The 137,877-nt window shown below is 39.4% G+C and overlaps 6 protein-coding genes and 1 pseudogene across 6 annotated transcripts; 1 reads left to right on the top strand and 6 right to left on the bottom strand.

The window, feature by feature from the left end:
• Positions 1 to 6,679: 6,679 nt before the first annotated feature.
• kbtbd12 (kelch repeat and BTB (POZ) domain containing 12) lies at positions 6,680 to 12,392 on the bottom strand. Its single transcript, XM_036532211.1, has 6 exons — positions 12,297 to 12,392; positions 10,093 to 11,252; positions 9,480 to 9,750; positions 8,289 to 8,439; positions 7,430 to 7,627; positions 6,680 to 6,849 (listed from the first exon to the last, which is right to left on the bottom strand). The coding sequence occupies exons 2-6, from the start codon at positions 11,151 to 11,153 to the stop codon at positions 6,680 to 6,682; spliced, it is 1,851 nt and encodes a 616-aa protein (XP_036388104.1). The 5' UTR covers positions 11,154 to 11,252; positions 12,297 to 12,392.
• Positions 12,393 to 18,935: 6,543 nt separating this feature from the next.
• slc26a6l (solute carrier family 26 member 6, like) lies at positions 18,936 to 29,749 on the top strand. Its single transcript, XM_036530809.1, has 19 exons — positions 18,936 to 19,072; positions 20,556 to 20,695; positions 20,920 to 21,030; positions 21,231 to 21,406; positions 21,802 to 21,966; positions 22,210 to 22,362; positions 22,718 to 22,800; positions 23,076 to 23,223; positions 23,888 to 24,001; positions 24,196 to 24,273; positions 24,456 to 24,551; positions 24,694 to 24,800; positions 25,235 to 25,304; positions 25,456 to 25,548; positions 25,656 to 25,766; positions 25,896 to 26,303; positions 26,529 to 26,583; positions 26,876 to 27,021; positions 29,726 to 29,749. The coding sequence occupies exons 1-19, from the start codon at positions 18,936 to 18,938 to the stop codon at positions 29,747 to 29,749; spliced, it is 2,415 nt and encodes an 804-aa protein (XP_036386702.1).
• Positions 29,606 to 35,314, bottom strand: p4htm (prolyl 4-hydroxylase, transmembrane (endoplasmic reticulum)). Its single transcript, XM_036530601.1, has 9 exons — positions 34,573 to 35,314; positions 34,303 to 34,384; positions 32,979 to 33,169; positions 32,652 to 32,748; positions 32,170 to 32,332; positions 31,829 to 32,014; positions 31,443 to 31,533; positions 30,964 to 31,087; positions 29,606 to 30,673 (listed from the first exon to the last, which is right to left on the bottom strand). Exons 1-9 carry the CDS (start codon positions 34,897 to 34,899, stop codon positions 30,462 to 30,464), a joined length of 1,473 nt encoding a protein of 490 aa, XP_036386494.1. The 5' UTR covers positions 34,900 to 35,314; the 3' UTR covers positions 29,606 to 30,461.
• Positions 35,315 to 39,833: 4,519 nt separating this feature from the next.
• On the bottom strand, positions 39,834 to 56,934 carry LOC118778846 (myosin heavy chain, fast skeletal muscle-like). The gene is made up of 41 exons (XM_036530607.1): positions 56,919 to 56,934; positions 56,203 to 56,250; positions 55,703 to 55,918; positions 55,092 to 55,235; positions 54,847 to 55,003; positions 54,654 to 54,681; positions 54,278 to 54,389; positions 54,099 to 54,191; positions 53,921 to 53,984; positions 53,728 to 53,826; positions 53,539 to 53,642; positions 52,797 to 52,935; positions 51,732 to 51,850; positions 51,237 to 51,386; positions 50,928 to 51,098; positions 50,531 to 50,837; positions 50,133 to 50,200; positions 49,715 to 49,802; positions 49,378 to 49,495; positions 48,993 to 49,116; positions 48,644 to 48,780; positions 48,003 to 48,258; positions 47,630 to 47,872; positions 47,363 to 47,539; positions 46,992 to 47,137; positions 46,806 to 46,896; positions 46,335 to 46,724; positions 46,127 to 46,253; positions 45,923 to 46,041; positions 45,463 to 45,659; positions 45,195 to 45,378; positions 44,911 to 45,076; positions 44,418 to 44,542; positions 43,801 to 44,109; positions 43,513 to 43,716; positions 43,108 to 43,233; positions 42,678 to 42,848; positions 42,405 to 42,509; positions 42,223 to 42,318; positions 40,379 to 40,510; positions 39,834 to 39,939 (listed from the first exon to the last, which is right to left on the bottom strand). Exons 3-41 carry the CDS (start codon positions 55,904 to 55,906, stop codon positions 39,919 to 39,921), a joined length of 5,811 nt encoding a protein of 1,936 aa, XP_036386500.1. The 5' UTR covers positions 55,907 to 55,918; positions 56,203 to 56,250; positions 56,919 to 56,934; the 3' UTR covers positions 39,834 to 39,918.
• A 5,948-nt stretch (positions 56,935 to 62,882) lies between these two features.
• Positions 62,883 to 78,519, bottom strand: LOC118778835 (myosin heavy chain, fast skeletal muscle-like). Its single transcript, XM_036530592.1, has 41 exons — positions 78,488 to 78,519; positions 77,776 to 77,823; positions 77,179 to 77,394; positions 76,569 to 76,712; positions 76,324 to 76,480; positions 76,126 to 76,153; positions 75,733 to 75,844; positions 75,554 to 75,646; positions 75,376 to 75,439; positions 75,183 to 75,281; positions 74,995 to 75,098; positions 74,253 to 74,391; positions 73,187 to 73,305; positions 72,692 to 72,841; positions 72,384 to 72,554; positions 71,987 to 72,293; positions 71,591 to 71,661; positions 71,191 to 71,278; positions 70,854 to 70,971; positions 70,497 to 70,620; positions 70,060 to 70,196; positions 69,406 to 69,661; positions 69,031 to 69,273; positions 68,766 to 68,942; positions 68,395 to 68,540; positions 68,212 to 68,302; positions 67,741 to 68,130; positions 67,533 to 67,659; positions 67,329 to 67,447; positions 66,868 to 67,064; positions 66,600 to 66,783; positions 66,317 to 66,482; positions 65,777 to 65,901; positions 65,159 to 65,467; positions 64,867 to 65,070; positions 64,464 to 64,589; positions 64,182 to 64,352; positions 63,910 to 64,014; positions 63,728 to 63,823; positions 63,138 to 63,269; positions 62,883 to 63,008 (listed from the first exon to the last, which is right to left on the bottom strand). Exons 3-41 carry the CDS (start codon positions 77,380 to 77,382, stop codon positions 62,988 to 62,990), a joined length of 5,814 nt encoding a protein of 1,937 aa, XP_036386485.1. The 5' UTR covers positions 77,383 to 77,394; positions 77,776 to 77,823; positions 78,488 to 78,519; the 3' UTR covers positions 62,883 to 62,987.
• Positions 78,520 to 84,768: 6,249 nt separating this feature from the next.
• On the bottom strand, positions 84,769 to 101,140 carry LOC118778845 (myosin heavy chain, fast skeletal muscle-like). The gene is made up of 41 exons (XM_036530606.1): positions 101,125 to 101,140; positions 100,439 to 100,486; positions 99,687 to 99,902; positions 98,930 to 99,073; positions 98,693 to 98,849; positions 98,495 to 98,522; positions 98,117 to 98,228; positions 97,938 to 98,030; positions 97,752 to 97,815; positions 97,559 to 97,657; positions 97,371 to 97,474; positions 96,632 to 96,770; positions 95,656 to 95,774; positions 95,161 to 95,310; positions 94,846 to 95,016; positions 94,449 to 94,755; positions 94,051 to 94,118; positions 93,633 to 93,720; positions 93,296 to 93,413; positions 92,911 to 93,034; positions 92,563 to 92,699; positions 91,912 to 92,167; positions 91,540 to 91,782; positions 91,278 to 91,454; positions 90,906 to 91,051; positions 90,718 to 90,808; positions 90,247 to 90,636; positions 90,039 to 90,165; positions 89,835 to 89,953; positions 89,379 to 89,575; positions 89,111 to 89,294; positions 88,831 to 88,996; positions 88,344 to 88,468; positions 87,773 to 88,081; positions 87,481 to 87,684; positions 86,980 to 87,105; positions 86,395 to 86,565; positions 86,123 to 86,227; positions 85,941 to 86,036; positions 85,024 to 85,155; positions 84,769 to 84,894 (listed from the first exon to the last, which is right to left on the bottom strand). Exons 3-41 carry the CDS (start codon positions 99,888 to 99,890, stop codon positions 84,874 to 84,876), a joined length of 5,811 nt encoding a protein of 1,936 aa, XP_036386499.1. The 5' UTR covers positions 99,891 to 99,902; positions 100,439 to 100,486; positions 101,125 to 101,140; the 3' UTR covers positions 84,769 to 84,873.
• An 11,862-nt stretch (positions 101,141 to 113,002) lies between these two features.
• LOC118778839 lies at positions 113,003 to 130,190 on the bottom strand (annotated as a pseudogene).
• Positions 130,191 to 137,877: the final 7,687 nt, after the last annotated feature.

The following is a 137,877-nucleotide window of genomic DNA, read 5'->3' as shown; positions in this document are numbered from 1 at the left end:
AAACATTTCCAATAATAAACATTTTGTGCCATTGTTGATTGTTTGCGTTGTGTCTCTCTCTCTCTCTGTCTGTCTGTGCTTTGTACATTTGTGAATTCACAGGGGGACCAAATCCTCCAGTGTAGGCGGCCCTACCAGTGACTACTCTAGCCTGACAGACTCTCAGTTTCTGTTTGGATCCCAGTTCTGGCCAGATCAACCTCAGGGCCTGTCACAGGAGTTTAGCTTCCAGTCCAAAACCTCCCAGCAAAACTCACAGGAGGTATGTCACAGTCCCATACCACTTGTGTAATTACATCTTGTATCCCTACTGTACCTCACAGTCCCTTATTCCTTTTATACATTACAGTGCTGTACCCTCACTGTACCTCACTTCTGTGCCTCACAGTCATGTACCTCTTCTGCACACCCCTATACCCGTTTTTAGAATATGGAGTAGTTAGGATGCCTAGAGTATGGAGGTGACACTAATGATAATAATGTTGGTTTGCCTGTAATTGAAAAGTGATTCAAGTTTGATATTTAGGTAAATGAGCCAAAAATTTCAACCAACTACCACACTAAGCCTTACCTGTTTGGTGGAGATGGCAAGGACAAAAGCAAGGTGCCAAGTTTCACCTCCAACAAAAATAAAGGAGTCCTGGACAACTTTGAGGAGGACAAGAGAAAAGCAAGAGAGAAGAGTGAAAGGTAACAATTTCTCTTTTAGTGAATATATTCATTGACACAGCAGTGGTAGATACCGTTACTAATATTATTCTTTTTTTTTAGTGAGATGGTCATGAGTGAATTGTTGCAGCTTAAGCAATGCATGGAACATGTAAGTTGTATAACCAACATTTGAAGGAAAATTCAGTTTATTCTATTTTTATTTTTATCTACTTGATTGACTACTAAATTGGCCAGCAACTTTAAAAAGCCCTTTTGTCTCATGTTTTTCAGATGAAGATTGCTTTAAGTAGTGTAGAAGGCAAGATAGATTCTGCCAAAAAGGAAGTAGTAGAAGGCTTGGATGCTTTAAGAAAAGCAGGTAAAAGTAACCTTGTGATCCTTTCTGTGCCTGTTTAAATGTGTCTCTTGATTTACAAAAAAGCTCAAGCACACTACTTGAATTAGATTTTGAGGTATACTATCTGTATTTAGCATAAATAAATGGCCTGACAATGTTTTATAAGGACATTCTGACCTCTGAGTCACAGGTATAGCTGAAATGCTGCCAAAAGGGGAAAAAGTAAATTATTTATCTCTGATTCAGTCTCTGAGTCAGAGCTGTAAACAATTCTGACAGACATGGATGCAAGGATACTGTGTGAGAGACTGTACAGCAGGACAGTGTCATCATGCACATCTTCTCTGTTCTGTACAAAAGCATACCACCTGTTGTGTCCAAACACATCCACTGACCTTTTCACAAACCGATCACCAAGCAAGTCACCAGTCGCCAAGCAAGTGCACATATATGGTTTTATGCAGCCTTCTGTGGTGTCTGCATGTCAACCAGCAAAGTCAGACAGCAGAGAATAGAGAATAGCGCTGATTGATGATAACTTGACTGAAACGTTTTCTCATTTGCACTTCACCGTCTCTAATTGGGTACTTCAACTGCATTTGCTGTATTTCTCTTTGCTGGAATTCTTAGTCCCAGGTTATTGGCATACAAATTTATTTTTGTATCTTAGTTTGTTTCCCAAAAGTGACATACCTGTGGTAAGCTCTGGGTTCAGTGTTTACTTATAGGTGTAGAATCAAATAGTTTTCAGCACATCTGACCTACCGTGTAGACAGACTGATGATTATAATTTGCCTTGTTAATTACAGTATAAGACTGCTGATTAGACTGCTGATTAGATTAGTTACTAAATGTTTATTGCAAAGTGAATCATGTTCATATATACATTTTTTGTACAATTTTATCTGAATGGCAAAAAAATCCATTTCCCTGACGTGTACTTGTGTATGTGGTACGAGTGGTCTGGAGCAGTTGTATAATTTGTTCACAGGTAAGAACAAATTCTAACTAAGAACAAATTGATGAATTCTAAAATGTTCACCAGATTGACAGTAGGCGCATTGTACACACAGAGGTGTTCATAAGCATGATTAGTGAATCAGGCCCACTGTGAGCAGTAGAGGGCAGTGTTGCATTTGTTGTACCAAGCAGTATTGTGGAGAGGGCTATTCATCCCCTCCCGGAGGACTTTGCAGTAGTGCTGAAATGGCTATTCAGAAATATAGTGTATTGAAATATGGCTTTAGAAATTTATTTGCAGATTTTTTTGTTTTTTACATCAGCCCTTTAATGAAGCATAATTATATTTCTGGTGAAGTATCTGAGGGCAGGTGTGGAATAAGTAAAATATAAATATATGTGTGTGTGTGGATAGTTTTTTGTTACCACACATGTCTGATGTCCAAGCCACCCCTTCCATTTGAACTGTAAAGGGAAAGAACATAACTCTAATAGGTGGTGAAGGATGGAAAGACTGACCCTCCTTGCTGTATGCTTTCAGTTCAGGACACAGTGGCCAGCAAGAGAGAAGGCTATACAGTGCAGTTAGAGGCAGTGCAGAGTGATCTGAACTCTCAAGCCCAGACTCTGCGAGAGATGGCAGACAGAGACACCAGGGTGAGCTTAGTTAAAGGAACAGTGTGCTTACGGGAGAACACTGTGCTCCTGCACGTTCAGTGTGGTTGAGCCTGTAAAGAGGACAGGCTCTATGGCCTTGAGAACAGCAAGCAGGGGTTTTGCTAAAAATGTTTAAGTATGAAATGTGGGAAACATTTTTTTTATAGATTTCAGAAATATACAAGTGTTAGAAACAGTATCAGATATTGTCACTTCCACATATATTAGTCTAGGCAAATATTTTGAAATCTGTGTTATGTAATGGATATTGTATGCTTTAGAATAGATTAATTTTTGACATATCTGATGGAATAGATTTATATTACTGTGAGGTCTCTGTGTCCATGTTGCTTGCTACACAAATTTTAGGCTTCTACAGATGTTATTTCCTGAAATATTGAGACATGGAAATATAGCAAAATATTACTGCCAAAATGTTGTAACACAATTTGTCACCTGTATCTTTAAAGAATGTAGAGCCTAAATTTCTGAGTTGTTCACATGAGTGATCACAGTTTACTTTAAGTGAATCTGAGACAGCACTGTTTGATGCAAGATGGACTGACCCAATGTGGTTTGAATCAGAGCAAATAAATTCAAGTGCAGTGTAAGGATGATGAAGAAAGGAGATCCTTCTGGGGGAGGTGACCTCACTGTAGCAGCTGAAGCAGCTTTTATCTGCTAGAAGAAAAAAATTGACTGGTTACGTTTATGTTTTTCTCTCTGCACCTCAGACGGTCTCAGAGATGGCAGCTCTGAAGTCATGTCTGCACAGCCTGCAGAGGGAACTGGAGAGCCTGAGTGCAGGGCAGAGCAGGGAGCAAAGCGTGATGGAAGAGGCGCTCTCCCTTCTACAAACATGGGTCTCCTCGCAAAGGCCTGGAACCAGCACGGCGGACAGCACTGTCCAGACATCGCCCTGTCCTTTTGAGAGACTCTGTCTCGTCAGTGAGGAGAACATCCAGGGCTTGCAGCTGTGCAGCGGGTTAGTGATGGGGGCGCCGGGGGAGGTGGCATGTACGAGATTACCACACTCTGACGATAAAGCGTCTGGGGAAATCTCCAGAAGCTGCAGCCCTGTCAGGAGCATGGAGAAGGAACAAGCTGAGACTCCAGCCGCTGGGCAGAGGTCATACCCCACCCGCTCTGCTGTGACTCACAGGGCGGACGTGAGAAACACGGGAGATTCCACACGGCAGCGCAACACAGCGGCTGTCAGCTGTTACCCACCAGCAAGTCAGCTCATTGCTGAGAGGGCGAGGCGCTGTGACGGCTTCAGCGGGATGGGTGAAAAACGCACCAGGGAAACCGGGGCAGTGGGAGGCATTCACAACACCAGCCACAGACTTAAAAATGCACACAAACGCAAAACATCCAAAAGGAAGGGATACAGAACATGGCCCTCCAAGCGGAGGAAGGCCCTGTCTATGGCTCAGAACCAGCGTATCGTTGTGCTACAGGCTGACAGCGAGGCCAAAGGGGGCACTGTTGACACATGGCTGAAACAGGACACTCCAACCTCAGAACACGCAGACACAAACTTCAACCCATGTGGTATGTGGTCGCAGGACAGCAGCGGCTCTCAGCTCCTCACTGGGTATGAGACAACCATGGCATCCTGGGTACTGCCTCTCTGTGAACCCAAGCCTGAGATCGCACAGAAAGGGCTCTGGCAGTTGTTTGACATGGGTGAAGATTCTGATTAAAGGTACTATCTAAGAAGGTGGTGATGTGGGGTCAGATGCCAGTTTAATAGGGACAGTTAATGTCTGCTTCTTTTAGTTGAACTAGTGTTCCTGTTGGTTGTTTCATGTCTTGTTATTGTCACATTTGGATGTCATATACAAGCAGACCTCTTGGTTCTTCTGCACTGATGTATTCCAGTGATCCTGTGGGAGTTTTTTCAGTTACATTGAAAATGTTTAACCAACCCCAGTCAAGGTTTGAACATGAACATATAAATATAAATATGGAAACATAAGATTAGTGTCAGCTTTTAAGCTTTTTATTTTGTGCCTTGGGATTTAATATTTACACAGACTGGCAGAGGATTCTGTTCTTCTTTGGGATAGTGCAGCCACCCTGAAGGCTTTATCTGCCATTTATGAATCTCTCATATTGCCTCACAGATATCAGGCGGAGACTGTGTTACTCAAGTCTGTGTAGTCATGTAGTGTAGTTACTGATGTACTGCAACAATCATAGCTAATACCGGTTTGTCCTGTATGCATTCATATATTCTCCTTTAAAGCCTACAATGGTCATAACTTTTTTTTGTCTTTTGGATGAAACGCATACATACGCAAAGTGTTTCCTATGGTGTCATCAGGAACCAGGAATAAACTTTCTGTGCTGCTCTACCATAGGCAGGCCTACAGCAGAAACTTTACTACATTTTCATGGCCTTGGCTTAAAACATCAGATGCCAATTTGGGAAAATTGAAGTGTGACGTTTATTGGAGGGAAGAACTGGTTCAGGGTTTTACTTGTTGTTTCCATTTACTCTCCTGTATCACTCTTCTGAAGCGTGCATTCTGTGTGTTGGTACTAAATAAAGATGACCTTAACACTCATGCAATTTGTTTTATTGGCATGACAAAAACATTTGTGTTGCCAAATCATATGCACAGATGAAAGGTACATAGATAAAGGCAATTCATCAACATAGAAGACATATTAAAACTAAGTCCACAAAATAGATGAAGTAAAAATTGTTTTCCCTTTGAACTTGTTTCCCTCGTCCCCCTCCATCCCCGCCTTATCCTCTTACGTCAGATACAAATGTGCTGTGTCTCTTTCCTTTCACATGAGAGGTGTTTTTTCACAGATGTCTGAAAATCTCAGGCATCAAAAACTTTTAGTAATATTTTAAATGAAGTAAATAGTCAAAATGAGTACAGGAAACATGAGAAATACACAGCAGTATACCAGTTTCTGGAAAGTCTTGACATTTTCTGCTTTTTAATGCAGATCTTTCTGGACTCAGGAGTGACAGAACAGCCTGTCCTCTCTGTGTCTTTATGGTCTCAAAGGCCATTGTGTGCTAACTGAGCCTGAGGTTTAATGCCAGTAATCGTGGTCAAGAAGTCAGTCACATTCTTTTCAGGGCCCAATGGCGCTACAGTTTAATAGCTTTGAACATCAGTACTTAAAAGCTGTTTGGTGGTGCAGAGGATTCACAGCAACAAGCTTCTCTAAATATGTTTAGAGCTCCATGCGTCAGTGAGAGTGTATTCACAAAGACGTTGACTTTGCCGCTGTAAACCGCTAAGGTTTCTCCATAATTCCAGATCTCTTTCTGTAATGTAGTATTGATTAATCAAAGTGCTTGCCCAACTGTATGTTGAAGTCCAGCAGTTTTATTTTCATGCAGCAGCATGGAGTCCATGACATGGGATGATGCCCTTAGATATGAATGTGTGGATGGAGAGGGGAACAACACTCAGGACTTGGTGTTAAGTGGTGTTATCCTCTGTGTGAAACAAATACACACAGGGTAACACCGGGAGCACTGAGGGGAGATAATAATGGGTAAAAATACCAAAAATGATTTTTGGAGCAGAAAGAAGTGTTCTACGTAGTCAAGGAATTGCAACAGGCCATTCTCCATGTTCTGTATCGTGGAACACACGTATGACACCTACTTTGTGACTAATCTCTATAAGTCCTGGCCAATGCTGCAGATAGGGACATTCCATAACCTGAGATTACACAAGACTGGCACTCGAGGAGTTGGCAAAAGCAGTCACAGAGCAGGACATAATTATAATTGAACATAATTATAATATATGCTTATGACATTAATCACACTGTTTGTTTGACCAATACAAATCAACTTACAAACTTCAGTCTAACAATGCACTTAGCTTCACCTTCAAACAATGCAGAACCATGTTATTTCAACAGTAAAAGTTGAGTGTGGTGTACAGCAAGAGGCAGGTGAACTACCCTGTACAATATGGAAAAGACTGCATCATGAGAAACACTCCCCTGCTCCATGCAGTTGAACTTCTGCCAGTATGTTAAGCCCCTCCCTCCTGTGGTGTGGCCATCTTACACATCAAGCAGATCACTGGGTGGGGCTAGAAGGTTGCGGGGGTTCAGATTGGCCACCAGACAGACATCATAGCTGTCGTGCATCAGGACACGTCTCGCCACCATGGTCCAGCGGTTCTCCCAGGGATCCAGCTCCAGAATGTCCTTGGTTATGACATCATGCCGATCTGTCAGTGGACAAACATGTCACATGACCAGACAACCCCTCTAACCCATCTAACCTTTCTGATCTGTCATCAACAGTGACACAATATAGGTCTTTTCATCTGTTGTGCCAGAGACCTGGTTCTTTTGTTATAGTTGACATTCCTTTGAAGCCCACATGACATATGTATATACTGCCTACATATTCTCACACTAACATATACTATACAACCCTGGAAACACAATCTGACACAGGTGGAATATATAATCGCAATATGGACAAGGCCTAGAATACAACCACAATATTATACGTCTTACATCCTCAATCTGACCCAGACACAAAATACAACCTCAATCAGATAACATGGTTTACAACCCCAGTCTGACCCAGATATAGTGTCTAACTATAATCTGCCATACACAGTACAGAGAGGGATTCTCATAAAGACATAGCTGGCACATCTATCATGCTATGTGTCTGTGGAACAGTGGACAATGGGTAATTTTTATGGGACAGGTGATTCATAAATTGAAGCCTCCTCAAGTCATTACTTGTACTCAGTACCAGGAGTATGGGGTATGGAGAGGTGTGTGTGAGTTTACCTGCCCCTCTGTAGAATCCACACACATACAGCTTGCCCTCCACCACACCAGCGTTAGAGGCATTTGTGCGTAAGGTGAGCAGGGGCCCGGGTAGTGGGGGCCCTTCCCTCCAGAAATCCCCATCCGGGTTGTAGATCTCCACAACATCAAGGCAGCGGCGGGACTGCCCACGGTCCACACCCTGACAGCCAATGCCCCCTGCAGGAGAAAAACACGTCACCATCACAGGAACACCTGTTTTAACATGGCACCGACATATGAACACTAATGATGATAATGGCCATATTTTTGTCAACGTTTTGTCGACGAGTTTACACGTGTTAGATTCTATTAATTTAGGATTAAAATATTTGCATAAATAAATTGTTTAAACTTTTTAAATTTGTTCAAATAGTTCAGTTAGCTTCTTACACAGTAAATAAGTGATGGCGGATTTGACTGACACGTGAGTTAAGTAATGGATTCACGTCTCATTTGCTCAGGGTGTCTGTTATATTTGCAGTTCTGACCATAACAATCCAGCTCCCAACTACAAAGCAATTTGGAATCTGATATCAGAGCTGGAATAGTCTGCAGTCTGAATTTGACACTGGTATTTAGTAATGGGGCATCTAAACTGTTATTTTTATATTTTATGCGTGGTGGAAAAAAAGGTCTTTGAGTAAGTCGCACCAGCATCTCAAAATAGCAAGCCTTCGGCAACAACAACTGGATATTTACACTGACTCGTTCACCATGACACACAAGCCCATGGCTGAAATCAGGCTGAGTCTGGAGTTAAGTAGTTGCACAAAATCAGTAAGAAATTATCCAGCCGACCCTCACTACCGTGCCGTGCTTTGTCTTAACCCCTGCTCACCCAGGACGTAGATCTCCCCATTCAGCACAACCGCACTGCAGCGGTACTTGGAGTACCGCATGGGGCCACACTCAGTCCACTTGTTTGTGCTGGGGTCAAACTGAAAAACATGGCTGCTCAGCCGATCCGGCTCATCATCAGGCCGGTCAAACTGCCAAGACAAGATGTGACAAGACAGCTGTAGCATGGGAAGGGGGTCTGCTGACTACTCAACTTACAGTGCTGCACAGTGCTGCCTTAATGTTTTGTCAGGGTTTGTACAACATTACAGCAACAATCCTACACTGTCAAGTAGGCCAAATGATGACTGTGGTTCTAAATACACCTACTCAAAACAAGTGCTTCTATGTGATATGCAGAAAAAGTTAAAAAAAAATTCACAAAATGCAGGGGTTGTACAGAATGGTTCTTCTAAAAGTTGCTGGTTTGATAACCAGGTGGGGCATTGCTGTTGTATCCTTGAGCAAGGTGCTTACCCCAAATTTCCTCAGTACATAACCAGCTATATAAATGAATAAGATATAAAAACTGTCAGCTGTTTAACCTGCTCTACATAAAAGCATCTGCTAAACAAATTAAGTGATTAAAATGTAAAATATATTATTTTAATATGAGTAAGTATGAATATGAATGACAACACAGAATTCATGTATTACTTTATGCATTATAATAATTGTCATTTACATAAGTAGGATAAATGCAAAATATCTCATGTAGGTTGAAATTTTTCATTTACATAAATGGTGCTCACAGGCACTTACTTTGGAACTTTTTCAGCCTTTAATATATAATAGCTGTATGTATGAACAGGACTGGATTGTACAATACTAAATAAAGGCTGAGGGCTGATTTTCAAGCAGTCATCGTTTTTATAATCATTTTTAGATGAAAATTTTACATATTCTTTGATGGTCCCTGTGGCATGTTCAGGAACCTGTGGAGAATTCTTTTGAGGAAACTACACAGTTTTAAAAATTGAATGAAAATCAGAATCATCCGCTTGGGTTGGAATTCTTAGAAATTATCACAGCAGTAACTGGACTGCATGGCATTTACATTTAGTGAAATATTGTGTTTGTTTTACTGCTGAAGAAGCACTCAGAGGTGTTGGTAGTTGGGCAAATAAAATTTGTTGGGTTAATCATTTAGAAGTGTAAGACCCTTCCTGTTTCTTTCCTTCCTGTCTGTTACCTGTGGGGTCCGCCCCCCCAGCACATAGAGGCGGTCCTTGAGAGTGACAGCACAGTGGGAGGCCAGTGGAAGGGGCAAGGGGGGGGCACTGCGCCAGGCCCCACCCTTCATAGACCAGCGCTCCACACTGTTGGTGATGAGATACTGGTTCTTCAGCTTCTTCTGCCCCCCCAGGAGGTACAGGGTGTCCCCCAGTGCACCCAGAGCATACATGTCCCGGTGCTCTGCTGAACACAGTCTGTGCCAGCTGCCCTGGGCTGCAGCCTTGTACCTGACAGGACAGCCAAACACCAACACAGGTTGGCTCAAGAGAGGGGAGATGGTTTCTCATTAGCAAAGTTGCTACTGGGTATAGCTATATATGTGAACCGTGGCCTCCACCGTTTCGATCTATCAGATTCATAAACAAAAAATGTGGTCAGCCTAAAAAAGGCAACCGAACCTAAACTGGCTTGGTGTTGACCAAAGCACTCATCTCTGAACAGTCAGTCAGAGCACTGATGGCACTGTTTGATTAATCACAGTGCAATAGTCAATGAATAGTCAGACACAGTGCCTCGGTCATTGAGTGGTCACACTTATTGCTGGCCAGTACAGACACGGTCTGTCTCACCTGAGGAGCTCCACATTCCTGCTCTTCTCTCGTGCCATCCTGCGGGGTCCTGCCTCCCCTGCCACAATTATCTGGTTGTCCTCGGTGACCACGCCGGCGCAGACGTAGCCCAGCGCCTCTCCGTAGCGGGGCGAGGTGATGAAGTGCACCTGGCTGGTGCTGGGGGCGAAGCAGAAGCTGTAATCCGAGTAGGTCCCGTAACGGGACCTGATTCCCTGGCCGTCGTTGCCGATGCAGAGCAGCAGGTCGGTGGTCTCCATGCCGAAGCGGAGCTTCAGCCGCCGGGGCGCGGCTGAAGGGTGCTGCTCGATGGCCTCCAGCGCCTTGTCGATGAGGTCGTGACAGTCGGCGTTGGCGAGCAGCACCGTGTTCCTCCGCAACGCCTCCCGCAGGAAGTCGGGGCACACCAGCGGCAGGCGCACCTTCCGCAGGAGCTCCGGGAGGCGCGGCGCGCGCTCCGTCGGGGAGCGGTTCACCCAGCGCAGCACCACGTCCAGGATGCTCTCCTCGCGTGACACGTTCAGGTCGTCAGAGCCGATCAGCGACAACAGCTGGTGGCACTCCAGGTCCAGCACCTCCTCGTTCAAGCACACCTGGGCGAAGTGCTGGCGCAGGTACCGCTGGGCCTGATCCTCCAGATCCTCAGCACCTAGGCTCCTGGCGTAGTAGTACACGCCCAGGCAGTTGGAGGCGTCCATGTTGTCAATCATGTGCCTCTGGCAGCGATAGAAGACGTCGTCCATCTGCAGCAGGAAGGCGGTAACAGACACGCCCTGCACGTTGGCATTTGACAGCGGCAGCTCCGAGCGGTACATGTAGTTGAGGAGGATGCGCAGGCTCTCGGCGGGTGTGTCCTGCAGCTCCACCTCTCTCTGGCTGCACTCCTGCAGGCCGCAGGTGAACATGGCCTGGAAGTAGGGGCTGAAGGCAGCGAGGATGACCCTGTGACAAGGGAAGCGCACTCCCTCTGCCACCAGCACCACATCCGTCAGCTCGTCCGCCTCCCTCATCCTCCACAGGCGGTCCATCAGCGCCACGCCGTGCTTGGATCTGAAGTCCATGTTTTAACCGAAAGATGTGACAGCAACAAATAAAGCAGACTGGTTAAATCTGGTTACATGGTATCTTCTGGTGAGCTCTGAGGGTAAGGAAGTCCTTACCTGAAACGAGATGAGAGAAATATGCTCAAGGCTGTGACTCACAGAAAACTCACCACACATCCTACATCCTCACAGGCATCAGTTTAGAGCAGGTGCTGTACATGTCCATTTACTGCTGTTCATGCAACATATTCATATAACATCAATCTATCAATGAATAAATAAAAATATATTTGTTACAGTGCAATTTTACAGTGTCACTGACACAAAGTAAAGTTTCATCAACAATAATTTTGTTTTTGGCATGTTCCACTTCTACAGCAGATTTTAATCCTTACATTTTCCCTTGCTTTAAATTTTTTTACCACACAATACTTATAATAGTTTAAAGTTATCTTAAAGTTGGAAATATCTTCACAAGCAGCAATAAAACCAGCAATTTTAAATGCCCTGTCACACTGTCTTACATTTTAGTCAAATCAGCTCACATGCAAAAAATAACATTCTTGTACAGAAAATGAACTGAAATGCAATCCAGAATAGACTTGTAGTGTAGCTGTACCACTATCACCCATTAGCTGTAGCTGCATCCATTTCTACACCCGTATATCGACTGAGGTAATCTGTGTAAAGTAACCTGCCCTAGGGCACAAGATAATAAAATAACTCTAGTCTCGTTCCTTTCCACTACACCAATCCTTCCAACATAAAATCAAAATTAAAATGAAGAAACTTTAAATTGAGTATCTAACAAACAAATTCATCTTAAAATATGAGTACTGTTGTGTGAATTCCTTTCTTTGTTTCTGATAAGAAGTTTAGTCATAACTAAGTTCTCAGCTGGATAAAAACATGCCCCCAGAACCACAGTCAAGAAAAAACTTCTCATGGCCTTAAAGTAAACATTAACAATTAAAGATCTCAAATAGTTTGGGGATAATAATGTACCAGCACCAAGCCTGAGATGTGTAACTACAAAGCCTCAATTTACAATATGTGTTGGAAAGAGAGATTACACAATCAGATTGCATATTACACAGCATTGCTACTGTTGTGCACATTTGCTGCATGCATTAAAAAAAATCAGTCTGATAAGGACCGCACCGTACTGGCCTCCTCGCCTTCTCAAAGACGTCCGCTCTCAGGACACATAGTTAATATTACGTGTTCTTGCACTGATTAAACTCAAATCTGCCACTCGTACACCGTGCGCGTGCGAATTGACAGCAAGGGGCGAACGGAACTCTACGACTTGCCTACTCTGCAACAAAACTTAAAATAGACCATGATGTGGCTCGTCTGAAATGGCAAGTAGGGCAGAGGGAGCACTTCCGAACTGACTCTAACAGTCCAACTGATTAAAGAGAAGCTATATGACTGAATATTTCACAAATGTAGGACACGGTTGCCTTTTTAACAGCCCTTTTATAACTACAACTTAACTTATAACTTTTTTTTTTTTTTTTTTTTTTTTACGATTAGCTTGTTTTTTTCCCACAAAATTCATGGTTTAGTTTTGAACGATTACTGGTCGCCTGCCTAAGGCTCTTATTGTTAGCTGTCCCATATTACTCAGCACAGATGTCACTGACCGGCTTCAATTGCATGCAATCTAGGCAGTGCTTTTGAAGAAACATACATTCACAAAAATACACCTACATTCAGAGTTTAGTTAGAACTTAGTTTGATTGGGGTGATACATCAAAAAGTCACTGAAACAGAGTCCAAAGTTTGGCTAAAGGCAAGCGGTGGTTAAATTAGATTTGTCCAGTGACGGCCCTTGTTCTTAGTAATTCTGGCATTTCTCCCCCCTCCCAACATACACTAATGGCGTTTTGTCTGTTTCTGTGACAGTATACATGCACACTCATTTTTCGTACGTGTTAAGATTCAAGGATACTATATATCTATGGCACAGAAACGGAGATAAAAGTGGAATGTCCATTCTAAGATGCAAGCCGTTTGTGTCTTGTTGTCTCTAGACCGGTGTTGGTTTTACATTTTTATTAGGTTATGTGGCATGGTTCATGCGAAGGGTTTCACATTTTATCTCTTTCAGTACTACGTGGCAAAAACTAGGCTAACGTCGCATTACACTGTCACCATGATATTTTGCCATAACTGTTTCTAGACGGTAACTATCATTTATTTTGTAATATCAATATGCAGGCAATAAACACTTTACATTGTTGCTGTATCCGAGTGTATTCGACGGGTTAACAGAACGCAGGCAAGCATCCCGAATTACTACAACGCCTTCGGACACGATGACGTCGCTGTTGTGTGATTTTTTTAAAAGGATTGTTTGCGCCTCTTCAAGGGGAAATATTTGCATTCTAATGCAGATGGGCTCTGGAGAAACCAACGCCTCAGTCGAGCTATCAAATAATCCTGGCCACCCTCTGCTGTCCTGTGTGGGAAATCACCCAGGCTCATAATCCACCACTGCCGAATGACTAGAGCTCCGTTATAATCGAAATACAACGAGCTGTGGCCTAGTTTTCGTAAATTGTTTATTGCATTTATTTTGCACAACAAATCGACATTTGCTTATAACTACCTAGGACTTCCCTAATGCGCCTGTTGGGACAAACAGCCAGTGCATTTGTCTTCAAAATTAAAAATGAAAAGAAGAAACCCTTCTGCTCCAGTGTAAAATGTGTCCTCCCATACCCTTTAGGACTCTGTGGGTAAATGCAGTATGTTGGTCTTGAATTGTAACAGATATTAATTTGTCAAACAAGAACGCAGAATTCGGCTTGATGTGGACAGTGTAATGTTATGATGCTGTTGGGTGTTGACTGATTGAAGTATCAAGGTTCATTACAAAGGAAACACAGACACAATAGCATTTTTTATTTACCATTATGTCCTGGTGGATTTACAAAAGCATTACTCTCTCACCACAAATTGTGGATAGTCTATTATAAAAAGGATGATAAGGACACAAATAAAAAGCTTAAAGTGAATGCTCGCGGAAGGGAGCATAAACCAGTGACTGTAAAGATAACGCTGTCTACCAGTAAATTCAGTCTTGATTACAGGGGCAAGTCTCATTCTCTGTTCTCCTATTGGCTGTGACCCAGCTGAAAGAACTGGAGGTGTGTCAATTTACCTGGAATGCTATTGGTTATGTTCCACATAGCATAACACTGCTCACAAATGCCTGCCACACAGGTTCACAATCATTTCTGGCAATACGGGTTCAATGTAGTTCTGCTGGTGGAGGCTGTGGTTATGCAATTAGACTATCCATCCCAGCACTGGGGGGAGAAGGGTATCATTCCCAGCAAGGACATAACAAAGCTTTCCTATGTTAAGCAGTTGGATAGTAGGCAATGAATCCTAATGTGTCCTGGCATGTCACACATATGTGTGCTATGTATCAGGCTATACACCATCTGGAGAGGACTTATAGCCAACACATCAGGGAAACTACATGTTACCTTCATTACATATGACACACATCGTCCTGTGATAGCCACACAGGCTCCAAATCATTCATGTTCTCTATGTGTGGCACACACTCTGATCACACCTCATCCTTTGGGACTGTGCACCTAGAGCGTATGGTATCTGTTGTATGCCCATGGGTGAGTCTGCAGTACATAAGCAGCTTTCCCTAAGCAGGAGTGAAACTTATGACCTTTGTGTTCACAGGGAACAATTCCCCACAAAGTGTCCCCACAAATTCCCCACAAATGTCCTGAAGTGGCTCAGGTTCCTCTACATTTTTTACATCACTACGTGGGAGACACACACTCTGTGAGTTCTGATACACATGTGTGGATAAACCGTAAACATTCTTATCACAAATGCAATGCTCAGGGCCTGCGGAACATTTCAGTGGTTGAGGAGATTGAGAACAGCTGCACTGTAGTATAGTGGTTAGCAAACTGATTCATATCAAGAGTGAGGCACTTCTCTTATACACGTGACAAAACTCCTTAATTACTATTACTATTACATTACAATACACTCATTTATCATACGCTCTTAGTATTACTTCCACAATCATCCAGCCATGTGTAATTTGTAAAATGTCACCTGTACAAGTTGTTATGGAGAAAAGTGCATAGGCAAACAAAAAAGGAAATCACACAGTAAAGGGATAAATATATCTGAGCAAGTGGCATTGCAGCATGACTAAAACTGTATTCAAAATGTAATCATATATACAAATTGGGAAGAAGACCCCTGACTGCCATTTTAGTACTTTCTAATATCATAATACAGGTTGTGTTCATCATTATAGTCTCTGAAGTCCTGTTTCTCCATCTTGTCTACGCAGTGTCTACATTGTGTGTGTGTGTGTGTGTGTGTGAAGGTATTTGATGAAGCATGTGCTGCTGAGAAATGAATAATCCAAGTGCTGCCTGCCATGGGTAGGGTTACAGACCAGCCTGGCCTTTTGGAGGTAATATTTAAACCATAGCTCTCTTCATTTACAGTGTGTTAATATTCACTATTACGAAGGAAATGGGAATCCAGATGCTCCGCCCCCTAACGCTGCCCCACGCCCGGATGTCCCCCTGCCTCCAGGCTCCATTCCGGATGCCTCTGGGGCTGCTGACAGGGGCTCTGATCTCTGAACCAAACGCTCCAGTAGAGGGAGAAACACAGAAAGAGCTGAATCTGCATCTCTGTGTTACAATCCCAGTTTAAAAACCCACCTGCTTCCTACATTACTCAATATCCTTCACCATGTCAGCTGCACATCAACAGAACAGTAAAACTTAACAACATACACTCTGCATTTCCATATATGGCAGCAAGACCACAAACATTTCTCTAGCACTCTACAGATTCCCTTCACTGGAAGGAGATTGAAAAATGTTGTTACACTAATAATTACTGTATATTATTTTGAATAGCATTGCACAGAGCATGTCATTTCATCAGACAATACATTTGATCTTAGAAAACATGAGTGTCACATTTATTCATATCTTTGAGTAATCTAAAATTCAACAAATACACCAACATTCTGCTTTTTAAGTTCAATGGAAGGTTCAGGAACTATATATAGGCTGATTTTTACGCTAGGGTATTTAAGGAGGTAATACAGTGAAATAATTAGTAACATGCATTTTCTTGGAGGTCAGAGATCCCTCCAAAGACTGCAGGCAAATGATCTTTTACCTCCACAAATTAATTTACCACTTCCCAGTGTTGTTATTCATTATTAAGGCAAATGGTACAGTGGCATTCCTGCCGTGAAGAAAAAGGGACTGTTAGGCAATTGATACTGGAGGCAACCATGAATCTAAAGTCAACAGCTGGAGGTCTCCTAAACAAACTGGCATCTTTGGGGTACAATATGTCAAAAACTAATATTCAGAGTTCCCTGCATGGATGAGCACTCTTCGCAGGGTTGCGAGGAAGAAAAAAAACACAAAAAATATATTTGAATGACAATGAATAACTGTTTTACAGTCCCCAAATATATATATATATATATACTGTATACACATATGTATATATATAATATATTTATTATCTGGATATATTTATATAATATATCAGTCAATAACATGTGGGCTCACCCACAGAGCTGTCTTTTATCATATTTCACATGGAAACACACAATCTCATTCTCTGATATCTTATCTGCTTGCAAGATCACCATTGAAGAAGTTGGCAGCGTGAGTCCTGCGCTGGAAGTTGCAGGAAACTGAAAAACTATTTAATGCCTGCTGTAAAATATCCCGTATGCCTGTAATATCGCACCACTCACTTGCTCTTATCTCTCTTCTTTAAACTTAACTCACGTGGAAGAGTTTTTGCCAGAGATAATGCAGCCACCAGTGCAGATGAGGTGTATTGAGCAGATTAAGATTTAAATGGCTGCAATGAGAAGATATGGAAGCTGGAGCATCCCATAACACATCTACTGAAGTCAGGGTAGGCTGAAAAAAGGCTGTGGGCAGAAATGTTTTGATGCACTCTTGGAATGTTTTTGAAAGTATGTTCCATGTTATACCTGTGTGTACCTGTCACAGGCATGCACATACAGATGACACATTTTCCCTTTGTCCCTTTTGTTTGTGTAGGGACTTGACCTCTCAGTGTTATAGTCTTAATAATGTTTTTAATCTCATTTGATTTACCCCTGGATTTTTCAGTAATCAAGGAGAGATAAGATGTGTGGCTATACTATTATATTACATTACATTTTCAATTTGGCAGACACTCTTATCCAGAGACTTAAACAGTGAGTGCAATAAAGTGGCATGAGAAGTTGCACCAACAGGATGGCATTAACCACATATGAGCAAGCGTCTGTACAAAAACAGTGCTGACATTGCAAGTGCATGCCTGTGGTAATATTATAAGTGCAATGCAATATGCACAGCCTAGGGACTATACCATTACACATAAAATGCTGACACATATCCTGACATAAACCTCTACATACCTAATTACGTAAAATTCTGGAAGCACCTCCATATATATAACTACACAGAAATAGTATGAAAAATCACGTTTGGGTAGGAGGGCTGATGTAAAGTCTGAGGAGGGGGGCCTTCAGTCAGCAACAAAAGATGACAAGTGTCTCAGCTGTTCTGACTATTGTCTGATTGTTTGTATGATCAATGAGGGGATTTTGACAAAGCTGTCGGCTGTAGCCTCTCCCTGCTGTATGGCTCATTAAGCTCACTTTGAGGTGTAAGGCAGCTGTCAATGACAGTGTATTGCTTGCCTTGTAATTTGTCTGCTGTAATGTCCTGTAAGATGGTTAACTATTCATGCAGGTTTACCAATCCCAGGAAAAGGAGGAAACTTTACTACCGGACTGTTACGTCAGTATTGGTCATTGGCTGTCACCTGTGAGCTGTCCACGTTGATGGTAGACATCTTTCAGGAAGCTGAAGTGGGGTACGCAGGAAGCACAGGTAGACCTCTGTACATCACAATTTTTTTTTTTTTTGGTGGGGGGGGATTTTCTTCCTGTGTGTGGAGTGTATACTGGAACTTGTTGTTCCGTTTGGCACATGTTTTTGTTTTTAAACAATAAAACAGATGGTGCAATCTGGAGTGGTAAATACCTTTGAGAGTCTCTTACCAAATATGAGGGTAACGTATCCAGACTGAGCATAAACATGACACTAAAAACATAAACACAAAGAAGTCTCTGGCCTCATAAAACTTTGTGCCATGTCATTCCTTCCGCTTTGATTGAGGGCGTTATTTGGGGCACGTCTGCATAATGTTTCCACCACTGGCTTTTAGTGGGTTAAAATTTTTTGTTTTACTCTCTTGAGTAATCGCGTTTGATCTGTACCTTTCCCAAAGTTAGCTATTAGGTGCTAAGGGATGCCTCCGCCCCTTCCATAGGTGTATAAATGAAACAGGTTGGGGGCAGGGGGCCAGTAAATGCCACCCTAAGCTCACAGTATAAGAATCTACCACTCATTGCATCTGGATACAAACCTCAGTGCCTTGGGATAGACAAGCTGGTTTCTGAGGCTCAAACTCAAGAAATATTTAGAAATATTAGTGTTTAAAGTCAAGGCACTGGCATTTTGATCTCTAATTAGACACACAGTGGAGAGGATTTTTAGTGTCACAGACAGAGGCAGAGAAAGACAGACAGTCAAAGAGAAGTTGGACAGACAGTCAAAGAGACATTTGGACAGACAGATAGAGAGACAGTTGGACAGACAGAGGGACAGGAAGACAAACAGGCAGAAGGATAGGAGAGTTGGACAGACAAAGAGGCTGAGGGTAGGACAGGCTGCCATGGGTGTGGACCAGAGGGGAGCACGTTACAGCGTGGAGAGAGACGTCCTGGATGAGAAGAGGCTGGAGGAGGCAGCCCGCAGAGTGGACCATTCGGATACGGCCTCACTAACAGAGCGCTTCAAAGACTCGCTGAGGTGAGAGGGAAAAGGGCAAACCTGAGAGCAAGCAGGGGGGAAGCGAGACAGGGGCGCAGGATTGTCTGCATTCACAGCGTGTCTGGGGAGAGGTCCTGGGATACCCGATTACTCACGTCTTTCCAAGCTAATACGCAGGGTTCTTGTGACTGGTTGGCACCAGTTCCCTGGTGATTGAGCCATTAGTTTGTATTGCAGCTGTGGATTGGGATCCTTGGTGTAATCTGTCCTTGTGCTGATGTACTTTATCCCAGGTGGTCCAGGAAAGTGTTTAACTTTTAGGTTTAACAACATGTAAATATGCTAGATAAGGGTATCGGTGCAGGGGAATTAAATGAAGTGGTACAGTACAAAGGAGTTGTCCAACACCAGTGTTTCCTCTGTAACAAACAAGAACAAGGAGTATTGCAACAGCAATCCTGACAATTCTTTGGCAGAATAATAACGCCAAACCAGGGACATGCCAGCCATCTCTCACAACCACCGATTCATCAAGAAGACTGCTATAGTTAACATGTGTTTCTACAGCAGCAGGTTTAAAAGGCTGACTGCTACACTTCATGTACATTTTGCAGGTTTATGAAGCTGACTCCTACAGTTAACATACGTTTTTTACAACAGCAGAATTATAAGGTTGACTGCTTTACTTAAACTGCAAGTTTAACAGTAGCAGGTTTATGAAGCTGACTGCTACAGTTAACATACGTTTTTACAACAGCAGAATTATAAAGATAACTGCTTTAGTTAAAATGCATGTTTCACAGTAGAAAGTTTATGAAACTGCTATTGTTGACATGTATTTCTACAGTAGTAGGTTTATGAAGCTGACTGCTACATTTCAGTCTGTCCTAGGGGTGTCTCAGCTTTTAGTTACATAATCTAATCATTTTTAGTTACCTATTCCGCCCATAGTTACCTAATGTAATCAATCTGCTAAATTCATGTATCTAAAAATTAAGGCTGCATAAATAACTCCATAGTGTGCTAGACCATGGAGGTTCAGCACCAGGTTGGCTAATGTTTGTATACAGACAGAGATCCTTGTGGAGCTAATAGCAACAACAGAGGCAGTCATATAAGCACAAATCATCACTGAAAAAACACTCATATGAATTAACCACTAAAGTCACCTAAGTGTCTACTTTCGCTGATAGTTTTATAGGTCATCCACTTATTTTATGCATTTCTTCAGTTTTCACTGTTCAAATTAGTTGGTAGTCTCTATATCCTGGGGCAGTTATACGCTACTCACCTGCCTTCTTGTATCTTCATATCCTCTCCATTTTCTTGATTTACTCTCTTTCCTTTTGCCTCAACTCTCTCTCATCACTCATTCTGTATCTCCCTCTTTCTCTCTGCTTGCCATGTACCTCCCTCTCTTTGTTTTCTCTTTTCCTTGCTCCTCCCTCTCTCTCCCCTCTCTGTCTGCTCTCTTTTCCTGTCTCTCTCTCACCCTGTCTCCCTGTCTCCCTCCCCTCCTCAGATGCTCTGTGCCCAGGCTGAAACGCAGTGTGGTGGGCTGCTTGCCTGTGTTGTACTGGCTCCCTCGTTATTCTATCTGGGACTATGGCATGGCCGACCTTATCTCAGGCATCAGTGTGGGCATCATGCACCTGCCACAGGGTGAGTCTGGCCACCGAGCAACTGCACAGTTCAGTGATCCGAACCCATACACGCTCATCACAACCAAGTAATCTGAACAATTCTCCAGAGTATAGTGGCCATAGAAACTGACGATCAGTGACCACAGAATCACACACTGAAGCATATCAGATACTGGATATCTGTGGGTCAGGATAGAAGTCATAATCTCAAAGATCCTCATGGTCTTGTTTGGGTGTGTGTAGGGATGGCCTATGCCCTGTTGGCTTCGGTGCCCCCTGTGTTTGGACTGTACACTTCCTTCTACCCCTCTCTGGTCTATTTCATCTTTGGGACATCCCGGCATATCTCCATAGGTGAGCTTGTGTGTGTATTTGTGTGTAAGAGTGCACCTATTTACTTGTGTCTGCATGTTTACTCATGTACATGACGTGTGCTTTGTGTGCATGTGGTTTCGTTCTTATGTGCATATGTATGTGTGTGTATACATGTATATCTGGACTTGTCTGTGCTTGTGCATGTTTGCATATATGTGGTTGTGTATGTGTGTGTTCAGGTACATTCACAGTGCTCAGTATCATGGTGGGCAGTGTCACAGAGAACTTGGCTCCAGACCAAGACTTCCTCATCCTGAATGGTACAAACCTGACCGATGTGGTGAACATCACAGCCCGTGATGCCTACAGGGTCAAAGTGGCGGCCACAACAACCATCCTGGGAGGAGCTATCCAGGTCAGCACAGTATCTCTGCAGAATCCGCTGTCACACACGGTGTCATTCCAGTGCCTCCGCAGAGCTTACATGCACACAACTGCACTGCTCCAAGGCATACAATATTGTTGAAAAGCAGGCATAGAACAAAATCACCGTTAACTTCGTATTTTCACAATTCACAAAACACTCTCACTTTAGATAACTCTCATAATACACTACAAAGAAAGTAGGAAAAAAGTATCGCAAATATAGCTGTTAGTACAGGCTCCAGGACTAGCTATTCCATAGTCTCAGCTTTACTCTCTGATCTATGGCTCCTCCTCCTTGGCTAGGGACACACCCCACAGCTCTGTGAGTGGCAGTTGTCAAATAATTACTATTAACAACCTATTGATGCATGTCTCTGCCCCTAGGTGGTTCTGGGTATGGTGCGGTTTGGCTTTGTGGGTACATATTTGTCAGAGCCACTGGTCCGGGCCTACACTACAGCTGCTGCCGTTCATGCTGTGGTCGCACAGCTCAAATACGTCTTTGACGTGTCCCCCAAACGCTTCATCGGTCCCCTCTCCCTGGTGTATGTGAGTAGCTGACCCATCCAAGGTCTTTTCTAATTACTCCCAACAGTGACCAGAGAGGGATGTGTAGTTAGTAGCCTTTCTCTCTCTCATTCTTTGACTCTCTTTCTCTTTGATTTTTTTACTGTCTCTGACTCGTAGCCCCTCTTTGGCTCTCTCCTCCTCTATGGCTTCCTTCTAGTCTTTGACTCATTGACTTGCTTCCCCTCTCTGACATGCTCTCTGTCTCTCTCTTTCTCTCCTCAGACGCTGATAGATGTGTGCTCACTGTTACCAGAGACACATTGGCCCACTCTGTTGGTGAGTTTTGTCTCTCTGGCAGTTCTCATCATCGCCAAGGAGCTCAACTCTGCCTTCAGCCACAAACTACCTGTCCCTGTTCCAGTGGAGCTCATCACTGTGAGTCTCTCTCCATCTCCCTTTGTCTTTCTGCACCCTTCTCTCATATTTACATTCTTATTTTGTGTGAAACACATTTACATCATTTCGTACATCCCAGATGACAGAACTGTCATTTAAAAACAACTGACGATTGTCAGAACACTAAGCCTCAGCACTGCTCCTTAATTATACAGTTCCCCTATCCATACATTACACAGAACCAAAATGACCACCCCCCAAGCTTCAATGGAATCTCATTTGTTACTGATGCAAATTTTAATTGCCAACTAGCTCAGTTCCACAATATCAGGAAAAGAATGCTATTAATAACATATTAGGTAGATCCATAAACCCATGCATATGTTTGTGACAGATTGTGGTGGCCACACTGATATCTCACTACGCTGGTCTGCACCACAGATCTGACGTGGATGTGGTGGGGGAGATCCCAAGTGGGTGAGTATTTGGAATATTATCAGAAGGTAAACCCCTGGAGCAAAGGTGGTACCACACTAGTAGCAACAGCCAGGGAGTGTGAGCCATGTTACATTGTAGGAGATGCAGAAAAAGAACCATTGTTTTGCTTTTTGTGACCTCTGTAAAATGCCTGCTCCTACTTTGCCCTGTGTATTAGTCACTCCTGATCTCCCCTAAGTGTTAGTAACTCCATCGCTGCATTCTCTGGTGATTGACTGCTAACTCTGTCCTTCTTTGCCCCCTGCTACACTCAGGCTGAAGTCCCCTGTCGTGCCAGAGGTCAATATTTTTTGGGAGGTGCTTGGAGATGCCTTTGCCCTTGCCATTGTTGGCTACGCCATCTCCATCTCCCTGGGCAAGACCTTTGCCCTCAAACACGGCTACAAGGTGGACAGTAACCAGGTGTGCATCATAGATCCCCGCCCCAGCTCCGTGACCACACTGTGTTTCTCACAACACAGTCCTGCCTATTAGCTTGTACCTCACACACAGTTTTCACCTGCACCAGGCTGCTTATATGATGGCAATGTTCTACAGCCCTGGCACTGGGAACACACTGTGGTTGCTGGCTTTCCTTCCAGCTGATTTCTTAGGCTTCATTCTGCTTTTAATTTAGTACTAATTTGATGTCACTTGATGCTGTTATGCCTTAGTGAAAGAAATGTGTTAAATAGTTGGTTCTCTATGTGAAAGGTTTAAGATACTCAATGTACTCTGGTTAATTATTATGCCCCTTAGACAAATTAGTAATCAAATTGGTATTCAACTTTATTTGAATAAAATTAATTAGCAATTCAATTAACCACTTTTTTGCCTACAACAATTGATCATAACTGGATAGCAACCAAACAATGATTAATAATAATAATCTTTCTGTTCATGCAGAAAAGAGAAAGACAGACACATACACACACACACACACACACACATACATACGCACGCATGCACGCACACACACACAGCAGCAACAGCCCTGAGGGAATCAGAGCTGGAGCTGTTTCCCATGCACATGTGCTGGCTAAGCTACACTTCATGTTTGTATGTTCTCTCTGGTTGCCTTCTACAGGAGCTGGTAGCCTTGGGCCTCAGTAATGTGGCTGGTGGGTTCTTCCAGTGTTTTTCCGTCTGTTCCTCCATGTCCCGCAGCCTGATTCAGGAGACAACAGGGGGAAAGACGCAGGTGAAGTGCACACACACACACACACACACACACACACACACACACACACACACACACACACACACACACACACACACACATATACACACACACACACACACACACACACACACACACACACACACACACATAAACACTCTGTCTGTTGGTCTGTTTGTGTTTTTGGGTACTTAATGCTGTTATTGTCTCGCCAGATGGCTGGGGTGGTCTCTGCTGTGATAGTACTGGTGACAGTTCTAAAGCTGGGGGTGCTTTTCCAGGAACTGCCCAAGGTGAGTCCTTCCTGAGCCTGGCCCATATTGGGGCATCTTACAATGCCCCCACAATGACTGAGTATTAGAGAGTGTGTGACTGTGTGTTAGCAAGTGTGTGTGTGTGTGTGTGTGTTTGTATGTGTGAGTATGTGTGTTTGTCCCAGCTGTCCCTGTCCATGACATGTTTGTGATTGTCCCAGGCGGTTTTGTCAGCTATCGTTATCGTCAACCTGAAGGGCATGTTCAAGCAGTATTATGACGTCATCACACTGTGGAGAACCAGCAAGATCGATCTGGTGAGATGCCTGTTCTATAAAGAGGAGAACACACTCACTCACACAAGCATGCACACATAAACACATATCTTGGTTTGACTCAACTAGTGCATAGTGAAACTCAGTTTTTTTTTCTCTCCCTCTGTGTCTCTGCTACCCCCAGCTGGTGTGGGTGGTCACCTGGGTCTCCACGCTGCTGTATAACCTGGACTTGGGTCTGGCCATCTCCATCACCTTTGCCTTGCTGACTGTCATCTTCAGAACTCAGCTGTAAGGCTCTGTCTGTCTGATTATCTAAATTTCTGTTTGTTCTTTTGTCAATGGTCTGTATCTCAGTTTATCTGTATACAATATAAAAATGGCTGTCTTCCATTTTGGAATTTTGAACATATTTGTATACTTTTGAAATAACATGCAACTCTTCCCTTAGCTTTTCCTATCATAAAGTGACTATTCATATCCCTTCCCTTTAATATCAGCATTTTTATTGCCTGACAGTGGGCTTTAACCTAGACCAGTTTCTGTTTTCTTGGCAGTTTATTTATTTTTTGATGCCTGGCAGAAATCATGCTAATTAATTAATGTTTTGTTTTTGCTGTCCCAATGATCCAGATAAGAGATTTGTTTAATGTTTTGATGTCAGTCGTCATTGAATATGCAATAATATGTGGTGTAGAATCATACCTGTCATGATTCCTTCCTAGTCCAACATATTCAGTCCTGGGACAGGTTCCAGGCACAGAGATCTACCTAGACATGGAGACACACAAGGAGGTGAGACACAGAAAAATGAGGGAGCAGAGGGGGTGGGAGGGACAGGGGTTCAATTGAGTCAGCTTGCAGAGAGTCTGTGAGGTGTCCACCTCCTGTTGCTGTGACAATGTTGTAATGTCATAAAGCAGTCTTGCTTTGTTCTCTCTCACAGGTGAGAGAAATCCCAGGCATCACCATCTTCCGCTCGTCTGCCACAGTGTACTTTGCCAATGCAGAGCTGTATCTGGATGCCTTGAAAGAGAAGGTGGGGCACAGTCATTGTTACCATGGTGATCATGACCTGTGTGTGTCTAGCTGCTGTGTGTGTGTATTTGTGTGATCACTCATCCGCTGCCTGATTTCTGTGTACAGAGTGGGCTGAACATCACAAAAATGATCACCTACAAGAGGAGGCAGGAGGCCAAGCAGAGACGCAGAGAGCGGAGGGCACAGAGGAGAGCCAAGAGAGAGGCCAAGAGACAGGTGGGCCACCCCTCATATCTACAGACACCAGTATACACCTGTACATCTCTTTACACACCTGTTCATACATAATCATGAGACAATGGGAATCAGAGAACGCGAGAACTCACTGCTCCTCCATTCCCCCAGAGGGAGGCCCTGACTGCAGGGGGGGAGGCCAGAGAGGAGGTGTTCTCCGTGGAGGAGGAGGCGAGTCGTTGGAAGGAGAAGGAAAAACAGGAGAACACGTCCAGCGATGAACAGTATTTGGGGCGTCGGGGGAACGGCACGGTGTTTGTCATGCCAGCGACACCAAATGCCCATGGCAGCTGGGAGTACCTGAAAGGTGGAGACCCTGACTCCACCACGCTGGGCTCCATCTCAGAGCTGGATGGGGACACGACCACCCTGTCCAGCTGTGATGACACCCTCAGCAGGGATCTGGAGAGGGTGTCTCTGGGCTCGTTGGGCAAGTGGACCTGGGACATCCACTCTATCATCCTTGACCTCTCCACTGCAAACTTCATTGACACAGTGGCCATCAAGACAATCCGAAATGTGAGTCAGAGAGAGGGTATGACTGGACATAGGGTTGCAGAAAAGAGTTACAGGGATATAAATGAAAGATGCCAAGAGGCAGAGACATGGAGAAATTAGGACAAAAAGAAGGAAGAAGAATTTTGATATTGTGTAAATCACTACTTTTTCTGCATTGTTCACTACTTTCTGGTCAATGGACACTGCTTCCTATTTCATGCATGACTCCTTCTTCCTCTGTGATAGATATTCCAGGACTTTGGGGAGATTGATGTGGATGTCTACATAGCTGGCTGTCAGGGTGAGTACTAACATTCTGCCCATGTCTGTAACTATTTCTGTAACTGAGACTGTTTGTGTATGCGTTTGTGTGGTCTTTTTATTGTTTGTCTCCGTCCGTATGTCACTAAATGTCTGAGTGTCTCCAAGTATGTCTAACTGAGCACGTCCAATAGCGCATGTGTGTGTCAAAGACAATGTGTGTGTCTCACCAGGCTTGTCTCAGACATAGTGTGACCTAGTGTAACTTAATGTGTCTGAGCATGCATGTTTTAGACGTAGCATGTCCTCACTGAGTGTGTCTTGGAGTCCAGCCTCTGTGGTGGAGCAGCTGGAGCGTGGGGACTTCTTCAGTTCTTCCATCACCAAAGGTCGCCTATTTGCTAGTATACACGACGCTGTGCTGCACTGCCTCAGCCACCGGGGGGCGTCAGCTGTGCCAAGCTATGATTGTGCAGTGGTAAGCTCATTTGCTCACCTGTGTGCATGCGCGCGCACACACACACACACACACACACACACACACACAAACACATCCTCTACCATTGGAATTACAGCTGCAGTACAGCGATGAGGTCACTGTACTGCCCACATCTGACTCACTGTGGTCATTAAAGATCCCATGGCAAATACAGTAGGGCATTAACACTACTGTCAAATTCCCCAAACTCTTCTCCATATCTTGCCCTGTAATCATTTCACCTACAGCAGATTGGTGACACAATCCGTTGCATTTCCTACCCAGTTGATTACCCTAGGTTGTCAAGGTGGAGGAGTGTTTATCTTCTTGGCCAAACAAATAAATCAAAAATATAAAATAAATAAATGCATATTACACTTACACATACATTTTCAACAGTTGTGGCCATCTTCTGGTGACCTAATCAATGCTGTGCACGGGATTGTGAAACTGATGGTTGTGTGTTGGAGAAGGGCACATCAAATAGTTTAATTTAATAGTGGCTTAATGAAAAACTTTTATTCCAGAATATGCCAAGCAATACCAGGCTTTGACCAGAAGGGGGCACATTCCCTTGGTGAAATACAGCTGGGGGCTCTCCACGCCACCTCTCCTCCACCTCCTCATCCTGCCGCCCCTGTCTTTCTCTGATCTGGAAAACAACGTCTTACAAGCCTGCCATGCGGGAGACCAAAGAGAGAGAGAGAGAAAGATTACTGGGATTACAGGGTGATCTGACGGTTGTCTCATGCAACCTCTCAGAAGTCGCTTTTAATAGTTGCTGCACAGTGCTCTGATAATGACATCACAGTAATATATGCTCTGTCATTATTTGTAGTAGTCAGATATCTTTATGCAGGTTTCCTTTCATGTGTATCTCACTAACAAAATTTCATTCAAAACATGAACTTGCAACCCAGTGTGGGGGTGTACCCCACGAAGTACATCTAACATTGGAACATTTGTGACAGAGAGTAACATACTATAAATGACTTTGAGTATGCTGAGAGCAATTACTGCTCTCAGAAGAGTAGGACATCACAAAACAAGAACCTGTATTGTGTTCATAGCAAGAAACCAAACCTGACTACAAACCTTTGGGAGAGTGGGCAGAAACTCCCTACTCTGCAAACTGTGGGCTTCTATTTTGGGAAGAGGTGGGTTTGGTTTCTCCTCTCAGTTCCCAGGTTACTCTGTAAGCCAGTGCTGACTCTGCACCTGCTCATACAGTGTATGATATTCTCACAACATTGCAACTTCAAAATAATGCCTCAGCAAAGTTGTGAGAATAATGTGTGCTAGCTAAGCCCTCCAAGAGGACTGCAGACACTGGGGATGATTGTGCAAGTGTGTGTAAGAAAGTGTGTGAGAAAATATTTCTTAACCTGTAATTCTTCAAACATTTTCTTGTAATGAGCATGCACAGCAATTGTTTTCTTATTTTAAGCGTGATCTTTGTTAAAGGAGATTTAAGGCATAATTCTCTCATTGTCTAAAACCAGTAGTGCTGTATATGCTGCAATTGTGTAGATTTCAAGTAGCAGAAACCATTTTTTCACCATTACCAATTGCTGTGTTGCTTATGTATATACACAACTGGAGTTTTAATATTGGGAATTTTACTAATAATATTATACTAATATAATCTAAAATGACAGAGATTGGTGTCGTCTCATTGCTTGTTAACATTTACTGAACAGTGACTGTAGCCCTCTTACCCACTAGGGGTCAGTGCAGAGCATGAAGAGGAGTTACCATTTCAAAGAGGATTCCAGAGAAACAAGGGGTCTGCCTTATATTGACCACTTTTTAAAGAGCAACTAAACCAGACATTCACACAGATGAACTGTATTTTCCTTTATTTCATGTATCATTTTAAATTTTAAATATAGTCTATATGGCATACAGGAAAGTGATTCAGTGCTTTGTCAAACCAAAACAAGCAGTGTGACTGAATAAATAAATACACAATAAATAAATAATATATAAATACTATTCTGACTACAGTTAATATAGCCTGGGATACACTGGATGCAGGTGACATTGAAAGAACACTTTTACCAATGAAATAAATAACGCGGTAAATAAATAAGGAAACACAGGCAATAACTGGGAGAAGTGCAGAGGTAATAATTTAAACATGCTTCAAAGAGCAGAGGTATCAGTATGGGCAGAGGTGTTTGTGTCAAATCTAGGATAGATATAAGAAATTGCATCTTCATTACAACACTATCTATGAAGGAATGGGGTTCTTATGGGGTGTTATGTTTTTTGGGCTTTATTGAGGGGGTAAATCAAAATGAGAAATTTCTGCATGCAGTCACCCCCTCACCCCACCTCAGCACTCCCACACTAGTCTTTCATTGTTCCTTTTAAACTACAATTTCTTTGAAACTCCCAGAGAAGATAGTGCATATATGTAAACAAATTTTTGGAAAGGAGGTTGAGCTCTCTTGAGGTAAGAAAGAGTATGATGCTCACAAAGAAAAGTAAAAATACAGAGGAGATCACCACCAACGTTCCTTGTTTAGAATTGCATAAACTCAAAGCCACAAGTCCACTGAACTACACACAGTGTCAGGAGGGCTGGGATGGGGACCACCAGCAGCCTCTTGTGGGGTTGGAGTAGGGTCTAGGACATCAGAGGGGATGTAGGTGGGGACAGGTGGCAATGTGCAGGGAGGGTCTGTTTGTCACCTTTCAGGGACTGTACAGCTGGGCTGCATGACCCCCCCATTCTCTACCTTGTGTTTTGATGCTGGTGTGGTCAGAGCACCGGTTAGGCTGATGGAAGGGTGCAGGTAAACTAGTCAATGCCTCACTTCGCTTAGACCCCTGAGTTCACCAAGATAATAACATAGCTGAGACCTCTGAAAGTAACCCTGAGGGCCTCTCTGTATGAACTCACCACACTGGGCCTAACATTCAGATGAAGAGATGAACAGCAGGAAAGTTCCTTTGATAAATGCCACTGACTCCAAAAGAGGAGGACTCCATGCATGTGACATTCATTAAAGCTGCACAGGACTGCATGTCAAAGGATGCCGCTGGGTTGGAGTGCTGGGTTCTGAGTCCTGGGGTGATTTCAGATGTCAAATACTAGGTTATGTTTCACCATGATGCTGAAGGGAAATGAAGCCCAGAGCTTGGACTGAAAGCACCCCAACCTCTGGAGACCACACTCCACTCCACATAAGCTCCACTGTAAAACTGCTTTGTAAAAAAAAAAAAAAGTATAACCTATGTAAGTCACTCTGGGTAAGTGCGTCTGCTAAATGATGTAATGTGATGTACTGTAATATAACTCCATGCAGGGAGGCAGTGAAGCAGGGCAGGGCCGTGCACATAGTTTTGTGTCCTGCCATCATTTTTGGGGAGAAAGGGACGGAAGCGCCAGGACAGGGGGTGAGGGGGTCAAGGGCTCGTCTCCTCAGTGGGGGCTATAGGTCGTGGTGGAGGTCACTGTGCTGGTCAGGGTCTCGCTCAACATCGTGGATCTCCCCACTCTGCTGCTGGGACACCAGCTGCTGGTAGCGGGCCTGGCGCTGGTAGTCTGGGTCCACATTGATCCAGTTATTGGCCACCCACTTGGTTCCGCGGGTGACCAGACAGCCACCATGCAGGGAATACTCATCCTGCTCACCAACCCACCCTGCAGTACAGCACAAACAGCCCGTTTTCAACTGCACTCATCAGCAATAAAACTGGACAGAACAGAAAGTTCTCTCTTACTTGCACTCATCAAAAATAAATGCAATGTCCAGTGAAATGCCACTGCCTCTGATCTGATCCACTTAACCACTTAACATGCAAAGCTGGGTTGCAATAGCTGGGGTTATAATAGGCCATATTTACATTTTTTTTTTAACTTGTGAATTGTGGGTAATATTTCAACAGTTTAATGGACAGAAAGCTTGGTGGCAGAGCTGAAAAAAACTGCACCTTTGCCATCCGACAGGTAGTTGTACCAGAAGACGGCTGTTCCTTTGGTGGGCTTCACCCTGAGGTTGCCCTTGTCACAGTGTTTCCTTGTATCCAGCAGGTCAACATCATCCTGGATCAGAGACTGAAACAGAGGAGGAAAATTCTCAAGCCACTTTCCTCATGTAATGCCCCATGTAACTGAACATGATTGAAGTTGTAGTAATAATGAATGAGACTGAATAAGAATATTATTATAGTCTGTTTATTTAGTGATGGTGCAGCATGTGATGAATACATTCTGCTCATTTTTCTATTTTTTTCCAAGATGGATTAAAACCCTGTTCTCAAACTCTATTTCTGTCACAAATACATAAACACACACAGTTAGAGACATACACACACGCAAACATACACACACACATGCACATGCACACACACGCATGCTGACACACACACACACACACACACAAATACACAAACACATATATATAGCACACCACTTCCTCATAGGTCCTGTTGTCAGCCACAGGAAAGGTGGTTTCTCCGCCTCCTTCTACAGAATTCAGATAGAAGAGCACCGTGATGTACCTAGAGCACACATAACATATGCGTTTATCATAGCACAGACACATACACACAGTATACACACGCACGCACGCACGCACACACACACAAACACAATACTCATATACACACAGATACACGTGCGCATGCACACACAGTAAACACACACCATATACATGCACACACAAAGCATACTCAAACATTTAGGCTTTGTCATTTAGCAGACGCTCTTCTCCAGCTTACAAAGAAAGAGAACAAAGAACACCCACCACACAGTACACATACATCACACAAGGACGGGAGTCTCTCTCTCCCTCACCGGCAGGAAGTCTCGAATGGGGTGGAGGTGTTGGCTACCAGCCGGGTGTGGGTGCAGGCAGTCTCCGGGTAGACCGGGCCACTGTCATGGTGGGCATGGTAGTGACCACCCTGCTCATAGCGCACCACCTGCAGGGGCTCGCTCAGTTCCACCAGAGAGGAGGGCAGTCGGGTCAGACGCGTCACCCTGGGGAGGGTGAGGGTTAGGGTTACAGTTAGGGTTAGGGGTGTGTGTGTGTGTGTGGGGGGGGGGGGGGGGGGGGGGGGGGGGCAATGGAAAAAGGATCCAATCAGGCACGTGTCAGATGAAGGGTGAGGAGCAAGAGGAGGAAGGAGGCCCACCTCTTCCTGAGTTCTTGCAGAATGTGGTGCGCCCCCTTGCCTTGATACAGCCAGGTGTGTCTGCTGTTCCTCACCAGCTGACTCCGCTTCACACCGCGCTGCTGCAGGAAGTGCTGAAATGCCTTGCTGCTCAACTGCTTAAACTCCTCCAGGCTCAGCAGGCCTGCAGACAGACAGACACGGACGGACATGCAACAACAATACAGACAAGAGAAGCAGACAAACAGGCAGACAGATAGGTGGAGTCAGACACACAGTGTACACAAATGAACAGAATTTATACCCATTTACACAGACCTAGTATGGAGTATTATGGAGTATTACTGTCACCTAGCACCATAGGGTCAGCACTAAACCCTCTCCACAAACATATTCAGAGAACCACACAGAAACAATGGGACAGACGTGCACACAGGTCCCAGTCTACCCTCCACTTCACACATACACAGTTTCTACAGAGTAGAAGATACAGAGTTTCTCACCATCACCGTCTGGGTCAGCCTTGAGCCCCGCGTAGATCTCCCTCAGGTTCTCTGGAGTCAGCCAGATCCCATCCCGTACTCGCGAGTGGGTCAGAATCTGGGGAGAGCCGGATCCTTCAGAACCAGCACATAAGCCCTCGGGATACTCACGTCTCCTGCTGGTCCGCTCTGACCTGTCTGCTGCTGAACACCCTCTCTCCACAAACACTTTCCGGCTCATACTCCCCCCCCCCCCCAAACAAACCTCATTCTACCTGCACCTTCTTGTCCTGATGATGCCCCCTCTTCCATGCCTCTGCTTCCAAGACACCATTCTTAGTCCCTCACCTCCTGCAGCTGCAGCCGTCCATCCTGATTAAGGTCCAGCAGACTGAAGATCTCCTCTGGGCTAAGGTCCAGTTGCTGCGTCAGCTCCTCTTGGTCCTCAGGCACCATCACCCGGCTCTCCGTCAGGCCCTTCAGCTGAGCCAACTGCACCACCACACTGCACTCCTCCTCTGAGAGAAAGCCCGGGATCTCTGCAGGATGCACATAGTGAAACACACACACACAGTGAAACACATACATGTAAACGCACATGGAAACACAGAAACACGTAGACACATATGCAAACAAGGACAAACACATACACATTCATATACAGATTCAAACACATGCATACACACAGGCATGTATGCTTACACACACAAGAATGCTTGTACGCACAAAAAAACAACAAATACACACAGACGCACATATACATACACATATAGAAATACATGCACATAAACACAACCTAAAGCCCTGCAAACTGACAGTACCTGATAAAACGTGTCAGGTTTGTGCTAGTTTGGGCCTACATTACAGCACTTTTGTACATTTGGGTCTACGCTCTTTTCAAAGATGACTAATGATGTTGCACTTTCTTCCTCTCACTGCATAAACACAGCTGTTTGGACTTTCCTCCCTCTCTGTCTCCCCAGACAAACACCTGTGTCACAGACGTCATACCCTGTGCCTGTAGCATGTATCTATTATTTATTTATTAAACTTTATTTAACAACAAAGGTTAACAAAGAATTTAATTCTCATTCATAGTGATGACCTTGGGCATAAAAGTGGGTAGACTAGAACAAAGGGGTAAGCACCTCAAACTCTACATGTAAGCTTCATGGGATCTTTAATGAACATACTGGGTCATACCTTTGTTCTGAAAGACAGCATATTCCACAGCTACTGTGCAAATTATGACATCAGTGCTCTGGTTTTCTAGGTCCCCCAGCTGGTCCACTAACACCACTTCCAAGGGCAACTTCATTTTTGCAGGTCTCTTAACCAAGCCCAGCTCCAACTAGCTTCAATGATCAAGCATGAGAAGATGACAGGGTGGTTGCTCAACCCACAGTCCTCATCCCTAAACCTTCTCATGTTTATCTTTTGCGATGCTGACACATTTCAGCACCAACAACAAGGCCATTTCAGCCAAGTACACAGTTTGCACTGCAAGCCTGCACTACCCCTCAGAGGCCAAACTGACTGATTGGGTGAGTAAATGAATGCTGAATATTGATGGAGATGAAAGATGAAGGTAACAGACGATTCCCCACAGAGCCAGGGTGAATACACCATCTACTCCACATGAGCACAAAGCAGATTGGCCATCCTTCCTCACCAAACAGCAGGGGCTTCAAGCTCAGGGTTCGCATCTCATGGACTTTGTCTGGCACTAGAGACACTTCTTGGACATGTCCCACCTGTACATAAACATTTCAGTCAGTAAACTAATAAAATGATTTTGCAATGGCCTCAAGTAAATACTGCATGGCAGCCATTGTACATTTTCATAACTTATAAATAGGAAGAATACAAATATTCTTAAATCGGAATGAAAGCACTCTATGTAATCGAAAAAGGTATCGAAAGAAATGAAGCGCTTCCTCACCCGTATACCCTCAATACGTGGAAGGTACAATGAGCGGTGGGATCCCGGGTTAAAAGGCGGAGGATTGGGATCTGGGGAGGTATGGAGATTGTTTGTCCCGTCCGTAGGGCTAATGGTCGTAACAGGTTCCCCGGGACCGTTGTTGTAATGCACGTACAGAAGCAGTGCAATGACGTTGATGATGTAAACATGGAAAAACACCATTACCACCATGAAGTACGAGCGAGAACACACGCTGCTCTTCTGAAGAGGAACCCGATCTGGGCGCTGGGTCGGGACGGTCGGTGACACGTGCTCCTCCGGCACACATTTCTGGGCTTCCATCATCCTCGACACAGTACGTTAGACCTCTCTCTTTGAGAGCATACAATCCAATGAGTCTGATTACTCACACTGCCACCACAGTGAGGAAATAAAATTAAAGCTGGCTATCAAAACAGCTCATTCTGCAGCAACATGAGCTACCTAGCATGACCAGCTATCTAAACAGCTCGGAAAGTGAAACGCTATCTAGCTCAGCATGTAGTTTATTATCTTGAGTCCTCTTACTATGTGCCTACCTTGCTAGCGACCCATCCAAGCTAGCTAACGTGGCTAACTGAAGTTTAGCGCACTTAAACGCGATTATCTTTTATGTTTTACTCGCCACTATAATGTTTTCCATTTCTGTAGTTAATCATATTGGCAAGTATTCTAAAACACCTACGACATAAGTAAGTACAGTTACACGCAAACTCCAACCACATGCATTAGCTGTGATTTTGATTTGCACTAAAAGCACATACACTTATGTCAATATCTTACTCGCTACCTTGCTAACTAGCTAATGGCAGAGATTTTGTTCAGGTTGCGATTTGAGCTGACAGCATGTTGCGAATCTGCAAAACCCTAGCATTTCAGCGTGAAAACAAATGCATCAAATATACATTTTCAACATTTCTTCCAATATAGACTGAAATGAACAAACTGTCAAAACGAGCGGGCAATCATTTTATTCCACCACGGATATCACTGCAGCAGCACTCGCGTTCAAGCAGACAAGACGCCATTGCCCTGACAACTGCGGCGTCTCCTAACCACAGACTGTGTGAGAGGAAAATATTGACTTAATGACATATTTTGGAACGCATGGAAGTAATGCTACCCCCTTGTGGTGTACATCCACACTGTCATCTCCAGTGGTATACACGTATTACTTATTTGGGCAGGTTTGTTATGTCTATGTAAATAAGGAAAAGAAGGGAGGTCTCTACCCCAGGGTTTCTCAACGGGGGCAGTGCCTGTTTGGCAGCTGAGATAAAAGATATTGGAAGGGGACATCAAAGTCTTAATATCTAATGCAGATAAAGCCCATTTAACTGTACCAGAAGAAGAAAAAAATGATAATAACATTGATGTTAATAATGTCGATAATGTGGCTAGGGTAAAGTTTATGAGTCTGAACATTCAGCTCACAAGCAGTCTATCTGCCTTCCATCAGAGCTAAGACCTCTACACCTCAGATTTTGACCAACAAAACTATGCTACTCACATTCTTACAGCAAAGTTTTGTGGTCAAAAGCCAATCAGTGCAGCATTCTATCTTTTAATTTTGTTTGAGGACAAGATAAGAAAATCGCGTGGTATTGAGTTAGATGTAGAAACTATGAACTGCTTTATTGCTGATTTGTGGTAATTGTGTTTATTTTTGCTCATTGGTTTACCTTTTCAGCTTTCTGGCTGGATCATAAGCAATGGTTAATGCTGCCCGAAAACTAATTCATCAACAAACAAACTCAAAAGTAGCATGAGGCAGACCTCCCAATCCAAGGTAGCAATGTTGAACTTTTTTACAGATGTCCTCTTGGGCCCTGTGCTACTTCTGGATTTGTTTGTGTTCTAGGATTTTTTTTGCTTTGTGTTATCTGCTGCTGATAGGCCTGTGTCTTGTTTATATGTTGTAACACCTTTGTTGTAACTACCTTTGTTCGTATGTTGTGTTCCTAATGCTATCTTAGCAGCATGAATGAGTTTGAACAGGTATATCCAGCTTTTTGGAGGAAAAGACATTGCCATTGCAGAGACATTATTTAGGTCCTGAGATTTTGATCTGAGCAGGATTAGTTTTATGGAGGTATATTTTGTCATATTTCCTCTTAGGGAATTAGACAAATGTACATATTACGTAACAAATGTAGGATGCTTGTTTTGTGTAAAAAATAAAAATCCAGGGAATTTCATTTCTCTTTAGGTGGGGTGATATATTAGAAGAGGACTACTTCACACACACTTTTGCCTTACTTTGGGAAGACAGCGGTGAAGCAATGGGGTTTCCAGGTCTCATGTTTAATTTCCTGGCTGCAGTTCCTGATCCTTTGGCTACTGATGGAAAAAGGACTTAAGTGAGTATGCAAAGAACTCCTGTGCATGTCCTTCTATCATCCTTGAAGAAAAAAAAAAACGTCTGACCTGTGAAGCAGCTTCAGTATTTCAGTACAGTTGTTGTCGTTATGCATAAATCCTACTGACAGTTAAAATCCAGCTGTATCAGTCAATCACTTCTTCTGGTTTGACTTGCTGATCCATTTTGCAGCCCTCTAGTATACTGCAACAGACTAAACTATTATTGAAATTACTAGTGGGTTGAAGGTTATTTTGTTATGAAGTTGAACTGTGACCATCACATTCTCAGCAAATCTTATGGGGTGTCAGAAATAATGTAATTATGTAAATAACACCTCACCTATCAACCCTCTCAGCTCTGTTTGTGAGAAAAGTTCACTCTGATTGTCAGATGTTCACCACATTTCTCAGACTGCAGAATTTTGGTGAGATGTACCATGAATTGAAATACCTGAAGAAAGAGCTGAATCTGTATTACTTGACCTTGACAGTTCACAGTTCACGCTTTTTAACAGCACACTGTAGATGTCATCTGTCACATGCCATTTCTGTGTGCTGTTTATAGTGCCTTTGAAAAGCAGGGAGAGGACACAGTCAGTGGTAGCAACTAGGGGTGTAACAAAATATCATGAAATGATATATTGTGATAAAAAACGTGACATATGCATCACACAGCTGAAAATGGTTTGCAATCAGCTGTGATCTTGATGCACAGAAGGCATTCCGTCCATGAAAAAAGGTCTGTCACATTTGGCGCCCCATACCATCACAGCCAAAACCACACACCTTACATTTTAAAAAATTTCCTTTTATTCAAAAGACATACTGTAGATATACGTGTACACATAGCACTTAAACAGCATGTGTGTGTGCATGTGTGCATTTGTGTGTGACCGAGAGATTGGGGGAGATTATTAAACCAAGGTATCTAAGGCCTGTGGTATTCCATTTTAGTGGTAATGTGCTGATTAGCATATCCTATTCAAACTTGTTTAATGGCATCATTTCTGATTTGTCCCAATTTATTTTGTACCCTGTGTAAGGAAAATGCAAAACCTGCTTCAGTGTTCTTGGATGGTCATCCAATACAATCAAAATTAACTCAATTAAAGGGGGGGGGGGGTTGCAGACAAAGGGAATTGTTTGGCATACCTTGATGTTAACAACGACCATTTGGTTGCCTTCCACAACACACCCTTTGTTTCTGTATGCGGTGTGATACCTCTGTCCTTTCCTGTGGATGAAGGAGGATGCAGGATGAAGGAGGAGACTCTGTGGAGCCTCAAAAACCTTAGGGACAGGAACCTGCATTTTATTTCAACATTTTATTTCAGGTTTTGAGTATAAAGGCTTGTACCCAAACAACACCACTTTGTAAATGACTTGCCTTGCTTTTGCCCGGTATGCATAAATGAATGTGTATCTGTAAACTGTGTTTGTGGGGGGCAGACAAGATCAGATGTGGGGATGTGTGGGAGAGGGAGTATATGGGCTGCATGCATGTAGCATGGTAGTGTGATTGGAAGGACAAAAAGGGTATGTATGCATGAAATCTTAAAAAAATAGGTTAAAGAGAGAAAAGAAAAAGGAAATGGGGGGGGGGGGGGGGGGGGCAGTCGTCACAGTTATAATACTTACATCTTAACAACCAAAAATGAATTCCAAAATCTGAGAAGCAAACAAACCAGAAAGGAACCAAATATAGCAAGGAGTGAGTAGTGGAATTGCTAAGTGCATATGATTTTTTCTTAGGTTCTGAACAATATACAGTATAATCTCTCTGTTGAGAACGGCCTTCTTTCCCTCCTCTCTCTGCTGTCGGAGGTCAGGGAGAAGAGCGCTTCTGTGTTCATTAATTATTGGCGGAAACTACTTCATGCTGAAGTTTGTTCCTTTCAGCCTTCACAGCCAACATTTTTGATTGGAGAGAGTTGTTAGCAGCTTACTCCTGATCACACCAGCACACTTTCAATAATTATGCAGTCTTTTCTTCTGGCTAATGTACATAGTCTTGTAATGAAGTAGTCATGTCTGTAATGCTGTAAAAAGGATACTGACAGTGAACAGGAGACCAAGATATGACCATATATGAACTTGGTAAAAGTTTTGCAGTGAAGGTTTCAACAGGATCTTACATAATTTTCAAACAATACATAAAAGCCTAGAAGTCTGCAATTCAAAACCTTTTCTTATTTGGACAGTTGCAGAAGCTCACTTTGAACTTCCACTAAGCAGAAAGTTGGTTGAGATATGCTTTTGTTAGAGTTTATTTAAAAGGTTTATTTATGTGAATAATTATGACCCTCATGTTTTCCAGAAGAAAATTTATGCTGTTGTGAACATCTGATTTTGCTCAGTGCAATAAGCAGGAAAACTGTTCCAATTTCACGTCTTGTATACTATATTTTTTTCTTTTTAAATAGGTGTGAATAAATATGGATGGAATGATAAAAAAATCTTTACCAGCCTGGTACAGAGTGTTTTCACCCATCGTATTTGTAGTCTTTTATAATGCTGAATAATATTCTGTAGTTTATAGACTAATATTTCCTCTGTTTCTCACCTTAACCACAGATCTTTATGGATGCTTAAACACGTTTAAGCAGTTGGATTTGAATTGGGATTAGCATCCTGTTTACTTGATTTTAGTGTTATTAGTCTGACTGCAGCAGTTTTGTTCATAAAATGGAATAAAGATCACGTACATGTACGTGACACGTACACGTTGTCAATTCACCCTTCAGTTCTGAAGATTGTTGTTTAGTGTTGTTATATCTAACTGTGCCGTGAACTGCACTATAATGATGAGTCTGATACAAAAATAAAAAATAAAAAAAAAACATACCAGACAAACTCAGGATATGCTGAACTAACTTTATTGGCTGACTGCTACCATTAGAACATTTCACAAGATGTTCATATTATATGAAAGGTTGTGAATGATTCCCATCTGGGTTTCATCGCTCATTCTGCGATCTCCTTCCCCTTGAATGAAATGAATGAAGAGCATTTTGAATGCATTCATGATTTGCAATTCCTAATTTTGCAACCATTTTCACATGACTAATTTATTGTCATTTTCGTATGTTATAGTGTTTTCCTTTAAGTAGTACATTACTACTTAAAGTAGTAATAAAGTAAAGTAAAGTACTTAAAGTAGTGATATTCTAACACAATATTAAGCAAATGCTGCCCTAGAATAGAAGTTTTTGAAACAACTGTAAAAAGAAATTTATATCAAAGTGCAGCCCATACAGTTTTGTAGTAAATGGTAGGAAAAAACTAAGAATAAAAAATACCTTGAATTTGAAAGACAATTTAGAACCATTTACTATATCATTTACATTTTATCCTATAACAACTCTCATTGGTCATTTAAATGAACATATATTATGAAAACAAAACTTTCCACATAATAACCTACCTTGCCGATATCACGGCTCTTGGCTCTCAGCTTGTTGACCTGGGACTCGGCGATATCGGCACGCTCCTGAGCTTCCTCCATCTCATGCTGCACCTTCCTGAATCTGGACAGGTGAGTGTTGGCTTGCTCCTCCTGTTGAGGAGTCCAAAAATCCATGAGTAGCCGTGGGGGTCAGTTTGTTTTAAAAAGTGCTGGGGACAACGATGGGTTCAACTAGTTCAACTAGCTAAAGGCTTTCAAAAAGTGGTGGGGAAGAAATGGGCCATGACAAAAAGTGGTGGGGAAATGTCCCAAGCGTCCCCAGCGTAAATGACATCTATGGGCGTGATTCTCCCATGCGCATAAGTCAAAAAAAGCGCACAGCTACACACTTTTCAGCCTACATGTATTCTCCCCCTGACTTAAGTCTATGATTTGCCTGCCATGAAGGCAGTTATGCGCTTCAGGTGGAGCAACCCCAGAATCTGGGCGTTTCTTATGAAAACACCATTTACGCGTATTCTGTCCCTGACTTACGCAGTTTTCAGTTACGCGCTTCTGAGGGCTGTAGTAAGTCAAGCGCCACAAAATGGCGAAACACCATATTGCCTTTTAATTCGGTGGTAGGCCTTCTTTTAACATTATTATACATGTACAGATAAAGTTCAAAATACGATATTTGTATGTCATTATTTTTAGACTACAATAACATTTCTTGTAAACCTATATTACATTGATAAACAGAAAAAAATGTTTTACATCACATGGTGTTGTGAACAAGCCTGGTAAATAATTAATTCAATTAGAATAAAACAGAAATATCAATTAAGATGAGTATAAATAGCAGAGCGTTACCCATTCATTAATCAATTTAGCTAATAGAGAGTACTTTAGAAGAGTCATGATGAGTGATTACTAATGAATTTTTTAATAATAGGCTACTCAGTATGAGTTCAAGCGTGGACATTGGAACATGCATTTTGTTGCACCTTTTCCTCAATTGTGTTTTTTTATTAATGAATCGTCAAACATGTCTTTATCCATAGACCCAGCACATGTGTAGCTTGGTATATTTAATTTTTTTGGGTTTATGTCATACATAGAAATAAATGCTTTTCTTTGAGGTGATCTGTAATATAGCTCTCCCTTTGCATTTAGTTTCAAAATCAGAGTCTGGTTTATGGTTTGAATGAATTTCAATGACATTCATTCACATGGTAATTGCATAATTCCATGTTCCATGTTTTCCCGACAGCCAAAATAAACGAAGTTGTGAGTCTACTTCTATTTTAAATAAATCACGCCTCTTTCATGAGCCCACTTTCATTCTGAAGTTAAGCGCTGTGGGCGTGATCGGAGTGCGTAGGGGAGAATACTCGTAACTGAAATGCGTGTAACTGGAGGCGTGCAAAAAAGGACTTAGGCGTGAATACGAGAATACGGCCCTAAGTGAGTAGCAATATTTCACTTACCATAAGTAGCGATAGATATGTGATTTAGAACAAATTTATGATGTCTCCTTTTCCAGTTTGTAGACATTTTCCTTATTTTTGCCACATCCAAGGGAAAAGGGTAAAAGTAAACTCATTGATGTTTTCATTTTTATTATGCAGTCATTAATTAATGACTGAATATAGCAGTTTTTAAAAACAATATGACAAATGTGTAGAACATCTGATTATCAAACACATGCTTTAGATTGCTGTGATTCAAATAAATAAAACCCTGATAGAGATTAATGTGTTGAGACCTAATCAATGACATGAAACTCCTGAAACTTACCCCCATCCTCCACATGCAACATTTTACATTGCATTCAGTTTGTACATGAGTTTTTTTTTTTTTCCATGGAATATTAGACTTACCGCTTCCTCAGCCTGCCTCTTGTAGGCCTTCACTTTCAGCTGCAGTTTGTCCACCAGATCTTGGAGTCTGTGAATGTTCTTCTTGTCCTCCTCAGTCTACAGTGAGTAGAGATGATTTAAAAGAAGTACTGCGTTGTCATTCTGGAGTGCAGTCTATTTTGTAAAGATGGGTTGATTTTTACCTGGTAGGTGAGCTCTTTGACTCTCCTCTCATATTTACGGACACCTTTAACTGCATCGGCTCCACGTCTCTGTTCGGCTTCAACTTCACTTTCCAGCTCACGCACCTTGAAGTAAATAGTAAAAAATTGTAGAAAAAAAGCATTGATAATTGTCACAGTAAAGCTGAAACTTGGCTGTATAAACAGATGGTTATGAGTATTGGGCCCTTGGGTAGAGTCTGTCCATGAGTTTCATGTGGTCCTCAAAAAGATTTAATTGATAGTTTAGGTTACCCTTGCTTCCAGTTTCTGGAGCTGTTTCTTTCCACCCTTCATGGCCAGGCTCTCAGCCTCATCCAGACGGTGCTGCAGGTCCTTGACTGTGACTTCCAGGTTCTTCTTCATCCTCTCCAGGTGAGCACTGGTGTCCTGCTCCTTCTTCAGCTCCTCTGCCATCATAGCTGCCTGGAATTTGCACAACATGGAGGTCTCTTAACTGTGTTTACCATTTCTTAAAGAATATGGTTTACTCTTTGACCAGAGGGGAATGTTGATCACCACAATCAAATGTGCATATTTATGATAATTATTACAATAATTATAATATTTATTATTTGAGGGGGGGGGGGGTACAAAGGATACAATTTTAAGGGTTTTAATGCTGTAAAAAGATGATAATTCGTTAATTTATCTGTACAATTCAATGGCTGTAAATGTAACTCACGTCAGTGATAGCCTTCTTGGCTTTTTCCTCTGCATTTCTTGCTTCTTGGATGGTGTCGTCCATTTCACCTTGGATCTGAACAAGGTCACTTTCCAGCTTCTTTTTTGTGTTGATAAGGCTGGTATTCTGAAAAATTGCATTTATTTTTAGTATTAAGGTTAAGGTAACATACTTTTCTGTTCTTCTGTGTCCTTCTCAGGAAAGAAGTTCATAGAGATAAGGCACACCTTTTCAGTTGAGAAATTAAAAAGCTGTTATTACAATGCAATGCCTTACCAATAATTCCTATACATAAACGTCACAGCTCGTACACCCTTTGTTTCTTCGATATGTAGTGATGTACTTCATCATGCTCATTTAACCTATATCAGACAAAAACATAAAGGAATGACTTTCTGTACTCACCTGGGAGTGCAGCAGGGTTACACGCTCGCTTGCATCGACCAGCTCCTGCTCAGCCACTTTGCGGCCTCTCTCTGTCTGCTCCAGGGCAACCCTCAGTTCCTCTATCTCAGCCAGCATCAGGTTGTTCCTGCGCTCCACCATGGCAACCTGCTCCTTCATCTCCTCCTGTCCTCTGATTGCATCATCAAGGTGCAATTGGGCATCCTGAAAGAGAGATCAATTAAAGAAATTCTGAAAAGACTCAACTCATTGAGCTCAGCCCTGTAACTATGGGTAATATACAAATACCTTGAGCTGTCCTTGGACATTCCTCAGTTGTTTCTGGGCTTCAGCGGCCTGGCGGTTGGCGTGGCTCAGCTGAATCTCCATCTCATTGAGGTCTCCTTCCATCTTCTTCTTGACTCTGAGAGCATCATTCCTGGCTCTAACCTCAGCATCAAGAGTGGTCTGCATGGATTCGATCACCCTCTGGCTGTTCCTCTTGATCTGCTCCATCTCCTCATCTTTCTCTGCGAGCTTCCTGTCAATTTCACCCTTGACCTGATTGAGTTCAAGCTGAATACGGAGAATCTTGGACTCCTCATGTTCCAGTGTTGCCTGTAAAATGAATGAGACAGTAATATGTATTGCAATACATACTGAAGAGCTCAAAGCTTTCGAATGATGGAGTAGGAGTTAAAAATGTCAGTTTTTGGGACAATCATTCCTTAAGTTATAAATGGTCTCCTTTTTATTTTTTCTAAGTTTGAAAGCAGGTAGAATGATCTGCAAGAAAAGCACTGAGTAATTTTGTTATTTATTAGCAAATACGTCAGGAAATAGTACACAAAATTCATGAATAAGTCACCAACAGATTCAAATTCAGATTTCCAGAAAATATCCATTTAGTAAATTTCTTTGAATACCTCTGCTTCCTCGAGAGCAGTCTGAATTTCTGATTTCTCAGTCTCCGCAGTTTTCTTTGCCTTCTCCAGCTCATGAATGGTCTTTCCAGTCTCTCCAATCTGTTCAGTCAGGTCGGAAATCTCATCTAGATGGACACATATTTGATAACGATTTAAATAGGATTAGTTAAGTATGATTCTGAGTATACTTTACATTAATATAGCACATTTCTTCCAAAGATCTCTAATCACTTTAGATTTCCATAACTAATTTTTGTAATCCTTGAATGTTGATTAGAAGGCTACAGGGAGTGTATGTATTTTTATTATGATTTATTACAGTTTTTCACTAGATAAACCTCAGTAACTGAATGGTTGAACGAGTATGAATAAACGTACATATGTAAAATTTCCTAGGGGTTACACTCTAGCTACCATTAATGTGTTATACTTCTGGGTATGTGTTCTAGTCTGAATACTGACTAGATTGTATTTATAACTTTTTAGTACGTACGCTGCAGGTTCTTGTTCTCCCGCTTCAGGGTCTCCAGGTGGTCCAGAGCTTCTTCATAGGAATTCTTCATCTTGAACAGTTCAGTGCTGAGAGAACGGGCCTCTTTCTGTGCTCCTTCTAGTTCTGCCTGGCCTTCCTCATACTTCTGCTTCCATTCTGCTAGAACCTGGAAAATTGATGATAAAACTCATTGATAATGAACCATGAAACCAGTCTATACTGTAAAACCTAATTGTAACCCACAGCAGAGATGATAATTCCCTATATCGGAATGTTGGATTTACCTTGTCAAAGTTCCTCTGCTTCTTGTCAAGGTTGGCAGCCTGGGCATTTGCCCTCTCCACATCAATCATGAGATCCTCCACTTCACCCTGCAGTCTCTGCTTGGTCTTCTCCAGAGAGGCACACTTGGAGTTCACAGCCTCAATGGATTCCTCTGCGTCCTGGAGACGCTGGGCAAGCTTTTTCCTGTAGAGAGTGACATTTTCATTAACTATTTTCGATTTCTCATAATCAGTGAATCCACAATGATACTGTAAAGAGTGAAGTTACTTGGCCTCCTCCAGTTCCTCAGTGCGCTGGATGGCATCAGTTTCATATTTGGTTCTCCACTGAGCCACCTCACTGTTGGCCTTGGACATTCCACGCTGCAGCTCAGCCTTGGCCTCCTGCTCCTCCTCAAACTGCTCCCTCAGCAGGTCACAGTCGTGTCGTGCTGATTGCAAACCATGGGCCAGGGCATTCTTGGCCTTAAAGACAATACATGAGTTATAATAAAAAAGAAGGACTGAATATATATGTGGAGTGTCCTGGAAAACAGATGCTCATTTATAGTAGGTTTACCCCATTTTAACACGAGAAGAAATATGTTGAAATGCCATTCTTTAACTTAACGTGTTGACAGAAAGACTTGAATACAGGGTAACCTCATTGACAGTCACTTCTCAAAAATATTTATATGTGGATTATCAAGATACGTGGATAATCCTCAACTCCAGGTGTTCTGTATTACCTTGACTTCCTCTTCAATGTGCCTCTTGAGTTCCTCAATCTGCTGTGTGTAGGCTTGCTTGCCTCTTGTCAGCTGAGAGACTAGAGCCTCTTTTTCCTCCAGTTGGCGGGTGAATTCACCTGAGTAAATAAAAGTTGTGTGGAACTCTTCACTATTGCTGTATGAGAAGTAAATAGATCCAAATGACTGATGTAATGTACTTACCGTTCTCTGTTTGAAGTCTTGCTTTTTGTGCATTGATGTCATTAAGTTGGCGCAAATACTCATCACTCTTGGTCTTGAGTTCACTCAGTTGGTCTTCCAGGGTACGGCACATTTTCTCAAGGTTGCCCTGTCAAGAAGTATATTTATAGTTATTTCAAGTTGAATGTCTCCTGCTGCTGTGTGCTCATGAAACATTCCCTCCTTATACCTTTGATTTGGCGACAGCCTCCATGTTACTGGACAGGTCATCGATTTCCATTTTGTATTCACTCTTCTCCTTCTCCAGCTTCTGCTTGACACGCTGAAGGTTGTCGATTTGCTCTCCCAGTTCTGCAACACTGTCGGCCTGCTTCTTGCGCAGAGCAGAAGCTGTGGCCTCATGCTGCAAGGTAGACTCTTCAAGATCACGGCGCAGCTTCTGGAACTCAGCCTCACGCTTCTTGTTCATCTCAATCTGAGCAGCAGTGGCACCACCAGCTTCTTCTAGCCTCTCACTGATCTCCTCAAGTTCCCTGGAGAGATCAGCTCTCTGCTTCTCAACCTTGGCCCGAGCAGCACGCTCAGCCTCGATTTCTTCCTCCAGCTCCTCAATACGAGCCTATGGAGAACAGTGGTATTGGTTAAAGTTGTACATGTTTTCAGCTTTATTATGTGGAATTTGAAGGTGTTCAGAAATTACCTGGAGCTCCTTAATCTTCTTTTGAAGCTGAGCTCCCAAAGACTGCTCATCCTCAATCTTGCTGAGGAGTTGGCTTGTCTCAAATTCCTTCCTGCGGATGACAAAAAATATAGATTTTGATGAATGTCTGTCCATTTTTGGGCAGCTGCTTCTTTTTGTTATTGTTTTTCTTGAATTCTGTCTTACTTCTTGATCTTCTCCTCTGACTGTTGCTTGTCATTCTCCAGATCCATTATGGATTCCTGAGCCAATTTCAGATCACCCTCAAGCTTTCTCTTGGCTCTTTCAAGGTCCATGCGAAGCTTCTTCTCTTGTTCCAGAGAACCTTCCAGCTGTTTCATTTAATAACAAGGTAGATGTTAAAAGTATAGTCCAAACCAACTTGACAGCCATCACCTTTTTTCTTGACATTACAGAATAGATCGGACAGTTGAGCAGTGATGTCTACTTCAAGTAGCTCTTGGTACTTTCCTCATGTGTCTGCTTTGCCAAATAACCTCTCTGTTCACTTACTGATCCTAAATTATACACCTCAAAATGTGTAAATGCTAACTTACATCATCTACTTGTTGCTCAAGTTTGGTCTTGGCTTTGGTCAGAGTATTGACTTTGTCCTCCTCTGCCTGGAGATCATCAAGAGTCTGCTGGTGTGCCTCTTGGAGGGCTTTCTTCTCCTTGGTCAGCTTGGCAATGCTCTCATCTTGAGAGGCCATCTCTTCAGTCAGGTTTTTCACCTAAATGAATTAATGTCACACTCTGTTAGTAATACACTGGTAAAGTTGAAAAAAAAAAACAAATAAAGACTGCATTGATGAATTATAAACCTTATTTTCTGTGGCATGTTTCTCCTTCTCCACTTTGGCCAAGGTGAGCTCTAAGTCATCAATGTCTTTCTTCAGCTCAGAGCACTCATCCTCCAGCTTCCTCTTCTTGGCTGTCAGCTCAGCATTGATTTCCTCCTCATCCTCCAGTCTCTCATTTGTCTCTTTGAGTTTAGCTTCGAGCTGGATCTTAGCTTTGATGAGTCCCTCACATCTTTCCTCAGCGTCAGAGAGGCTTTCAACTTCCTATAAGTGAAACAAAAATGCAACACTCGAGCATGAAGAGCCATTAATTTAGTTTACTGTACATTCATTTTCACCACTGATAATTTAGAGAACATTGAATCCATATTTATATATTTTTTTACCAACTCACAGCTGCAACTTGTAATTGCAGGTCGTTCTTTTCTTGCAGCAGTGAAACCATTTTCTCCTCAAGCTCCTTCTTCTTGGCTAATGCCTTTGCCAGCTCTTCTTTGGTCTTTTCAAACTCTTCCTTCATGTTGGCCATTTCCTTCTCAGCTTCAGCGCTCTTCAGAAGTGGCTTGATCTTGAAGTATAGCTTCATCCATGGCCAATGTTTCACATTCATGAATGAGCGGATGTTGTATTGGATGGAGTATATGGACTCCCTGTTTTACCAGTATCACAATCATACAATGGTTAAAAAATTTTATGCCATATCGCTTACTTTTTTATAACAAGCATTGTATCCTTGAACCACTCAAGCACAACCTGCAACACATCATTTTAAGATTTTATGGGAGTACAAGAAACATCAGTTCAGACTGAGATTTGATAATGTTTTGCTTTACATTCACTGTCTTTCAGCCTTCAGAAATCTGAATGTAAATAATAATGTAAATAACTAAAGTCTTGCTGTTCTTTTTACTTTAAAAGATGTACAATACTGACCCCTGAATGAATTGAGGCCTCAGTATAGTTGTTGCCAATTTCTTACTCCATAGGACCTATATTTATGTCTTTTTTGATTAGTAATTGTGAAAAAATATATACCTCCTCTCCATCATCTTTACAAACTCCCTTCTCATGAGGAAACCACGGCACAGGGCCTGAGTCATGGTAACCAGTATTGCCAGTTTGTCATCTCGCATCTCTTCCAGCTGACCCAACAGACCAGCTTTGAAGAACACCTGCAGTAATGTATTATCAATATATAAACTTGAGACAAGAATTTAAGATCATCAAAACATTTTGTAATAAAGACAACATGGTACTGAAGTGTGTTCATTCTGATTTAAACCTCCACACATGTGATGCTTATAATAAATTACCATTGCAAGTTACAGAAATTATATGTATTCTGAGAAGTGCCTCTGACACCCTCAAACATGAAGTTTCTTACCTTCGTGTGCCCAAACTTGTACTGAGTGTGGTCCACATCAATGGATCCCAGGAGCTTCTCAGAAGCCTTCTTGTTGTCAATGAACTGTCCCTCAGGGATCACACTAGCATTCAATACTTTGTATCTAAAATAAAAGTAATGGTTGTAATGATGGAGAGGACATGCTCAGAAATTACTCAAGGGAATCTTCCATTTAAATGCAGGTATTTCTAGATTTGGAATTGTGTCTTATTATTACATTTAAAAAACGTAGAGGTCTTTAAACAGGTTATTATCATGCTACACTTTACAATTTAGCAATACAACAGCAGTATCTAACCTACAGATCCTAGGTCCACAAGCATAGTATGAATTCTAATTAATATAGCTATAATGAGAAAATTACCTCTGCTTGAAGTCACCATAGAGGATTCTGCTGGGGAAGCCCTTTCTGCAGATTCTGATACCTTCTAGCACACCATTACACCTCAACTGGTGGATGACCAGGAAGTTCTCCATGAGACCTGGAAAACAAGAAGACATTCACATTATATGTTCAAACATTGTACCAAAAGTACAGAATATAATACTCCCACACTGAAGTTGTGTTGACTTCACTGAATCCTTTTTGATTCGCCTTGAAAAGAGGATTGATCAACCAGTTAAACATAGCATGTCCACTTTCTTGCAGTTTTTCATATTCGGACCTAAACTTTTGGATTAACGATGAGTATATTGCCTACCTGGTGTCTTTGATTCATTAGGAATCAAGCATCGCACAAAGTGAGGATGAGTGCTTCTTAAATTGGTCATCAGCTTGCCCAAATTCTCCTGTGGGACAGAGGGTGGTGTAGTATTAAAACGGAGAATGCATTTGGTTTGTTTATTTCATTCATATTGTGAATAGAGTTAAGTTGTGCCTACTATCACTTTTTAACTGATGCATTTCCAAATCTAATTGAAAGGAAACCAACTGATTTTCATTTTATGCTTTTTAGTATTCCAGAGCAAGTTCATGTAATGTGTAATTATTTCTACATTTTCTTCAGCACATTTTTAAGAGAAGATACTGTGACAGTAAGAGTGCTTTATTTCATGACATCAAATTGGTACTTAAATCACAGAAGTGTGGTTTCAGTTGCATTGAAGTGCATACAGTACCCTGAACAGAGCAGACACAGTCTGGAAGGAGCCACCCTTCTTCTTGCCGGCCTTTTTGCCACTAGCCTCTGTTCACACAAGATTTGTACACACATTTGTACACATCATATTTCATGCAATATTTAACTGCACAGCTTTTTCCATTTACTTCTTTTGCATGACTAACCATAAATACATGCCTATACTGACAGCATTTTAAAAATACCAGCATGAATGTATTAACATCCAGAAGCCTAGAAATGTGAAATGTGTAAATTGTTCCTTTAGTTGACTGAAAAAGTGAATCTTTGACTTTTACTTCAGTTTGTATTTGGTCAGATATGATAAAATAAAATTTCCCAAGGTGTGAATACATAGGATGGAGACTCTGCTAATCACAACAGAAATAAATACACTACCATCTGCACCGGCATGGGCAGCATACAGGTGAGCCAGCAGTTTGACTGATGACTTCTGGTACAGCTGTACGACTGAGTCATTCAGGGGGTCCTTGTTCTTGTCCAGCCAGCCAGCAACATTGTAGTCCACAGTGCCAGCGTAGTGCACCAGGGAGAAGTGGGCTTCAGCCTTGCCTTTGGCAGGCTTGGGCTTCTGGAAGCAAGCGGTTTTGCCCAGGTGTTGGTCATAGAGCTTGTTTTTGAAGGTTGTGTCTGAAGCCTTGGGGAACATGCACTCCTCTTCAAGGATGGAGAAGATGCCCATTGGCTGTTGTAGGCAGAATATTCACATTAGATTGCTTCAGGAGAATAAGAGAAGAGGTTTATGACTGTCAACAATAATGGGCATCACTCTTACCTTCTCAATGAGCTCAATGCAGGCAGCCAAGTCCATACCGAAATCAATGAACTCCCATTCAATGCCCTCCTTCTTGTACTCCTCTTGTTCCAGCACAAACATGTGATGGTTGAAAAACTGTTGCAGTTTCTCATTGGTGAAGTTGATGCACAGCTGCTCCAGGCTGTTGAACTATAATTTTGGGAAAAAAAAAGAAAGTTGACTGATTACAATTTATAATTTACAATAATTAAAGTTGATCCAAATTGAAAAGAAAAAATGTTTCATGTAACAAAACTATAGTCAATGTTAATGGAATCCTCCACTCACATCAAAGATCTCAAATCCAGCAATATCCAGCACACCGATGAAGAACTGTCGTGGCTGCTTTGTGTCCAGCATCTCGTTTATGCGAACGACCATCCACAAGAACATTTTCTCATAGACAGATTTGGACAGAGCCATGACAGAGTTGTGGACCTAATCACAAAGAGGAAAAAACAAATAGATATGCCAACTCATACTAATAACTCACATAACTAAATAATATTTCTTTGTTATTTTTATTTCAAGTTTATCAAACATTCCTGAAACTATTATAACAGATGTTAAGAAATTTATTCTATACAGCAAGGCATTCCATAACTGCAAAGCCTTGTTGCCAATGCCTTGTGGTAATGCTATGCCATTGCATAGCAAGGCATAGTAACTGTGTCTGGAGAACTGGAGAGATCAGGTCATTAAATGCAACAGAGTATTTGGGGGAGGAACACATCTTTACATACATTACCTACCATGAACACAGTTAAAATGTAAGTATTGTACCTGCGGTACAGTCTGCCCCTTGGTCACATACTCGTTTCCGACCTTCACTCTGGGGTAACACAGAGCTTTCAGCAGGTCAGCTGAGTTCAGGCCCATGAGGTAAGAAATTTTATCTGCCTCTGTAATGAAGAGAATTCAGTATGTATTGTACTTCCTCTAAAAATCAACGATAATTTTTGCATGTCCCAAAGAAAGACTGCAATGTAAATGATACCATTGAGCCCACTTTATGTACCTCATAACTCACAATTATTGTGTTGCACAATGTCACTGATTTTTTTTTAATTCTTTATATGGTGAGAAGAAATCACACTGATTTATATTGAATTTTAATATATTAAGGTTGCAAGATGCCAGTATGACTCTTTCTGGAAGCATAGGTGTTATCAATTCAAATTATTTCAGATATGTACAGGACGCAGAAGAGTTTTCTCATTAGAGACTGTTTTATGCTGTCTGCAGAAATAAGGTTGACTCTCCCTGCTTTCTATTAGTGGATGCACTCATGTAGTTGAATATTTCATTCAATGTCTTGGGGAATTAATTTTTATTTTCTAGTTGAGGGCCTGGTGTTCCAGTGTACATGACTATCAAAAACCTAGGAGTGTCAAGGAGCAGTCCCTTGTTTTTTAAATGGCTAGTTTTAGATTCCACTTAAAATCCTAAATACTCTTCAGACAATTTTTAAATCAGGGGAAGATAAATGTAATCACAATTTGTCAAAAGAGCTATAAGCACCAAAGAAAGGTGCCCAAGCACAAAAATCTAGCGTGTTGACGTATGTGATGAGAAAATTGGGTCTCACAGGTAACGTGATTTACATGTTTACAGTTCATATAAAATGTATTTTTTTCTTCTTTTTTATGAAATGAAATTCCAAGACTTCATGTATATGATGTGACCAGTGATAGCCAAATTGACACATCCCACAGAGAGTCAGTTAAATCAAACTGATTAGTGAGGCCTGAAATCCACGTTCATTAAGACAGACACTTGCCTCTTTGCCTAGATTATTTCTGCGCTTTTTTTGACTAAAATCTTATGACATTAAAACTTAAACTATACCCTCAGTGCCATCGGGCTCAGCCTGCTCTTCACGCTGCTTCTGCTTAAACTTCATGTTCCCATGATGCATCACTGCACCAGTCAGCTTGTAGATGCCCATCTTTTCCTCAGCAGTGAAGCCCAAGATGTCAATGGCAGTCTGTGTGATTGGAAACAGAAGCATGTTATGAGCTTTTGACAGTTGTATATTTTGCCAGTAAGATCTGTTCTATACTTAATTCTGGTGCAGACTGCTATTTTATTCTGTACTTATGAATGTACATATGCAGTCAAGATAGGAACATGTTTTCATTGTTTTTTATTAGCATTAACAATATTGTTTACACATACTGTTAGTGAGCAGAGTCAATAGTTAAGTGATTAAATATAGTTTTATAAGCAGCTCCTGACACTAGACCTCCTTAAGCTCAATTGTACTTGGAGAGTGGTTGGCATAAGAACACATAGGTTGAATGTTTACATATTAGTAATATGTAAATACATTTACACAGTGGTCATATTTTATCTGAATTATCTAAATCTGAGATTAGAGTATTTAGTTACTGGTTCCCTAAAAACAGAGTGCAAATCTCTTACATTTTGGTATATCAGAAGTCATTGGCATACAGACAAACATGTAACATGCTTATTCTGCTATGGGTTGAAGCATGCAGTCACAAAAGTTGTCATTGTTAATTATAGATAAAAAATCACAGGTTATCTTCAGGAAAAAGAATGAAACATGCAAATCTGTCTCACTGACATCTGTGGCTATGAACTCCTCAACATCATTAATGCTTTTAACAGTGATTTCTCCTTGGCTGACCATAGGGTAATCATATGGGTTGGTGGTAATCAGAAGTGCCTCTGTAAGAGAAAATGTGTGTACATTGTGTACATTCCTGAAATTTGAATTACAATATTTAAGATCTTGACCTTTCGGATTTCATACCTAACAGTTCAGGTTTGTGGCCTGTCATAAGCTGATAGAAGATGTGGTAGCTTCTCTCAGCTGACAGCTGGAATGTAACTCTTGACTTTTCCAGCAAATCTGTAGGTAAGGTATAATTTTTTCACATTTTGGAAATATTTTATTATGCTCTTTGGATATTTGATCAACACTGAATGTCATCTTAGGAACTTACAGGTTTCAATATCAGCAGAAGCCAGCTTTCCTGTTGTTCCAAAATGAATTCTGATGAACTTCCCCTAAACATTTAAGAAATTAGGAGGAACTGATATGCTGCATCCTTTAAACGATGTTAAAGTAAATTTCATAATAATGTCAGTTATAACCAGCCTGAAATACATTTAAATACTTACAAAACGAGAGGAGTTGTCATTCCTCACAGTCTTGGCGTTACCATAAGCCTCCAGCAGGGGGTTCGCTGCAATGATTTGATCCTCCAGAGATCCCTACAGAAGACATCAGGCACTTCAGATTCTGTATGTGTAGCGGCTTATTACTTTCTGAGGTACATGCACAATCGCTTGAGACTGACCTGCATCTTGCCAGGTACGGGCTCAGCTTTCTTTTGGCCAGACACTGCGATTGTCGCAAAGTACTGGATGACACGTTTGGTGTTCACAGTCTTTCCTGCACCAGATTCTCCACTGTGAGTGGACACAGATAATGATCATAGCTTGAGAAGCATAGAAAATAGGCCTATGCTATATAAAGTGCATGCAAACATTTTTTAAAATTGTGTTCAGTAAATTGGAAATAAATTAATTATATTCAAATTGAACTGAAACTGATTAACACAGAAGATTTTCGTTTTGATTCAGTCAAAGAATCAGAATTTCTGTGGTTTTATTTTTCTTGTATTTTCCCCTGTTGACTATTATTGCTATCATTAGCATATACAGTATACATACGTAATCAGGATGGACTGGTTTTCCCGATCTGCAAAAAGAAATCACATTTTCCCTCCATCAAAGCATTGTATGTTAAATGGCTCAGGAAGTTTTTCAGAACAACATATTAGTATCAGAACATGTGGTGATTTGATATGAACTTTAGTTCTTCCGAATAACTAATACACCTTATAATACCAAGAGATATTCTTACCAGTCAGCATGAACTGATAGGCATTGTCAGAGATGGAGAAGATGTGGGGCGGGGCCTCAATTCTCTTTTTGCCTCTGTATGCAACAACAACAACGGCATCGTACACTGGAAGCCACTTGTATGGATTCACAGTGACACAGAACAGCCCAGAGTATGTCTGAAACAGCAGAGGTCAATATTACTGCACATATTCACCAGACACAATGGCTCATTGACTGGTAAAGTGGATTAACTGAGAAACTTACGTAGATCATCCATGCTGCGTAACGCTCTTTGAGGTTATACAGCACAGCGGGCTCGTTGAGGTGGGTCATCATGGCCATGTCCTCAATCTTATCGAACTTGGGAGGGTTCATTGGGTGGATGTCATCCTCCTTCACCGTTAATTTCTGTGAAATAGGTTAGAAGGTTAGACGAGAGTCTGTCTTCATGAGTGTCCAGAGACTGACAGAAGGAGGTGTTATGCACTACAAAGGCATTCAGGAAATTCAGGAAGAATTCTCCTCATGGATGGATGACACTGATTTAAACTGAGTCAACTTAATGCATTGATCCCTCAACACTCATTTTCTCTGGATGCATGGAAAACAGTATTTGTCTGGTGTACTACTGTGTGAGATGTTTTACTTTCAAACAAATCAGTTTTAATTTAAATCCCATTTAGGATGGTCAATAATGTGATTTGTTGGATATGTCACTCAGTCAAATCTATTCCTTCCACATGTTTTCTTTTCATGATGAGACTTTTTCACTGAGTGAGTTTCTCAAATATTTTGCCAGTATGGACCATCAGACAGTGCATCACAATGAATTTTGGTCAACTTTGAATTTGTAGGAAAACTGATGATGTACATACCTGCCCATCCAGGGTTTCAACGGTGGCTTTGCCCCCCTCTCTGCTGATGAGTTTCCCCTTGACGTACATCTCCTTTGGTTCAGCCACAAAGTAAGCTGTTTTGGCATCAAAGGGTATGTTCTGGGCCTCGAGCCTCTCCTTCTCTGGCTTCCGGAGGTAAATGGCCGCCGGGCCAAAAACCTCCATCTCCGCATCTGAACTCATGATGGCGCTTCACTAGAGGAAAAAGTGAACACCAGTCATCTTGAAATCTTGCTTGCTTATACAAAGCATCTTAAAAACAATGTGTGATATCTTCTGGGTTCTTCGCGGTCTGTCTTGGGCTGGAAGGACGTTTTTGATCAGATAGGTTAGATAACCTTCTCCATTGTAAGTTGGGGTTCTTCTGAAATGGGTGGGCATTTCCTTAAAAACCCCCAAGGAGGTCCAATATTAGATCTTTTGAACTGTACTTTGTGTACTCACTATGGTAAAACTGTTGTGCATACAGGAATCTTTACCTTTTTTGGAGCCACAAGAGAAAGGTGGTCGCTGGTGGTCTTTGAACCCTGAAAATGACAGTTCATTGTGTTCAGTTGCTGTTAAATACCTTGTTTTTCAAATCTCAATGTGTTAGTGTGTTAAAGCAAACTAATGTCACAAGCCCTTTATCCTTATTGTTGAGACCTGGTTAACAGGGAGGTTGTAAATGTTATGAAATTAAGACAAAGAGAGACATGGTAGCATTAGATTTGTTGTTTTGAAGTAGGGCTTGGACTCATAGCTTTAAAGCCATTGATGCATCTGAAAACATAATTCACTTATCTGTTGTATTTAATATATAAAAGCATAGTGTTGGAGTAGAGTGATACACTACATTTCAGCCAACGAAGTATCATATACAAGCACAGTGATTTTAATAATGTGTAATAATGGTGTGGATTAAATTCAAAATGCAGCTGGTGGAATGCAGTATTTCGCAACAAAGCACAACGAGTCACAAGTCACATTAAAACTGCATTTGAACAGATTTGTTATTAACAAAACTAATATTCATCTACAGGTTTTGAATACTTGACTTGAATGCAAATTCATCAAAAATGCACACTATGATTTTGTACATATTGGTCTGCTTGGACCCAAAAAAGGGCAGCAAGAATGCGGCTCATATTTATAGTAAGTAAAATCTGTAGGCTGAATCTGAATCTGTAGCAGCATTACACCACATCTCACTCACCTTTCCAGGGTAGCAGTCACTCCCCAGGGGAGGTCACTTCTGCTTTTTTATATAGCGAGATTTGTCTTCACTCAGCAGAATTGACCTGCCCTATTTGGTCATGTATTTTTGCCATCTTAACAATGATCATCTGCCAGTATCATTAACAGTGAAATTATTTTTATCTAGGATTAAGCATTTAAGATGGCAATATTACTTGTGACTCATTCATCAGACTAATGTATGGGGTCCTGAATGTAAGAAGAAGAAACATTCCATAGTTTCAATACACTCTTGTTTTGAGTTGTTTCATAGATGTATCTGTACATCTATGTATTAATGTTTGAGAACTGTGAACATTAGACAAAATGACTGTCCCCAAGCCCAAATAACAAATGCTAACGTCTGAGAATGTCTTGTAAAAACAGGCCTTAATTCATATTAATTTAATTCATAATTAAAAGTTGCTAAAATGCTTTCTTAATAGGAATAGATATAAGGTGGTAAGGGATTAGATATGGTGCCGTTTTGCATATCTGTGATCAGTTTTTAATTGTAGGAAGAAATGTTCTTAAACCTTGGCTTATCATACTGTGACTGTAAATGTAGACCTTAGAATTACAGGATTTCTGATGAACAATTCTGGATATTGTGCTTTGCATGAGGAATATGCCAAATACAGGAAAAAAGGTGTAACTGTATGCCACTGTATACAGTAAGTGACTGTCCTAGGAAATGTGTGTGTGTAGTACCTTTAATGGACAGAACCAGGAAGACGAATGTGAGAATTATGAATTAAATATCTTGTGAATTACATTAACAAATGGTATCAAGTTATGGTTAATGAAAAAATGTAATGCTTCAAACCCCTTTAGTTAGATAACATGCCCCGATGCTAGCTTCAGGACTTCAAATGTAGTACAAAAAGTAAATAAAAAGGGTATAGGTGGTGACTCTCTTTCCTCAAGAAATAATTAACATAAGACAATGCTCAAGATGTTTCATCAGTGATATTTTGTGGGTGGTGTCAGATGGAATTTTCTCCCTGGACATTAAAGTTATAGCCAGTTATTTGCTGTATTCCCTTCACAAGTACTCAACTTGTTTCAAACTGAGCTGTGATATGACCCTGAAACTTCACATGTATAGTATGGTCTGTGTTGTAAACATATAGGATAATAATTGGCACTGGTTTCATAAGCTAAAACAGTAGCCAAGATGTGGTCTATGAAAACTTGTGCATGTTTTTCTTGGGGCATATTAAAGTCCAGACAATTTTATGGTCCCAAGTTGAGACTTTCATGGACCCTGGCACTAAAGGCAGGCCTAGTTTAGCTGTGGAGAAGCATTCAAATGTCACTGGTATACTGTTGCAGGACTCACGCACGTCTTACACTTTTAATAAGAAATAAAACTGGAAGCAAGGTCAGTCAGTGGTTCTAAAAGGCAATGACATCTCTTGACACCTAAGGCACTTGAGCTGCTTTCAGGGTTTATCCTTGGTCATATGCAAAAAACCCAGTTTCTGTAAATGCACCTGGATAAATACATGCCCAGTTGGGGGATTCGACATGTCATTTTTGTTCCTTTTTTGTGTTTCGTTAAAAAATAGTCTTTCATAAACTTCTATAATACACATGAGCCCTCGTAACCCAATGTATACATTGTCCCTGCTCTCCATGAATTTTCCACAATATAACATTACAACTCATTAAGTGATGTCCCAAAAATTAAGGTGAGATGGACCTGTGAAAGTGGAATTGCCCCCTAAAGAAGCTTTAGGAAATTGCACATGCCCTCTCTCTTAAAGGCCCTGTCATTTTCCACTCTGATAAGATCTCATAAGCCTGAAAGTACAAATGATGATGCCATATTTGTTATATATCATATTTATTATTATAGAATTTTTACTATGATATAATATACTGTTGTTATTGGTTGTTATATAAAAATCTTTTTGCAAGGACATTTATTAGACATATTAATAATTTGAATAACAAGAACAGGAGTAGGATTTCTTTGTTTGTCATTTATAAATAAGTTCACCTTTCACAGCTATAAGCAATCATAAGGAAATCAATATAGATTAAAAACATTTGGTATTTGGTATCATAATAGTATCATATACCATTGTACATAAAACCAGGTCATAAGCATTGTCCCAGTTACCAATTAGAACAGGAGATAACTGCTAAAAATAGTTAAAATTCTTTAGCTTCATAGAGGGCTAAGTTTCTGAGCTAAGTTTATACCCTGACCTTACAGTCTGAAGAATTTTTCCAAGCTTTTATGGTAATAAGAAGTGAACAAGAGATCAAATTATGCATTTGAATACAAGATTTATCATCAGTGTGACTTTCATGGGAAAGCGTATATGGAGCTGGCAAAAGAGGAAAGGGCAGAAAAAGTTCTGAAGTGGTTACTCATGAGATCATGTGAACTCATACATTCTTTAAAAATTTGATACTTGACATCTGATCAACAACAGTATTTTCTTGTGAGGGGTAAATATAGCTGCTTGGTCAGCTAGGTTGTCAGAACATTATTATTTGTTACTGAGTGATGTGAGCTTTATTGCAGAGTTGATTTTAAGCTTCCTTCAAAAGTAAATTACAGTGAACTGCATTGGCATAACCTGTAGTGTGGTTAGCTGAATAAGAGTATTACAGTCAAACATGGGTGACTTTTTATCATTGGAAAGTTCATCGTGAAAATTAGGGGAGGCAAGTATCCATTTTACTGTATCCGTTTTATACAAGTATCAATTTTATGTATGTTTTTATTTTTTATTGCTATTGCTCATAGTGTTTATAGTGTTTCTTCATTTTTTAATATTGTGTTATAAATTATTTACATATGCATATTGTTTGATATCTTCCATGTGGTTTTAGATATAGATTTGAATTAATTGCATATGTTGGTAATGCCGTTCATGACTCTATTCACAGACCTTGCACATTTGGGTTTTCCTCTTGAAACAAGGTGGACTGAAATGCTTAGGAAAGAAATACAAGAGCACATTGATATCCATTTCGTTTTGCTTTCCTAATCACAAAATGACAGATTGATATTAATTGTAATGTGACATATTTTTCATATATCTTGATTGCTTGAATAGGAACAATGCTATTGTTTAGCAATATGAACAATGCAATGTTTAAATGAGGAGTTATGTATGCTGACCCTCTGAACCTGACTGACCACTATGTGAAAATACTTAATACCTAAAGTAATTTCTAAATGTTTTAAATCATAAGATTCCAAGATTGTTTGCAACATGATTGAGTGCTATTGCAGGTGAGTTTCAGGTTTATTTTTACAATGCTATTGCTATTGTTTGCAAGTGTCTGTCAAAATATAGAAATATCACTGTTTCTTAATAATAGAAAGCTAATGCAATCAATCTCACCACCTGGCTTGAACAAGCAGAAAATAACAGAGAGCGTCATATTTTGATGATCACTTCAGTTGACATGTTTTTAGCAACTGTTAAGTGAATCCCAGGTATACTGTAGGCTGCTTTGCTGTAAGATGTTGGTAGATTTTCTAGCAATTTTAAATGGCAAATATCAGCACAAATGTGAGTTGTAGTTCCCCTTGGTGGTCTTCTCAGAAAACAAATTTAGTGATAATCAAACACAGAAATGCATACTCTGCATGCATAATGAGAATATTGTACATTGAAGAAATAGGGATGAATTGTCCCATTCTCTGATTGGTGTGGTGCTTTACAAGAAAGATAGTCTTTATGTTTTGTTTCCATTCAGATTATTTTGTCTAGGCGCCAGTAGATATCAGGACGACTGCTGAAAAGGATCCTCTAGTCTTCTCAGTCAGCGAGCCATCAGAGAACTGACACCAGGAAACTACAAACCTCAGGGGGAGCAGAATGTCCAAGGTACAGTTCCTGTTTGGTGCAGGCTGATGCCGTATGATGATCATGAGAACAGCGAGATGTAATTGAATGTTCCTATGGCGTCTCTTAGAACTGAGAGCCTCTCAGCTCTGTAAGTCATTAATTTATTAAACTAGTTTGAAATTGTTGCCATTATTTCAAAAGTATCAACTCTACAATCCATTTTGGAGACTATCACATGAAGACATATTGTCCCCAAAATGGGTGTGCTTTTTAACAGAAATACAGGTAAAAGCTTGCATTGATTTGACAATTTTAACCGTTGACAATTTTGAAGATCATATTTAATTAGGAATTGAAAATGTCATTTGCAGACTAAAGTAATAACAGGGTGAGTTACACACAAATGTAAAACACTTATTTTCCCTGAGTCAGTGATAACACTTGTAAGTAGGTCTGCCATTAAAAATATTGATATCAAAATAAAACCAGGTCCAACTTTAAACGCTCTACCTCTAGGGTGACTAGTCTTTCCAATTAAACTGGGACAGTCTTTTACAAGGATCTGTCCTTTGTCCTGACACATGAGTCATTGGGATGCTGTTTGTCCCAATAATTAGAGCAACAGTAAGATTTGGTGGCTGAAATTAATTACATCAAATCTCATGTAAGCAGTCTACATTGAGAGAGAATTTCTTAATGTCATATAGGCCAGACGATCTCAAACTGAGGTCTACAGCCTCCTGGAGTTCTGTGAAGGAATGTCAGGGGTCCACAGTAATATGGGAAAATTAGGAGGAAAGGGAATATTAATCACACATTTAAATTAGATTTCATTATTTCATATTATAGAATTGTTTTAGTAACCTTGTCTGGTTGACATGTGAATCCAAATGTCCTTTTTGGGGCCAAAACCTCTCTCACATTTTGATGTTTTCTGTAAGTCAAATGCGATGAAAGCTATGCTTTATTTTGTTATAATATAATAACATTATAAATTATATAAAATCCTAAGCAATTTATCATTGCTTAGGATTTTATTTTTCATGAGAAAGATGATATGACACTGGCAAAAGTGAAAACATGTTATAATCTGGATGCATATATTCAATAGAAATGTGACATTTGATATCCTGTCCTTAAAAGTATGTTCTTATAAGGAGCAAATACAAATATAGCTGTTTGCTCAGCTAAGCCCTCAGAACATGGCTATTTTTCAGTGAGTGCTATGAGCTTAACTGTAGAGCAAGTTTGTAATTGTCTTTAAATGCAATTCACTTTAATCTCACACCCCTATTGTAAAGTTAGCTTCAGTAGAATATCAGATCTAATAGTGACCTATTATCTCATAATGATCAATAAAATTTCTGAAGATTTGTTGACTTCAAGTGACTTGAAAGGCAAGTGCCATTTCACATTAATTTGTGTCATCGTTGATTTCATACAATTGTGTTGCATACAAGTGCATGCACATGGCTGTATGTGACTTTAGATAATGGATGTACAGTATGTAATATTGATATTTAACTTGGATTAGCAAGGTATACGCATAGCTTGTGTGGATAAGAAATACCCTGGTACATGAGATGATGTTTTTAATCACTGCATTGATTGATGGATTGACTTGGATTACTCTGCCATGCATAAACATGCATGGTCTCTCAGAACATTGCTATGTGTCACTGAGTGCTGGGAGTTTTACTTAAGAGTAGGGTTTCATCTGCTTTTGATACTCAGCTGCAATACTCAGTCTCTTACAGTGCATGTGACAAGGGGCAGAGTGAACCCAAATATAGAGAGAGCTCAAGACTCAAGAGGTTTGGTTAAAAGAAAATACCTTTACAAGAGATTTGCGAGAAATGAAACGGGCTTGGGCAAGCATACACAAACTAGACATGGGAACTCATGGGAACACAAAAGTGTGGTGTCATTTAAATGAAATAGCTGGTGTTTAAATGACACCACTGCAAGATATCAAGAATTTAAACATGGCAACATGGTGTGTAATTATTCTGTCATGAAGCTACATCTGTCTGTGCAAACATGGAGGATGGATGTTTCTTTCAGTAATGTTGTGTTCATTTTGTGTGATAAAAAGATTATTGACAAACCTAGAATACCAAATGAGGTGAGGATGAACTAGCTTTATTGACTGACTGCTACCATTACAACATTTCACAAGTCATTCATATTATATGAATACTTGTTATTGCTTCTCATCTGGATCTCAACCTTCATTCTGCAACCTCCTTGCCCTGAAAATGAATTTGAAAGACCATTTAGAACCATTTACTATATCATTTCCTTTTATCCTACAACAACTCTCATTACCCATTTAAATTAACATATATCATGACAACAAAACCTTTCACATAATAACCTACCTTGCCGATATCACGGCTCTTGGCTCTCAGCTTGTTGACCTGGGACTCAGCGATATCGGCACGCTCCTGAGCTTCCTCCATCTCATGCTGCACCTTCCTGTATCTGGACAGGTGAGTGTTGGCTTGCTCCTCCTGTTGAGGAGTCCAAAAATTCATGAGTAGAAATATTTCACTTACTATGTGTAGCAATAGATATATGATTTAGAGCAAATTTATGATGTCTCCTTTTCCAGACGTCAGACATTTTACACTATTTTTTTATTAGCCACACCCAAGGGAAACAGGAAAAAGTAACCTCATTCTTTGACTTTTTTATTTTTCTTGTGCAGTCATTAATTATTGACTTAATATAGCACAATTATTTCCTGAAATACGCAAACAAACTAAAATTTGATTCTCTTCATATGTGATTATCAAGCACATGCTTTAGATTGCTATGATTCAGTTAAATAATATCCTGATAGAGATCAGTGTGTTGAGACCTAATCAATGACATGAAACTCCTGAAACTTACCCACATCCTCCGCATAGAACATTTTACATTGCATTCAGGTTCTACATGAGTCTTTTCCATGGAATATTAGACTTACCGCTTCCTCAGCCTGCCTCTTGTAGGCCTTCACTTTCAGCTGCAGTTTGTCCACCAGATCTTGGAGTCTGTGAATGTTCTTCTTGTCCTCCTCAGTCTACAGTGAGCAGAGATGATTTAAAAGAAGTACTGCGTTGTCATTCTAGAGTGCAGTCTATTTTGTAAAGATGGGTTGATTTTTACCTGGTAGGTAAGCTCTTTGACTCTCCTCTCATATTTACGGACACCTTTAACTGCATCGGCTCCACGTCTCTGTTCAGCTTCAACTTCACTTTCCAGCTCACGCACCTTGAAGTAAATAGTAAAAAATTGTAGAAAAAAGTATTGATAATTGTCACAGTAAAGCTGAAACTTGGCTGTATAAACAGATGGTTATGAGTATTGGGCCCTTGGGTAGAGTCTGTCCATGAGTTTCATGTGGTCCTCGAAAAACTTAAATGGATAGTTTAGGTTACCCTTGCTTCCAGTTTCTGGAGCTGTTTCTTTCCACCCTTCATGGCCAGGCTCTCAGCCTCATCCAGACGGTGCTGCAGGTCCTTGACTGTGACTTCCAGGTTCTTCTTCATCCTCTCCAGGTGAGCACTGGTGTCCTGCTCCTTCTTCAGCTCCTCTGCCATCATGGCTGCCTGGAATTTCCAGAAAATGGAGGGCTCTTAACTGTGTGGGTTTTAATGCTGTAAAAAGATGATAATTCATTAATTTATCTGTACAATTCAATGGCTGTAAATGTAACTCACGTCAGTGATAGCCTTCTTGGCTTTTTCCTCTGCATTTCTTGCTTCTTGGATGGTGTCATCCATTTCACCTTGGATCTGAACAAGGTCACTTTCCAGTTTCTTTTTTGTGTTGATAAGGCTGGTATTCTGAAAAATTGCATTTGTTTTTAGTATTAAGGTTAAGGTAACATACTTTTCTGTTCTTCTGTGTCCTTCTCAGGAAAGAAGTTCGTAGAGATAAGGCACACCTTTTCAGTTGAGAAATTAAAGCTGTTATTACAATGCAATGCCTTACTAATAAATCCTCTACATAAATGTCACAGCTCGTACACCCTTTGTTTCTTTGATATGTAGTGATGTACTTTGTCATGCTCATTTAACCTATATCAGACAAAAACATAAAGGAATGACTTTCTGTACTCACCTGGGAGTGCAGCAGGGTTACACGCTCGCTTGCATCGACAAGCTCCTGCTCGGCCACTTTGCGGCCTCTCTCTGTCTGCTCCAGGGCAACCCTCAGTTCCTCTATCTCAGCCAGCATCAGGTTGTTCCTGCGCTCCACCAGGGCAACCTGCTCCTTCATCTCCTCCTGTCCTCTGATTGCATCATCAAGGTGCAGTTGAGCATCCTGAAAGAGAGATCAATTAAAGGAATTCTGTATGAAAAGACTCAACTCATTGAGCTCAGCCCTGTAACTATGGGTAATATACAAATACCTTGAGCTGTCCTTGGACATTCCTCAGTTGTTTTAGGGCTTCAGTGGCCTGGCGGTTGGCGTGGCTCAGCTGAATCTCCATCTCATTGAGGTCTCCCTCCATCTTCTTCTTGACTCTGAGAGCATCGTTCCTGGCTCTAACCTCAGCATCAAGAGTGGTCTGCATGGATTCAATCACCCTCTGGCTGTTCCTCTTGATCTGCTCCATCTCCTCATCTTTCTCTGCAAGCTTCCTGTCAATTTCACCCTTGACCTGATTGAGTTCAAGCTGAATACGGAGAATCTTGGACTCCTCATGTTCCAGTGTTGCCTGTAAAATGAATGAGACAGCAATATGTATTGCAATACATACTGAAGAGCTCAAAGCTTTCGATTGATGGAGTAGGAGTTAAAAATGTCAGTTTCTGGGACAGTCATTCCTTAAGTTATAAATGGTCTCCTTTTTATTTTTTTTAAGTTTGAAAGCAGGTAGAATGATCTGCAAGAAAAGCACTGAGTAATTTTGTTATTTATTAGCAAATACTTCAGGAAATAGTACACAAAATTCATGAATAAGTCACCAACAGTATTCAAATTCAGATTACCAGAAAATATCCATTTAGTAAATTTCTTTGATTACCTCTGCTTCCTCGAGAGCAGTCTGAATTTCTGATTTCTCAGTCTCCGCAGTTTTCTTTGCCTTCTCCAGCTCATGAATGGTCTTTCCAGTCTCTCCAATCTGTTCAGTCAGGTCGGAAATCTCATCTAGATGGACACATATTTGATAACGATTTAATTCGGATTAGGTAATTATGGTTTTGAATATACTTAACATTAATACAGTACAGTTCTTCCAAAGATCTCTGATCACTTTAGATATCCATTACTATTTTTTGGATTCCCTGAATTGAATTGCTGTAAGGAATGTTCACTCTTAATGTATATATGATTTATTACAATATTTAGCTAGATTCATCACAGTTCCTGAATATTTCAAGAATCATGAATAGGTGTACCAACAAGTTATGTAAGACCTTATTTCCAAAGGGAACACTCCATCTACCATTAATGTATGACACTTCTGGTGTTTTAATTAATTCTCAGTATTGCCTTAATTTCAAAATCTGACAACATCTCTGTGACCCTGAGCAAAACGTTTTTCTACATTGAGTGTACGTACGCTGCAGGTTCTTGTTCTCCCGCTTCAGGGTCTCCAGGTGGTCCAGAGCTTCTTCATAGGAATTCTTCATCTTGAACAGCTCAGTGCTGAGAGAACGGGCCTCTTTCTGTGCCCCTTCCAGCTCTGCCTGGCCTTCCTCATACTTCTGCTTCCATTCTGCCAGAACCTGGAAAAGTGATGATAAAATTCATTAATAATGAACCATGAAATCAGTCTATGCTGTAAAACCTAACTGTAACCACAGCAGAGATGATAATTCCCTATATTGGAATGTTGGATTTACCTTGTCAAAGTTCCTCTGCTTCTTGTCAAGGTTGGCAGCCTGGGCATTTGCCCTCTCCACATCAATCATGAGATCCTCCACTTCACCCTGCAGTCTCTGCTTGGTCTTCTCCAGAGAGGCACACTTGGAGTTCACAGCCTCAATGGATTCCTCTGCGTCCTGGAGACGCTGGGCAAGCTTTTTCCTGTAGAGAGTGACATTTTCATTAACTATCTTCGATTTCTCATAATCAGTGAATCCACAATGATACTGTAAAGAGTGAAGTTACTTGGCCTCCTCCAGTTCCTCAGTGCGCTGGATGGCATCAGTTTCATATTTGGTTCTCCACTGAGCCACCTCACTGTTGGCCTTGGACATTCCACGCTGCAGCTCAGCCTTGGCCTCCTGCTCCTCCTCATACTGCTCCCTCAACAGGTCACAGTCATGGCGTGCTGATTGCAAACCATGGGCCAGGGCATTCTTGGCCTTGAAGGCAACACATGAGTTATAGTAAAAAAGAAGGACTGAATGTATATGTGGAGTATCCTGGAAACCAGATGCTCATTTATAGTATAGTATAGTTTACCCCATTTTAACATGAGAAGACATGTGCTGAAATGCCATTCTTTAACTTAACATGTTGACAGAAAGACTTGAATATAGGGTAACCTCATTGACAGTTTATCAGTTTAATCAGACAGATTATCAAAATTTTAAGGATAATCCTCAACTCCAGGTGTTCTGTATTACCTTGACTTCCTCTTCAATGTGCCTCTTGAGTTCCTCAATCTGCTGTGTGTAGGCTTGCTTGCTTCTTGTTAGCTGAGAGACTAGAGCCTCCTTCTCCTCCAGTTGGCGACCAAATTCACCTGAGAAAATAAAAATTATGTGTAACTCTTCACTATTTTTGTATGAGATGTAATTAGAGCTAAAAGGCTGATGTAACATACATACCATTCTCTGTTTGAAGTCTTGCTTTTTGTGCATTGATGTCATTAAGTTGGCGCAAATACTCATCATTCTTTGTCTTGAGTTCACTCAGTTGGTCTTCCAGGGTACGGCACATTTTCTCAAGGTTGCCCTTTCAAGAAGTATATTTACAGTTATTTCAAGTTAAATGTCTCCTGCTGATGAGTGCTTATGAAATATTCCCTTCCTATACCTTTGATTTGGCGACAGCCTCCATGTTACTGGACAGGTCATCAATTTCCATTTTGTATTCACTCTTCTCCTTCTCCAGCTTCTGCTTGACACGCTGAAGGTTGTCGATTTGCTCTCCCAGTTCTGCAACACTGTCGGCCTGCTTCTTGCGCAGAGCAGCAGCTGTGGCCTCATGCTGCAAGGTAGACTCTTCAAGATCACGGCGCAGCTTCTGGAACTCAGCCTCACGCTTCTTGTTCATCTCAATCTGAGCAGCAGTGGCACCACCAGCTTCTTCTAGCCTCTCACTGATCTCCTCAAGTTCCCTGGAGAGATCAGCTCTCTGCTTCTCAACCTTGGCCCGAGCAGCACGCTCAGCCTCGATTTCTTCCTCCAGCTCCTCAATACGAGCCTATGGAGAACAATGATATTGGTTAGAGTTGAACATATGTTGAGCTTTATTACATGGAATTTCAAGCCTTTCAGAAATTACCTGGAGTTCCTTAATCTTCTTTTGAAGCTGAGCTCCCAAAGACTGCTCATCCTCAATTTTGCTGAGAAGTTGGCTTGTCTCAAAGTCCTTCCTGTGGGTGAAGAAAAATATAGATTTTTATGATAGTGTTTCCATTTTTTGGGCATTCTTTTTGTTATTGTTTTTCCTTGAATTCTGTCTTACTTTTTGATCTTCTCCTCTGACTGTTGCTTGTCATTCTCCAGATCCATTATGGATTCCTGAGCCAGTTTCAGATCACCCTCAAGCTTTCTCTTGGCTCTCTCAAGGTCCATGCGAAGCTTCTTCTCTTGTTCCAGAGAACCTTCCAGCTGTTTCATGTAATAACAAGGTAGATGTTAAAAGTATAGTCCAAACCAACTTGACAGCCATCACCTTTTTTCTTGACATTACAGAATAGATCGGACAGTTGAGTTGTGATGTCTACTTCAAGTAGCTCTTGGTACTTTCCCCATGTGTCTGCTTTGACAAATAACCTCTCTGTTCTCTTATTGATCCTAAATTATACACCTCAAAATGTGTAAATGCTAACTTACATCATCAACTTGTTGCTCAAGCTTGGTCTTGGCTTTGGTCAGAGTATTGACTTTGTCCTCCTCTGCCTGGAGATCATCAAGAGTCTGCTGGTGTGCCTCTTGGAGGGCTTTCTTCTCCTTGGTCAGCTTGGCAATGCTCTCATCTTGAGAGGCCATCTCTTCAGTCAGGTTTTTCACCTAAATGAATTAATGTCACACTCTGTTAGTAATACACTGGTAAAGTGGAAAAAAAAACAAATAAAGACTGCATTGATGAATTGTAAACCTTATTTTCTGTGGCATGTTTCTCCTTCTCCACTTTGGCCAAGGTGAGCTCTAAGTCATCAATGTCTTTCTTCAGCTCAGAGCACTCATCCTCCAGCTTCCTCTTCTTGGCAGTCAGCTCAGCATTGATTTCCTCCTCATCCTCCAGTCTCTCATTTGTCTCTTTGAGTTTAGCTTCGAGCTGGATCTTAGCTTTGATGAGTCCCTCACATCTTTCCTCAGCGTCAGAGAGGCTTTCAACTTCCTATAAGTAAAACAGAAATAAAATGCAACATTCAAGCATGAGGAGACATTAATTTAGATTACTGTACATTCATTTTCACCACTGATAATTTAGAGAACATTGAATCCATATTTATATTTTTCACCAACTCACAGCTGCTACTTGTAATTGCAGGTCGTTCTTTTCCTGCAGCAGAGAAACCATTTTCTCCTCAAGCTCCTTCTTCTTGGCTAATGCCTTTGCCAGCTCTTCTTTGGTCTTTTCAAACTCTTCCTTCATGTTGGCCATCTCCTTCTCAGCTTCAGCGCTCTTCAGAAGTGGCTTGATCTTGAAGTATAGCTTCATCCATGGCCAATGTTTCACATTCATGAATGAGCGGATGTTGTATTGGATGGAGTATATGGACTCCCTGTTTTAGGAGTATCACAATCATACAATGGGTAAAAAAAGTTTATGCCATATCGCTTACAATTTTAAAACAATCGTTTTATCCTTGAACCACTCAACCACTTTTAAAACAACCTGCAACACATCAATTTAAGATTTTTTGGGTGTACAGGAAACATCAATTCAGACTGAGATTTGATAATGTTTTGCCTTACATTCACTGCCTTTCAGCCTACAGAGAACTGAATGTGAATAATAATGTAAATAAAGTCTTGCTGTTCTTTTTACCTTAAAAGATGTACAGTACTGACCCCTGAATAAATTGAACCCTCAGTATATTGTTTTGCTTATTTCTTACTCCATAGGACCTATATTTATGTCTTTTTTAATTAGTAATTGTGAAAAAAATAGGCTATATACCTCCTCTCCATCATCTTGACAAACTCCCTTCTCATGAGGAAACCACGACACAGGGCCTGAGTCATGGTAACCAGTATTGCCAGTTTGTCATCTCGCATCTCTTCCAGCTGACCCAACAGACCAGCTTTGAAGAACACCTGCAGTAATGTATTATCAATATATAAACTTGAGACAAGAATTTAAGATCATCAAAACATTTTGTAATAAAGACAACATGGTACTGAATGTTTACAAGTGTGCTCATTATTAAATCTCCAGACATATGATGCTTATATTAATGATAATTAAAATTTTACTTTTTTTATTATATAACATCGGGTCTCACAGGTGACGTGATTGACATGTATATATATATATATATAAAATGTATTTTTTCTTCTTTTTTATGAAATTTTCAGAGAAGTACCTTTGACATCCTCGAAAAAGAAGTTTCATACCTTTGTGTGCCCAAACTTGTATTGAGTGTGGTCTACATCTATGGATCCAAGGAGCTTCTCAGAAGCTTTCTTGTTGTCAATGAACTGTCCCTCAGGGATAACACTGGCATTCAATACTTTGTATCTAAAATAAAAGTAATGATCATTATGATGAAGCAGATATGCTGAGACATTCCTCAATGGAATCTTCCTTTTAAATGCAATAATTTGTAAATTTGGATGTATATTATTATATTTTTTAAAAAAATTATTTGTAGAGGCCTTTAAACGTGTTCTTTCCATGTATCTAAGCTACAGCTCCTAGGTCCACAAGCATAGTATGAATGTTAAGTAATATAGCCTTGATGAATCAATTACCTCTGCTTGAAGTCACCATAAAGGATTCTGCTGGGGAAGCCCTTTCTGCAGATTCTGATACCTTCTAGCACACCATTACACCTCAACTGGTGGATGACCAGGAAGTTCTCCATGAGACCTGGAAAACAAGAAGACATTCACATTATATGTTCAGACATTGTACCAAAAGTACAGAATAGGATACTCCCACACTGAAGTTGTGTTTACATCACTGAATTCTTTTTGATAACCCTAGAAAAGTGGATTGATCAACCAGTTACACATAGCATGTCCACTTTCTTGCAGTTTTTCATATTTGGACCTAAACTATTGGAATGACAGTGAGTATATTGCCTACCTGGTGTCTTTGATTCATTAGGAATCAAGCATCGCACAAAGTGAGGATGAGTGCTTCTTAAGTTGGTCATCAGCTTGCCCAAGTTCTCCTGTGGGATGGAGGGTGGTGTAGTAAAACAAGGAAAGCATTTGGTTTCTTTATTTCATTCATATTGTGAATAGAGTTAAGTTGGCCCCATCACTTCATATCTGCTGCATTTCCAACACTTGAAATGAACCCAACTGATTATCATTTTATGGTTTTTAGTATTCCAGAGCAAATTCATGTAATGTGTAATTATTTCTACATTTGCTTTTTAAGAGAATTGGTTGTGACAGTAAGAGTGCTTTACTTTGCAACATCAAATTGGTACTTTAATCACAGAAGTGTGGTTTCAGTTGCATTGAAGTGCATACAGTACCCTGAACAGAGCAGACACAGTCTGGAAGGAGCCACCCTTCTTCTTGCCGCCCTTTTTGCCACCACCAGCCTCTGTGCACACAAGATTTTTCAATGACATCATATTTAATGCAACATTTCACCACACAGCTTTTTCCATTTTCTTCATTTTGCATGACTAATCATAAATACATGCTTATACTAACAGCATTTTAAAAATACCACCACAAACACATTGACATCCAGAAGCCTGGAAATGTGAAAAGTGTAAATTGTTCCTTTAGTTAATTGAAAAGCTGTATCGCTAACTTTTACATCAATGAGTTTGTGTTTGTGATAAGATAAAATGAAATTTACCCAGATGTGAATAGATAGGATGGAGATTCTGCCAATCACAGAAATAAATACAATACAATACCTTCTGCACCAGCATGGGCAGCATACAGGTGAGCCAGCAGTTTGACTGATGACTTCTGGTACAGCTGTACGACTGAGTCGTTCAGGGGGTCCTTGTTCTTGTCCAGCCAGCCGCAAATGTTGTAGTCCACAGTGCCAGCGTAGTGCACCAGGGAGAAGTGGGCCTCAGCCTTGCCTTTGGCAGGCTTGGGCTTCTGGAAGCAAGCAGCTTTGCCCAGGTGTTGGTCATAGAGCTTGTTTTTGAAGGTTGTGTCTGAAGCCTTGGGGAACATGCACTCCTCTTCAAGGATGGAGAAGATGCCCATTGGCTGTTGTAGGCAGAATATTCACATGAGATTGCTTCAGGAGAATAAGAGAAGAGGTTTATGACTGTCAATAATAATGGGCGTCACTCTTACCTTCTCAATGAGTTCAATGCAGGCAGCCAAGTCCATACCGAAATCAATGAACTCCCATTCAATACCCTCCTTCTTGTACTCCTCTTGTTCCAGCACAAACATGTGGTGGTTGAAAAACTGTTGCAGTTTCTCGTTGGTGAAGTTGATGCACAGCTGCTCCAGGCTGTTGAACTATAATTTTGGGAAAAAAAAGAAAGTTGACTGATTACAATTTATAATTTACAATAATTAAAGTTGATCCAAATTGAAAAGAAAAAATGTTTCATGTAACAAAACTATAGTCAATGTTAATGGAATCCTCCACTCACATCAAAGATCTCAAATCCAGCAATATCCAGCACACCGATGAAGAACTGTCGTGGCTGCTTTGTGTCCAGCATCTCGTTTATGCGAACGACCATCCACAAGAACATTTTCTCATAGACAGATTTGGACAGAGCCATGACAGAGTTGTGGACCTAATCACAAAGAGGAAAAAACAAATAGATATGCCAACACATACTAATAACTCACATAACTAAATAATATTTCTTTGTTATTTTTATTTCAAGTTTATCAAACATTCCTGAAACTATTATAACAGATGTTAAGAAATTTATTCTATACAGCAAGGCATTCCATAACTGCAAAGCCTTGTTGCCAATGCCTTGTGGTAATGCTATGCCATTGCATAGCAAGGCATAGTAACTGTGTCTGGAGAACTGGAGAGATCAGGTCATTAAATGCAACAGAGTATTTGGGGGAGGAACACATCTTTACATACATTACCTACCATGAACACAGTTAAAATGTAAGTATTGTACCTGCGGTACAGTCTGCCCCTTGGTCACATACTCGTTTCCGACCTTCACTCTGGGGTAACACAGAGCTTTCAGCAGGTCAGCTGAGTTCAGGCCCATGAGGTAAGAAATTTTATCTGCCTCTGTAATGAAGAGAATTCAGTATGTATTGTACTTCCTCTAAAAATCAACGATAATTTTTGCATGTCCAAAAGAAAGACTGGAAATGTAAATGATACCATTGAGCCCACTTTATGTACCTCATAACTCACAATTATTGTGTGGCACAATGTCATTGATTTTTTTAAAATTCTTTATATGGTGAGAAGAAATCACATTGATTTATATTGAATTTTAATATATTAAGGTTGCAAGATGCCAGTATGACTCTTTCTGGAAGCAAAGGTGTTATCAATTCAAATTATTTCAGATATGTACAGGACGCAGAAGAGTTTTCTCATTAGAGACTGTTTTATGCTGTCTGCAGAAATAAGGTTGACTCTCCCTGCTTTCTATTAGTGGATGCACTCATGTAGTTGAATATTTCATTCAATGTCTTGGGGAATTAATTTTTATTTTCTAGTTGAGGGCCTGGTGTTCCAGTGTACATGACTATCAAAAACCTAGGAGTGTCAAGGAGCAGTCCCTTGTTTTTTAAATGGCTAGTTTTAGATTCCACTTAAAATCCTAAATACTCTTCAGACAATTTTTAAATCAGGGGAAGATAAATGTAATCACAATTTGTCAAAAGAGCTATAAGCACCAAAGAAAGGTGCCCAAGCACAAAAATCTAGCGTGTTGACGTATGTGATGAGAAAATTGGGTCTCACAGGTAACGTGATTTACATGTTTACAGTTCATATAAAATGTATTTTTTTCTTCTTTTTTATGAAATGAAATTCCAAGACTTCATGTATATGATGTGACCAGTGATAGCCAAATTGACACATCCCACAGAGAGTCAGTTAAATCAAACTGATTAGTGAGGCCTGAAATCCACGTTCATTAAGACAGACACTTGCCTCTTTGCCTAGATTATTTCTGCGCTTTTTTTGACTAAAATCTTATGACATTAAAACTTAAACTATACCCTCAGTGCCATCGGGCTCAGCCTGCTCTTCACGCTGCTTCTGCTTAAACTTCATGTTCCCATGATGCATCACTGCACCAGTCAGCTTGTAGATGCCCATCTTTTCCTCAGCAGTGAAGCCCAAGATGTCAATGGCAGTCTGTGTGATTGGAAACAGAAGCATGTTATGAGCTTTTGACAGTTGTATATTTTGCCAGTAAGATCTGTTCTATACTTAATTCTGGTGCAGACTGCTATTTTATTCTGTACTTATGAATGTACATATGCAGTCAAGATAGGAACATGTTTTCATTGTTTTTTATTAGCATTAACAATATTGTTTACACATACTGTTAGTGAGCAGAGTCAATAGTTAAGTGATTAAATATAGTTTTATAAGCAGCTCCTGACACTAGACCTCCTTAAGCTCAATTGTACTTGGAGAGTGGTTGGCATAAGAACACATAGGTTGAATGTTTACATATTAGTAATATGTAAATACATTTACACAGTGGTCATATTTTATCTGAATTATCTAAATCTGAGATTAGAGTATTTAGTTACTGGTTCCCTAAAAACAGAGTGCAAATCTCTTACATTTTGGTATATCAGAAGTCATTGGCATACAGACAAACATGTAACATGCTTATTCTGCTATGGGTTGAAGCATGCAGTCACAAAAGTTGTCATTGTTAATTATAGATAAAAAATCACAGGTTATCTTCAGGAAAAAGAATGAAACATGCAAATCTGTCTCACTGACATCTGTGGCTATGAACTCCTCAACATCATTAATGCTTTTAACAGTGATTTCTCCTTGGCTGATCATAGGGTAATCATATGGGTTGGTGGTAATCAGAAGCGCCTCTGTAAGAGAAAATAATGATAAATGTGTACATTCCTAAAATTTGAATTACAATATTTAAGATCTTGACCTTTCGGATTTCATACCTAACAGTTCAGGTTTGTGGCCTGTCATAAGCTGATAGAAGATGTGGTAGCTTCTCTCAGCTGACAGCTGGAATGTAACTCTTGACTTTTCCAGCAAATCTGTAGGTAGGGTATAATTTTTTCACATTTTGGAAATATTTTAATATGCTCATTGGATATTTGATCAACACTGAATGTCGTCTTAGGAACTTACAGGTTTCAATATCAGCAGAAGCCAGCTTTCCTGTTGTTCCAAAATGAATTCTGATGAACTTCCCCTAAACATTTAAGAAATTAGGAGGAACTGATATGCTGCATCCTTTAAACGATGTTAAAGCAAATTTCATAATAATGTCAGTTATAACCAGCCTGAAATACATTTAAATACTTACAAAACGAGAGGAGTTGTCATTCCTCACAGTCTTGGCGTTACCATAAGCCTCCAGCAGGGGGTTCGCTGCAATGATTTGATCCTCCAGAGATCCCTACAGAAGACATCAGACACTTCAGATTCTGTATGTGTAGCGGCTTATTACTTCCTGAGGTACATGCACAATTGCTTGAGACTGACCTGCATCTTGCCAGGTACGGGCTCAGCTTTCTTTTGGCCAGACACTGCGATTGTCGCAAAGTACTGGATGACACGTTTGGTGTTCACAGTCTTTCCTGCACCAGATTCTCCACTGTGGATGAACACAAACAATCTTTAGAACTTTCAAAACAGGGGAAGCATTCTCTATACAGCACACAGCACACACTTTCTTTCAAATGCTTTTTAAAAGAGCATGAAGGAGTTTATAATTTTCAACTTGTAACAAACGCATAATATTTTCAGAAAGTATATTTGAAAATCTTGAAATTGTTAATCTTTTTTTTCAAAAGTTGATTTTTAGAATCCATACTATCACAGTGTATTTTTTCCATTTTCTGTTGTAGTGTATTTATTGATAAGTATGATACATACGTAATCAGGATGGACTGGTTTTCCCGATCTGCAAAAAGAAATCACATTTTCCCTCCATCAAAGCATGGTATGTTAAATGGCTCAGGAAGTTTTTCAGAACAACATATTAGTATCAGAACATGTGGTGATTTGATATGAACTTTATATTAGTTCTCCACAGTAACTAATATACCTTATAACACCAGGAGATATTCTTACCAGTCAGCATGAACTGATAGGCATTGTCAGAGATGGAGAAGATGTGGGGCGGGGCCTCAATTCTCTTTTTGCCTCTGTATGCAACAACAACAATGGCATCGTACACTGGAAGCCACTTGTATGGATTCACAGTGACACAGAACAGCCCAGAGTATGTCTGAAACAGCAGAGGTCAATATTACTGCACATATTCACCAGACACAATGGCTCATTGACTGGTAAAGTGGATTAACTGAGAAACTTACATAGATCATCCATGCTGCGTAACGCTCTTTGAGGTTATACAGCACAGCGGGCTCGTTGAGGTGGGTCATCATGGCCATGTCCTCAATCTTATCGAACTTGGGAGGGTTCATTGGGTGGATGTCATCCTCCTTCACCGTTAATTTCTGTGAAATAGGTTAGAAGGTTAGACGAGAGTCTGTCTTCATGAGTGTCCAGAGACTGACAGAAGGAGGTGTTATGCACTACAAAGGCATTCAGGAAATTCAGGAAGAATTCTCCTCATGGATGGATGACACTGATTTAAAAGAGTCAACTTAATGCATTGATCCCTCAACACTCATTTTCTCTGGATGCATGGAAAACAGTATTTGTCTGGTGTACTACTGTGTGAGATGTTTTACTTTCAAACAAATCAGTTTTAATTTAAATCCCATTTAGGATGGTCAATAATGTGATTTGTTGGATATGTCACTCAGTCAAATCTATTCCTTCCACATGTTTTCTTTTCATGATGAGACTTTTTCACTGAGTGAGTTTCTCAAATATTTTGCCAGTATGGACCATCAGACAGTGCATCACAATGAATTTTGGTCAACTTTGAATTTGTAGGAAAACTGATGATGTACATACCTGCCCATCCAGGGTTTCAACGGTGGCTTTGCCCCCCTCTCTGCTGATGAGTTTCCCCTTGACGTACATCTCCTTTGGTTCAGCCACAAAGTAAGCTGTTTTGGCATCAAAGGGTATGTTCTGGGCCTCGAGCCTCTCCTTCTCTGGCTTCCGGAGGTAAATGGCCGCCGGGCCAAAAACCTCCATCTCCGCATCTGAACTCATGATGGCGCTTCACTAGAGGAAAAAGTGAACACCAGTCATCTTGAAATCTTGCTTGCTTATACAAAGCATCTTAAAAACAATGTGTGATATCTTCTGGGTTCTTCGCGGTCTGTCTTGGGCTGGAAGGACGTTTTTGATCAGATAGGTTAGGTAACCTTCTCCATTGTAAGTTGGGGTTCTTCTGAAATGGGTGGGCATTTCCTTAAAAACCCCCAAGGAGGTGGTTTTTGACTTACTTTTTCTTCCTCCTCTTCACTATCAAAGTCTTGTCGTTCTGTATTTATTTCTGATTCATCAGATAAATTATTGTTTATGGTTATATTAGATCTTTTGAACTGTACTTTTTGTACTCACTATGGAAAAACTGTTGTGCATACAGGAATCTTCATTTACCTTTTTTGGAGCCACAAGAGAAAGGTAGTCGCTGGTGGTGTTTGAATCCTGAAAATGACAGTTCATTGTGTTCAGTTTGCTGTTAAATACCTTGTTTTTCAAATCTTAGTGTGATAGTGTGTTAAAGCACACTAATGTCACAAGCTCCTTATCCTTATTGTTTAGACCTGGTTAACAGGGAGGTTGTAAATGTTATGAAATTAAGACAAAGAGAGACATGGTAGCATTAGATTTGTTGTTTTGAAGTAGGGCTTGGACTCATAGCTTTAAAGCCATTGATGCATCTGAAAACATAATTCACTTATCTGTTGTATTTAATATATAAAAGCATAGTGTTGGAGTAGAGTGATACACTACATTTCAGCCAACGAAGTATCATATACAAGCACAGTGATTTTAATAATGTGTAATAATGGTGTGGATTAAATTCAAAATGCAGATGGTGGAATGCAGTATTTCGCAACAAAGCACAAGGAAAGTCACATTAAAATTCCATTTGGACAGGTTTGTTATTAACAAAACTAATATTCAGCTACATGTTTTGAATACTTGACTTGAATGCAAATTCATCAAAAATGCATGCCACGATTTTGTACATATTGGTCTGCTTGGACCCAAAAAAGGGCAGCAAGAATGAGGTTCATATTTATCAATTGTAAAATATGTAGGCTGAATCTGAATCTGTAGCAGCATTACACCACATCTCACTCACCTTTCCAGGGTAGCAGTCACTCCCCAAGGGAGGTCACTTCTGCTTTTTTATATAGCGAGATTTGTCTTCACTCAGCAGATGTCCTGCTCTATTTGGTCATGTATTTTTGCCATCTTAACAATGATCATCTGCCAGTATCATTAACAGGGAAATTATTTTTATCATGGATTAAGCGTTTAAGATGGCATTATTGCTTGTCACTCATTCATCAGACTAGTGTATGGGGTCCTGTATATCAGAAGAAGAAAAATTCCATAGTTTCAATACACTCTTGTTCTGAGTTGTTTCATAGATGTATCTGTATATCTATGTATTAATGTTTGAGAACTGTGAACATTAAACAAATTGACTGTCCCCAAGCCCAAAATAACAAATGCTAACGTCTGAGAATGTCTTGTGAAAACTGGCCTTAATTCATATTAATTTAATTCATAATTAAAAGGTGCTAAAATGCTTTCTTAATAGGAATAGATATAAGGTGGTAAGGGATGAGATATGGTGCCGTTTTCCATATCTGTGATCAGTTTTTAATTGTAGGAAGAAATGTTCTTAAACCTTGGCTTATCATACTGTGACTGTAAATGTAGACCTTAGAATTACAGGATTTCTGATGAACAATTCTGGATATTGTGCTTTGCATGAGGAATATGCCAAATACAGGAAAAAAGGTGTAACTGTATGCCACTGTATGGATAGAACCAGGAAGACGAATGTGAGAATTATGAATTAAATATCTTGTGAATTACATTAACAAATGGTATCAAGTTATGGTTAATGAAAAAATGTAATGCTTCAAACCCCTTTAGTTAGATAACATGCCCCGATGCTAGCTTCAGGACTTCAAATGTAGTACAAAAAGTGAATAAAAAGGGTATAGGTGGTGACCCTTTTTCCTCAAGAAATAGTTAATATAAGACAATGCTCAAGATGTTTCATCAGTGATATTTTGTGGGTGGTGTCAGATGGAATTTTCTCCCTGGACATTAAAGTTATAGCTTGCTGTTTGCTGTATTCCCTTCACAAGTACTCAACTTGCTTCAAACTGAGCTGTGATATGACCTTGAAACTTCACATGTATAGTATGGTCTCTGTTGTAAACATATAGGATAATAATTGGCACTGGTTTCATAAGCTAACACAGTAACCAAGATGTGGTCTATGAAAACTTGTGCATGTTTTTCTTGGAGCATATTAAAGTCCAGACAATTTTATGGTCCCAAGTTGAGACTAATGTATCTGGCACTAAAGATAGGCCTAGTTTAGCTGTGGAGAAGCACTCAAATGTCACTGGTATACTGTTGCATGACTCATGCATGTCTTACACATTTAATAAGAAATAAAACTGGAAGCAAGGTCAGTCAGTGGTTCTAAAAGGCAATGACATCTCTTGACACCTAAGGCACTTGAGCTGCTTTCAGGGTTTATCCTTGGTCATATGCAAAAAACCCAGTTTCTGTAAATGCACCTGGATAAATACATGCCCAATTGGGGGATTCAACATGTCATTTCTGTTCCTTTTTTGTGTTTCAGTAAATAGTCTTTCATAAACTTTTATAATACACATGAGCCCTCGTAACCCAATGTATACATTGTCCCTGCTCTCCATGAATTTTCCACAATATAACATTACAGCTCATTAAGTGATGTCCCAAAAATTAGGGTAAGATGGACCTGTGAAAGTGGACTTGCCCCCTAAAGAAGCTTTAGGAAATTGCACATGCCCTCTCTCTTAAAGGTCCTGTCATTTTCCACTCTGATAAGATCTCATAAGCCTGATATATTAAAAGTACAAATTGTGCCATATTTGTTATATATCATATTTATTATTATAGAATTTTTACTATGATATAATATACTGTTGTTATTGGTTGTTAAATAAAAATAGTGTGTACAAAAAGTAGTATATAAAATAGTATATACAAAAAGTATATCTTTTTGCAAGGACATTTATTAGACATATTAATAATTTGAATAACAAGAACAGGAGCAGGATTTCTTTGTCATTTATAAAGAAATTCACCTTTCACAGCTATAAGCAATCATAAAGAAATCAATATAGATTAAAAACCTTTGGTATTTGGTATCATAATAGTATCATATACCATTGTACATAGAACCAGGTCATAAGCATTGTCCCAGTTACCAATTAGAACAGGAGATAACTGCTAAAAATAGTTGCATTGTTAAGAAAATCCTTTAGCTTCATAGAGGGCTAAGTTTCTGAGCTAAGTTTATACCCTGACCTTACAGTCTGAAGAATTTTTCCAAGCTTTTATGGTAATAAGAAGTGAACAAGAGATCAAATTATGCATTTGAATACAAGATTTATCATCAGTGTGACTTTCATGGGAAAGCGTATATGGACCTGGCACAAGAGGAAAGGGCAGTAAAAAAGTTCTGAAGTGGTTGCTCATGAGATCATGTGAACTCATACATTCTTTAAAAATTTGATACTTGATATCTTATCAACAACAGTATTTTCTTGTGAGGGGTAAGTATAGCTGCTTGGTCAGCTAGGTTGTCAGAACATTATTATTTGTCACTGAGTGATGTGAGCTTTATTGTAGAGTTGATTTTAAGCTTCCTTCAAAAGTAAATTACAGTGAACTGCATTGGCATAACCTGTAGTGTGGTTAGCTGAATAAGAGTATTACAGTCAAACATGGGTGACTTTTTATCATTGGGAAGTTCATCATGAAAATTAGGGGAGGCAAGTATCCATTTTACTGTATCCGTTTTATACAAGTATCAATTTTATGTATGTTTTTATTTTTTATTGCTATTGCTCATAGTGTTTATAGTGTTTCTTCGTTTTTTAATATTGTGTTATAAATTATTTACATATGCATATTGTTTGATATCTTCCATGTGGTTTTAGATATAGATTTGAATTAATTGCATATGTTGGTAATGCCGTTCATGACTCTATTCACAGACCTTGTACATTTGGGTTTTCCTCTTGAAACAAGGTGGACTGAAAGGCTTAGGAAAGAAATACAAGAGCACATTGATATCCATTTTGTTTTGCTTTCCTAATCACAAAATGACAGATTGATATTAATTGTAATGTGACATATTTTTCATATATCTTGAATAGGAACAATGCTATTGTTTAGCAATATGAACAATGCAATGTTTAAATGAGGTGGTCGCAAGGCAGAGTTATGTATGCTGACCCTCTGAACCTGACTGACCATTATGTGAAAATACCTAATACCTAAAGTAATTTCGAAATGTTTTAAATCATAAGATTCCAAGATTGTTTGCAACAGAGTGCTATTGCAGGTGAGTTTCAGGTTTATTTTTACAATGCTATTGCTATTGTTTGCAAGTCTGTCAAAATATAGAAATATCACTGTTTCTTAATAATAGAAAGTTAATGCAATCAATCTCACCACCTGGCTTGAACAAGCAGAAAATAACGGAGAGCGTCATATTTTGATCACTTCAGTTGACATGTTTTTAGCAACTGTTAAGTGAATCCCAGGTATACTGTAGGCTGCTTTGCTGTAAGATGTTGGTAGATTTTCTAGCAATTTTAAATGGCAAATATCAGCACAAATGTGAGTTTCAGTTCCCCTTGGTGGTCTTCTCAGAAAACAAATTTAGTGACAATCAAACACAGAAATGCATAACGAGAATATTGTACATTGAAGAAATAGGGATGAATTGTCCCATTCTCTGATTGGTGTGGTGCTTTACAAGAAAGATAGTCTTTATGTTTTGTTTCCATTCAGATTATTTTGTCTAGGCGCCAGTAGATATCAGGACGACTGCTGAAAAGGATCCTCTAGTCTTCTCAGTCAGCGGGCCATCAGAGAATTGACACCGGGAAACTACAAACCTCAGGGGGAGCAGAATGTCCAAGGTACAGTTCCTGTTTGGTGCAGGCTGATGCCGGATGATCATGAGAACAGCGAGATGTAATTGAATGTTCCTATGGCGTCTCTTAGAACTGAGAGCCTCTCAGCTCTGTAAGTCATGCATTCACATGTGGTAAAATTACAGAGGCCCATTCTGATTTTAAGACTAAATATCCTGAATTTTATGCTATGTTTTGGGAGGCGATCAGTTGACAGGGCTGCTGAACTAGGAGAATGATCTTAAAATGGTTGTCACTATTGATACAAAGTAATGAATTAATGCATTAAACTAGTTTGAAATTGTTGCCATTATTTCAAAAGTATCAACTCTACAATCCATTTTGGAGCCTATCACATGAAGACATATTGTCCCCAAAATGGATGTGCTTTTTCACAGAAATACAGGTAAAAGCTTGCATTGATTTGACAATTTTAACCTTTGACAATTTTGAAGATCATATTTAATTAGGAATTGAAAATGTCATTTGCAGACTAAAGTAATAACAGGGTGAGTTACACACAAATGTAAAACACTTATTTTCCCTGAGTCAGTGATAACACTTGTAAGTAGGTCTGCCATTAAAAATATTAATATCAAAATAAAACCAGGTCCAACTTTAAACGCTCTACCTCTAGGGTGACTAGTCTTTCCAATTAAACTGGGACAGTCTTTTACAAGGATCTGTCCTTTGTCCTGACACATGAGTCATTGGGATGCTGTTTGTCCCAATAATTAGAGCAACAGTAAGATTTGGTGGCTGAAATTAATTACATCAAATCTCATGTAAGCAGTCTACATTGAGAGAGAATTTCTTAATGTCATATAGGCCAGACAATCTCAAACTGAGGTCTACAGCCTCCTGGAGTTCTGTGAAGGAATGCCAGGGGTCCACAGCAATATGGGAAAATTAGGAGGAAAAGGGAATGTTAATCACACATTTAAATTAGATTTCATTATTTCATATTATAGAATTGTTTTAGTAACCTTGTCTGGTTGACATGTGAATCCAAATGTCCTTTTTGGGGCCAAAACCTCTCTCACATTTTGATGTTTGAAGTCAAATGCGATGAAAGCTATGCTTTATTTTGTATAATATAATAACATTATAAATTATATAATTTAAAAACAAGATTTATCATTGCTTAGGATTTTATTTTTCATGAGAAGATGATATGACACTGGCAAAAGTGAAAACATGTTATAATCTGGATGCATATATTCAATAGAAATGTGACATTTGATATCCTGTCCTTAAAAGTATGTTCTTATAAGGAGCAAATACAAATATAGCTGTTTGCTCAGCTAAGCCCTCAGAACATGGCTATTTCTCAGTGAGTGCTATGAGCTTAACTGTAGAGCAAGTTTGTAATTGTCTTTAAATGCAATTCACTTTAATCTCACACCCCTATTGTAAAGTTAGCTTCAGTAGAATATCAGATCTAATAGTGACCTATTATCTCATAATGATCAATAAAATTTCTGAAGATTTGTTGACTTCAAGTGACTTGAAAGGCAAGTGCCATTTCACATTAATTTGTGTCATCGTTGATTTCATACAATTGTGTTGCATACAAGTGCATGCACATGGCTGTATGTGACTTTAGATAATGGATATACAGTATGTGTCCAGTATTGATAATTAACTTGGATTAGCAAGGTGTATGCATAGCTTGTGTGGATAAGAAATACCCTTGTACATGAGATGATGTTTTTAATCGCTGCATTGATCAATGGATTGACAGACTTGGATTACTCTGCCATGCATGAACACGCATGTTCACTCAAGACATTGCTATTTGTGTTGGGAGTTTTACTTAAGAGTAGGGTTTCATCTGCCTTTGATACTCAGCTGCAATACTCAGTCTCTTATAGTTTGTGTGACAAGTGAAGCCAAATACAGAGAGAACTCAAGACTCAAGACACAAGAGATTTGGTTAAAAGAAAATACCTTTACAAGAGATTTGCGAGAAATGAAATGGGCTTGGGCAAGCGTACACAAACTAGACATGGCAACTCAAGACTAAGCAAAGATATGAACTAAAGGGAGTACTTAAATAACAGAGAGCACAGGTGTAAACAATAACCAGTCAACACTGTGGTGGCCAACCTGAGAAGAAGCAGCTACATTCCGAACTGTTTGCTTTAGAAGAATATCAGTTTCAAAGGCAAGTTAATTTGTACTGTTATATAATGATTTATCAAGCAATATGTCTGGGGGCATTTAAATATAATAATAGCTGGTGTTTAAAAGACATCACTGCAAGATGTCAGGGTTTAAACATGGGAAGATGGGGTGTAATTATTCTGTCATGAAGCTACAGCTGTCTGTGCAAATGTGAGAGATGTTTCTTTCAGTAATGTTGTGTTCATTTTGTGTGATAAAAAGATTATTGACAAAGCAAGAATACCAAATGAGGTGAGGATGAACTAGCTTTATTGACTGACTGCTACCATTACAACATTTCACTAGTCATTCATATTATATGAATACTTGTTATTGCTTCTCATCTGGATCTCAACCTTCATTCTGCGACCTCCTTGCCCTGAAAATGAATTTGATAGACCATTTAGAACCATTTACTATATCATTTCCTTTTATCCTACAACAACTCTCATTACCCATTTAAATTAACATATATCACGACAACAAAACCTTTCATATAATATAGTACCTTGCCGGCCTCACGGCTCTTGGCTCTCAGCTTGTTGACCTGGGACTCGGCGATGTCGGCACGCTCCTGAGCTTCCTCCATCTCATGCTGCACCTTCCTGTATCTGGACAGGTGAGTGTTGGCTTGCTCCTCCTGTTGAGGAGTCAAAAAATTCATGAGTAGATATATTTCACGTACTACATGTAGCAATAGATATAAGATTTAGAACAAATTTATGATTTCTCCTTTTCCAGACATCAGACATTTTACACTATTTTTTTATAAGCCACACCCAAGTGAAACAGGAAGAAGTAACCTCATTCTTTGACTTTTCTCTTTTTCTTGTGCAGTCATTAATTATTGACTTAATATAGCACAATTATTCCCTGAAATATGCAAACAAACTAAAACTGATGCCATGACTGCCAGCTTGATGGTGTTATCTTAGTCCATTAAAATTTGCTTGGAAAAATCTATAGTTCTCAACTTTTAATGTAGTCCAGTACTATTTCATTCTCTGGGAACATCAAATATATGGTATAAATTGCTGTGATTCAGTTAAATAATATCCTGATAGAGATTAATGTGTTGAGACCTAATCAATGACATGAAATTCCTGAAACTCCTGAAATTTACCCCTATCCTCTACTTACAACATGTTACATTGCATTCAGGCTGCACTTGAGTCTTTTCCATGGAATATTAGACTTACCGCAAATTTTATTTTATTTTATTTTCATTTTACAATAAATCACTTCATGAAGGAGAACAGTGACATGTTTAAATCAGATCGTATCAGTAATCTCTCACTTTGTAAGAAAATTCGTAGAACTATTACAAAAAGATTCCACTGAAATTTCAAAGCTTATATGTTTAAATACATACATATTTTCCCACTATACCATTATTAGCTACTTTTTATGGAATATTAGATTTACCGCTTCCTCAGCCTGCCTCTTGTAGGCCTTCACTTTCAGCTGCAGTTTGTCCACCAGATCTTGGAGTCTGTGAACGTTCTTCTTGTCCTCCTCAGTCTACAGTGAGCAGAGATGATTTAAAAGAAGTACTGCGTTGTCATTCTGGAGTGCAGTCTATTTTGTAAAGATGGGTTGATTTTTACCTGGTAGGTAAGCTCTTTGACTCTCCTCTCATATTTACGGACACCTTTAACTGCATCGGCTCCACGTCTCTGTTCAGCTTCAACTTCACTTTCCAGCTCACGCACCTTGAAGTAAATAGTAAAAAATTGTAGAAAAAAGTATTGATAATTGTCACAGTAAAGCTGAAACTTGGCTGTATAAACAGATGGTTATGAGTATTGGGCCCTTGTGTAGAGTCTGTCCATGAGTTTCATGTGGTCCTCGAAAAACTTTAATGGATAGTTTAGGTTACCCTTGCTTCCAGTTTCTGGAGCTGTTTCTTTCCGCCCTTCATGGCCAGGCTCTCAGCCTCATCCAGACGGTGCTGCAGGTCTTTGACTGTGACTTCCAGGTTCTTCTTCATCCTCTCCAGGTGAGCACTGGTGTCCTGCTCCTTCTTCAGCTCCTCTGCCATCATAGCTGCCTGGAATTTGCACAACATGGATGTCTCTTAACTTCATTTACCATTTCTTAAAAGAACCTTCTACTCTCAGAGTATTACTGATCACAGCAATCAAATGAGTATAGCCCATAGACTATTGTGAGCAACTGCAATTGAGCAAGACACTAGAATTGCAGAGCACAGGCCTCAAGTGGAATGTGGATATTGCACTCTAAGAGAAGATAATTTACCTCTTTCATACAATGTAAAATTATGCTGTGAACAATTGAATGATTATATGAGTGGAGGTATATAATTATATGAGTGGGGGTATGAAAGATACAATTTTAAGGTTCAGTTTTCAGGTTCATTTTAAGGTAGTTCAGTAAAACAATGATAACATATATCAACAAAAAGAAATGCAGTGATTATAAAATTAAAGTAAATGTCACTCACATCAGTGATAGCCTTCTTGGCCTTCTCCTCTGCATTTCTTGCTTCCTGGATGGTGTCGTCAACTTCACCTTGGACCTGAACAAGGTCACTCTCCAGCTTCTTCTTGGTGTTGATGAGGCTGGTGTTCTGGAAAATTGCATTTGTTTAGTATTAGGGTTGTAAGGTAAGAACAAGAAAATGGAGCAGTATTTGGCTTTCATAAAAGAATGACAGTTTTGACAAAAGGTTCCCAATAAAGACAAGGGGCTTAAAAATCAGTAATGCAAAAAAACATTCTGTGTTCTTCTTTGTCCTCTACAGAAAAGAAATTGATACAAGGCATGCCATTTTCATCTGAGAAATTAAAAAGCCTTTATTACAATGCTCAACTAAGAAGTCCTCTACCGACATGTTGCACCTAATACACCCTTAGTTTGTTTGATAGATTGTGATGTACTTCATCATGTTCATCACAAAAACAAAGTCAGACAAAAACATAAAGGAATGACTTTCTGTACTCACCTGGGAGTGCAGCAGGGTTACACGCTCGCTTGCATCGACAAGCTCCTGCTCGGCCACTTTGCGGCCTCTCTCTGTCTGCTCCAGGGCAACCCTCAGTTCCTCTATCTCAGCCAGCATCAGGTTGTTCCTGCGCTCCACCATGGCAACCTGCTCCTTCATGTCCTCCTGTCCTCTGATTGCATCATCAAGGTGCAGTTGAGCATCCTGAAAGAGAGATCAATTAAAGGAATTCTGTATGAAAAGACTCAACTCATTGAGCTCAGCCCTGTAACTATGGGTAATATACAAATACCTTGAGCTGTCCTTGGACATTCCTCAGTTGTTTTAGGGCTTCAGTGGCCTGGCGGTTGGCGTGGCTCAGCTGAATCTCCATCTCATTGAGGTCTCCCTCCATCTTCTTCTTGACTCTGAGAGCATCATTCCTGCTTCTGACCTCAGCGTCAAGAGTGGTCTGCATGGAGTCGATCACCCTCTGGCTGTTCCTCTTGATCTGCTCCATCTCCTCATCTTTCTCTGCAAGCTTCCTGTCAATTTCACTCTTGACCTGATTTAGTTCAAGCTGAATACGGAGAATCTTGGACTCCTCATGTTCCAGTGTTCCCTGTAAAATGAATGAGACAGTAATATGTATTGCAATACATACTGAAGAGCTCAAAGCTTTCGATTGATGGAGTAGGAGTTAAAAATGTCAGTTTCTTGGGCAGGTATTCCTTAAATTATGAATTGTCTCCTTTTAATTTCTTCTCAGCTTGAAAGCAGATGGAATAATCTGCATGAAAAGCACTGAGTAATTTTGTTATTTATTAGCAAATACTTGAGGAAGGAGTACACCAAGATTCATTAATAAGTCTATCTTTGATTACCTCTGCTTCCTCGAGAGCAGTCTGAATTTCTGATTTCTCAGTCTCCGCCGTTTTCTTTGCTTTCTCCAGCTCATGAATGGTCTTTCCAGTCTCTCCAATCTGTTCAGTCAGGTCGGAAATCTCATCTAGATGGACACATATTTGATAACGATTTAAATAGGATTAGGTAAGTATGATTCTGAGTATACTTTAAATTAATATAGCACATTTCTTCCAAAGATCTCTAATCACTTTAGATTTCCATTACTAATTTTTGTAATCCTTGAAAGTTTATTAGATTGCTACAGGGAATGTATATATTTTTATTATGAATTATTACAGTTGATCATTAGATAAACCTCAGTAACTGAATGTTAGAACGAGTATGAATAAAAGTACGTACGTCAAATTTCGAAGGGGTCCACTCTAGCTACCATTAATGTATTATACTTCTGGGTATATGTTCTAGTCTGAATACTGATTGTATTTATAACTTTTCAGTACGTACGCTGCAAGTTCTTGTTCTCTCGCTTCAGTGTCTCCAGGTGGTCAAGAGCTTCTTCATAGGAATTCTTCATCTTGAACAGCTCAGTGCTGAGAGAACGGGCCTCTTTCTGTGCTCCTTCTAGTTCTGCCTGGCCTTCCTCATACTTCTGCTTCCATTCTGCCAGAACCTGGAAAAGTGATGATAAAGTTGTTAATGAACCATGAAATAAGTCTATACTGTAAAACCTAATTGTAACCCACAGCAGAGATGATAATTCCCTATACTGGAATGTTGGATTTACCTTGTCAAAGTTCCTCTGCTTCTTGTCAAGGTTGGCAGCCTGGGCATTTGCCCTCTCCACATCAATCATGAGATCCTCCACTTCACCCTGCAGTCGCTGCTTGGTCTTCTCCAGAGAGGCACACTTGGAGTTCACAGCCTCAATGGATTCCTCTGCATCCTGGAGACGCTGGGCAAGCTTTTTCCTGTAGAGAGTGACATTTTCATTAACTATCATAGATTTCTCATAATCAGTGAATCCAATATGATACTGTAAAGAGTGAAGTTACTTGGCCTCCTCCAGTTCCTCAGTGCGCTGGATGGCATCAGTTTCATATTTGGTTCTCCACTGAGCTACCTCACTGTTGGCCTTGGACATTCCACGCTGCAGCTCAGCCTTGGCCTCCTGCTCCTCCTCAAACTGCTCCCTCAGCAGGTCACAGTCATGGCGTGCTGATTGCAAACCATGGGCCAGGGCGTTCTTGGCCTTAAAGGCAACACATGAGTTATAATAAAAAAGAAGGACTGAATATATATGTGGAGTGTCCTGGAAAACAGATGCTCATTTATAGTATTGTTTACCCCATTTTAACATGAGAAGACATGTGCTGAAATGCCATTCTTTAACTTAACATGTTGACAGAAAGACTTGAATACAGGGTAACCTCATTGACAGTTTATCAGTTTAATCAGACAGATTATCAAAATTTTAAGGATAATCCTCAACTCCAGGTGTTCTGTATTACCTTGACTTCCTCTTCAATGTGCCTCTTGAGTTCCTCAATCTGCTGTGTGTAGGCTTGCTTGCCTCTTGTCAGCTGAGAGACTAGAGCCTCCTTTTCCTCCAGTTGGCGGGTGAATTCACCTGAGTAAATAAAAGTTGTGTGGAACTCTTCACTATTGCTGTATGAGAAGTAATTAGATCCAAAAGGCTGATGTAATGTACTTACCATTCTCTGTTTGAAGTCTTGCTTTTTGTGCATTGATGTCATTCAGTTGGCGCAAATACTCATCACTCTTGGTCTTGAGTTCACTCAGTTGGTCTTCCAGGGTACGGCACATTTTCTCAAGGTTGCCCTTTCAAGAAGTATATTTAAAGTTATTTCAAGTTAAATGTATCCTGCTAATGAATGCTTATGAAATATTCCCTCCCTATACCTTTGATTTGGCGACAGCCTCCATGTTACTGGACAGGTCATCAATTTCCATTTTGTATTCACTCTTCTCCTTTTCCAGCTTCTGCTTGACACGCTGAAGGTTGTCGATTTGCTCTCCCAGTTCTGCAACACTGTCGGCCTGCTTCTTGCGCAGAGCAGAAGCTGTGGCCTCATGCTGCAAGGTAGACTCTTCAAGATCACGGCGCAGCTTCTGGAACTCAGCCTCACGCTTCTTGTTCATCTCAATCTGAGCAGCAGTGGCACCACCAGCTTCTTCTAGCCTCTCACTGATCTCCTCAAGTTCCCTGGAGAGATCAGCTCTCTGCTTCTCAACCTTGGCCCGAGCAGCACGCTCAGCCTCGATTTCTTCCTCCAGCTCCTCAATACGAGCCTATGGAGAACAATGATGTTGGTTAGAGTTGAACATATGTTTAGCATTAATACATGGACTGTTAAGGTTTTCAGAAATTACCTGGAGCTCCTTAATCTTCTTTTGAAGCTGAGCACCCAAAGATTGTTCATCCTCAATCTTGCTGATAAGTTGGCTTGTCTCAAAATCTTTCCTGTCGAAAAGAAACAACATAGATCATTGATCAATATGTTTCCAGTTTTTTTGGCAGTTCTTTTTAGTATTTCGTTTTCTTTTGCATTCCTTCTTACTTTTTGATCTTCTCCTCTGACTGTTGCTTGTCATTCTCCAAATCCATTATAGATTCCTGAGCCAGTTTCAGATCACCTTCAAGCTTTCTCTTTGCCCTCTCAAGGTCCATGCGAAGCTTCTTCTCTTGCTCCAGAGAACCTTCCAGCTGTTTCATATAAAAGCAGGTTATGTCATAAGGCGAAGTCCATATTAACTTTTCAGCCATTGTCTTTTTAATTGTCAGTACAAAATGCACAGGGTAATGGGTTACATCAATGGATCAGATCAATGGGTTAGAGTGTTTCTGAAGTTGCTCCTAGTGGTTCAAAATGCTCTATGTTCTATGGCTCATTTTAAATTGCACCTATCAAAATATGTAAATGACGTCTTACATCATCAACTTGTTGCTCAAGCTTGGTCTTGGCTTTGGTCAGAGTATTGACTTTGTCCTCCTCTGCCTGGAGATCATCAAGAGTCTGCTGGTGTGCCTCCTGGAGGGCTTTCTTCTCCTTGGTCAGCTTGGCAATGCTCTCATCTTGAGTGGCCATCTCTTCAGTCAGGTTTTTCACCTAAATGAATTAATGTCACACTCTGTTAGTAATACACTGGTAAAGTGGAAAAAACAAATAAAGACTGCATTGATGAATTATAAACCTTATTTTCTGTGGCATGTTTCTCCTTCTCCACTTTGGCCAAGGTGAGCTCTAAGTCATCAATGTCTTTCTTCAGCTCAGAGCACTCATCCTCCAGCTTCCTCTTCTTGGCTGTCAGCTCAGCATTGATTTCCTCCTCATCCTCCAGTCTCTCATTTGTCTCTTTGAGTTTAGCTTCGAGCTGGATCTTAGCTTTGATGAGTCCCTCACATCTTTCCTCAGCGTCAGAGAGGCTTTCAACTTCCTATAAGTGAAACAAAAATGCAACACTCAAGCATGAAGAGACATTAGTTTAGATTAGTGTAGACTGATTTTTTTCCACTGATAATATAAATATGAGTTCAATGTTCTCTAAATCATTATGTCAACTCACAGCTGCTACTTGTAATTGCAGGTCGTTCTTTTCCTGCAGCAGAGAAACCATTTTCTCCTCAAGCTCCTTCTTCTTGGCTAATGCCTTTGCCAGCTCTTCTTTGGTCTTTTCAAAATCTTCCTTCATGTTGGCCATCTCTTTCTCAGCTTCAGCGCTCTTCAGAAGTGGCTTGATCTTGAAGTATAGCTTCATCCATGGCCAATGTTTCACATTCATGAATGAGCGGATGTTGTATTGGATGGAGTATATGGACTCCCTGTTACAGGAATATAACAATCAGGCAACAGTTAAACTGAAGTTTATGCCATTTTTCTAAGAAGAATCTCATCCTTGAACACTCTAGCACTATAAAACAATCTACAGTACATCAGTTGACGATTTTTTGACAGTTCAAAGACATACATTTAGACTGGGCCTTGATGGTGCCTTAAATTCACTGCCTTCCTTTAAATTACTTTGTCTATCAAAATTACATTGTGTAAATAAATGGTTTGGTTGTTCTTTTTACTTTAAAAGATGTGCCTCTTAAAAAGAGTAATCAGTACTAACCCCTGAATAAATTGAACCCTCAGTATATTTTTCTAATATATTACCACAGAGGACCAATAGGTAATTCTTATTTTTGATGAGTTTTTGTATAAAAATGTATACCTCCTCTCCATCATCTTAACAAACTCCCTTCTCATGAGGAAACCACGGCACAGGGCCTGAGTCATGGTAACCAGTATTGCCAGTTTGTCATCTCTCATCTCTTCCAGGGTACCCAACAGACCAGCTTTGAAGAACACCTGTAGTAATGTATAGTCAATATCTAAACATGAGACAAGATTGAAGACTATCAAAACATGTTGTAATGAAGTCAACATGGTACTGAAGTGTGTTCATTCTGATTTAAACCTCCACACATGTGATGCTTATAATAAATTACCATTGCAAGTTACAGAAATTATATGTATTCTGAGAAGTGCCTCTGACACCCTCAAACATGAAGTTTCTTACCTTCGTGTGCCCAAACTTGTACTGAGTGTGGTCCACATCAATGGATCCCAGGAGCTTCTCAGAAGCCTTCTTGTTGTCAATGAACTGTCCCTCAGGGATCACACTAGCATTCAATACTTTGTATCTAAAATAAAAGTAATGGTTGTAATGATGGAGAGGACATGCTCAGAAATTACTCAAGGGAATCTTCCATTTAAATGCAGGTATTTCTAGATTTGGAATTGTGTCTTATTATTACATTTAAAAAACGTAGAGGTCTTTAAACAGGTTATTATCATGCTACACTTTACAATTTAGCAATACAACAGCAGTATCTAACCTACAGATCCTAGGTCCACAAGCATAGTATGAATTCTAATTAATATAGCTATAATGAGAAAATTACCTCTGCTTGAAGTCACCATAGAGGATTCTGCTGGGGAAGCCCTTTCTGCAGATTCTGATACCTTCTAGCACACCATTACACCTCAACTGGTGGATGACCAGGAAGTTCTCCATGAGACCTGGAAAACAAGAAGACATTCACATTATATGTTCAAACATTGTACCAAAAGTACAGAATATAATACTCCCACACTGAAGTTGTGTTGACTTCACTGAATCCTTTTTGATTCGCCTTGAAAAGAGGATTGATCAACCAGTTAAACATAGCATGTCCACTTTCTTGCAGTTTTTCATATTCGGACCTAAACTTTTGGATTAACGATGAGTATATTGCCTACCTGGTGTCTTTGATTCATTAGGAATCAAGCATCGCACAAAGTGAGGATGAGTGCTTCTTAAATTGGTCATCAGCTTGCCCAAATTCTCCTGTGGGACAGAGGGTGGTGTAGTATTAAAACGGAGAATGCATTTGGTTTGTTTATTTCATTCATATTGTGAATAGAGTTAAGTTGTGCCTACTATCACTTTTTAACTGATGCATTTCCAAATCTAATTGAAAGGAAACCAACTGATTTTCATTTTATGCTTTTTAGTATTCCAGAGCAAGTTCATGTAATGTGTAATTATTTCTACATTTTCTTCAGCACATTTTTAAGAGAAGATACTGTGACAGTAAGAGTGCTTTATTTCATGACATCAAATTGGTACTTAAATCACAGAAGTGTGGTTTCAGTTGCATTGAAGTGCATACAGTACCCTGAACAGAGCAGACACAGTCTGGAAGGAGCCACCCTTCTTCTTGCCGGCCTTTTTGCCACTAGCCTCTGTTCACACAAGATTTGTACACACATTTGTACACATCATATTTCATGCAATATTTAACTGCACAGCTTTTTCCATTTACTTCTTTTGCATGACTAACCATAAATACATGCCTATACTGACAGCATTTTAAAAATACCAGCATGAATGTATTAACATCCAGAAGCCTAGAAATGTGAAATGTGTAAATTGTTCCTTTAGTTGACTGAAAAAGTGAATCTTTGACTTTTACTTCAGTTTGTATTTGGTCAGATATGATAAAATAAAATTTCCCAAGGTGTGAATACATAGGATGGAGACTCTGCTAATCACAACAGAAATAAATACACTACCATCTGCACCGGCATGGGCAGCATACAGGTGAGCCAGCAGTTTGACTGATGACTTCTGGTACAGCTGTACGACTGAGTCGTTCAGGGGGTCCTTGTTCTTGTCCAGCCAGCCAGCAACATTGTAGTCCACAGTGCCAGCATAGTGCACCAGAGAGAAGTGGGCTTCAGCCTTGCCTTTGGCAGGCTTGGGCTTCTGGAAGCAATTGGTTTTGCCCAGGTGTTGGTCATAGAGCTTGTTTTTGAAGGTTGTGTCTGAAGCCTTGGGGAACATGCACTCCTCTTCAAGAATGGAGAAGATGCCCATCGGCTGTTGTAGGAAGAATATTCCCATGAGTTTGCTTCAGGAGAATAAGAGAAGAGGTTTATGACTGTCAATAATAATGGTCGTCACTCTTACCTTCTCAATGAGCTCAATGCAGGCAGCCAAGTCCATACCGAAATCAATGAACTCCCATTCAATGCCCTCCTTCTTGTACTCCTCTTGTTCCAGAACAAACATGTGATGGTTGAAAAACTGTTGCAGTTTCTCGTTGGTGAAGTTGATGCACAGCTGCTCCAGGCTGTTGAACTACAATTTTGGGAAAAAAAAGAAAGTTGACCGATTACAATTTGCAGTTTATAATTTACAATACTTAAAGTTGATCCAAATTGAAAATAGAAAATGTTTAATGAAATAAAACTATAGTCAATGTTAATGGAATCCTCCACTCACATCAAAGATCTCAAATCCAGCAATATCCAGCACACCGATGAAGAACTGTCGTGGCTGCTTTGTGTCCAACATCTCGTTGATGCGAATGACCATCCACAAGAACATTTTCTCATAGACAGATTTGGACAGAGCCATGACAGAATTGTGGACCTAATCACAAAGAGGAAAAAACAAATAGAAATGCCAACTCATACTAATAACTCACATAACTAAATAATATTTCTTCATTATTTTTATTTCAAGTTTGTCAAACATTCCTTAAACCATTATAATAGATGTTAAGAAATTTATTCTATACAGCAAGGCATTCCATAACTGCAAAGCCTTGTTGCCAATGCCTTGTGGTAATGCTATGCCTTTGCATAGCAAGGCATAGTAACTGTGTCTGGAGAACTGGAGAGATCAGGTCATTAAATGCAACAGAGTATTTGGGGGAAGAACACATCTTTACATACATTACCTACCATGAACACAGTTAAAATGTAAGTATTGTACCTGCGGTACAGTCTGCCCCTTGGTCACATACTCGTTTCCGACCTTCACTCTGGGGTAACACAGAGCTTTCAGCAGGTCAGATGAGTTCAGGCCCATGAGGTAAGAAATTTTATCTGCCTCTGTAATGAAGAGAATTAAGTATGTATCGTATGTCCTCTAAAAATCAACGATAATTTTTGCATGTTCAAAAGAAAGACTGGAAATGTAAATGATACCATTGAGCCCACTTAATGCACCTCATAACTCACAATTATTGTGTGGCACATGATCACTGATTTGATTTGATTGATATCAATTCATACTATTTCAGATATGTACAGGATGTAGAAGAGTTTTCTCATCCACATTAGCGACTATTTTATGCTGTCTACAGAAATAAGGTTGACTCTCCCTGCTTTCTAGTAGTGAATGCACTCATGTAGGTGAATTTTTCATTCAATGTCTCAGGTAATTAATTTTTATTTTCTAGTTAAGGGCCTGGTGTTCCAGTATACATGACTATAAAAAACCTAGGAGTGTCAAGGAGCTGTCCCTTGTTTTTTAAATGGCTAATTTTAGATTCCACTTAAAATCCTAAATACTCTTCAGACAATTTTTAAATCAAGGGAAGATAAATGTAATCACAATTTGTCAAAAGAGCTATAAGCACCAAAGAAAGGTGCCCAAGCACAAAAATGGCAATCTAATGATGACAAAATCGAGTCTCACAGCTGTCGTGATTTACATGTTTACAGTTCATATGAAATATATTTTTTCTTCTTTTTTATGAAATGAATTTCCAACACTGCATCTGTATGATGTGACCAGTGATAGCCAAATTTGGTATGGTGACACATTCCATAAAGAGTCAGTTAAATCAAACTGATTAGTGAGGCCTGAAATCCACGTTCATTAAGACAGACACTTGCCTCTTTGCCTAGATTATTTCTGTGCTTTTTTTGACTAAAATCTTATGACATTAAAACTTAAACTATACCCTCAGTGCCATCGGGCTCAGCCTGCTCTTCACGCTGCTTCTGCTTAAACTTCATGTTCCCATGATGCATCACTGCACCAGTCAGCTTGTAGATGCCCATCTTTTCCTCAGCATTGAAGCCCAAGATGTCAATGGCAGTCTGTGTGATTGGAAACAGAAGCATGTTATGAGCTTTTGACAGTTGTATATTTTGCCAGTAAGATCTGTTCTATACTTAATTCTGGTGCAGACTGCTATTTTGTTCTGTACTTATGAATGTACATATGCATGTTATTAGCATTAACAATATTGTTTACACATACTGTTAGTGAGCAGAGTCAAAAACAAATAGGTCAGTGATTAAATATATTTTTATAAGCAGCTCCTGACACTAGACCTCCTTAAGCTGAATTGTTCGTGGAGAGTGGTTAGATTTTACATGGCATAAGAGCACATAGGTTGAATGTTTACATATTAGAAATATGTAAATACATGTTACATAATGTTTACACAGTGGTCATATTTTACCTGAATCATCTAAATCTGAGATTAGAGGATTTAGTTACTGGTTCTCTAAAAGCAGAGTGCAAATCTCTTACATTTTATCAGAAGTTATGGGCATACAGACAAAAATGTAACATGTTTATTCTGCTATGGGATGAATCATGCAGTCACAGAAGTTGTCATTGTTAATTGTAGACAAAAAATCACAGGTTATCTTCAGGAAAAAGAATGAAATATGAAAATCTGTCTCACTTACATCTGTAGCTATGAACTCCTCAACATCATTAATGCTTTTAACAGTGATTTCTCCTTGGCTGATCATAGGGTAATCATATGGGTTGGTGGTAATCAGAAGTGCCTCTGTGAGAAACAATAATTAGAAATGCATACATTTCTGAAATTTGACCAATAAAAATTAAGATCTTGATCCTCCAGATGTCCTACCCAACAGTTCAGGTTTGTGGCCCGTCATAAGCTGATAGAAGATGTGGTAGCTTCTCTCAGCTGATAGCTGGAATGTAACTCTTGACTTTTCCAGCAAATCTGTAGGTAGGGTATAATTTTTTCACATTTTGGAAATATTTTATTATACTCATTGGATATTTGATCAACTCTGAATGTCATCTTAGGAACTTACAGGTTTCAATATCAGCAGAAGCCAGCTTTCCTGTTGTTCCAAAATGAATTCTGATGAACTTCCCCTGAACATATAAGAAATTAGAGGAATTGAAGTGCTGCATCCTTTAAACTATGTTAAATAAAGTAAAGTAAATTTCATAATAATGTCAGTTATAACCAGCCTGAAATACATTTAAATACTTACAAAACGAGAGGAGTTATCATTCCTCACAGTCTTGGCATTACCATAAGCCTCCAGCAGGGGGTTCGCTGCGATGATTTGATCCTCCAGAGATCCCTACAGAAGACATCAGACACTTCAGATTCTGTATGTGTAGAAGCGTATTACTTTCTGACATACATGCACAATTGCTTGAGACTGACCTGCATCTTGCCAGGGACGGGCTCAGCTTTCTTTTGGCCAGACACTGCGATTGTCGCAAAGTACTGGATGACACGTTTGGTGTTCACAGTCTTTCCTGCACCAGATTCTCCACTGTGAGTGGACACAGATAATGATCATAGATTGAGAAGCATAGAAAATAGGCTTATACTATGTAAAGTGCATGCAAACATTTTTTTTAAATTGTGTTTAGTAAATTGGAAATAAATTAATTATATTCAAATTGAACTGAAACTGAGTAACACAGATGATTTTCGTTTTGATTCATTCAAAGAATCAGAATTTCTGTGGTTTTATTTTTTCTTGTATTTTCCCCTGTTGGCTATAATTACTATCATTAGCATATACAGTATACATACGTAATCAGGATGGACTGGTTTTCCCGATCTGCAAAAAGAAATCACATTTTCCCTCCATCAAAGCATTGTATGGTAACTGGCTCAGGAAGTTTTTCAGAAGAACATATTAGTATCAGAACATGTGGTGATTTGATATGAACTTTATATTAGTTCTCCACAGTAACTAATATACCTTATAACACCAGGAGATATTCTTACCAGTCAGCATGAACTGATAGGCATTGTCAGAGATGGAGAAGATGTGGGGCGGGGCCTCAATTCTCTTTTTGCCTCTGTATGCAACAACAACAATGGCATCGTACACTGGAAGCCACTTGTATGGATTCACAGTGACACAGAACAGCCCAGAGTATGTCTGAAACAGCAGAGGTCAATATTACTGCACATATTCACAAGAAACATTGACTGATAAAGTGAATTAACTAGGAAACCTACATAGATCATCCATGCTGCGTAACGCTCTTTGAGGTTATACAGCACAGCGGGCTCATTGAGGTGGGTCATCATGGCCATGTCCTCAATCTTATCGAATTTGGGAGGGTTCATTGGGTGGATGTCATCCTCCTTCACTGTGATTTTCTGTGGGATTCAAACAATGGTGAGGGGAAGGTTAGAAGAGAGTCTGTCTTCAGGGGTGTGTGTAGACTGACAGAAGGAGCTGTTATGCACTACAAATCCATATATTCTAATTCAGGAAGAAACATCACCTCATGGATGGATGACACTGATGTAATGGAGTCAACTCAATGCATTGATCCCTCAACACACATTTTGTCTCGATGCATGGAAAACATTATTTGTCTGGTGCACTACTGTGTGGGTTGCTTTACTTTCAAACACATTAGTCTTAATTTCAATCCTATTTAAGGAGATGTGGATGGTCAATAATGTAAATTGTTGGATGTGTCACTCAGTCAGATGTATTCCTTCCACATGTATTCCTTTCATGATAAGACTTTGTTTTTCACCGAGTGAGTTTCTTAAATATTTTGTCAATATAAACCAGTCAAACAGGGTACAAACATAGCAATGAATTCTGGTACACTTTGAATCATGTATGGTTTGCGGGAAAACTGATGTGTAGCTGTACGTACTTGCCCTCAAATATTTTGCCAGTATGGACCATCAGACAGTGCATCACAATGAATTTTGGTCAACTTTGAATTTGTAGGAAAACTGATGATGTACATACCTGCCCATCCAGGGTTTCAACGGTGGCTTTGCCACCCTCTCTGCTGATGAGTTTCCCTTTGAGGTACATCTCCTTGGGCTCAGCCACAAAGAAAGCTGTTTTAGCATCAAAGGGTGTGTTCTGGGCCTCAAGTCTCTCCTTCTCTGGCTTCCGGAGGTAGATGGCCGCTGGGCCAAAAACCTCCATCTCTGCATCCGTACTCATGATGGCGCTTCACTAGAGGAAAAACAGCAAATATCACTCATCTTGATATGGTATTTTTTTGCTGATTGAAAGCATCTTAAACAATGTCTCATATCCATTGTGTTCTCCATGGCCTGTGTTAGCCAGTCTGGACAGATGTGTTTTTGTCAGACAGGTTAGGCAACCTTTTCCATTGCAAATTGGGGTACAGATGCAATGGGTAGAGTTTACATTACGAAACCCCGAGGAGGTGGTTCAACTGTTCGTCACCCTATTTAGACATTAAAGTTGTTGACACTACCTGCCATAATGGGGGGTTGATGACATTTTCTGTGTTTTATGTAAATTCTCCCTCCAAGATACTTGCGTTTGTTTAAATGAGCTACAAAGGACACCAACAGGTTAAAGTTGGATCTCCTTTATTCTGTAGCTGCTTTGCTTTAGGTGTGGTGAATATGTTTAGGAAAGGTTTCTAATTCTTTATCTAACCCTGTTTGCAAGTGTTTGAAAAAAGTACTACCCCAAGGGTGCTTTTTAACACTGTTGTGCATACAGGAATATTTATTTACCTTTTTTGGAGCCACAAGAGAAAGGTAGTCGCTGGTGGCCTTTGGATCCTGAAAATGACAGTTCATTGTGTTCAGTTTGCCGTTAAATACCTTGTTTTTCAAATCTTAGTGTGATAGTGTGTTAAAGCACACTAATGTCACAAGCCCTTTATCCTTATTGTTGACACCTGGCCAATGAAGAAGTTGTATGTTTCATGAAATTAAGACAAAACGATTGGACATGGTAACATTAGATTTGTTGTTTTGATGTAAGGCTTGGACTGATAAATGATAACATGATCAATTTTTCTGTTGAGTGAGAGAGTACAGTGATACACTAGACTTCTGCCAAACTAAGTATCATATACAAGCACAATGATTTTAATAATGTGTAATAATGGTCTGGATCACCATCATTTACACTCAAAATTCAGCTTGTGCAATTCATTATTACACCACAAGACAAAAAGAAAGTCACATCAAAATTATATTTGGACAGATTTGTCAATGACACACCTAACATTTAACTGCAGGTTTTGAATAACTGACCTGAATGCAATTTCATTAAAAATGCATGCCACAATTTTGTACATATTGGTCTACTTGGACCCAAAAAAGGGCAGCAAGAATGAGGCTCATATTTATCAATTGTAAAATCTGTAGGCTGATTCTGAATCTGTAGCAGCATTACACCACATCTCACTCACCTTTCTAGGGTAGCAGTCACTCCCCCAGGGGAGGTCACTTCTGCTTTTTTATATAGCGAGATTTGTCTTCACTCAGCAGAATTGACCTGCTCTATTTGGTCATGTATTTTTGCCATCTTACCAGTGATCCTCCGCCAGCATCATTAACAGTGAAATTATTTTTGTCTATGATTAAGCATTTATAAGCTGGCAATATTACCTGCCACTCATTAATCAGACTAGTTTATGGGGTCCTGAATGTAAGAAGAAGAAACATTCCATAGTTTCAATACACTCTTGTTTTGAGTCATTTCACAGATATATCTGTATATCTATTTATTAATGTTTGTGAACTGTGAACATTAAACAAAATATACATGGCTGTCTCCAACCCCAAATAAGTAATTCTAGTGTCTGAGAATATTTTTGTGAAAACAGGCCTTAATTCATATTCATTTAATATACAATTAAATTTTACTAAAATACCTTCTTAATATGAACAGAAACAAGGTGGTAAGGAATGAGATAAGATTAAGTTTTTGTACATTTACATTTATATTTATTTTTACTTTTATCCAAAGCAACGTACAAGTGCAACACAAGCAAAAAGCCATACAATGAGTCAACAATATCAGAAGTGCTGCATGACCAAGTTTCAATAGTTGGCCAAACAAGGTACAAGCTAGCTGCTAGGGATATGAGCACAGTAAACCATTAGATTTTTTTTTATTTTTTAATAACAGAAAACAAAGTTTAAGACATAAGGAATAGCCTTAGGTGGTAGTGTTTCAGGTGATCAGATGAGCGGAGAAGAACTGCATCTTCAGATGATTTTTGAAGATATTGAGGGACTCAGCAGAGTGGATGAAATGTGGAAGTTCATTCGACCATTGGGGAGAAAGTTCTGGATAATGAACAATGGTTGAGAAAGTTCTGATCAGTTTTTAATTAATGGCAAAATTGATCTCAAACTTTAGCTTATCGCAGTGTAAATGTAAATGCAGACTGTAGAATTACAGGGTTTCTGGTATACAATTTTGGATGTTGTACTTTCTATGAACAATATGCCAAATACAGAAAAAAAGGTACAACTGAGCCCCATTAATACCCCCCCCTATACAGTAAGTGACTGTCCTAGGAAATGTGTGTGTGTGGAGTGCCTTTAATGGACATCACAAAATGGTATAAAGTTATGGTTAATGAAAGAATGTAAAGCTTCAAACCAGTTCAGTTAGATAACATGCCCTGATGCCAAGGACTTGAAATATAGTACAAAAAGTAAACAAAAAACGAAACTGTTTTGATCATATTATGTAAAGAAATGTTTAATATGAGACACAATGCTCAAGATGTCTCGTCAGTAATATTTTGTGGGTGTCAGATCAAATTTTGAAACTTCACGTGTATTGTGGTCTGTGTTGTGAACATATGGGATAATAATTGGCAATGGTTTGATAAACGAAAATAACAGCCTAGATGTGGCCTATGCAAACTTCTGCAGTACAGTAAGGTTCTCTTATATTCATATTCAAGTCCAGACAATTTTATGGTCCCAAGTTGAGACTAATGTATCTTTTTCATGGACCCTGGCACTAAAGACAAGCCTAGTTTAGCTGTGGAGAAGCACTCAAATGTCACTGGTATACTGTTGCAGGACGCATGCATGTCTTACATTTTTAATAAGACATAAAACTGGAAGCAAGGTCAGTCAGTGGTTCTAAAAGGCAATGACATCTCTTGACACCTCAGGCAGTTGAGCTGCTTTCAGGGTGTCACACAGACAAATTCAAATGAGCTGTGTTCTACTCAGATGTGCAAGTTATATATCCTTGGTCCTTTTATATAGCCTTGATATGTAAAAAACCCAGTTTCTGTAAATGCACCTGGGGAAATACATGCACCGTTGGGGGATGCTACATGTCATTTCTGTTCCTTTTCTTTTTTTGTTTTATTTTTGTGTTTCAGTAACAGATACACTTTTATAAACTTCTATAATACACATATAATAACTGTTTTCCCAGTTTCCATGAATTTTCTACAATATATCGTCACAACTCATTAAGTGATGTCCCACAAAATTAGGGTAAGATGAACCCATGAAAGTGGACTTGCCCCCTAGTCACTCTCGTAAGACCTCAAACACATGATACATTAACAATTCAAGTTGTATTTACTATACACTACATTATCTGTGCCTGATTATATAGAATTTTTGCTATAATATAATGTACTATATTGTTACTAGAGATAAAAATCCAAGTATGTGTTTTTGCAAGTTCATTAATTGATTGATTAATAATTTCAATAACAAGAACAGGAGTAGGACTTCCTTGTTCTGCAGTTACAAAGAAATTCACCTTTCACAGTTATACACAATCACAATTTAATAAATATAGATTAAATACCTTTTAATACCATTGTATCATGTACCATTGTACATACCAGGTTGTATGCGCTGTACCAATTGCCAATTAGCAAATGAGATGTTTGCTAAAGATATATATTGTTAAAAAATGCTTCATCTTCACAGAGGGCTAAGTTTCTGAGCTAAGTTTATAGCCTGACCTTACAGTCTGAAAAAATTTCCAAGCATTTGTGGTAGTAAGAAGTGAACAAGGGATCAAATTACGCAATTGAATACAAGATTTATTGTCAGTGTGAGACTTTCATGAGAAAGGTGATATGGAACTGGCAAAAGAGGAAAGGGCAGTAAAAAAAGTTCTGAAGTGGTTACTCATGTGATCATGTGAACTCATACATTCTTCAAAAATTTGATACTTGATATCTTATCAACAACAGTATTTTCTTGTGAGGGGTAAATATAGCTGCTTGGTCAGCTAGGTTGTCAGAACATTACTATTTGTCACTGAGTGCTGTGAACATTTTTGCAGAGTTAGTTTTAAGCTTCCTTTAAAAGTGAATTGCAGCACACTGAACTGGCAAATCCTGTAGTCGTTAGTTTAATAAGGTTATTGCAGTCAAACATCAGTGACATTTTGTCATCGGAAAGTCTCTTTTGAAAAGCATATTTTAAAAAGCAATGTTGTTGGAGGATATACATAGATTCGGTCCATTGTGAAGATTAGGGGAGGCAAGTATCAATTTTAAATGGTCTTTTTTATTGCCATTGTTCATAGTATTTCTTTGATTTTATTGACATATGGACATGCTTTGACATCTTTTATGTGATTTTAGATTTAGATTTAGTTTAAAATTATCGCTTATGTTGGTAATGCTGTTCATTACTCTATCCACAGACCTTGTACATTTGGGTTTTCCACTTGAAGCAAGGTGGACTCACAAGCTTAGAAAAGAAACACAAGAGCACATTGATGTCCATTTTGATTTGCTTACCTAATCACAAAATGACAAATATTAATTATAATATGGTATGTTTTTCAGATTTCTTTGATAGCTTGAATACACTTCTTGGAACAATGCTATTGTTTAGCAACATGAACAATGCAATGTTTAAATGAGGTGGTCGCAAGGTAGAGCTATGTATGCTGACCCTCTGAACCTGACTGACCATTATATGAAAATAGTTAATACCTAAAGTAATTTCTAAAATTCTTTATTGATGTGATTCCAAAATTGTTTGCAACAGAATGCTATTGCAAGTGAGTGTCAGTTTTATTTATTTTTTTATAGGTATTGCTATTGTCTGCACGTGTCTGAAAAGTGTGTCAAAATATATAAATATCACTGTGTCTTAATAATAGAAAGGTAATGCAATCAATCTCACCACCTGGCTTGAACAAGCAGAAAATAAAGGAGATTGTCACATTTGATGATCACTTCAGTTGACATGTTTTTAGCAACTTTTCAGTGAATCCCAGGTATACTGTAGGCTGCTGTATTGTATGATGTTGGTGCATTTTCTAGCAATTTTCAACAGCAAATATCAACATACATGTGAGTTTCAGTTGCACTCACTGGTCTTATCAGAATACAAATTGAGTGATAATCAAACACAGAAATGCATACTCTATCAAAATGAGAATATTGTACATTGAAGAAATTTAGAACATGAGTTTGAGCTGACAAATAGGGATGAATTGTTGGTGTGGTGCTTTACAGGAAAGATAATCTTTATTTTTCTTTCCCTACAGACAATTGAAGAGGATCCTCCAGTCTTCTTGTGAGCAGGCCATCAGAGAACTGACACCAGGAAACTACAAACCTCAGGGGGAGCAGAATGTTCAAGGTACAGTTCCTGTTTGGTGCAGGCTGATGCCGGATGATGATCATGAGAACAGCGAGATGTAATTGAATGTTCCTATGGCGTCTCTTAGAACTGAGAGCCTCTCAGCTCTGTAAGTCATGCATTCACATGTGGTAAAATTACAGAGGCCCATTTTGATTTTAAGACTAAATATCCCTGATTTTATGCTATGTTTTGAGAGGTGATAAGTAAACACTTATCCTCTCTGAGCCAGTACTAACACTTGTAAATAGGTCTGCCATTAAAAGCACTTATATCAAAATAAAACCATTTTGGTGAACCATTTTATGTGTCAATGAATATAATGATCATGCACATAACAAGTGATGTAGTGTAAAAGAGGGACACAGTAATGGAAATATTATTTGTCAGTAGTGGTGATTAGGTCATAAAAAGTAAAGTGGGAATTTTTGCAGATTAAGACACGTTTGCACATTGATACAGTGTTATCCAGGTAACTAGCTAGTTCTGTAGCAATGTAACTATTTGACTGGAAATAAAGTACCTAGCTATTAAGCAAAAGTAATCCATTTAAAGTTTTTTTTTTTTGCTACTGTAGCTGTCTGGTGACAACTGACTGAAAACTCAATTAAGTTGTGAATTTTATTACATAACTTGTAAGGTCAAAGTTTATGTTGGACTGTCTCTGTTATTTAATATGTGAATGAAATGGCATCATGACATTTGTTAAGGAATATAATTAAGTTGGTGTCCATGTCCAAAATTCATCAAAATATGTATTGATTTATCAGAGAACAAAATTCTGCTGTGGAATACATGAAATAAGTGACATCCATTCATGAATATAACATTGTTTTTTTAGCAGATTGACATAACGTATAACAGAGCATGAGGTCATATTGGAGACAGAACAGACTATAGAGTAAAGTATAGTTAGCAAGCTTTGTTGTATTTGTGCTTCAGCTGTAGCGGTTGGATACCAAATATAAAGACACACTTTGGCACCATCTTAGCTAAATAACTTATGTGAAGTAAAGTGATTGCAGCTGAGTTACTGCCATGTCCTGCTGATACATTGCACTGCAATTAAATATTCCCTAGTTATGCACGTTTTCGGTTACTTCATTATTTCGCCTACAGGTACAAACACCTGTACCGATTGGGGTATTGCTATCCCAAAAATACTTCTGAGAGTAATTCATTAGCCTGTCATGAAGTATGCACACATATAAAAAATAAATAAATCCCTGCATGGCACTTATATCTGTAGCTATGAACTGCTCCGCACCATTAATGGTTTTAACAACAATTTCACCTTGGCTAATCATAGGGTAATCATAAGGGTTGGTGGTAATAGCAATTCCGAATATCAACATAGCGTAGAAAAATAGCAAATCACCTTATACAAGAATTTTTCCATAAGCCATAAACGGGTGACAGTGTAGCATAGTGGAAAGGAGCAGGGCTCGTAACCGAAAGGTTTCTGAATGCCAGTTTAAATCCGTCTTGAGGATATGTGGATGGCCAACACAGTCGTTGGTTAGTATATGTGTAGCTATATTAAACAATGCATATGTGTTTTATTTATTTTTTACACATGGAGATTTTCAAATAGTTTGGCACTAAGTGTGGACCAAAAAAGCAGTGGATAAACACAAATTCATTCACATTTCCTGCTGAACTAATCTGAATGATACAGGTCATATAGGCTATTTCATGCTGTATGTACTTGTCCATCTAATGTTTCAGCTGTGGCTTTGCCCCCCTCACTGCTGATGAGTTTCCCTTTGATGTACATCTCCCTGGCCTCAGCCACAAATCAGGCCATTTTAGCATCAAAGGGCGTGTTCTGGGCCTCAAGCCTCTCCTTCTATGGCTGTCAGAGGGAAATGGCCGCCACGCCAAAGGCCTCCATCTCTGCATCCGTACTTATGATGGCACTTTACTGAGGAAAGAGAGTAATCTTCTTATTGAATTGCATATGATCATCTCTGATTAGAAATAATTTTCATAGCTTGTAAGAATGGTGTGGAAATATGTGCTGTAGACTTGTCAGGCCTTAAGAACTAACTTTTTTTATTGTCCAAAAAAGTAAGGGCAATAGAATGTACTCAATTGCTTGTATGAAGTATAAACATGGGATACATTAAAAATAATTTGAGGTATATAGGTATGTGATGAAAAGAAACAAAAGAAAAATGCTTTTCTTCGCATCAGGTTGAGTGAATGTGAAACTGTTACTGGTAAAATGTTGCAGGACTGTAGCAACTCAAAACTGACAGGATTGCAGGATGATTAGTGATTAAGTAAAATTCAGCAGTGTGGCAGTGATTTTTTTTCTTTTGATTGAGAAGGGATGTTGTTTCTGTCGACTTTGTCAAGATAAGGCAATATTCAAGCTCATATGTTTATATGTGCTTAAATTGAGACTAATCCTGGCACAGAAGAGGAGCCCAGTTTAGCTGTGGAGAAGCACTCAAATGTCACTGGTATACTGTTGCAGGACTCCTGCATGTCTTACATTTTGTATCAAGAAATAAAACCAGGTGTGGGCTCATTCCTTGAACTTCAAGGATGATGATACTTCACAACAGTACAGACAACTGATGGCAAGGTGTCAAAGAGAAGTCATTATCTTGCTATAAATGTACTATTAAGATTTACCAGAGTAAACAGATTGATAGCTGGTCATATTTACTGTTGGTGATAACACCTGCTGTGTTATCTAGACATCACTATTTTAAAAAGACAGTTATGTGACACAGGGACTGTACTTTCTATAATTAATAGCTATAGCTTCCTATCTTAGTGCTTACCTAACTATTCCTTATAGATAAAGCTGGTTATATTTGATTTCATCTTAATTTCTGTTAAAATCATCTCAGAAACTGATTCAAATTCAAATATTTATATTAACAATCAGCACACTATATTAATAATCAGATTAAAACAGTGCAGCCAGATGCTGTAGTTTTGGTTTAGTGACTTAGTTTGTAGTTTAGCTTTCAATAAATTACAATCTCTGTTTTTAAATTCAAACCCATAAAATCCTATGTTCCAAAACATAACTTCAGATATCTTAATGGGATTTTAGAACAAATTTCAATTTTTCATTTTTTTTTTTCAAATTTTGAGAAAAGGAATAACCATAGCTACTTACTATTATGATTATACATACAGAAAATGCATTGGATATAGGTGTGGATATTCGATTATCCCTTTTAAACATTAATGAACAAATAAAAATGAGAATGACTAGCTAGCAAAATGAAATGCATGCAAGATTATATAGTAATCTAATTGATTGTAATTGAATTGTAATTTTGCAACATAGCTTGCCTGTTCGCCAAAAAGTAAACTTTAGATGCTTTAATGTGACCTCAGTTGATTAATATATCATGACAACCAATGAGATTGCACTGACTAGCCATTCAGTTCAGTAGAATTAAGTCAATATCTCTGTAGCTTTGTTTTCAGGTCAGGATAGCTGCTAGTGTGCATGAGATCCTTATTCCCCTTTCCCACCTTTACTTGCACTTGCCCAGAGTTGTGTGAGCATGTAATAACTAAGTGGACACCTTGTACAGAAAACTGGCAGAAAATCGTAGGGCCAGCACCAGAAAATATCTACCCATTAGCATAAATAATGTGCCACATGATCAAAACGTTTGATGCAGATATCTCAGGGCAATCAAAGTCCATGAGGGTTTTTCCAAAAAGAGGTGCCAAAACCTCTCATATTTTGATGCTTTCTGTAAGGAAATGCCATGAGAAATAGGCTTTATTCTAAATATCACTTGTAGTACAGTAAGCAATGTATGGCCTCTGTGTCAGGCATGCAAGCTGCACTACACTACCCAGAAGCAGCTGCTTCTGACACCTTAACATAGGGTTGGCATTTAGGTTATCATAGCCATTGAGGGCTTTGCTTAACTCCTAGAGTCATGAGTGCTGTGGAACAGCTAATTGACAACCAAAACAATCCTATCACTGCCTACAAAATGACACAGATAGAATTTAGTCAAGGATTGAGTGGTCACCCTCATAACCCAGTTTCGCAGTCAGTACAAATAAAAAATCTGAAATTTCTTTGCCATAACCAACAAAACATCAATAGCACAACAAGATGTTTTGTAATCAAGATACCTGTGGTTTAATGCTTGTAACAAACCACAACTTTGTGGCATTACCCTAATTAATGTGAAAAAGCTGAGAAGCTAGGAAAAGTTGGGAAATTACATTGACTTTTAAGAGAGGTATTCATTTCTGAGCTAAACTTGCAACATGACCCCTTTTTAGAGAGATTTACTGAGTAGCCAACAAGGAATCAAATTATATAAGATTTATCATTGCCTAGGAAACTTTTTTCATTGGAAAGATTATATGATACTGGTTAAAGTGAAAACATGTGATAATCCGGGTGCACATACTCAGTGAAAATGTGTTACTTGATATCCTGTCCTTAAAAGTATGTTCTTATAAAGAGCAAATACAAGCTGTTCACTCAGCTAAGCCCTCAGAACATGGCTATTTCTCAGTGAGTGCTATGAGCTCAACTGTAGAGCAAATATTAAACTGTCTTTAAATGCAATTCAATTTCACATATTTATTATACAGTTAGCTTCAGTAGAATGTCAGATCTAATAGTGACCTATTATCACGTAATGATCAATAAAATTCCTGAAGATTTGTTGACTTCAAGTGACTTCCACATTAATTTGTTGTCATCGTTGATTGCATACAATCATTGAAACTGAGGGGGCAGTTTCACCCGTAACTAGGTTCAGGCTAATTTGCTGTCACAGTGGGGTGTTGATCAGGACACAGGAGTCAGGTTCCAGGTTCAGTTGTTTATTGGGGATTTGGAATGGGTGGCTGTGAGGGTTTGTGATGTATGTGTGTGGTTTCCTGCAAGGAGTAAGCAGGGAGAATAAATCAGGACTGATGGTTACATTGAATGTGCAATATACAAACAGGCATTCACAGGCAGTGTTGCAAAGTACATTGTACCAGGATAACATGTATGGGACATACAGGCTTTGACTGCATGCTATGGAAGGGCTATGGAAACATTTATACATCAAGGACACACTATCTTAATTAACATGCACACCCCTCTCTCTCTACAGACAATTGTATTACAACCAGTTGAACCTAGGCATACTTCTTACTTGTTTGGCACTAAGTGCCCGTGCCTCAGGTTACCTGTGGGGGTCCTGCTGATAAGGGGAGCAATAGGACTGGTTTGGGCAGGTTTCAACTGAGTTGTAAACAAGTGCCTGTGAGAGATGGGGGTGGTGCGCAAACAAAGACAAAGACAAAGACAAAGACAGAACCAGAAACATGTGGCCCTTTTCTACAATCATGTTGCATATAAGTGATCTACATGTGCATGTACTTGGCTGTATGTGACTTTCGGTACATGTGGTACATGGTACCCCATAGATACATAGATACATGTGTACAGTATTGATATTTGTCTTGGATTTATATCTTTAAACAAGATATATGCATAGTTGTGTGGATAAGAAACACCCTGGTGCATTAATACCTGAGCTGATTTTTTTAATGGATGCATTGATTGATGGATTGACAGACCCCTTGGATTACTCTGCCATGCATGAACACTCATGATGAGCAGGATATGATACATTTTTATGGTTATGTTTCATATCAAACTTTTAATAGACACATTCACATCTAAGAAGACATACCTATGTGTCAGAAAAATAAGTGAAAGGCTCCACCAACTTGACTTTGTAATTTTAGTGAGTAGTTGGGGTTGGAAGCCAAGCAGGATGTTATGGAATAAATTATGATAAAAATCAAAATGTGTCATTTTCCCAGAACTTAATGGGAAGCCAATGAACTTAGTAATTAAATGATGTGCAAATCTGATGTGAAACAACTGGAAATGTTTGGACTTCAACAGAAGTAGCTTACTCTGAGAACCTTCTGTTGACTTTCCTTGATGCAGTGCTTAGTTAAGGTTTCTGCTCAGCTCATTTTCCAAGTATTTAGCCAGCTAGGTATCAAATGATTTTGATGCAAGATTTATGATTTTATAGGGTGCCTTTATTTCATGGGAAAGATGATACTATGGATAGGTCACTAAATGCCGAAGTGATAAAACATTTTTGAAATGGAGTACTTGATATGCACAGTATGATCTTATGACGATTAATTACAAATATAGTTACTTGGCCAGTTATGCTCTCAGAACATTGCTATTTGTCACTGAGTGCTGGAAGTTTCACTAAAGAGTAGGTTTTCACCTGCCTTTGATACTCAGCTGCAATACTCACTCTCTTACAGTTTGTGAGACAAGGAGCAGAGTGAAGTCAATTACAGAGAGAACTCAAGACACAAGAGGTTTGGTTAAAAGAAAATACCTTTACAAGAGATTTGTGAGAAATGAAACAGGCTTGGGCAAGTGCACACACACTAGGCATGGCAACTCAAGACTAAGCAAAGACACGAACAAAGGGTAGTGCTTAAATATCAGACAGCACAGGTGTAAACAATAACCAGTCAACACAGGTGAAAGAATGTGATGGCCAACCTGAGAAGAAGGACCTACAGTTTGCTTTAGAAGAAAGAATATCAGCTTCAAAAGTAAGTGAATTTGTTTTGTTATGTAATGATTTAACAGACAATATCCTTGACAATTGTGGAGGCATGCAATCCATTTGAACTGTTCTGCATTCTTTTGTCTGATGTTGGAAATTATGTGTGTGTGAATTTGCACGATACTCAACATTTTATTAAAAACTTTACATTTTTGTAATGATGTGCATGAATCTGTCCACATGCATTATGTTTTTGTGTTTCAACCTGCACACTTAAATGGTGAGAATATGAAAATGCAAGCACATTAACAGCTAGGGGGATTTAAAGTCTTAATTTCAGATTGATCACTTGATTGATTCATTCATCCCTTTAATATGGTGCTCATTCGTAAGACTACTGTCCCCTTGAACATCTATCAGATCAGATATAGAACTTTGATGTCTGCACTGTATGAAAATGAAGAGATTTATGGAGTGAAGCTTTCTGGACTGTGGGTCAGGGCAGCATCTTTTAGATGTTGTGTAAGAATCTCCAGTTGTAATACCTGAAGTTAAACATTGATTGCTATCAATTTACAATTAATTTAGCCTTAGTCCAGTGAATAGACCACTGGACTCTGTGTTTGGGTGCAATGTATTCAGCCTTGCAATGGGGAGATGAGTTTAGACACTGATGCCTTTACTGATTTATTTTGCTTTTTGTTGAATAATGTGGGCATTCATTGTAATAGAAATTTGTTGTGTTCATCTCCACCAACTAAAAAAATAAAAAAACAGTTCTACTGAATTTTCACTGATACGTTAAGCTAATATGTTTATCTAATTTGTGGTGAATGGTCTTTGGCTATGATCTCTATTATATTGCTATTTCCAATGAAATAGCATGGTTTTATGTAGGAAATTATGTAATATCTACAGTACTGCATTTGAATGCCTTGAGTCATACATTTTTTTAATGATACAGCTGGTGTTTTAAAAGACACCACAGCATGATGTCAAGAATTTAAACATAGCAACATATTGTGTGGTAAATCTGTCATGATGCTACAGCTGTCTGTAAATGTGGAAGATGTTTCTTTCAGTAATGCTGTGTTAATTTTGTGTGATAAAAAAATTATGGACAAAGCAAGAATACCAAATGAGGTGAGGATGAACTAGCTTTATTGACTGACTGCTACCATTACAACATTTCACAAGTCATTCATATTATGTGAATACTTGTGATTGCTTCTCATCTGGATCTCGTCCCTCATTCTGCAACCTCCTTGCCCTGAAAATGAATTTGAAAGACCATTTAGAACCATTTATTATATCATTTCCTTTTATCCTACAACTCTCATTACTCCTTTAAATTAACATATATCACAACAACAAAACTTTCCACATAATAACCTACCTTGCCGGCATCACGGCTCTTGGCTCTCAGCTTGTTGACCTGGGACTCGGCAATGTCGGCACGCTCCTGAGCTTCCTCCATCTCATGCTGCACCTTCCTGTATCTGGACAGGTGAGTGTTGGCTTGCTCCTCCTGTTGAGGAGTCCAAAAATTAGAAGAAATATTAGTAGAAATATTTCACGTACTACATGTAGCAATAGATACAAGATTTAGAACAAACTTATGATGTCTCCTTTATTGTTATTGTTTTATTACCCACACCCAAGGGAAAACAGGAAAAAGTAACCTCATTCTTTGACTTTTTTATTTTTCGTGTGCAGTCACTAGTTATTGACTTAATATAGCACAATTACTTCCTGAAATACTCAAACAAACTAAAACTGCTTGGAAAAATCTATAGTTTTCAACTTTAAAGTTTAATATAGTCCAGTACTATTCTCTTCACATCTGATTATCAAGCACATGGTATAGATTGCTGTGATTCAGTTAAATAATATCCTGATAGAGATTAATGTGTTGAGACCTAATCAATGACATGAAATTCCTGAAAGTCCTGAAACTTACCCCCATCGTCCGCATAGAACATTTTGCATTGCATTCAGGTTGTTATTGAGTCTTTTCCATGGAATATTAGACTTACCGCTTCTTCAGCCTGCCTCTTGTAGGCCTTTACTTTCAGCTGCAGTTTGTCCACCAGATCTTGGAGTCTGTGAATGTTCTTCTTGTCCTCCTCAGTCTACAGTGAGCAGAGATGATTTAAAAGAAGTACTGTGTTGTCATTCTGGAGTGCGGTCTATTTTGTAAAGATGGGTTGATTTTTACCTGGTAGGTGAGCTCTTTGACTCTCCTCTCATATTTACGGACACCTTTAACTGCATCGGCTCCACGTCTCTGTTCAGCTTCAACTTCACTTTCCAGCTCACGCACCTTGAAGTAAATAGTAAAAAATTGAGGAAAAAAGTATTGATAATTGTCACAGTAAAGCTGAGACTTGGCTGTACAAATAGATGGTTATGAGTATTGGGCCCTTGTGTAGAGTCTGTCCACGAGTTTCATGTGGTCCTCGAAAAGATTTAATGAATAGATTTGGTTACCCTTGCTTCCAGTTTCTGGAGCTGTTTCTTTCCGCCTTTCATGGCCAGGCTCTCAGCCTCATCCAGACGGTGCTGCAGGTCCTTGACTGTGACTTCCAGGTTCTTCTTCATCCTCTCCAGGTGAGCACTGGTGTCCTGCTCCTTCTTCAGCTCCTCTGCCATCATGGCTGCCTGGAATTTGCACAACATGGATGTCTCTTAACTTCATTTTCCATTTCTTAAAAGAACCTTCTACTCTCAGAGTATTACTGATCACAGCAATCAAATGAGTATAGCCCATAGACTATTGTGAGCAATTGCAATTGAGCAAGACACTAGAATTGCAGAGCACAGGCCTCAAGTGGAATGTGGATATTGCATTGAGATAATTTACCCCTTTCATACAATGTAAAACTATGCTGTGAATAAGTGAATGATTATATGAGTGGAGGTATATAATTATATGAGTGAGGGTATGAAAGATACAATTTTAAGGTTCAGTTTTCAGGTTCATTTTTAAGGTAATTCAGTAAAACAATGATCACTTATATATCAACAAAAAGAAATGCAGTGATTATAAAATTAAAGTAGATGTCACTCACATCAGTGATAGCCTTCTTGGCCTTCTCCTCTGCATTTCTTGCTTCCTGGATGGTGTCGTCAACTTCACCTTGGACCTGAACAAGGTCACTCTCCAGCTTCTTCTTGGTGTTGATGAGGCTGGTGTTCTGGAAAATTGCATTTATTTAGTATTAGGGTTGTAACGTAAGAACAAGAAAATGGAGCAGTATTTGGCTTTCATAAAAGAATGACAGTTTTGACAAAGGGTTCCCAATTGAGACAAGGGGCTTGAAAATCATTAATGCAAAAAAACATTCTGTGTTCTTCTTTGTCCTCTACAGAAAAGAAATTGATACAAGGCATGCCATTTTCATCTGAGAAAAGCCTTTATTACAAAGCTCTATTAAGAAGTCCTCTACCAACATGTTGCTCCTAATATACCCTTAGTTTGTTGGATAGATTGTGATGTACTTCATCATGTTCATCACAAAAACAAAGTCAGACAAAAACAGAAAGGAATGACTTTCTGTACTCACCTGGGAGTGCAGCAGGGTTACACGCTCGCTTGCATCGACAAGCTCCTGCTCGGCCACTTTGCGGCCTCTCTCTGTCTGCTCCAGGGCAGCCCTCAGTTCCTCTATCTCAGCCAGCATCAGGTTGTTCCTGCGCTCCACCATGGCAACCTGCTCCTTCATGTCCTCCTGTCCTCTGATTGCATCATCAAGGTGCAGTTGAGCATCCTGAAAGAGAGATCAATTAAAGGAATTCTGTATGAAAAGACTCAACTCATTGAGCTCAGCCCTGTAACTATGGGTAATATACAAATACCTTGAGCTGTCCTTGGACATTCCTCAGTTGTTTTAGGGCTTCAGTGGCCTGGCGGTTGGCGTGGCTCAGCTGAATCTCCATCTCATTGAGGTCTCCCTCCATCTTCTTCTTGACTCTGAGAGCATCATTCCTGCTTCTGACCTCAGCATCAAGAGTGCTCTGCATGGAGTCGATCACCCTCTGGCTGTTCCTCTTGATCTGCTCCATCTCCTCATCTTTCTCTGCGAGCTTCCTGTCAATTTCACCCTTGACCTGATTTAGTTCAAGCTGAATACGGAGAATCTTGGACTCCTCATGTTCCAGTGTTCCCTGTAAAATTAAAGAGACAGTAATATGTATTGCAATACATACTGAAGAGCTCAAAGCTTTCGATTGATGGAGTAAGAGTTTAAAATGTCAGTTTCTTGGGCAGGTATTCCTTAAATTATAAATTGTCTCCTTTTATTTCTTCTCAGCTTGAAGACATGTGGAATGATCTGCATGAAAAGCACTGAGTAATTTTGTTATTTATTAGCAAATACTTGAGGAAGGAGTACACCAAGATTCATTAATAAGTCTATCTTTGATTACCTCTGCTTCCTCAAGAGCAGTCTGAATTTCTGATTTCTCAGTCTCCACAGTTTTCTTTGCCTTCTCCAGCTCATGAATGGTCTTTCCAGTCTCTCCAATCTGTTCAGTCAGGTCGGAAATCTCATCTAGATGGACACATATTTGATAACGATTTAAATAGGATTAGTTAAGTATTATTCTGAGTATAATTCAAATTAATATAGCACATTTCTTCCAAAGATCTCTATGTTTCCAAAGATCTCTGTTATTATGAATTATTACAGTTGATCATTAGATAAACCTCAGTAACTGAATGTTTGAACGAGTATGAATAAAATTACGTATGTCAAATTTCGGCGGGATCCACTCTAGCTACCAATAATGTATTATACTTCTGGGTATATGTTCTAGTCTGAGTACTGATTGTATTTATAACTTTTCAGTACATACGCTGCAAGTTCTTGTTCTCTCGCTTCAGGGTCTCCAGGTGGTCAAGAGCTTCTTCATAGGAATTCTTCATCTTGAACAGCTCAGTGCTGAGAGAACGGGCCTCTTTCTGTGCTCCTTCTAGTTCTGCCTGGCCTTCCTCATACTTCTGCTTCCATTCTGCCAGAACCTGGAAAAGTGATGATAAAGTTGATAATGAACCATGAAATCAGTCTATATGTAAAACCTAACTGTAACCCACAGCAGAGATGATAATTCCCTATATTGGAATGTTGAATTTACCTTGTCAAAGTTCCTCTGCTTCTTGTCAAGGTTGGCAGCCTGGGCATTTGCCCTCTCCACATCAATCATGAGATCCTCCACTTCACCCTGCAGTCTCTGCTTGGTCTTCTCCAGAGAGGCACACTTGGAGTTCACAGCCTCAATGGATTCCTCTGCATCCTGGAGACGCTGGGCAAGCTTTTTCCTGTAGAGAGTGACATTTTCATTAACTATCATAGATTTCTCATAATCAGTGAATCCAATATGATACTGTAAAGAGTGAAGTTACTTGGCCTCCTCCAGTTCCTCAGTGCGCTGGATGGCATCAGTTTCATATTTGGTTCTCCACTGAGCCACCTCACTGTTGGCCTTGGACATTCCACGCTGCAGCTCAGCCTTGGCCTCCTGCTCCTCCTCAAACTGCTCCCTCAGCAGGTCACAGTCGTGTCGTGCTGATTGCAAACCATGGGCCAGGGCGTTCTTGGCCTTAAAGGCAACACATGAGTTATAATAAAAAAGAAGGACTGAATATATATGTGGAGTGTCCTGGAAAACAGATGCTCATTTATAGTATTGTTTACTCCATTTTAACATGAGGAGAAATATGTTGAAATGCCATTCTTTAACATAACGTGTTGACAGAAAGACTTGAATACAGCGTAACCTCATTGACAGTCACTTCTCAAAAAATATTAATACGTGGATTATCAAGGTTTTATGGATAATCCTCAACTCCAGGTGTTCTGTATTACCTTGACTTCCTCTTCAATGTGCCTCTTGAGTTCCTCAATCTGCTGTGTGTAGGCTTGCTTGCCTCTTGTCAGCTGAGAGACTAGAGCCTCCTTTTCCTCCAGTTGGCGGGTGAATTCACCTGAGTAAATAAAAGTTGTGTGGAACTCTTCACTATTACTGTATGAGAAGTAATTAGATCCAAAAGGCTGATGTAATGTACTTACCATTCTCTGTTTGAAGTCTTGCTTTTTGTGCATTGATGTCATTCAGTTGGCGCAAATACTCATCACTCTTGGTCTTGAGTTCACTCAGTTGGTCTTCCAGGGTACGGCACATTTTCTCAAGGTTGCCCTTTCAAGAAGTATATTTAAAGTTATTTCAAGTTAAATGTCTCCTGCTAATGAATGCTTATGAAATATTCCCTTCCTATACCTTTGATTTGGCGACAGCCTCCATGTTACTGGACAGGTCATCAATTTCCATTTTGTATTCACTCTTCTCCTTCTCCAGCTTCTGCTTGACACGCTGAAGGTTGTCGATTTGCTCTCCCAGTTCTGCAACACTGTCGGCCTGCTTCTTGCGCAGAGCAGCAGCTGTGGCCTCATGCTGCAAGGTAGACTCTTCAAGATCACGGCGCAGCTTCTGGAACTCAGCCTCACGCTTCTTGTTCATCTCGATCTGAGCAGCAGTGGCACCACCAGCTTCTTCTAGCCTCTCACTGATCTCCTCAAGTTCCCTGGAGAGATCAGCTCTCTGCTTCTCAACCTTGGCCCGAGCAGCACGCTCAGCCTCGATTTCTTCCTCCAGCTCCTCAATACGAGCCTATGGAGAACAGTGGTATCGGTTAAAGTTGTACATATGTTCAGCTTCATTACATGGAATTGTAATGCTTTCAGAAATTACCTGGAGCTCCTTAATCTTCTTTTGAAGCTGAGCACCCAAAGATTGTTCATCCTCAATCTTGCTGAGAAGTTGGCTTGTCTCAAATTCTTTCCTGTCGAAAAGAAACAACATAGATATTGATCAATATGTTTCCAATTTTTTTGGCAGTTCTTTTTAGTATTGTTTTTCTTTTGCATTCCTTCTTACTTTTTGATCTTCTCCTCTGACTGTTGCTTGTCATTCTCCAAATCCATTATAGATTCCTGAGCCAGTTTCAGATCACCTTCAAGCTTTCTCTTTGCCCTCTCAAGGTCCATGCGAAGCTTCTTCTCTTGCTCCAGAGAACCTTCCAGCTGTTTCATATAAAAGCAGGTTATGTCATAAGGCGAAGTCCATATTAACTTTTCAGCCATTGTCTTTTTAATTGTCAGTACAAAATGCACAGGGTAATGGGTTACATCAATGGATCAGATCAATGGGTTTAGAGTGTTTCTGAAGTTGCTCCTAGTGGTTCAAAATGCTCTATGTTCTATGGCTCATTTTAAATTGCACCTATCAAAAATATGTAAATGACGTCTTACATCATCAACATTGTTGCTCAAGCTTGGTCTTGGCTTTGGTCAGAGTATTGACTTTGTCCTCCTCTGCCTGGAGATCATCAAGAGTCTGCTGGTGTGCCTCCTGGAGGGCTTTCTTCTCCTTGGTCAGCTTGGCAATGCTCTCATCTTGAGTGGCCATCTCTTCAGTCAGGTTTTTCACCTAAATGAATTAATGTCACACTCTGTTAGTAATACACTGGTAAAGTGGAAAAAACAAATAAAGACTGCATTGATGAATGTATAAACCTTATTTTCTGTGGCATGTTTCTCCTTCTCCACTTTGGCCAAGGTGAGCTCTAAGTCATCATGTCTTTCTTCAGCTCAGAGCACTCATCCTCCAGCTTTCCTCTTCTTGGCTGTCAGCTCAGCATTGATTTCCTCCTCATCCTCCAGTCTCTCATTTGTCTCTTTGAGTTTAGCTTCGAGCTGGATCTTAGCTTTGATGAGTCCCTCACATCTTTCCTCAGCGTCAGAGAGGCTTTCAACTTCCTATAAGTGAAACAAAAATGCAACAATCAAGCATGAGGAGACATTAGTTTAGATTAGTGAACACTGATAATATAAATATGATTTCAATGTTCAACTCACAGCTGCTACTTGTAATTGCAGGTCGTTCTTTTCCTGCAGCAGAGAAACCATTTTCTCCTCAAGCTCCTTCTTCTTGGCTAATGCCTTTGCCAGCTCTTCTTTGGTCTTTTCAAAATCTTCCTTCATGTTGGCCATCTCTTTCTCAGCTTCAGCGCTCTTCAGAAGTGGCTTGATCTTGAAGTATAGTTTCATCCATGGCCAATGTTTCACATTCATGAATGAGCGGATGTTGTATTGGATGGAGTATATGGACTCCCTGTTTTAGCAGTATCACAATTATACAATGGTTAAAAGGAACTTCATGGCATATTGCTTCCATTTTTACCACAAGTGTTGTGTCCTTTTTTAAACCAACCTACAACACATCAGTTGATTTTTTTGGGCGAGAAAGAAACATCGATTCAGCCTAAAATTTGATGATGTCTGGCCTTACATTCACTGCCTTTCAGCTTTCAGAAAACTGAATGTGAATAAATTGTTGTTGTTGTGTTTATTTTTTGGGACCAAGCATCAAAGCTGCGTAGACACCCATTGTGTTTCTACCTTTTCTTATTATTTATCGTCTTTATCTTTTTCTTCTGGCTAGGGTGTCTATGGCACCCCCTAGAACCGTGTGGTAAAAAGTTTTGAAATTTGGCATACTGATTGGGAAGTTTGATGTCAGCGCCTCGAACGCTCTAGCGCCACCAACAGGTTAAATTTGGAGGTACGTTTATGCACATAACTTTTGAACCGTATGCCTGATTTTCAATCAAGTGAGGTACCGTTGGATTCCTTGGATTAAGCTGAGCACCCATGACGCCATATTGTATTTTCTGCCATATTGGATTTCATGAAAGAGTTTAAAAAATTTTCAGAGACCACAAATTTTGTCCAATTTTCACAAATTTTGCTACAGGTGATCTTCCAACCAAGCCTCAAAAAAGTGGAGAACTGGGTTTTTGATTTTCAAAACCATTTGTCCATTACAGCCAATTGAAATCAGCAGCGAAGCCGCCAAACAGGAAGTGAGATCATATCTCAGCAACTGTTTGATGTGTTTGACTTAGTACATGGACTCAGGACCCCTTCCTGAGGTTGTGCAAAAAATATTTGCGTCATTTGACCACTGGGGGGCACCACAACAAGTAAGAACACGTTTTGCCCAATATCTATTGATGTGTTTGACTTAAAAAGTAATTCTTGTGTCTGGTGATCCCTTGGGAGATCCCAGCACAGACAGAAAAGAGCTTGTCTATTACAGTCAAATGAAAATGGTGGCAAAACTGCCAAACAGGAAGTGAGGTCATAACTCAACAATGTTTTGATGTATCGATACCAAACTTGGTACATGGACTTGGGACCCCATTTTGAAAATGTCCAAAAACGTTTTCATCATTTGACCACTGGGGGGCACTGCAATAAGCAAAAATGCGTTTCGGCTATTAACTGTTGATGTGTTTGCCTTAAAAAATGATTCTTGTGTGTGGTGATACTGTGGGAGGTACAAGGCCAAGACATGGCAACTTGTCAAGTCAACTTTATTGATATGGCTTCCCTATTGGATTTCTTCAAAAGATTTAAAAATTTTGTCGAATCTTCACCAAATTTGGCACTGATGATCTTTGGACAAAGCCTCGAAAAAGTTCTCTGATGCATTTTTGATTTTCAGAAACATTCATCCATTACACCCAAATCAAAGGCAAATGACCCAAACAGGACGTGAGCTCATATCCCAGTTACACCCAATCTTTGGTTAATTGACATAAAACTTGCTATCAGTGCTTACAGCCATGCTTTAACATGACCAGATCAAGTTGCCATGGCGACTCTGCCCTGCTGGACTGCTTGGTCCCCTCATTACTACATTATTGCAGCTATATTTTTTGATTATTTTTTGTGTAAAAATATATACCTCCTCTCCATCATCTTGACAAACTCCCTTCTCATGAGGAAACCACGACACAGGGCCTGAGTCATGGTAACCAGTGTTGCCAGTTTGTCATCTCTCATCTCTTCCAGCTGACCCAACAGACCAGCTTTGAAGAACACCTGTTGTAATGTATTATCAATATATAAACTTGAGACAAGATTGAAGTCTATCAAACATTTTGTAATAAAGACAACATGGTACTGAAGTTTTACAAGTGTGCTCAATCTGATTTAAACCTCCACACTTAGTGCTGATAATAAATTACCGTCACAAGTTACAGAAATGAATATTATTCGAAGAAGTGCCTCTGACATCCTCAACTATGAGGCTTCTTACCTTGGTGTGCCCAAACTTGTACTGAGTGTGGTCAACATCAATGGACCCCAGAAGCTTCTCAGAAGCTTTCTTGTTGTCAATGAACTGTCCCTCAGGGATGACACTAGCATTCAATACTTTGTATCTAAAATAAAAGTAATGGTTGTAATGATGGAGAGGACATGCTCAGAAATTACTCAAGGGAATCTTCCATTTAAATGCAGGTATTTCTAGATTTGGAATTGTGTCTTATTATTACATTTAAAAAACGTAGAGGTCTTTAAACAGGTTATTATCATGCTACACTTTACAATTTAGCAATACAACAGCAGTATCTAACCTACAGATCCTAGGTCCACAAGCATAGTATGAATTCTAATTAATATAGCTATAATGAGAAAATTACCTCTGCTTGAAGTCACCATAGAGGATTCTGCTGGGGAAGCCCTTTCTGCAGATTCTGATACCTTCTAGCACACCATTACACCTCAACTGGTGGATGACCAGGAAGTTCTCCATGAGACCTGGAAAACAAGAAGACATTCACATTATATGTTCAAACATTGTACCAAAAGTACAGAATATAATACTCCCACACTGAAGTTGTGTTGACTTCACTGAATCCTTTTTGATTCGCCTTGAAAAGAGGATTGATCAACCAGTTAAACATAGCATGTCCACTTTCTTGCAGTTTTTCATATTTGGACCTAAACTATTGGAATAACGATGAGTATATTGCCTACCTGGTGTCTTTGATTCATTAGGAATCAAGCATCGCACAAAGTGAGGATGAGTGCTTCTTAAGTTGGTCATCAGCTTGCCCAAATTCTCCTGTGGGACAGAGGGTGGTGTAGTATTAAAACGGAGAATGCATTTGCTTTGTTTATTTCATTCATATTGTGAATAGAGTTAAGTTGTGCCTACTATCACTTTTTAACTGATGCATTTCCAAATCTAATTGAAAGGAAACCAACTGATTTTCATTTTATGCTTTTTAGTATTCCAGAGCAAGTTCATGTAATGTGTAATTATTTCTACATTTTCTTCAGCACATTTTTAAGAGAAGATACTGTGACAGTAAGAGTGCTTTATTTCATGACATCAAATTGGTACTTAAATCACAGAAGTGTGGTTTCAGTTGCATTGAAGTGCATACAGTACCCTGAACAGAGCAGACACAGTCTGGAAGGAACCACCCTTCTTCTTGCCGGCCTTTTTGCCACTAGCCTCTGTTCACACAAGATTTGTACACACATTTGTACACATCATATTTCATGCAATATTTAACTGCACAGCTTTTTCCATTTACTTCTTTTGCATGACTAACCATAAATACATGCCTATACTGACAGCATTTTAAAAATACCAGCATGAATGTATTAACATCCAGAAGCCTGGAAATGTGAAATGTGTAAATTGTTCCTGTAGTTGAAAATAAAAGTGTATCCTTGACTTTATAAATTGAGGAATTTGTGTCAGATATGATAAAATTCATCCAGGTGTGAATATATAAGAAGGAGACTCTACCAATCTCAACAGAAATAAATACAATACCTTCTGCACCAGCATGGGCAGCATACAGGTGAGCCAGCAGTTTGACTGATGACTTCTGGTACAGCTGTACGACTGAGTCGTTCAGGGGGTCCTTGTTCTTGTCCAGCCAGCCGCAAATGTTGTAGTCCACAGTGCCAGCGTAGTGCACCAGGGAGAAGTGGGCCTCAGCCTTGCCTTTGGCAGGCTTGGGCTTCTGGAAGCAAGCAGCTTTGCCCAGGTGTTGGTCATAGAGCTTGTTTTTGAAGGTTGTGTCTGAAGCCTTGGGGAACATGCACTCCTCTTCAAGGATGGAGAAGATGCCCATTGGCTGTTGTAGGCAGAATATTCACATTAGATTGCTTCAGGAGAATAAGAGAAGAGGTTTATGACTGTCAATAATAATGGGCGCCACTCTTACCTTTTCAATGAGCTCAATGCAGGCAGCCAAGTCCATACCGAAATCAATGAACTCCCAATCAATGCCCTCCTTCTTGTACTCCTCTTGTTCCAGCACAAACATGTGGTGGTTGAAAAACTGTTGCAGTTTCTCGTTGGTGAAGTTGATGCACAGCTGCTCCAGGCTGTTGAACTAAATTTTGGGAAGAAAAACAGAAAAATGACCGATTAAAGTTGATCCAGATTGAAAAGAAAAAATGTTTCATGTAACAAAACTATAGTCAATGTTAATGGAATCCTCCACTCACATCAAAGATCTCAAATCCAGCAATATCCAGCACACCGATGAAGAACTGTCGTGGCTGCTTTGTGTCCAACATCTCGTTGATGCGAACGACCATCCACAAGAACATTTTTTCATAGACAGATTTGGACAGAGCCATGACAGAGTTGTGGACCTAATCACAAAGAGGAAAAAACAAATAGAAATGCCAACTCATACTAATAACTCACATAACTAAGTAATATTTCTTCATTATTTTTATTTCAAGTTTGTCAAACATTCCTGAAAGTATTATAACAGAAATTTATTCTATACAGCAAGGCATTCCATAACTGCAAAGCCTTGTTACCAATGCCTTGTGGTAATGCTATGCCATTGCATAGCAAGGCATAGTAACTGTGTCTGGAGAACTGGAGAGATCAGGTCATTAAATGCAACAGAGTATTTGGGGGAAGAACACATCTTTACATACATTACCTACCATGAACACAGTTAAAATGTAAGTATTGTACCTGCGGTACAGTCTGCCCCTTGGTCACATACTCGTTTCCGACCTTCACTCTGGGGTAACACAGAGCTTTCAGCAGGTCAGCTGAGTTCAGGCCCATGAGGTAAGAAATTTTATCTGCCACTGTAATGAAGAGAATTAAGATGTATTATTAAAATCAAAAGAAAGACTGACAGTGTAAATGAAATCAGTGAGCCCACTTCACTGACATCATAACTCACAGCTATTGTGTGGTGCATAATCACTGTTTGAAGTTTTTTAATTCTCCCTATAGTAAGAAGAAATCACATTTAATTTAAACTTTAATATATTAATGTTACAAGATGCCAGTATGATACTTTCTGGAAGCAAAGGTTTCAGTTTATGAAGTTATTTTATTTCAAATATGTAGAGGATGCAGCAGAGTTTTCCTAAATTCATATTAGATACTATTTTATTCTTTTTGCAGAAATAAGGTTGGTAAGATGATAGGATGACTCTCCCTGTGTTGTAGAAGTGAATGCACTCATGGAAGTTAATATTTCAGTTAAGTTCTAAGTTCTAGTTCTAATTAAGGACCTGGTGTGCCTGTCTAAGGCACTGAGTGGATATTGAAAAGGTATGAGTGTCTAGGAGCAGTCCCCTTGTTTTTTAAATGGCTAGATTAAGTTTCCACTCAAAATCCTATACACTCCTGAGACATTTTTTAAATCACACAAAGAAAAATGTAATTATAATTTGTGACCACAGCTATAAGCACCAATGAAAGGTGCCCAAGCACAACAATGGCCATCAATTGTTTTTACTTGTGTGATGAGTAAATCAGGTCTCACAAGTGCCATGATTTACATTTATAGTTTACATCAAATATTTTTTTTCTTTTTTATGAAATGAAATTCCAACACTGCATCTGTATTACGTAACCAGTGATGACCACATTTGTTATGGTGACACATCCCAAAGAGAGTTGTTTAAATCAAACTGGTTGGTGAGGTCTGATATCCACATTCATTGAGATAGACAACTGCCTTCTTTGCCTGTGGATTATTTCCATGCTGTTTTGACATTAAAACTTAAACCTTACCCTCAGTGCCATCAGGCTCAGCCTGCTCCTCACGCTGCTTCTGCTTAAACTTCATGTTCCCATGATGCATCACTGCACCAGTCAGCTTGTAGATGCCCATCTTCTCCTCCGCATTGAAGCCCAAGATGTCAATGGCAGTCTGTGTGATTGGAAACAGAAGCATGTTTATGAGCTTGCCAGTTATACTTATATATTTTACCTGTAAGATCATTTCTCTACTTAATTCTGGTGCAGACTTCTGTCTTCTCTGGGTTGAAGCATGCAGTCACAAAAATTGTCATTGTTCATTATAGACAAAAAAGTACCGTTTCATTACAGGGAAAAATAATAAAACACAAAAATTCATCTCACTTACATCTGTGGCTATGAACTCCTCAACATCATTAATGCTTTTAACAGTGATTTCTCCTTGGCTGATCATAGGATAATCATATGGGTTGGTGGTAATGAGAAGTGCCTCTGTAAGAGAAAATAATTATAAATGCATACATTCCTGAAATTTGAATTATGATATTTAAGGTCTTGATCTTGCAGATTTCATACCTAACAGTTCAGGTTTGTGGCCTGTCATAAGCTGATAGAAGATGTGGTAGCTTCTCTCAGCCGACAGCTGGAATGTAACTCTTGACTTTTCCAGTAAATCTATAGGTAGGGTATGATATTTTCACATTTTGGAAATATTTTATTATACTCATTGGATATTTGATCAACACTGAATATCAGCTTAAGAACTTACAGGTTTCAATATCAGCAGAAGCCAGCTTTCCTGTTGTTCCAAAATGAATCCTGATGAACTTCCCCTGAACATTCAAACATTTAAGAAATTAGAAGGAATTCAAATTCAAATTCAAAATCATTTGAATAGTGTTAAAATAAATGTCATAATAATGTCAATTATAACCACCCTGAAATACATTTAAATACTTACAAAACGAGAGGAGTTGTCATTCCTCACAGTCTTGGCGTTACCATAAGCCTCCAGCAGGGGGTTCGCTGCGATGATTTGATCCTCCAGAGATCCCTACAGAAGACATCAGGCACTTCAGATTCTGTATGTGTATAAGCGTATTACTTTCTGAGGTACATTCACAATCGCTTGAGACTGACCTGCATCTTGCCAGGTACGGGCTCAGCTTTCTTTTGGCCAGACACTGCGATTGTCGCAAAGTACTGGATGACACGTTTGGTGTTCACAGTCTTTCCTGCACCAGATTCTCCACTGTGAGTGGAGAAGGATATTGATCAGAGCTTTAGAAACATAGACAATAAGCCCATATTATATAAAGTGCATGCAAACATTCATTTAAATCGTGTTTTAATATATTTTAAACAAATTAATATTAAGTTGTAATTAATCATAAATTAATTATGTTATGAAACTGAGTAACACTGATTTTGATTCAATGACAGAGTAAAAATTCCTTTTATTATTTTTTTTTACTTTTGCTTGTTTTTACCCTGTCTGCTAGTAATGCTTTCATTAGCGTATGAAATTTACATACGTAATCAGGATGGACTGGTTTTCACGATCTGCAAAAAGAAATCACATTTTCCCTCCATCAATGCATTGTATGGTAAATTGCTCAGAACAATATGATGTCATCAGAACATGTGGTGATTTTATATGAACTTTATATGAGTACTCCAGAATATAATACACCTTATAATACCAGGAGATATTCTTACCAGTCAGCATGAACTGATAGGCATTGTCAGAGATGGAGAAGATGTGGGGCGGGGCCTCAATTCTCTTTTTACCTCTGTATGCAGCCACCACAACGGCATCGTACACTGGAAGCCATTTGTATGGATTCACAGTGACACAGAACAGCCCAGAGTATGTCTGAAACAGCAGAGGTCAATATTACTGCACATATTCACCAGAAACAATGGCTCATTGACGGAAAAAAGTGGATTAACTGAGAAACTTACATAGATCATCCATGCTGCGTAACGCTCTTTGAGGTTATACAGCACACAGGGCTCGTTGAGGTGGGTCATCATGGCCATGTCCTCAATCTTATCGAACTTGGGAGGGTTCATTGGGTGGATGTCATCCTCCTTCACTGTGATTTTCTGTGGGATTCAAACAATGGTGAGGGGAAGGTTAGAAGAGAGTCTGTCTTCAGGGGTGTGTGTAGACTGACAGAAGGAGGTGTTATGCACTACAAATCCATATATTCTAATTCAGGAAGAAACATCACCTCATGGATGGATGACACTGATGTAATGGAGTCAACTCAATGCATTGATCCCTCAACACACATTTTGTCTCGATGCATGGAAAACATTATTTGTCTGGTGCACTACTGTGTGGGTTGCTTTACTTTCAAACACATTAGTCTTAATTTCAATCCTATTTAAGGAGATGTGGATGGTCAATAATGTAAATTGTTGGATGTGTCACTCAGTCAGATGTATTCCTTCTACATTTTTTCCTCTCATAGTGAGGCTTTGTTTTTCACTGAGTGAGTTTCTCAAATATTTTGTCAATATAGACCAGTCAAACAGGGCACAAACATAACAATGAATTTTGGTTTAGTTTGAATCATGTACGGTTTGCAGGGAAATTGATGTGTAGCTGTACATACCTGCCCGTCCAGTGTTTCAACGGTGGCTTTGCCCCCCTCTCTGCTGATGAGTTTCCCTTTGAGGTACATCTCCTTGGGCTCAGCCACAAAGTAAGCTGTTTTGGCATCAAAGGGTGCGTTCTGGGCCTCAATTCTCTCCCTCTCTGGCTTCCGGAGGAAGACGGCCGCTGGGCCAAAGGCCTCCATCTCCGCGTCCGTACTCATGATGGCACTTCACTAGAGGAAAAACAGCAAACATCAGTCATCTTGACATGGATTTGTTTGCTGATTGAAAACAATGTAAAAACAATGCCTTATCTCCACTGGGCTCTCCACACGTGGAAAGACTTGTTTGCCAATTTCAAAATTATTTTTTTTGTATAGTCCTTTTTACAAAGTGAATTCATCGAAAAGCAGCTTTGTAGAAATCCCAGGCTTGAACCCCCAAGAACAAGTCTTCAGCAGCAGTGGAAATGAAAAACTCCATAGCTAAAAGGAATAAACCCTGAGCAAAACCCAGCTCAATGGAAGAACCTGTCCTCTTCTGACAGCTAAATTAGAATTTAACTTCAAAAAAACCAGGTCTGATAATTTTCACACTTACATCATTCTATAGAATACAGATTCTGGAATTTTAAGAAATATGTTTGTTTTTGAGTCTTTTACAAAATATGTTTTTGAGGGGAGATGCAGGTCTAGAGGGTACTGTCCTTCACTCTCTCAAAGACGATATGAACAGTGCCTGTTTTTTATTGAAGCTGATGTTTCTTACCTTTTCAAAGTCACTTACAGCAAAACACTACCTGCCGTAATGTGGGATTGGTGATATTTTCTGTGTTTCATTTAAATTCTCCATCCAAAATACTTAAAATTGTCTTAATAAGATACAAGGACACCATCAGGTTAAAGTTGAATCTCCTTTATTCTGTAGCTGCTCTGCTTTAGGTGTGGTGAATATGGTGAGGAAGGATTTCTAACCCTTTAACTAACCCTATTTGCAAGTGTCTGAAAAAGTACCACTAAAAAGCTATTTGCTTTTAACACTGTTGTGCATACAGGAATCTTTATTTACCTTTTTTGGAGCCACAAGAGAAAGGTGGTTGCTGGTGGTCTTTGGATCCTGAAAATGATAGTTCATTGTGTTCAGTTTGCTGTTAAATACCTTGTTTTTCAAATCCTAGTGTGACAGTGTGTTAAAACACACTAATGTCACAAGGCCTTTATCCTTATTGTTGAGAACTGGCCGGGGAGGTTGTAAATTTAATGAAATAAAGACAAAATGATTAGACAGGGTAACATTAGATTTGTTGTTTAGTAGGGCTTGGACTCATAGCTTTAAAGCCATTGATGGGTCTGAAAAGATTCATTATCTGTTACATTTAAAAGAAGATGTAAAGATGTAAAAGAAGAGTGAAAAAGTAGAGTGATACAATAGACTTCTGCCAAATGTCAGCCAAAATATGATATATAAGCACATGATTTTAATAATGTGTAATAATGATGTAGATTATCATCAGTTAAATTCAAAATTCAGCTTGCGCAATACATTATTACACTACACTATTATTACACACTACAAGACACAAGGAAAGTCACATCAAAATTATATTTGGACAGATTTGTCAATAACACAACTAACATTTAACTGCAGTTTTTGAATAACTGACCTGAATGCAAATTCATTAAAAATGCATTCCACGATTTTGTACATATTGGTCTACTCGGACCCAAAAAAGGGCAGCAAGAATGAGGCTCATATTTATGGTAGGTAAAATCTGAATCTGAATCTGTAGCAGCATTACACCACATCTCACTCACCTTTCCAGGGTAGCAGTCACTCCCCAGGGGAGGTCACTTCTGCTTTTTTATATAACAAGATTTGTCTTCACTCAGCAGAATTGACCTGCTCTATTTGGTCATGTATTTTTGCCATCTTACCAGTGATCCTCCGCCAGCATCATTAACAGTGAAATTATTTTTATCTAGGATTAAGCATTTAAGATGGCAATATCACTTACTACTTATTAATCAAACTAGTTAATGGGATCCTAAATGTAAGAAGAAGAAAAATTCCACAGTTTCAATACACTTTTGTTTTGAGTCGTTTCATAGATATATCTGTATATCTATTTATTAATGTTTGTGAACTGTGAACATTACACAAAACATGCATGGCTATCTCCAAGCCCAAATAACAAATGCTAATGTGAAAACAGGTCTTAATTTATATTCATTCAATATATGATGAAACATTGCTAAAATACTTTCTTAATTTAACTTTCTTAGAAATAGAAACAAGGTGAGGGATGAGATATGATGCAGTTTTCTAACTGTGATAATTTTTTTATTGATGGCAATATTCTCAAACTTTAGCTTATCATAGCATAACTGTAAATGCAGACCTTAGAATTATATGATTTCTGATTCACAATTCTAGTTATTGTACTTTGCATGAGGAATATGCCAAATACAGGAAAAGGTGCAACTGAACCCCATTAATACCCCTGTATACTGTAAGTGAATGTCCTAGAAAATGTGTATGTGGAGTTCCCTTCGTGGACATAACCAGGAAGTCCGATTTGAGAATTATGAATTAAATATCTTTTGAACTACATTAACAAATGGCATCAAGTTATGGTTAATGAAAAAAATTTAACACTTCAAACCGCTTTAGTTAGATAGCACACCCTGATGCCGAGGTCTTGAAATATAGTACAAAAAGTAAACAATGAAGGGTATTGGTTTGACGGTCCTTCCTAAAGAAATGCTTAATATAAGACAATGCTCAAGACGTTTCAACAGATAGAATTTTCCTCCTGGACATTAAAGGTAAAGCCTGCTATTTGCTGTATTCCCTTCACAAGTATTCAACTTGCTTTGAACTGAGCTGTGATATAACCTTGAAATTTCACTATGCATAATATGGTTCTGTGTGGCAAACATATAGGACAATAATTGGCACTGGATTGACAAACATAAACAGTTGCCAAGGTTTGTCTGTGGAAACTGTGCAGCATGATTCTCTTGGGCCATATTCAACTCCAAGTTGAGACTAATGTTATCTTTTTAATGGACCCTGGCACAGAAGAGGAGCCCCAGTTTAGCTGTGGAGAAGCACTTAAATGTCAACTGGTATACTGTTGCAGGACTCCTGCGTGTCTTACATTTTAATAAGAAATAAAACTGGAAGCAAGGTCAGTCAGTGGTTCTAAAAGGCAATGACATCTCTTGACACCTCAGGCAGTTGAGCTGCTTTCAGGGTGCCACACAGACAAATTCAAATGAGCTGTGTTCCCCTCAGATGTTACATTGCATTACATTTAGTTATTGGTATTTAGCCTACTATCTGTAAATGCACATGGAGAAATACATGCCCAGTTGGGGGATGCTATACGTAATTTCTGCTCCTTTTCTTTATAAACATATATCACATGAGCTCTCATAGTCTCATTGTCCCTACTCTCAATGAACTTTCCACAATACATCATTATAACTCATTAAGTGATGTCCCAGAAAGTTAGGGTAAAATGGACCCGTGAAAGTGGACTTGCCCCCTAGAGAAGCTTTAGGAAATTGCACACGCCCTCTCTCTTAAAGGTCCTGTCATTTTCCATTCTGATAAGATCTGAGCCTGATACATTAAAAGTACAGGTTGTATGTTATTTGTGCCATATTTGTTATATATTATATTTATTATATAATATACTGTTGTTATATACTATTGGTTGTTATATAAAAATCCAAGTATGTGTTTTTGCTAGGACATTTATTAGACAGATTAACAATTTGAATAACAAGAACAGGAGTAGGATTTCTTTGTTCTGCAGTTATGAAAAAATTCACCTTTCACAATCATAGGCAATCATAATGAAATACAGATTAAATACCTTTTAATACCATTGTACATAAAACCAGGTTGTAAGCACGGTTACAGTTACTTTCTAGGAAAGGAGAAGTTTGCTAATGATAGCTATATTGTTTAAAAAAAATGCTTCACTTTCGCAGAGGCCTAAGTTTATAGCCTGACCTTACAGCGTGAAGAATATTTCCAAGCATTTATGGTAGTAAGAAGTGATCAAGGGATCAAATTATGTAACTGAATACAAGATTTATCATCAGTGTGAAACTTTCATGAGAAAGTTGATATGGAACTGGCAAAAGAGGAAAGGGCAGTAAAAAAGTTCTGAAGTGGTTACTCATCTGATCATGTGAACTCATACATTCTTTAAAAATCTGATATTTGATCTCTTAGCCAACAAACAGTAATTTTCTTGTGTTGGTAAATATAGCTGCTTGGTCAGCCATGTTCTCAGAACATTGCTATTTGTCACTGAGTGGATGTGAGCTTTACTGCAAGAGTTGGTTTTAAGCTTCTTTCAAAAGTAAATTAGGGTAAACTGCATTGGCATACCCTGTAGTGCGGTTAGCTGAATGAGAGTATTACAGTTAAATGTCGGTGACTTTTTACGCACTGGAAAGCATATTTTAAAAAGCAATGTTGTTGAAGGGATAAGATTCATTTTCATTGTGAAGATAAGGGGAGGCAAGTATCCATTTTAAAATTGTCTTTTTCTTTCCTATTGTTTATAGTGTTTATTTGAATTTTAACATTGTGTTATAAATTATTGACATATGGACATGCTTTGACATGTTTTATGTGACTTTAGATTTATTTTTAGATTTAAATTAATTGTATATTTTGGCTAATGCTGGGCATGACTCTATCCACATACTCTGTATATTTGGGTTTCCCATTTGAAACAAGGTATACTCAAAGGCTTAGAAAAGAAATACAAAAGCACATTGATGTTCATTTTCATTTGCCTACCTAATCACAAAATGACAGATTGATATTATTTATAATAGGGTATATTTTTCAGATATCTTCATTGCTTAAATACACTGCTTGGAATAATGCTATTGTTTAGCAATATGTACAATACAATGTTTAAATGAGGTGGTCGCAAGGTAGAGCTATGTACGCTGATCCTCTGAACCTGACTGACCACTATGTGAAAATACTTAATGCCTAAAGTAATTTCTAAATGTTTTAAATCATAAGATTCCAAGATTGTTTGTAACAGAGTGCTATTGCAGGTGAGTTTCAGGTTTATTTTTTTACAACGCTCTTGCTATTATCTGCCAGTGTCTGAAAAGTGTCTGTGTCAAAATATAGAAATATCACTGTTTCGTAATAATAAAAAGGTAATGCAATCAATCTCACCACCTGACTTGAACAAGCAGAAAATAAAGGAGAGCGTCATATTCTGATGATCACTTCAGCTGACATGTTTTTAGCAACTGTTCAGTGAATCCCAGGTATGTTGTGGGCTGCTGTGTTGTATGATGTTGATGGATTTCCCAGCAATTTTCAAAAGCAATTATTAGAATAGATGTGAGTTTCAGTTCTTCTTGGTGGTCTTTATTGGAATACAAATTGAGTGATAATCAAACACAGAAATGCATACTGTATCAAAATGAGAATATTGTATATGAAGAAATTCAGTTCAGCTAAAATTTCAATGCATTCTCTGATTGTTGTGGTGCTTTACAGAAAGATAATCTTTATTTTTGTTTCCATACAGACAATTGAGAGCGATCTCCAGTCTTCTTGTGAGCAGGCCATCAGAGAACTGACACCAGGAAACTACAAACCTCAGGGGGAGCAGAATGTCCAAGGTACAGTTCCTGTTTGGTGCTAGGCTGATGCCGGATTTTGATTTTAAGACTAAATATCCCTGATTTTATGCTATGTTTTGAGAGGTGATAAGTAAACACTTATCCTCTCTGAGCCAGTACTAACACTTGTAAATTAGGTCTGCCATTAAAAGCATCTCTTTGTTTTTGTTTCCATACAGATTATTTTGTCTATGGTGCCAGTAGATATCAGGACGACTGCTGAAAAGGATCCTCCAGTCTTCTCAGTCATGCGAGCCATCAGAGAACTGACACAGGAAACTACAAACCTCAGGGGGAGCAGAATGTCCAAGGTACAGTTCCTGTTTGGGTGCAGGCTGATGCCGGATGATGATCATGAGAACAGCGAGATTGTAACTGAATGTTCCTATGGCGTCTTTTTAGAATTGAAGGCCTCTCAGCTCTGTATGCCATGCCTTCAAGTGAGGTAAATGGAGCCCATTTTGATCATAAGGCCTAAATATAATTTTTTTTATTTTTTTAAATTCCTTGTGTTTCATTAACAAATACACTTTTATAAACTTCTGTAAACAAAGACCTCATGGTCTCTGTTTGTTTACAGTGGAAACATTGTTCCTGCTCTCACTGAATATTCCACAGTACATCATCATAACCCATTAAGTGATGTCTCAGAAAATTAGGGTAAGATGGACCTGTGAAAGTGGACTTGCCCCCTAGAGAAGCTTTAGGAAATTGCACATGCCCTCTCTCTTAAAGGTCCTGTCATTTGTCACTCTCATAAGACTTCAAACGCATGATACATTAACAATTCAAGTTGTATTTACTATGCACTACATTATCTGTTCCCCATTATATAGAATTTTTACTATAATATAATATACAGTTGTTACTAGAGATAAAAATCCAAGTATGTGTTTTTGCAAGTTCATTAATAGACAGAGTAATCATTTGAATAACAAGAACAAGAGTAGGATTTCCTTGTTCTGCAGTTATGAAGAAATTCACTTTTCACAGTTATACGCAATCATCATAAAATAAATCTAGATTAAATGCCTTTTAATACCACGTCATAAGCACTGTCCCAATTACCAATTAGCACAGGAAATGATTGTTAAAAATAGCTATTTTGTTAAAAAAAAAATTGAATAATCTTAGACAAAATAGTTCAGACAATTTTTTGGTCCCTATTTGAAACTCATCCATTTCACCATCACCAAACTGTTAGTGGTAAAATGCTGCAGGATGTAGCAATTCAAAACTGACAGGACTGCAGGATGATTAGTGATTAAGTAAAATTCAGCATTGTGGTTTGAGATTGTTTTGTTTATTATTTTGCTTTTAATTGAGAGTTATTCTTTCAACTTAGCACACTTAATCAAGCTAAGTATTGTATAAGGCAACACTCAGGATCAGATGTTTAAATGGTCTTAAATTAAGACCAATCCACATTTTTAATGAATGTTGGCACAGAAGCAGAGCCCAATTTAGCTGTGGAGGAGCATTCAAATGTCACTGGTATACTGTTGCATGACTCTGGCAACTAAAAACTGGCACAGTTTTAATATGGGTAGTCATGAAGTAAAATCTGGCATTGTGGCTGTGATATATATTTTTTTTTACTTTTGATTGAGAAGGTTTGTTATTTGTGTCAACTTAGTACAATTCATCAAGCTAATCATTGTATAAGGCAACATTTAAACTCAGATCTTTATATGGTCTTAAACTGGGACAAATCCACATTTTAATTAATGCTGGCACAGAAGAGGAGCTCAGTTTAGCTGTGGAGAAGCACTCAAATGTCACTGGTATACTGTTGCAGGACTCCTGTGTGTCTTACATTTTGTATTAAGAAATAAAACCGGGTGAGAACTCATTCCTTGAACTTCAAGAATGATGACACTTCACAAAAGTACAGACAGTTGAACTGATTTCAAGGTGTCACAGAGATAAATGTGCTTAAATATGCTTGCTATAAATATGCTATTATCTTTGCCAGAGTAGCCAGATCGATAGCTGGTTGTAGGTACTGTTGGTGATACAATACCTGTTACAATACCCGCTGTGTTATCTAGCTAGACACATCACTATTGTAAAACAGATCATGTGACACAGGGACTGTACTTTCTATAATTAATGGCTATAGCTTGCTATTTTAGGGCTTAACTAACTGTTCCTTGTAGATGAAGCTGATTATATAGAAAATCATATTAATTTGTGATAAAAAATAATCTCAGAAACTGACTCAAATATTTATATAAACAGACCCCATTTGAGGTAAATTGTCAGATTCAAACAGCACAGCCAGATTCTGTAGCATAGGCCTAGTGGTTCTCTACGGTTATGGCACATTGATTCCTCTGTGTCAGGGCCTGACAAAATTTCCACCTGTCTCTTTTTTACTGCTTTTGAATAAAGTCTTTGAACATCAAAATTTCTCACTGCAGAGTTCAAAGTTTAGTGTGAAGCAGACTTTTGGCACATGAAGACTAAAATGCTAAAATCTACACATGTGCCATGACATTCATAGTGTTCACATAGTGTAAATGCTGTGCCACAAAAGGTTTAGTGCAAATATTTCTGGGCAATCAAAGTCCACGAGGGTTTTTTCCAAAACTAAATCCAAATGTCCTTTTTGGTGCCAAAACGTCTCACATTTTGATGTTTTCTGAAAGGCAAACACCATTAGCAATAAACTCTATTTTATAGTATTACTTGTAGTACAGTCAGCAATTTATGGTCTCTGTGTCAGGCATGCAAGGCACTACACTACCCGGAAGCAGCTACTTGTGACACCTTGATATAGGGTGGGAATTGGGGATATCATAGGCTTGAGGCTTATTTTAACCCCTAGAATCTTACGCATGTCACAGAACAGCTAACTGACAATCAGAACAATCCTATCACTGCCTAGAAAGTGACACAAAATCAGTTCAATAAAAACAAGGATTGGATGGTCACCCATATAATCCAGTTTCCCAGTAAGTACACATAAAAAATATGACATTTCCATAACCAAAAAAACACTCATTCTGTGCTGTTAGCACAACAATATGTTTTGCTAAGATACCTGTGGATTAATGCTTGTAACAAACTCCAACCTTGTAGCATTACCCTCCTTAGGGGGAAAGAGCTGGGAAGCTAGGAAAAGTTGGGAAATCACATTGACTTGTAAGAGAGGTAGTTCATTTCTGAGCTAACCTTGCAGCATGACTGTTTGCCAAGTATTTTTCTAGAAATTTACTGAGTAGCCAACAAGGGATGAAATTATATAATTTAAAAGCAAGATTTGTCATTGCTATAGGAAGGTTTTTTCTTGAGAAAGATGATTTGATTCTGCCCAAAGTGAAAACATGATAATACAGGTGCATATATTCCATAAAAATGTGACACGATATTCTGGCCATAAAGGAATGTTCTTGCAGCAGTACAAATACAAATATAGCTGTTTGCTCAACTAAGCCCACAGAACATGACTATTTCTCACTGAGTGATTTGAGCTTAATTGTAGAGCAAGTTTGTAACTGTCTTTAATGCAATTCAGTCTCACACCCCTATTACAAAGTTAGCTTTGGTATAATATTAGATCTAATAGTGACCTATTATCATTTAATGATCAATAACATTTATGAAGATTTTTTGACTTCAAGTGACTTGAAAGGCAAGTGTACCACTCCACATGAATTTGTTGTCATCATTCATTGTTCATTGTCATTGTTGATAGTGTTTGAGTTTAGAATGTTGCATACAAGTGACCTACATGGGCATGTACATGGCTGTATGTGACTTAAGATAATGGATATATGTGTACAGTATTGATATTTGTCTTGGATTTATATCTTTAAACAAGATATATGCATAGTTGTGT

Source organism: Megalops cyprinoides, chromosome 6 (assembly GCF_013368585.1).
Source record: "Megalops cyprinoides isolate fMegCyp1 chromosome 6, fMegCyp1.pri, whole genome shotgun sequence".
NCBI lineage: Eukaryota > Metazoa > Chordata > Actinopteri > Elopiformes > Megalopidae > Megalops > Megalops cyprinoides.
Note: the sequence above shows the minus strand (reverse complement) of the source record. Positions and strands in the feature narration are given on the sequence as shown.

Excerpts from the sequence above, each read along its gene's own strand:
- kbtbd12 (XM_036532211.1), bottom strand. The coding sequence starts at position 11,153 with ATGGACTTCAGATCCAAGCACGGCGTGGCGCTGATGGACCGCCTGTGG. Across the intron at positions 9,751-10,092 it reads AGGAATGTGGAGCTCCTCAG|GTACAAGGCTGCAGCCCAGG; the intron begins GTGAGACAGACC and ends CTGTCCTGTCAG. Across the intron at positions 8,440-9,479 it reads TGGGGGGGCGGACCCCACAG|TTTGACCGGCCTGATGATGA; the intron begins GTAACAGACAGG and ends TTGTCTTGGCAG.
- slc26a6l (XM_036530809.1), top strand. The coding sequence starts at position 18,936 with ATGGGTGTGGACCAGAGGGGAGCACGTTACAGCGTGGAGAGAGACGTC. Across the intron at positions 21,031-21,230 it reads ATCCCGGCATATCTCCATAG|GTACATTCACAGTGCTCAGT; the intron begins GTGAGCTTGTGT and ends GTGTGTGTTCAG. Across the intron at positions 26,584-26,875 it reads CTACATAGCTGGCTGTCAGG|CCTCTGTGGTGGAGCAGCTG; the intron begins GTGAGTACTAAC and ends CTTGGAGTCCAG.
- p4htm (XM_036530601.1), bottom strand. The coding sequence starts at position 34,899 with ATGATGGAAGCCCAGAAATGTGTGCCGGAGGAGCACGTGTCACCGACC. Across the intron at positions 34,385-34,572 it reads CACGTATTGAGGGTATACGG|GTGGGACATGTCCAAGAAGT; the intron begins GTGAGGAAGCGC and ends GTTTATGTACAG. Across the intron at positions 32,015-32,169 it reads CTGCAAGAACTCAGGAAGAG|GGTGACGCGTCTGACCCGAC; the intron begins GTGGGCCTCCTT and ends CACCCTCCCCAG.
- LOC118778846 (XM_036530607.1), bottom strand. The coding sequence starts at position 55,906 with ATGAGTTCAGATGCGGAGATGGAGGTTTTTGGCCCGGCGGCCATTTAC. Across the intron at positions 47,540-47,629 it reads AACATGCCACAGAAAATAAG|GTGAAAAACCTGACTGAAGA; the intron begins GTTTATAATTCA and ends TAATTCATTTAG. Across the intron at positions 46,897-46,991 it reads TCAGAGGAGAAGATCAAGAA|GAAGGAATTTGAGACAAGCC; the intron begins GTAAGACAGAAT and ends TGTCATCCGCAG.
- LOC118778835 (XM_036530592.1), bottom strand. The coding sequence starts at position 77,382 with ATGAGTTCAGATGCGGAGATGGAGGTTTTTGGCCCGGCGGCCATTTAC. Across the intron at positions 72,842-73,186 it reads AGGGGCAGACTGTACCGCAG|GTCCACAACTCTGTCATGGC; the intron begins GTACAATACTTA and ends CTTTGTGATTAG. Across the intron at positions 72,555-72,691 it reads CTGGATTTGAGATCTTTGAT|TTCAACAGCCTGGAGCAGCT; the intron begins GTGAGTGGAGGA and ends CCAAAATTATAG.
- LOC118778845 (XM_036530606.1), bottom strand. The coding sequence starts at position 99,890 with ATGAGTACGGATGCAGAGATGGAGGTTTTTGGCCCAGCGGCCATCTAC. Across the intron at positions 87,106-87,480 it reads TAACCCTGCTGCACTCCCAG|AACACCAGCCTCATCAACAC; the intron begins GTGAGTACAGAA and ends GCAATTTTCCAG. Across the intron at positions 84,895-85,023 it reads AGAGCCGTGAGGCCGGCAAG|GGCAAGGAGGTCGCAGAATG; the intron begins GTACTATATTAT and ends ATTCATTTTCAG.